This window comes from Pleurodeles waltl, chromosome 8 (genome assembly GCF_031143425.1).
Source record: "Pleurodeles waltl isolate 20211129_DDA chromosome 8, aPleWal1.hap1.20221129, whole genome shotgun sequence".
NCBI classification, from domain to species: domain Eukaryota; kingdom Metazoa; phylum Chordata; class Amphibia; order Caudata; family Salamandridae; genus Pleurodeles; species Pleurodeles waltl.
The window spans coordinates 1,262,946,251-1,263,090,429 of record NC_090447.1 but is presented as its reverse complement, the minus strand read 5'-3'; positions in this window follow the sequence as shown (position 1 = coordinate 1,263,090,429).

Below are 144,179 nucleotides of genomic sequence, written 5' to 3'. Positions count from 1 at the left end.
ACTGTTATCCACTTGAGAGACTGTGGCTTTGCACTCCCCAGGATAAAGCAGTGGGCAACCCACCCACTGAAAAGACTTGTGAGACTGTGGATTTGCACTCCCCAGGATAAAGCAGTGGGCAAACCACCCACTTGAGAGACTTGTGAGACTGTGGCTTTGCACTCCCCAGGATAAAGCAGTGGGCAAACCACCCACTGAAAAGACTTGTGAGACTGTGGCTTTGCACTCCCCAGGATAAAGCAGTGGGTAACCCACCCACTGAAAAGACTTGTGAGACTGTGGCTTTGCACTCCCCAGGATACATCAATGGGCATGGTGCCCCCTTGTGGATCTGCTGTCATGCACTCATCCGGCTGAGGTGGCCCCCCTTCCCTTCCCCCTGAGGTGCCTGTTGTATTTCTATTTGATGCCCCTGCAGTGTTCTCTCCATTTTGATCGGGTATTGAGTGTGGGCCTCGCCCATGCATTTTGGGCCCAGTGGTCCATGTACTTTAATGGTGCAATACCTGGGCTTGTATTCTTGGTGTATATATTTGTTTGTAGTGTATATATATTTTTGAGTACTGGATTTTAATAGATTACAAATGTTCAAATCATTTCCTTTTGTCTTTGCATTCTTCTGGGGAGCTTGGGGGGTGTAACTGTAATGCATCAATATGTATTAGTGTGTGTGTTGTAGTGGGTGACGGTGGGGGTGTGGGTGGGGGTGTTGCATGTGTGTGTCATGCTTTTTTCCCTCCCCCCTCCCCTGTGTCGTAGGTGCAGTACTCACGTGGTGGTCGCCACTGGCGTTCGTGCTCCTGGTAGAGGAGCAGGAAGACAAAGGCAGGGTGAATCTGGAGTTCCGGTTCCAGAGCGTCCTGGTTCCTCGTGGGGTGTGTAGAGGTGAGCGTTTTCACTTCCAAGTCCTGTTTCCGCCGTGTTTTTGTTTGCGGTGAATCCGCCCCGGAAAAGGTGGCGGATTGGCCTGTTGTCATACTGTGGGCGGTACTTTGTCCTCCGCCTGTCTGTTGGTGGTTACTGTTGTGGTGTTTGTTTGTACCACCGTGGCGGTCGGAGTGTTAAAGTGGCTGTCTATGTTGGCTGTTTCCACCACAGTCGTGAATCCATTTATTTTTACCGCCGGCCTGTTGTCGGTTTTACCGCCGCTTTAACACCGACCGCCAGGGTTGTAATGACCACCTTATTCTTTTGAAAATGTGTATTTTAGCTTGTGTATGTAGGATTTTTGATGTTTTGGTGTTGTTTGATTTCGATAAATATTACCTATTTTTCTAAACTGGTGTGGTGTCCATTTTGTAGTGTTTCAACTGTATCACTGTATGTGTTGGTACAAATACTTTATACATTGCTTCTAAGTTAAGCCTGTCTGCTCGTGCCAAGCCGCCAAGGTCGTGAGTTGGGGGTTAACTAGGTGTATTTCTCCTTTTCCCTGACTAGAGTGAGGATCCTTGCTTGGATGGGGGTAATCTGACTGCCAACCAAAGACCCCATTTCTAACAGATAGCTTCAGGATACCGGGTGGCATGGACCACCAAGACCAGGATGAACCTATTGCCCAGGGCTGTCTTGGGGTCCAGAGGGCCTACTATGTCAATGCCCACCTGCTCGAAAGGGGTCGTCATGACAGGAAAGGTTGCAGGAGAGCTTTACATTTCCCTCCATTTGCTTGACAAGTCTGACAAGTCCCACAGAAAGCATCTGCATTTTTTTCTCATTTGGGGCCAGTAGAAGTGGGCGACAAGCTTGTCAAAGGTCTTGCCCTTCCCCAAATGCCCTGCCAGAGGTGCATCATGAGTCAAACCCAGTAGGAAGGCTCTGAAGCGCTGGGGTCCCAACAGAACACGGGCTGCCCCAGGCTCAGCAGCCTTAGACTCACTATACAGGAGACCATTCTCCCAATAGATCAAGTGATTCCTGGGCTCAGCGCCAGCGGCCTGGTCCTCTCCCTGCAGCCTAAGACCTATGAGAGTAGGGCACACCTTCTGCTCTGCACAGAGCTCCTCCCTGGTAGGACCCCCTTCATGCTGCCAATGGATCAGCTCAGGTAGGTATCCAGGATCGGCCACTTGTTCCCTGTAGGTGCCGGGGCATCCTCCTCGAGATCAGCCTCCTCCTGGACCGTGGGAACTTCAGAGGCAGGTTTCCCATGACCCTTGCCCTTTCTCTTGGCAGGCACCTGGGCCACTGTTTCAGGCTCTAGGTCCTTCTGATCACCCTGACTGGTCATCATTGACCAAGTGGTCATACCTGTCCACTCTGGTAGCCCCAACATCCCCACGTGTGACCTGAGCTCCACCTCTTTCCAGGCAGAAGCCTACAGGTCATTGCCCAGCAGACAGTCAACCAGCATGGTGGGACTCACAGCTATCCTCAAGGAATCTGAGACCCCCCGCTGAAAGGGAACCTGCGCCACCTTCCACTGGCACTCTGAGTTGTCCACTGCATCTACTTGGTGGAATACACCAGGGACTATCTGCTCTTCAGACACCAGGTGACGCCAGACCATGGTCACACTGGCTCCAGCATCTCTGAGAGCTTCTACCCTCTGCCCATTGATGGTCACCAGCTGCCTGTATTTTATAGTGTTATCAGGCATTAGTTTTCTCTGGACCATCTCACCATCCCCTAGTGAGACAAGTATCATCTTGGTTGATTCCCCACACCCACCTGGGACCAACTCCTCCCCAAGCGCTAGAATGGCCAACCCCTTGGACTGCCCACGAGTGGTTGGCTGTGTCCACTTGGGACATTTGGTTTCCCCCTTCATGTGACCCACCTGGTCACAAGCAAAGCATTTACAGGGGCTTTCCTGAAGAGGCCCATGGTTTCTTATTTCCTGGGGGGAGGGAATTTATACCCTGGGTACTAGATGGAGGCCCTTTGGAGAACTCTTTTTGTTTACCTTTACACCCCCCACACTCTGTTGCTGGGGACCCTGCCCATCTTTGGTGGAGTCGCCCCTATACACCTTCTTGTGGATCCTGGTACTCACCCAGCGGTCCTCCTCCATAGGAAGCTTCTTGTGGTCAGTCAGATTACTATCAGTCAAGTGCTGGCCCAACTCTAGAAAATACAGACTAGACAAGTGCTCCCATGCACTTAAGTGTTACAACCCCATGACAATCTTTGACATTATTATCCTTCACCCAACCATCCAGTGCCCTGCAAAAAGAATCTGCACATTCTATCCAGGTCTGTGAATCCATTTTCTTATTTCCTCTAACCTGATCCCTGTACTTGTCAGGAGTGAGACCATACCTGGTAAGAAGGGCCTCCTCCTTCATGTCAGAATAGGTGAGATTGTACCCCTTACCCAAAGCTAACAAAGTGTCCCTCCTCTCCTCTATGGAGTGGATTCACAATCCTGCTCCCCAATTCTTCTCAGGGACCCCATTCATGTGGATAGATGCCTCATATCCCTGGAACCACCTCTGGATATCATCCCCCTTCTTGTACTCCCTTCCTACATTATTGGGAATGTGTACTATTCTATCTGAGTGCACTGAGGTATTGCTGCCACCATCACTGCTGGATCTACTCCTCTGATCCAGCTCCTTTACATGGAGCTCATGGTCTAAAAGCATCTTCCTTTCCTCCATGGCTCTCTTCTCCCTTTGGTCCTCTATTTTTAGCCTCTCCATCTCTATCGGATGTTACCTAGTTTCCCTCCTGTCCTCCAGCTTTTCTGGGGTCAGACCCTTGGAAATACTACTGCTGCCTGGCCCAGGGGATACCTCTCTCCCAGCAGCTCCTGCACCCTCAGCATTTCTTCCCTTGGATTTGGCTCCACAATCTCCCCAATTGGATCTGCAGAATGCCCACTGATATTTCTGGCTGCTACCCAGGCTCTCAGTGCCTTTTGTAGCTCCTCCTTCTTGTTGAGGCCTCTAACCCGACTTTGAGGCTTTTGCAAACTGACTTCAGTTCCTTCACGGTGTAGGTTTCCAACCTATCCTCCCCAAAAATCAAATCCAGTGATGTAACTGATGATGCCCTTGACTGAGACATGATGTAGTAGGAAGTTCAACTTGAAGTCAAGACCAAAAAGAGATCAAAGGAAAAAATAAAAAAATAACAACCTGTATGTGGTACGTAGTGGCCTGCGATATGGTAATAGTGTACACCAATCACTGTAGGTCAAGTGCAAATGCAAGTTCTATCCTCACTGCTGACAACCAATGTTAGAAATGGGGTCTCTAGTTGACAGTTGGATTGCACCCTGTCCAAGTAGGGACCCTCACTCTAGTCAGGATAAGGGAGATACCCAGCTCAGATAACCCCTGCTCACCCTCTTGGTAGCTTGGCTCAAGCAGTCAGGCTTATCTCAGAAGCAACGTGTAAAGCATTGCACATAACACACAGTAACACATTGAAAACACTACAAAAAACACCACACCAGTTTTAGAAAAATAGCCAATATTTATCTGTGCAAAACAAGACCAAAACGAGAACAATCCAGCATACAATAATAAAGAGATGAATTTGGCAATAATTAACTTAAAAATACAATTCCTTGAAGACAATAGATCTGTCTGGGGCTATCACGGCGTTGTGAACAACAAATCCAACAATTCAGGCCGGCCACGGGTGGGTAGGCCCTGCAAACAGTTCTTTGGAAATGCAGGGTATTGTGATCCTCGCGATCAGATCCGGAGTGCGGCATCGCTGGCGTCGGTTCCAGAGGTCGGTGCAGGGGTCGTCAGGCCCTTGAAGTCACATGCTTTGAAGATCAAACTCCGGGCTGATGATGAAGTCAGGAGAGCTGGTGTGGATGTTGTCGGGGCTGCGGTGCGCAGCAGGATAATACGACATGCAGTGCTCACAGGTCACATTGCAGGCAGCGGCTCAGTGACGGCATCCTGTGGCGTCGGTGAGATCAGGTCTGTGGTGTGAAGTGGGCCGGTGCGATGTGCAGTGTCTCCAGGTCACGGTGCAGGCAGCAGCAGCGTCGTCGCTGAAGTGCTGTCATTGGTAGGCCCAAGACGGCAGCGCAGCACAGGGCGGGCTTTGTGCAGCACCCATGGGTGGCGGTGCAGACAGGGGCATCTGTTGAAGACTCTGGAGTCGATGGTGCTGACGTTGATGGACCGGGGCTGCGGTGCAGGACAGGACAGTGCTCTGTATGCCTCACAGGTGTTGTCCTCAGGCCACTGTGCAGGCAGTGGTGTCGGTGTCAACGTGCAGCATCGGTGTCAGGGATGCCGAGGCTGCTGTGTGAGCCAGGCGATGCAGAGTGCATACCCACAGGTCACAGTGCAAGCAGCGGCTCAGTGACAATGTCAGGTGGTGACATCGGTGAGACCAGGGTTGCAGTGCGACATGGGGCATGGCTCCGTGGGGCGTCGTCAGGTCACAGTACAGTCAGCTGCTTCGTTGGCAGCGTGGTGGTGGTTTTTCTTCTGTTGCAGCAAAAAACACACAGTTCCCAGTGCTGCAGGCAGATGAAGCTGAAGTCTTTGATATCCATGAGACTCCAACAGGAGGCAAGCTCTACTCCAACCCCTTGGAGAAACCTTGCAAGCAGAATACACAGCAAAGTCCAGTCTTTGCCCTCTTTAAGGCAGAAGCAACTACTGCAGGACAACCCAGCAAAGCACCCACAGCAAAGGGACAGTACTCTTCTTCTAGCTCTTCAGCTCTTTTCCTTGGCAGAGGTTCCTCTTGATCTTATACCCAGTTCTGGCTTCTGAAGTAGGCAAACTTCAAAGCAAAGTCTCTGTTTTGACAAGATCCTGTCTTGCCCAGGCCTGGGCCCAGACATACACCAGGTGGTCGGAGACTGATTTGCATGAGGAAAGGCACAGCCCTTTCAGGTGTAATTGACTACTCCTCCCTCCACTCTAGCCCAGATGGCCCATCAGGATATACAGGCTACACCCCAGATGCCTTTGTGTCACTGTCTAGAGGGGATTCACAATAGCCCAATTGTCAATCTGTCCCATACATGGAATAAACAAGCAGGCAGAGGCACAGAATGGTTTAAGCAAGAAAAAGCCCACTTTCTAAAAGTGGCATTTTCAAGCAGACAATTTAAAAGACAACTTTACAAAAACATGTATTTTAAATTTTGAGTTCAGAGACCCCAAACTCCAAATCTCCATCTGCTCCCAAAGGGAAACTGCACTTTAGGAATATTTAAATGCAGCCCCCATGTTAACCTAAGAGAGAGATAGGCCTTGCAGCAATGAAAACCGAATTTGGCAGTGTTTCACTGTTAGGACATGTAAAACCTATCAGTACATGTTCCACCTTTAACATATACTTCACCCTGGCCTTGGAGCTACCTGAGGCCTACGTTATGGGTGCCTTACATGTACAAAGAGGGAAGGTTTGGGCCTGACAAGTGGGCACACTTGCCAGTTGGAATTGGCAGTCCAAGACTCCACACACAGACATGGCAGTGGCAGGCCTCAGACATGTTTACAGGGCTACTCATGTGGGTGGCACAATCAGTGTTGCAGGCCCTCTAGTAGTATTTGATTTATGGCCCTGGGTACACATAGTGTACTTTACTAAGGACTAGACAGGGGAAACACGCCAAAAGATGCCAGGTCTAACAAATGCCCTTGGGGTCTTGTGAAATCTTTCCACCACACCATTAGTCTGGGGATGATATGGGGTGGTAAACTTGTAAGTAACACCACATTCATCCTACATCGCCTTCAGAAAGGCAGACAAAATGTTTGTGCCCCTACCTGAGACCACCTACTTGGGGAAACCCACTCCGGTGAACACACCAAGTAGGACCCTAGCCACTACGGGATCAGTGACTGTTCTAAGAGGTATTGCCTCTGGACACCTGGTGACATGGTCCACTATCACTAAAATGTTCCTGTTGCCTGGGACAGTTTGTGGGTTTAGGAGACCAACAATATCAATCCCCACCCTCTCCAAGGGGGTCCCAACCACTGGTAGTGATAGTAAGGGAGTCTTTGGTTTGCCCCTGTCTTTCTACTGGCCTGACAGGTGACACAGGAGCTACAGAACCCTTTTGCTGGGCCAATAGAAATGGTTAACCTGCCTATTCCAGGTCTTGGTGTGACCCAAATGTCCTGCCAAGGAAATGTCATGGCTTAAAGTGAGTTGGGATTCCCTGTACGTCTGGGGGACCACCATTCTTCTGTTTGCCCCTGGTTTGGGTCCCTTGTCTCAGTATAGTGGACTCCATCCTCCCAGTAAACCCTGCAGGATGCACTGACATCATGCCTCTCTTGCATGTCTGCCTGCGGTTCTCAAGAGTGGGACGATCTCTTTGCCCCTAGGCACAACTCTTCCCTGGTAGGTCCACCTCCTCCTTTCAATGTTGCCAAGTCAGGCAGAGCTTACAGGGGTGGAGTCCCTACCACTGAGGTCAGATTCACCCCTCAGGATTGGATTCCACCTGCCCCTCTGGAGTTCCTTGGGCTGGCTCACCAGACCCTTTATCCTTTCTCTTGCTTCTGGAGTCTTGGCTGATTGCTTCAAGATCCAAGTGTCCAGCACTTCCCTGTTGTGCGGCCTGTGTCCTGGTCACAACACACACACACTCAGGAAGGTCCAGCACCTGTCCAATCTCCTTTCCACCTCTGACCATTTAGATGCTTCAAGATAATCTTCCAGTAGACACTCCACTGGGAGCGCATGTTCTGCTCTGCTTCAGACTAAGAGGGAATGCAGTGAAAGGAATGCTAAGAATGCAGCACTCTTAGTCTGAGTAGTTATTAAGGCACTTCCCAAGATTCATACACAGAAAGAATAACGTGAGCTTTTATTTCAAGTGCAGCAACACATGTGCAATTCTAAAAATAATCACAGCAGTAGAATACTAATGATCACAGAAACAAAGAAAATGCAATACTTCAACAATGGATATCATACATTATATTTATATATTATATATATATCATACACACAGACACATATATATGCATGCACAACGCAAAGCTAAAAATAAAATTAAGAAAACATCACCATGGGGCTTGACACCGTCTTCATCCCTTTGCCTGCCAACTTCAGGCCATGGAACCTGGACCAACCGAGACAGAAGGGAGACTAAACTGCAATGGGATTTATTTTCTGAGCCAGGCGTCCCTTCTCAGATGAGTCCTTCTCTCTCTAATTGCCAAGTCTCGCCACCTTATATGCTTTAAACAAATGTAAGCGGAAGGTTCTAGAAACCCCCTTTTTGAGTAAGTTGTAAAATTCACATGTTTGCTATGTCAGGTCAGTGTTGAGAAAACACTCAACAGACTGGACAAAGCTCACTGTGTTTTTCCAAGACCGAGCTGTACCCTGCCCTATCATAACATTCTCAGCCTGGTACCTGCTTATCTTCAGCGCTCATCCATGTTTTGCTCCTTTCCATGGTGAGAAGAGTGAAAATAGTTTAACAAGCTGTGCACGGGAAAATACCTGCACCACCAATGTGACAGTGTTTGAAGCTAACATGGACTCAGTGGTCAAGGTAGAGCTCGTGGGTAAATACAGATAGCATTACACCCCACAATTTGACCAGTGACACTCATAACATACTGGTCTAAAATTAACTCTCTTTCGTTTAAACATTGTAAGGAAATTAGGTATGCATTGTACACAGCAAAATAACATTGTTATTATAGAAATGACTACAAGTATCCTGCCTAAAGCATTGCTCAATTGCCCAAAATCGGGCAACCAAATAAACAACCAGTCACACCCCCTTTATTTAGATCTTGTTTTACTCCTTTCACCAACTCATGTAAAGTGTCAATATGGGACTGGATGGATTTAAAGTGGTCTGACAAATTGAAGCAGCACAGACTTTCATATTTGGAGCAACTATGAACGTGCTTTAATCAATAGCGGCCCTGATTTGCAATGCAGTTTTTTTTGTCCCTCTTATATCTAGCAAAAATTCAGCTAAAGCAGTGGAAGTATGATTCATATTCTTAACCATTAAACATCCTAACTTGTTAGTAACTTGAGTATTATAAACAGCAAATCCTGGAACTCCTACAAAAGAAAGACTTAAGCTTATATATTATGATGTAGATGACAATGGAATTTCAGAATCACATTCCTCGCTTAATGGAACTGTTGCTCTTGGATTGCAAGGATGTATAGAATGAAATGGAAACATCATGAGTCCTAATCGTGTAAAGGGAAGCAGTCCACCAGTTATATTAGCAGGAATGTATGTAAAGGCAGTATTTCCACAAAAAAAAAAAATCCTACTGGTAGTTTGACATGCTTGATGTGACTAGCAGCAGTCACAATGTGGAGACAGGATAAGTCATTTGTGATCCTTTTGCAATGTTTATCAGTTCGGTAGTAACATAGAGTTTGTTGTTCCAACGATATCTCTTCAGGAGACCCAGTTCTTGCCTATAGGCGCAGTTGAGCATATTTTCCGATTTAGTGTGAATAACAGGTGAGATTAAAGCAAACATTGCTGGTGGTGATATTGTAAGTAATCAATTGGGTTAAATTGTTCCATTTTTCATCAGTTGTTTCTTGGTAAAAACCTACAGTACTCATAAGACTAAACTGGGATAACACATCACTCTCCTGAACATTTCCATCCTTGTTAGTGACATTACAAGTATCCAGTAAAATCTGTGCAGGTGTAGGGATTGCGACCAAACAGGTGGCTATGACGGCCACCGTACTTTGCACAGGAGCCATGCAAACGTCCGACCAGTTGATTACAACTCATGCCAGATGTGTCCAGATATTATCAGTCAAGTGCAGTAAAGGTGTTGATCGGTGTGGTTGATCAATTATTTCAGAGTTGGGGGCCTTTGGTCCCTCCTGACCCCACATGCACATGCCTGAAAGGAGACCACTTAGCACAGCTAGAACACAGACACCTCACTGTATGATCTGTAAAAGAGACAAGTATGATCATTCTCGCAAATAGCATTTATTGTCTGGTATATGCTCCCACCTCTCCTTCCCGGATTTCATGATTAGGCATATGTTATCCTGGCCTTTTGCTATGAGTTCTACTGGTTCTAGAGGATGATTTGGGGATTGTTGGTTGAGCCAAAACCGCCCTCCCCATGCACTGTAAGAAGGGCCGGGCAGTCCCCTTTTTCACTATTTCTCTATACACTGGGATAATTACAATCTGAGCAATGCGGTCTACAGATTGTATCATCAAGTCAGTGTCTCCAATATTCAAGAGATTAGTTTTGATTTCTCCTTGGTAGTCTGCATCGATCACTCCCCCAAGACCTGAATACCTTTGAGTGCCAACCCAGATCTAGGATTGAGGGATTTTCTTTGATTGGTAGAATGGGAAATTAATTATCTTTTGTTTCTCTTTGAATCACGAGCACTTGATATATTTGCACACTGTTCTGTCCTTCCTTTTCTTTTGTTTTGATGATATGATGGGGGACTGTACATTTTGTATATATTTGAAGGCAGAATATATTATGTACATGTGAAAATGGATGTTCTTCGTAATCAGTGAAGGGTAATGCTGCGTGTTCTGGTATGAGGGTTGAGATGTCTATGATTATAATTGTTTCCATTGGGGTTCATGTTGTTTTCTGACAGGTTCCTATCCTTAGGGGACAAGGATTAAAATGGCTTACTCCATCTCACTGGTGACTCTTTTATCTGTGGTAGCTCCTGCACCCTCTCATCGTCTTGCACAGGGGCTTGTGACACCGTTCATGTGGAGCTGCGGTCCCTGCTGGTCCCACTCAGGCCCTATCTTGTATATACCATTCCCAGCGTATGATACTAGCTTCTTGTGCATGTCCTATGCGGCGAGTTTTAGGTGAACTCATCACCCACTGAATTATTGGAATCTCAAGTCCCAGAATCACATTATGACCTAGGGTCATTTGCTCAATATCCACTAGAGCCCAGTAACAAGCAATTAACTGTTTCTCAAAAGGAGTAGATCGCTCTCCAGCATCAGGTAGCTTTTTAGTCCAAAAACCCAGGGGCACCCTCGTTCTTCCCTTCTTTTGCCACATGCTCCAATTTGTATATTGTCCCTGAACGGCTACATACAACTCAATGTCTCCTTCCTCTACTGGTCATAAGTCTAAAGTCTGTTGAATCGCCTCTTTTGCCAAGTCAAACACACACTGCTGCTGTTCACTCAGTTCAAACTCATGTTTCTTTGGTGTCACTTTGTACAAAGGGGCTAAAATCTGACTTAAGTGAGGGATGTGCTATCTCCAACAACCAAACAATCCAATAAATCCGTGTATCTCCTGCTTAGTGCGGGGAGTGGCAAACTCTAAAATCATTTGTTTTGCCTGCAGCAACACCTCTCTATGTCCCTGATTCCGCTGAATTCCTAAAAACTTCACATTTTGCATTTTGTCTGGATTAATCATCCACCCTTTACTCAGCAAGAGTTCCACAACCCCCTCCAACTGAGTCTGTACCTGTTCTTGTGTCTCTCCCTGAATTGTCACATTATCAATGTAATGGGTCAATTGCTCTCCTGGAATGACACATACTTCATTCAGCTGGTGACAGATGGTGGGGCTATGTCTATACTTATATGCCCCATAGGCAAAGATAACATCATAAATTGTCTGTCACAATGTGAGAAGAATTATTGTACTTGACACTCAGGGACCAATGGTATAGAAAAGAAAGCATTAGCAATATCAATGGTTGCATACCAGGTCCCTTTATGTCTCTGTACTCTTTCAATCAAAGTGATGGTGTTGGGGATCGCAGCGGTCAAACGGGGGTGTATGTTTATTCAGCTCACTATAATTAACCAATATTCTATAGCGCCCATCAGGTCGACGAATGGACCACAAAGGACTGTTCCATTCACTGGTGGTTGGAGCTATCACACCAGCCTCAATCAATTCTTGTATGGTTTTACTTATTTCCTTATACCCTCCTGGAATGCGGTATTGCTTTAAGGGAATTATCTTGGTTGATAGGGGCATCTTCACTGGGGGTATCTTCAGATGTCCTGCCCTCATAGCTGCCGCTGAAATGTATCTCTTTGTTTCAAACTGATAACAACCATCATCTAAGTACAAAGTCATCCCCTTCAGAATGTCAATTCCCAGTATATATTCCAGAAGGGGCACAATCAAAACAGCATATTCTTTTTGGTTTTCTTCCTATTTTCATCTGAACAGTAGTCTGCACAGCAGGTGTTTGTTTTCCACCCAGTGGAAAGTGTAGTGTAGTGCTAACTGGTAAACGTTTCGGGATGTCCAGAAATTAAAGAAACCTCCACTCCGGTGTCAACTAATGCTTGGACCATTTGAACATTTTTGTGCTTCCAGTGTATTTCTAAATCAACACGGGGTCTGTTATCTTTACAAGCCCATGGAGCTTGGCCTGTTTCCTAATCCGATTTAAACCTGTCAACTTTTGCCCAAGTCAGGTCTGGATATATGTTTTCATATCTGCAAGCAGATTCTCTTCCTTCCCTGCTCTCAGTGGTTAACCACTCACTGTCCAAATCTTCCTCCTCTTTCCCTTGTGAAGAAAGTTTTTTCTCCTTCTCTCTTCCATCTTCCTGCATCTGTGGCTGACTCTGAGTCACACATTTGTTATCTTTCTTGTTAACTCTTTTGCTGCCTTCTTTCCAGTCTAACCCTCTCATATTGTACATCTCCCACAGGATTTTGGTATCTATCCCTTCAATCTGCTCCTTGTTGACCCCATCGTTGAGTAATACCATAAACATGTCTCTCCTAAATAATCTGTTGTTATCTGTGCGACCTTCAGACCTCAAGGCTCTGTCTGGTTTATTCCAGTCTCCCAGCTCACCCAACTCGCGAACTGCCTCCAGCACATCCTTCAATACCCGCCTTGTCTGATTACTTAGGAGAGTCATTATCACTTGTTTGTAAACTGGAGGAGCAAGGCAAATGATTTTATTTCATACTGAAATTGTTAAGGGAGCATCTAACAATTTGTGAGCTTCATCCAAAAGAATAGCAGTTTTCATACTTTTTTCTTTCATTCTTTGCATAGCATCTCTCAACGTGTACCAAGGCTTATCACTTGGCGGCAAATCTGATTCAGTACAATATTTTTTGCTACATCCCATAACTGGCAACTGTAACAAATTAGTTGATGCTTGATTCCCATAAGTTCTAAATTGTTGTTGTATTATGGGGTGAAAACTAAGAGTACAAATCATCCTTTAATCTTTCTCACACAGAAAGAATAACATGAGCTTTTATTTCAAATGCAGCAACATACGTGCAATTCTAAAAATAATCACAGCAGTAGAATAATAATGCTCACAGAAACAAAGAAAATGCAATACTCTAGTCGACTGGTCAGTCACCTACTGAAGCTTTTTTACAAAGTGGCTCCAAAATTCTCTAAACTTCTGGATCTTCTTCCAGAAGTCCTTTGTGGGTCGTTCAAGTGTCTGCAACCTTGATATAAGGTTCAAGAAGGTCTGAGTTGCTCCTTGGACATTGGAGCTACAGTTACCAGAATGCACCTTGGCAGAATCCTCAAGTGTCCACTGGATGCTGGTCAGCCGGGCTCTTCTTTTAGGACTTGATGCAAGGGACTCTGGTCAGCTCCTTTGTACCTGTTGCTTACAAGGAGTCCACTCTTGGAGATGTAGAAGCAAGGCAAAGTCATTTTCTTGCTGAAGCCCAGAATGTGCAGCTGATACAGTTCTTGTGGGTATAGTCCTTCAGGTGCAGACCAGGCAATGCCACTGATGCCTTTATGTTGTTAATAGTGTCTCTTCCTGAGTAACAACTTGTCCAGGAACTATAACTCAGTGGCAAGGTCTAGAGCTTCTGGTACAGCAGACTACCCCTGTACAGGGGCTCAAATCCAACCAACGTCCTTAAAATATATTTAGGTGGCAAATTATCCAGCATTTGATTTTTTAAAATGTAAAAATGTTTTTACTTAAAGAAATACAGGAACAATTTGAGTGACTATTTATTTTACATTGCCCCTCCTGACCCACTCCCCCCTTGTTTTGCTGAAGTAGGTAATAGAAGCAAAGCCTTATCTTCATTTATCAATGTATTTGTTTTTTCTTCAAATTGGTGTTTTGGAGAAGAGAAATATGGCCTATGAAGGAGCACAACTAATCTCTATTATCTGAGGAGTGTGCCATCCAGATAATAAAATAATTTGAATTGTGTTGATTTTTCATTTTGGTGTGAGACAAGCTCCACGATTGGGTGGATGATGCTTACTGAGTTACCGAGGCATAAAGGCAGAGTATGAGATCTCGCTGATGAAATGCTGGTTAAAGTTGTGCGCAGGTGAAAGAGCCTTTTTTGGCTGCAGTCAGAAGGTAGTGTGTTATATTTTTGAAGTGATAGAAAATGTCAAAATCAGGCCTTTGGTTAACTATGAATCAAGATGCATGATGCAGCAGGTGTGGGGATGGAGCAGTTGTCCTGGCACGGCGTGACCTGACCTGGCATGCTGTGACGTGAGCTGCCTTGCCTTGCATTGCCTTACCATACCATGCCATGGCTCTCGGACTCAGACTTTGAACACTCCAGTCTTAGGCCCTCATTATGAACTTGGCGGTAATCACCACCGACCGCCTTGGCAACGGTGAACAGAAGACCGCCAGTGACGGTAGACCGTACACCGCCGAATAATGACGACAAAAAGTCAAACCTCCAAACGTCCTGCAACCTCAACCCACCACCAGGGCCTTCAACAGCATAAAGGCAGTACACCCCACCCCACCACCGCAATGCAGACCAATCCCCCGCCCACCAAATAATGATGCACAAATCAACATGGCTGACAGTGAATGCCGAACGACCATTCGCGGTACGGACCGCCACAGACAGCAATGGGACCCACCAACAACAAAAGCACACATTGGCAACTTTGAAACCCACACACCTGACACACATCAACAACACTATAAAACACACACACACATACCCCACAATCCTTTGCATTGCCAATAGCACTACTGAGATTGACAACACAACACGAATACACTGAACACAACATCACACACAAATACACCACCAAAACACATACAAACCCCAAACACCTTTATAAGCCACACACACAACCACACAACAGCACCCTCACCAATACACCCACAACACACCATCCACAACAAATACCCTGGCACCCCCTAAGCACCCCCGCTTCACAGATAGGGAGCTAAGGATCACGGTGGACGAAATACTCAGGGTTGAGCAACAACTATTCTGTGCAGGGGACAAAGACACAGGGGGCTATGGCCAGTGGGAGGGTATCAGTGGCCCAGTGGAGTGGCCAAGGGATAGATGCAGCAGCCCAGGAGGTGATATCTGAGGTCCTGGGAGCATACCACCATACCCAGGACAGGATGGGACAGATCCTGGCCACCTTGGAGCAGAATCAGAGGCTGCAGGTAGCACACCAACAGGAGGCCATGGAGCAATGGAAACAGCTCAATGCCACCATGGCCTTAATTGCAGGGGTGCTGCAGCACCAGTGACACAGCCAGCCCGAGTCCTCCACCCACCTGCAAGCCCCGACCACTAGCCAGGACACTGCCCTGCCCTCTACATTTGCAGCAGCTACTGGACTGGTGGCACTGGCAGAGGACACACAGGAAACCAGCAGTCCTACACATGCAGCCTAGCTTCACATACTCAAACGTGCCCTCAGACCCAGGCATGCCACTGAAACACCAGCCAAGACCAAGCCCAGCACTAGGAAGTGACTCTGCCCTGAACTGTCTCCCTTGTGTGCCACTGTGCTCCCTTGTTGACATGCCACTGCCATCACACCATCTTCCAGTGGCCACCTGGACCAAAACCCAGTGCTACCAACAGCTGAGCTGAGCATATATATCTGAGTATAGATTTGCACCATATGCCCCCTCCCTATCACTGTACCACAAATTATGTATATTTTGCCATTTAATAAATACACCAATGCACTCAAATCGTATGTCCCTCATCAATATGAGATATCATTTGTGATTGTGTATGCATTAGCCAGTCAATTTCATATTCATACCTTTATTGCAGGAGGAGATCCAACGGACTGTAGTGTCTGAAGTATGTCACACTGCACATAATATTGGGTTTCCTGGCAGATGCCACTTCAGTCATCAGTTAACAGTGTCACTGACTATAGCCACAACATTACCAATTGAATGAGTCAGACTGTAACTATGCAGTGAATACATCAGCATAATTGAACAGTATCTTAGAGTCACTGGAAGTATAGGCGGATAAGCTGTGTCCTGGAGTTGAGATCTTCCCCCTCTTCTTCCTCACCATCACTCTCATCCCCTCTCTGAGGTTGCTGGGCTGGTTGGACAGCACCCTCCTCTTCCAGAAGGGGGATAGCATTCCTTACAGCCAAGTTGTGCAACATGCAGTAGGCCACCACTATCTTACACACGTTGTCAGGGACATAGCACAGGGATCCCCCAGAGAGATGGAGGCAACGCAATCTAGCCTTCAGGAGACCTATAGTGTGCTCAATCAGTACGTCCATGGGCCTCATTATAATGTCTCTCTTCATCTGTCTTGGGATTCCTCACAGGTGTCAGGAGCCATTGCAAGTTGAGGTAGCCAGAATCATCTGCAAAAGTGGGCAAAACAGGACCTTAATAAACTGACTTTACATGCATATAGCCTGGCTGTCAGCTATGTACAGATCCAGTGTAATACACACTCACCTATGAGCCATCCTCTGTCCCCTTGTAGTTGTTCCATCATGTGTGGCACACTGCTGTTTCTCAGGACAAAGGAATCATGGACTGAGCCTGGGAACCTGGCACTGACATGTGATTTGTACTTGTCAGCAGTACACACCAATTGTACATTCATGGAGTGATAGTTCATCCGATTCCTGTACACCTGTTCATGCACTCTTGGGGGTATGAGAGCTATGTGGGATCCATCAATGGCACCTATCACATGGGGGATGTTAGAAAAGGCATAAAATCCTGAGTTGATGGCGGGAAGTTCAGCCCTTTGGGGAAACTGGACATATGTTTGCAAGTGTTGGACAAATGCATATAGGAATTTTGACAGGATGAGGCTGAACATTGGCTGTGAGACCCTTGCACCCATGCCCACTGTCAACTGAAAATAGTCTGTAGCCAAAAAATGGAGTACAGATAGCACTTGCACAGCTGTAGGGATGGCATGCTGATTTCGATTTGCGATTTTCAGTACAGGATCCAGTAATGCACAGAGGACATGGATAGTAGCTCTATTAAGTCCGTAGGTGACAATGATGTGACGTTCCTCCATAGTTTCCTGATCAACCAGAGGTCTGTAAACAGATGGGGCCCTCCCTCGCCACATGGGTCTGTGCGATTGGGGGAAGAAAAAACACAATCTGTGTCTCAACTTATACTTGCATCCCATGATGGCACTGTATTTTTGTAAGCATGACACGTAGGTAAAACACACAAACGCAAAGTATGAGGTACACCATCAGGCATAAGTGTGCTGAGTTAACTCTGTCCTAATGGCATTCCATTGTGGTCACAATTCCAATGATGGGTACATGTAAGGATCCTAGACTCATGTCAGCAAGCGACTAAGGGAGGAGATTTTGAGGACCTGGATGAGGCTCATGGCCAGGCTATGGTGACGTGGTGGTAGCAAAATAGCAGGCTCCTGCCATCCAGGTATGATAGAGTGGAAGTGACTTCATTCTGCTGGCGTTAGTCGTCATAGCGGAATGCGGTGTTTACCGCCGTGCACCTGGTCATTGGATTACATGGTTGTCAATGGGAAACCTGGCCCAATCATGATCGCCACCACCGGTGACGGAGCACACCGCTGCGGTAGCTACACCATTTTCTCAGACTCTTGACACTTGACTCCTGATTCCTGTGCAGGCTAGTACTCCACTGCATGTGCTATTGTGTCCTGACTCTGGTCCCTGAGATGATGAAGGTTACAGGGGAACAGGCCCCGGCCTTTACCGGGAACGAGCTGGAGAAGCTAGTGGACGGGCTCCTACCCCTGTATGCCAAGTTGTATGGGCGACCAGAGGAGCAAGTTAATTCTCATCTGTCATCCTTAGATGTGTATGATTGTGGTGGATGCCTGTATGCATGTGGGTTCGATGTGTAACTGCCCAGCCGTAGACTGTCTGGCATGTACTGCATGTGAGTTGATAGCATGCCTTTCAACAATGGCCGTTCCATAGGGAACGACATGTCATCTGTATTCGGTGCACACATACTAACGTCTGTTTTATTGCTCTATGTGTCCCATGCAGGTCAGTGACCATCAAATGAAAGGCCTCTGGCAAGCCATTGCCAAGGAGGTGCGAACCCCGAGTGTCTACAACCGACGGAGCACCCACTGCAGGAAGCGGTGGGAGGACCTGAGGTGCTGGGCAAGACAGACCGGAGAGGCTAAGCTTGGGAAGGTCTCCCAATGAGGAAGGGGTACCCGTCGTACCCTGACCCCCTAATGGCCTGCATTCTGGCAGTGGCCTAGTCAGCTTTGGATGGGCGCTTGAAGGCAGCACAGCAGCCACAAGGGGGGAGTACCAACACTGTTGTGATACTGCTTAGATGTATGTATGTTGGTGCTGTGGTATGTATGCGTTCTAGTGCCAGGCACTTGGACAGGTGTGTTCCTGCAGTCCTCCCCCCTCAAGGTCCCTGTGATGGTGTGAAGGCTAGTTTGAGCGGTCTCTATAGGCCCATGGGAGAGTCCATTTCTGTCATCTGGTATGCTTTGTGGCCTCATGGGCTTATAAGTGCAATGGCTAGGCATGGTCTCTCATGGGTGTACCTCACACAGTGTTTCTGGTCCGTGTTTCATGTGGGTTATGTGGTGTATTCTGGTGTAATGGACACTAGTCAGGAGCTCAATCATGACGTATGTTGTATGTGCTGCGTGTAAGTGTGTGACCTGGTTGGAAGTGTGTGTGAGCCAGAGATGTATATATATTCAGTTTTCGACAAAGTTGTTTTGTCTCTTGACCTGTGTGCTTTTGTGTCCTTTGTCCACATCAGCATCATCTGGCGAGGGAGCAGTGGCACCGACGAGTGGGGATGCAACAGCCCATGGTTCCAAGGAGGCAGAGTCGAGCGACGCCAAGGGGACCAGTGGGTTGGAGGGAGAGGGGAGTACCACGGGGAGACAACTACCACTGGAGGTAGTGACTCTGATACCTCCTCCAATGGGAGCTCTGTGCTGGTGGCGGATCCTACTGGGCGCACCCATTCTATGCCATCTTCCGCCACCCCCATACCATCACCACCCTTCCAATTGCTCCCCACCCAGTTGCCCATTCTTGCTCACCCAGGAGGGTGGGTGTCTCCTTTGCCCCAGGCACCTCATCCCCTGCCCCAGTCAGCCCTGCTGCCCTCATGGAGATAACTATTGACCTCCTGAGGACCATCTCTGTAGGGCAGACAACCACTGTGAATGCCATCCGGGGTCTAGCATCCCAGATGCAGCAATGCAATGCATACCTGGAAGGCATTCACTGTGCCATGTCTGGCCTACAGATATATTTTCAGGCTCTGGCCTCCTCTTTGATGGCAGCCAGAGTCCCTGGTCTTTCCGTCCCCCCCTCCCACCACCTCTACCCATTCCAGCACCCCACTCCCTTCACTCATCCCAAGCACACATACAGATAGCCATGCACACAGATCAAAACACAAGAAGCACACAGACAAACACAAGCACCACACTTCCCACCACAGGCAGGCACACACCCAACATACCAAAGCACACACAACAACATCCACTTCCCCCAGTGTGTCAACCTCCCTGGCCACCCTGTCTGTCACCTCACCATGTACACCCACACACACTGCACCCTCATTCACTGCTGGTGCCCCCATTCAGGCAGTCACCACAACATCTGGCATCTAGACATGCATCCCAGACACCACACCTGCACTCACCACGACTACATTGACAGACACTTGTAGCACACTCACCAGAACTTCAGACACCCAGACACCAGACAGTGTCAACAGACACTGGCAGCCTGTCTTCTCCAACTGTGTCCACCCCCCTCCTCCCAAAACATGCAAACATTCACAGACATCCACACCACACATATCCACCACACATCAGCATACGTTACAGGCACCTGCATTTACGTCCAGCACATCTACACCTGATACAATCAATCAATCAGTGATTTGTAAAGTGCACTACTTACCCGTGAGGGTCTCAATGCGCTGAGGAGCGGAGTGGGGAGAAGGTGAGGGGGAGGTGCTGCTACTGCTCGAACAGCCAGGTCTTAAGACGTTTCCTAAAGGTAATGAGGTCTTTGGTCTGGCGCAGGTGGGTGGGAAGAGCGTTCCACGTTATGGCGGCAAGGTGCAAGAATGATCTACCACCGGTTGTAGTTCTGAAGATGTCAGCTGTAGAGGTATTCTGGTCCCATGTTATACATTGCTTTGTGAGTGTGGGCGAGGAACTTGAATGTGATTCTCTTGTTGACTGGGAGCCAGTGCAGGTTTTTGAGGTGGTCTGTGATGTAGCAGTGGCGGGAATGGCCAGGATGAGTTGTGCGGAGGCGTTCTGGATGCATTGCAGCCTTTTCTGGAGTTTGGCCGTGGTTCCTGCATAGAGGGCATTGCCGTAGTCCAGCTTGCTGCTTACAAGGGCTTGGGTGACTGTTCTTCTGGTTTTGGTGAGTATCCATTTGTAGATCTTTCGGAGCATGCGGAGGGCATTGAAGCAGGAAAAGGAGATGGCGTTGACTTGCTGGGTCATGGATAGTGAGGGGTCTAAGATGAATCCTAGGTCGCCTGTGTGGTCGGTGGGAGTCAGAGCGGTTCCGAGAGTGGCAGGCCACCAGAAGTCATCCTATGCGGAGGGGGTGGAGCCGAAGATGAGGACTTCTGTTTTGTCGGAATTGAGTTTGAGGCAGCTGCTCTTCATCCATTCGGCGATGGCCTTCATTCCTTCGTGGAGGTAGGTCTTGGCGGAGTCATTGGTGAGGGAGAGGATCAGCTGGGTGTTGTTGGCGTATGAGATGATGTTGAGGTTGTGGGATTGGGGGATGTTAGCGAGCGGGGCCATGTAGATGTTGAAGAGGGTCAGGCTGAGGGACGAACCCTAGGGTATGCCGCAGATTAATTTGGTGGCCTCCGAGTGGAATGGGGGAGGCGGACTCTCTGGGTTCTGCCGGTGACAAAGGACCAAGCACACACTCTACCTCCACTCCCAGACTTGCCTCCAAAACCCCTCCAACTGCACCTAAGAAGCTTTTCCTCTCCAGTGTTGACCTGTTCGAACCCACTGGCCTGCCCCGTTTTGTCCCTAAACGTGCCCATCTCCTTGCCCAGTCCACTCCTTCCACATCCAAGTCTGCCCCATTCCACCCTTCCCATTCCCGTGCCCCTTCCCTAGAGAGGAAGAAGCCCCGTATTGCCCCAGGTTCCTCTGCCACCTCCTGGTCCAGGCCCACTCCCCCTCCATCCAAGAGCAAGCCCAAACCCCCTCCACCTCCCAAGCCTAAGCCCAAGCCCCCTCCTTCCAGATGTAAGTCCCCACCCCGCCACCCCCTGCCCCTGTTCCCTGAGGTGCCTGGCTGCCCCATTGATACCCCTTTCAAGTGGAGTACCCTTTGCACATGTAGGAGTCAAGTTCTGCCCTGTTTTGCCCCTTCTGGCTATTTGTAATAGACTGGCCAATGGCCTTATTTGGACATGACATAATGTCTTTGTAAATTAAAGTTTCAGTGCCCCGTAGTGCTGGTGGTACAATATGCTGACGTTGTACAGGCCGTTGCAGCCTGCGTGAAAAGGTGCATGCACCCTTTCATTGCCATTTAGACTGCACCAGGTCACTTATAAGTCACCCGTATAGCAGGCCCTCTAGCCCTGAGGGCAGGTGCAAAGTACCTGTGTGTGAGGGCACCCGTGCACAGGCAGAGGTGCCCCCACGACCTCCAGGACCATTATCCCAGATTGCGTGAGTGCGTGAACACCATTTTACGCATGTACTAGACATAGATCACTACCTATGTCCAGCACACAATGGTAACTCCGAACATAGGCATGTTTGGTATCAAACATGTAGGAATCATACCCCATGCTTTTGCAAGTATTGGTTGTATGATCCCCTGCATTCTGGGGGCTCCTTAGAGGACGCACAGTACTGCCATTACAGCCTTCTGAGGTTTTCCAGGCAGCCCCAGCTGCTGCCACCTCACAGAAAGGTTTCTGCCCTCCTTTTGCTTGAAAAGCTCGAGTCCAGGAAGGCAGAACAAAGGATTTCCTTTGGGAGAGGGGTGTTACACACTCCCCCTTTGGAAATATGTGTTACAGGCTTGGGAGGAGTAGCCTCCCCAAGCCTCTGGAAATGCTTTGAATGGCACATTTGGTGCCCTCCTTGCATAATCCAGTCTACACTGGCTCAGGGACCCCCAGTGCCTGCTCTGACATGAAAATGGACAAAGGAAAGGGGAGTGACCACTCCCCAGTCCATCACCACCCCAGGGCTGGTGCTCAGAGCTCCTCCAGAGGGTCCCTGGGTTTTGCCATCTTGGATTTTAAGTTGACAGGGAACTCTGGGAGCATCTGAGTGGTCAGTGCCAGCAGGTGATGTCAGATCTCTCCCCTGATAGGTGCTTACCTGGTGAGATGACCAATCCCCCTTTCAGGGCTATTGAGGGTCTCTCCTGTGAGTGGTTCTTCAGATTCGGATTGCAAGACTCTAGCAGGAATCCTCTGCATCCTCCACTTCAACTTCTCACCAAAGGCAATTGCATTTGGACCCTCCAGGAACTCAACAAACTACAACAATGAAGCAAGACGCTTTCTGCAACATTGTATCTTCAGCTCCTGCCAGCAACTGCAACTGTTTCCCGGTTGTGCATCCTCTGAGGACAGCCCATCTTCAACCTGCACCAGAAGAGCAGAGGAATCTCCCTTAGGGTGAAGGAGTCACTCCTCTGCTTCAGCAGGCACCTACTGCAATGACGACCAGCTGCGTGGATTCCCTCTCCTGCTTAACTGCGTGGATCCTGCATCACGGGTGGTAGACTGCAGTGGTCCCAACAGTCCTGGTGTCCTATTGTCCAACATTGGTGGATGTAAGAGCTTTCCTTCCCACGCAAGGCAGTACTCCCGTGCACTGCATTTTTTGCAGTTGCCAAGGCTTGTTGGCATCCTTCCATGAAGTCCTTTGTGCATCTTGCAGCTCCGGCCACCAGCTCTCTATCCTTTCTTACCTACAATTAGGCCATTGCCATCTTGTCCATTATGGAATCATTGGTTTATAGTAGAGTGCCTGAAGATGTAAGCATCACAAACGCTGTAGGAATATTTTGCAAGGAAGTTTGAGATAATTCCACAGTGATCCATGATGGCCTGCACATTGATGAAGTGGGTATGATTGCGGTTCCTGCAGAGGTGTTCGGTTGCTGCAGGAGGGACAAGTTGGACATGGGTGCAGTCCACTGCACCCAGCACATGTGAGAAGTCAGCAATTTAATAGAAACCTTGCTTGGTCTCCTGCTGCACTTGCTGGTTGTCGGTGAACTGGATGAGGTGGGGTGTGAATCTGTTGATGGAGTCCAAGACCTTCGGAAGGAAGGGAGAGAGGGATGGTTGGGAGATTTCACCCACCTGTGCCGCAGTCTTATGGAATGAACCTGATGCCAGCAAGCAGAGGACAGCCAGGAGTTTGGTCATGGGTGGTAATGCTGTGTGACTTTGCACTCTTGCTGTGATCTCTGGTGCAATGTGGTTGTCAAGACCCTTCAAACCTGTCATGCCATAACTACAAAAGGTGCCAGAAAAGTAATCAGAATGCAGATGAAGAAGTATCCTCAGTGGAGACAGCGTCGAACAGGCTGGAGGAAGATCTGCCAACTCGTGTTGCACCTTTTACAGAAAGGAGGTCGAGAACAGGAATCGAAGATGTCTGCCATTTAGGAAGGCGGTGAAGTTGCTGCTCTAGTGTTGCATTAGTTCAGTTGCTCAGATACATGCGCAAAGCCTGAGAGCTTCGCACTTCAACTGAGCTTTGTCAGGAGTCAGGTGTTCGGAGAGAGGGCGCGTCTGTGAAGAAACATTCTGTGAGGAAAATTCGTCTTTGCAAGTATCTTGATAAAGAAAAAAAACACAAGCGTCATAGGGAACGAAAATCCAGGAAGCAGAAAGCAAATTCTGAAAACAAACTTTATTGAAGGTTTATGAAAATTCTGTGGTAAGAAAATATACGACAATTCAAAGAGTATTTAGAGAATATAAATATATTAACGACTAAAATAATATAGCATGCTTGACGTAACCAACTAAACACAAGAAAAGCTATACAGACAATATTTACGCTTATTTACCTCACAAGGAAGCTAATAAGAGACAGTTAACTAAAAGGTCATTCCTCTTCGCTTGAATTCAAGATAATAAGTAACTATATATATATATGGATATATATAGATAGATAGATAGATAGATAGATAGATAGATAGATAGATAGATAGATAGATAGATAGATAGATAGATAGCAACAATCTTGAGCAAAGAAAAAGAAAAGTACGCAGAGGAAAAAAGACTCAAAAAAAATTCTCAGTTAAGAAGCGGACAATTCTACTATTGAACTGAGAGAGTTTATTTTCAAGAAACTTATTTCCATTTCAATAACAACAGTAAGACAGACAGAGAAACAGAGAGAGAGAGGCAAATTCCCCAGAAAGCCTTTGCATGGGCTACCTATGGGTGGCAAAATATATGCTGCAGCCCATCGGGATCCCCTGGAACCCCAATGCCCTGGGTACCTGAGTACCAAATACTAGGGACTTATATGCCAATTGTGGATGAAATACTGGGTTACCAGTATGCAACAACCACATCTAGAGGAGAGAGAGCATAATCACTGGGGCACTGGTTAGCAGGATCCCAGTGAACACAGTCAAGCACACTGACATCAGGCTGAAAATGGTGGTAACCATGGCAAAAAGAGGGTACTTTCCTACAAATGGGCCCCTAAGTGTTGTTCAGGCTTAGGGCCAAAATGTTAGCTCTAACCCTGAACAGCAACTCAATTGCATCAAATACTTTGACACTATTGCCCCTTACCCTGTGCCATGGTGCGCAGTGCTTAAAATACAGCGCACACGTGGTGGAGGCAGGGGGGTGCTAGAGGGCAAAAGAAAAGTGGGCCTGCACTGATTGCAGCCCCACTTTTCTTGAATCAGCCCCATAGTCAGCAACAAAAAGAAACAATTTAAAATAAGTCACTACCACATGAATGTGTGGGTGGAATGTAGGCATAGTCTGTAGCAAACTCATTTTACATTGTCTTACTCATTTCACACAAATGTGTTGGCTTGACATATGCCTGTAGCAATCCTGGAAACATACGTGAAGACTGCTGTACAGATGTGTGGGCTAGGAAGGAAAAGGCTAGCAATTACCTTTAGTGGCGGGTTTGTGTCTGCTAGGTAACCTAGCAAAGTCTGAATGACAATATCACAGATGAATACTGAGAACATACTTTTCAGAGCCACTCCCAAGTTTTAGCAAGAGAGTGACATACAGGGGCCAATACACATAAATATCTAGGTGTATCATACCCAACCATTTAGGAGTGTGCATGTAAGTCAAGCAATGTACAAATAAGTCAGATACACTTGGCAAAATGTATTTGTGAAGAATGGCACAAAAAGGTTGATTGTGTCATTCCCTCTACTCATAGCTGACATGAGTAATCACAGAACCAAAATACACTCATTGTTATTGTGACATAGGTTGTGGAATGCAAATGTAAGCATGTGGCTATGTTTAACAAATGATGTGAAGCTACGTTAGAGGGAGAAGTTTGAAGACTTGGAGGGCTGGTCCTGCTGAAATAATGTATGGATACTAGTGGTACCTTTAAATTCCAAGGGCCCGGCCATCGACCTGTTTGTGGAGGATATCATCCTGAAACAACTGCAAACACATGGCCTTTCCAAAATCTTTTAGGTGGAGCAAGCCCACCACATTCCGGGTCACTATCAAAGCCTAGAGCACACCATTGTCCCATCATAGCAAGACTCGTCAACTATCGATACCTGGCTGTGATTCTCCAAGCAGCTCACAGTGCCCTCCATATCATATAAAGGTAGCGCTCAGGTTACCTTCTTCCCCAATTTCAGTCTTCGGGTCTGGAGGCTGCTAGTTTCCTCTAGGTGAAGAAGGCTCTGAAGGAATGAAACCATGAGTTATCCGGCTCAGCTTTGAATAGTTGCAGCTTGCAAGACTCACTTTTTATGAAGCCCAAAAGCTGGTAGGGATTGGTTGGATGGATGTCAGGTGGCAGGAGGTTAAAGACACTGTGACCACCCTAAGAGGTGCCGGGGTGGCGGTACTGCAAAGAAGAATTGTGATACACCTGAAGTGGCGATGCGGAGCAAAAACGTTTTGCCTAGCCCGGGGCATCGTCCTGATCCCTGAAACAGATCTTGGGACCCATGAGGATACTAGAGGGGCTCGTGGGATTGTAAATGTGGCACTGGAGGTGCACCTGGAGCATCTTGTAGGTGGGCTGGGAGCAGCGCTCGATGATCATAAATCGGTGATGGGGGGCAAGATTGAGACTGAGGATATGAGAAATCAACATGGTAAATACATTCCATTAAGGGGCTGGGTGGGGGCCAGAAGGTGGTAGTGACCCTTCCTAGTTAGCAGTATGTTTAGCTGGGGCAACAGGCGCTATGTGCAGTTAGGGAGGTAGGCAGGTAGGATTCTGCAGCATGGTGTAGTAGGGACATTAGGAATTTCCAATGTATATGCTTACACATTTACCTTGTTTTAGACTTGGTATATTATATTCTGGATGTATGGACCCTATGTGAACTTAACGACGTATTTGCAGACTTATTTACTTTCATCACATATCAGGTACAGAAATTTATGTTGGGCAACCTTATGTTGGGGAGCACGGAGTGTTCACTATATGCCTCACAATATTGGGTGTATTGTTTCTTTTTTCGTTTCATTGGGACTTTTTATACCTTTCCCTGTGACATCTTTGTGTGGTAGACACAAGGTCAGTTTTTGTTTACTTTTTACGGGTTATAAGGTTGTAAGCGGATATTTGTCGATTTTTCCAATGCCCCAGTCGGATATTTCAGCATTTTGGTCTTTTAATTTTCATTATGTATCTGTAATTTCCAGCCCTGAAGAAGTCGTTGGGGTTATTTGCCCATGACGAAACACGTGTTGGCTTGGAAGAACGGGTGTTTGGACTGTTGTGAAGACTTCACTCAATAAACTATGTGAAATGGACTTCACATTGGAACATTTTTTATTTGGATTGTGAACCCTTTTGTGCTATATTTCTGACTTGGTCTTGTAATTTGTATTTGCGTGTAAAGAGTGCCTCACACTAATGTTTCACTAACTTTGGTTTTCGTAAACCCTTAGGGTTGGCTGTGGTCCCTTGTGTAGGCACCTTTTGAAGCATAATTCTGGCCTGACTTTCCCGGAGCGGCTTTTTTTGTCCCTCTTCATACACAGCCCATTTTCTTTATCTACTTTTCAAAATATGCATTTTTGAAGTTTAATAAAAAAAAGTATTTTTATGCGTAATTAAGTAACATATGAATCAATGGAGGATCACTTTTAAAAAAACACATAAAATCGTACAGTTGGTTTACCCAGTTCTTCTTTGGCAGGTTAGTCGAGGTCATCAGTGCGCACAGTGTGCCAGCTGGAGAAGTTCAGGTGGCTCCTTGTATCGTCAGGAGCAGCGGGAAACGGTCTCTCGAGCTGGTGAAGGGCCACAGTGAGGGACCATTGGAAAAACGCTGCAGAGGTAAGTTTAAAGATGGTTGCTGGGGTCCCCTTGGAGTGTCAAGGTCGCAAGAGGTAGGGGCCCTAGTGGCACAGCAGGTTCTTCAGTGCAGTGCACATTGCCGGCTGGGTGCATTGCGAATCAGTGAGCCAGGAGCTGTGCTCAAGGATGCCCTCAGAAGCAGGTGGTAAGTTGGTTCAAGGGTTGTTTGCAGGGCAACGGGGGTACTACGGTAGGAGGTCCAGAATGTTACTGAAGTCCCTTGACTGGGGCTTCCTCCTTGTCATTTTGCAGCTCCGGGAGGGCTGTTTTTCTGGATGCCAAACATTAGCTGATCCATATCCAAGATACTGGCATGGTTTGGCCGCTGGAGAATGCAGTGCCTCCAAACATGACACACTGGCAGGGTTTGTCCTCACAGTTGTCGGGATGCAGTTTAGTCCAGCTGTGGTGGCTAGTTTGGGAGTTGGCAGCTGGTCAGTGAAGTGACCCTCACTCGCTTGATGCTTTCTTAGGGTTGTAGAGTGGTAACTCCACTCTGGAGGGAGTTCTTGGGTGATTGGCGAAGCCTGGTGGTCCTCTGGGGTTTTTGTAGAGTTTTCCAGTGACTCCTCAGCGCGATTGTCGAGTCCCAGGTACAGTAAGCAGGGTTTGGAGCCTTTTCTTTGGTGCAGCAGGTCCATAGTCCTGGTGCTTTGGTTCTTCTTTGTGCTGGTCTTCTTTTTGTCAGTCAAATCTGATTTCCTGGTTGAGGATTGCCTTCCAAATACTAAATTTAGGGGGTGTTTTGGGGGAACATGGTAGTAACCAATGGGTCATCTACCTTAGGGTGGCTACACCCACTAAGTGACCACTTCTGGTGGGCATAGGCACATCCCTATACCTGGTTCACTATTTTCCTTCCATCCAAGATAGAGGAACATGAAATGGAGTGTCCACCTCTCAGGCAACACCTTAGGGGTGGTGCATGCCAGGTGGGGCCACTCCTCCTATCCTTGGTATATTGTTCTGCATTGTTCCCACCAAAAGTGTGGGTTTACAATGGGGGAGGCCATCTGCTGCTAGCAGTAGGCCTGGAGGTCGAGTTTCAAAGGCAGTAAACTCTTTGAAGCTCTCCACCAGGGCAGTGCACATTCCTGAGGGAGCGGGTGTTAGTACCTCCACACAGGAAGGGCATTGTTGTACAATCCAGAGAGACAGATCTCTCCCTAAAGGGTGTAGATTGGATGTCTGGTGATGGAAAGCTGGATAGAACCAGTCAGCAACCATGCCAGGGTAGTTAGCTTTTGCAGGGGTACATTTTATAATAAATACACCACTGGCACCAGTGGGGATTTATCATTCTAAGTTGCTTGATACCTAACAACCCAGGGTTCAGAGTGTTCAGAGTGGCCATCATGTAGCTGTGAAACTCACACTGACCAGTGTCCAGCACATGCATTTGTAGTGGCTGCTGTGTTCACTCACTATATCCCAGGTTTAGCAAGGACAAGGTGGGGGCATATTGCTCATGCAACTATGCCTTCACATACAGTATAGTGCACCATGCCTTAGGGCTGGAAGGCCTGCCTGAGGGGTGACTTATCTATGCAGTGTGTAGTGGACAGGGCACCCAGGCAGTGTGCCATGTCAAGTTTACATTTTAGGATTGCACAAGGACACTCACCTGGCAAAGGCAATGCTGAGTGCATCTGGATGCATGGCCCTGGAGGGTGGCACAATCAATGCTGCTGCCTGCAGGGGCCTACCTTAAGTACCCCATACCCTATGTTCTTTAGTATAATTTACTAAGGACTTATAGTGGCAGGTAATTACCTTTGCAATTTTTAGGGAAAGAACACTGGTACTGGGAACCTCATGGGCAGGATCCAGTGCACTCCAGTCCAAGTTGTATCCAGAAACCAGGTAAAAAGTGTGTGTCGGAGGGACGTACTGCAACAAAGTGCCAGTTTCACACACTGGAAAGGTAGGAGGCCATGGATAGATGGGTTCCTGGGATCCAGAAGGAGTCAAGGGAACTTGCTATTATTTGAGAATTCATAGCCCAATTGTTTGTCCACTACTTTGGGAAAATCTATTATGCAAGGTGTTTGGCCACAAAAAGCAAAGCAGGCAAGCTCCTGGGTGACATCCTCCTCCCAACCCTCCCTACAGAGGATAGGGAAGCCTTAGAAGATGAACTTTCCCATGAATAAATTGTACGAGTCATCAGGGCTGTGAAGCCAGGCAAAGCATCAGGGCCCAACGGGGCACCAATAGAACTCTATAGGGTGACAGCCACTAAGCTTGCCTCACATCTGAAGTAGATGTATGAGGAGAGCCAGGAGTAATCCCATTAGACCAGTGGCAGGCTTCCATAGCAGTCATCCACAAAGAAAGGAAGCCCAGGGAGGACATTATCTGTACCCTGAGTTCCACACCCTATCAATGACCTAACCAAGCATCCTCGGAATAATCTGACCTATTTATGGCATGTAAAACCATGGAAATTGATGAAACATGTCCTACACAGACAAGCTGCCAGTCCCCAGTATATGATAGAGCGAACCTGACATCAAGAACCCCAAAGGTAATAAAACATACTTGCCCATGTGATCACAAATGTGCAGGTGTATGTCTGCAGGGGACTGTGCTTTGCAGTGCTGATGATCCAACACAAGGATGGCATTTCACCACCCAACACCCCCCACCAATCCCAGAGGAGGCTACATTGACCCTTGACAGTGTCAGGGGACTGCTGATTGTGCACAGTGAACTGAGTTAAGGTGACCACAGTCAACCTGTGTTAACATTTGCAACAATGCGCCTGTGTGGCCATTCAAAGTGCCACAGGAACACTGATGACTAGGGTGCCATCACTGCATGAGAGCAGCCCTGCCAGACAGATTGTATTCAATGTTATCAATCTGCCAATAACAACAATGTTTGAGTCATTGAACATTAAAAATGTATGTTAATAACACATAAGACTTAAATTTGTCCACACATGCCCCAGCTAAGTGGACCAGACTTAGGGCCAGATGTAGAAAGCATTTTGCATGGTGCAAACTGCAAAAATCGCAGTTTGCGCCATGCAAAATGCCTTTTGCGATGCACATTCACAATTTGCGAGTCGGTACCGACTCGCAAATTGTGAATGTGACTCGCAAATAGGTAGGGGTGTTCCCTTCCTATTTGCGACTCGCATCGCTATGCTAAATTGCTTTGTGACCGCAAATGCGGTCGCAAAGCAATTCGCAGTTACCACCAGTGTGTCACACTGGTGGTAACCCATTCGCAAAAGGGAAGGGGTCCCCGGGGGACCCCTTCCCCTTTTTGAATGTTGCCAATAAGACCACTGCCTGCTCTGAAAAACCAAAACCAAATGGTTTCGTTATTTTTTTTATTTTGCAACTTGTTTTCCTTTAAGGAAAACAGGCTGCAAAATAAAAAAAAAACTGTTTTATTTAAAAAGCAGTCACAGACATGGAGGTCTGCTGACTTCAGCAAGCCACCATTCCTGTGAGTGCAGGGACTCGCTATGGGGTCGCAAAATGCGACCCACCTCATTAATATTAATGAGTTGGGTCTTTGCAACCCCATAGCGACTCGCAGTCGGTGTCTGAGACACCGTACTGCATCCGAATTGCGAATCAGAAATTGCGAGTTGCACCAACTCGCAATTTCCGATTCTCAAAATCGGAAATTGCTACATCTGGCCCTGAGTGCTGTCTATTTGTGGATGGGCAAATGAATACTATTTACGTGACAAAATGTGTATGTGTCACATGATAACTTACAACTTATTATGACCAGAACAAATGTCTCCACATTGTGAAACATATTTTACACTGATATGAGTACACAGTCTTGAGACAATGGCCTACATATAGCACTGCTGGAATCGGGAATTGGTATGTGTCAAATCCCTAAACACACCACTGTATCATGCATCACTTATCAGACATGATACATATATTTTCACACACAAGCATATCACATATATACCTACAAAGAAACATGTCAGCACACCATCTCCAACATTTTCCATGCATGGGGACATATACTTTACATGTGTTGCTTTGCATCATTAAGTCTGCTCCTTACAGCATACCAGAGTGTGCACATAAGTGCACTCACATTGTAATGGCTTACAGGATCCTAACCCAGCCTCAGTCAACAATATCCTTTGCTAAAGGTTTGTTTAGGGTATCATATGCATGAACATGTATTGCACATGGCCCTTCCTATCTTATGTTGTGTTTTGAAACATACAGTCGTTATTGTGACATAACAATGTGCTAGACCCACAATATGAGTAGCATCACATATGTACACAGTACACATGCGCATACAAGTATGTGGCAAAGAGTCTTCATACACATGCAAATTTGCAAACAGTATCAGTCCTCGCATGCATCACACACACATTCAAACATATGGTAACACATTTCTATGTTACGATACACAATAAAATGCACATGCACACACATGTAGCCATACCATACAAACTACATAGATGCATAGCTCCTGTAACAAGGTATGTGAATCGGGGTGCACTGTCAACCTTTCCACTAAACTCCATGCATGGTCGTTATGCGTCAAAAAAATTGACCCACAGGGTTCTTCTCCATACTTCTCAAATCACTAAAATGGCGCCTGCCACCATGCGCGTCTAAGCAGTCTTGCCTTCTCAGCCGTCCCTCCAAAATCCATGCATGTCCTGTATGTGTTAAACTTTTGATGCATACCATTGTCCTACAAACATCACACATACCAAAAATGACGCCTGACCCCTACTCATCAATCCTAAGTTGACAGGCCTTGTCAGCCTTCATAGAAAAATTCCACGCATGGTCGATAAGTGTAAAAAAAATGACGCATATCAGAAAACTTGACCCATACGCCCAGAAAGTGATGTAACAGGACTTCCTTGCGGTACACATGGTAAAGTGATTTTAATTTCACTTTTCCTTTGCAGTCTTCTAGTCTGTGGTTGTGAGAGGGTGTGTGGAGCTTGTGCTGGTTGAGGAGTGGTGGTTTTGGAAAGTTTGGTGCTGTGTCCAGTCTGTGTGAAGTTTAATTTGTTATATTCGTAAGTTGTTTGTACTTTATTGTCCTGTTATTGTATTTGTATTGTCCGGTGTTTGTCTTGGGGTAGTGTAGTTTGTTGGGGTATTTGGGGTTAGGGAGGGTATTATTTTTTTGTGGGGTTATTATATTTGCAGTGGAGGGAACCTGCAAAATGTTGGGGAAGGGGAGAGCCCATTCAATGAGTGGTGATGAACTGGGATGGTTCATCTGGTTAGTGTGCCACTACCTCCCCAATATGGTGGGTATGGGTGGCCGGGTCATCATGGGCTACCCAACGGAGGCAAGGAAGCTACGGTGGGGAAAGCTGCTCTCACAGCTGCGTAGGATCTTTTCAGTGAAGCAAATGGCCCACCAGCTAAAACACCGATGGGCCAACCTCACTGTCCGCAAAGGAGATCTCCTGAATCACCTGGTAATTCGGGTTGGCAGACTTGTTGGTGAGTACCACTTTTACATTGCAACATCCTCATTTGTATGTGCATGACAGTAGGACATAAGAAAAACCGCAGCATGTAGTGACAAGGTCCAGGACAGCACGTTTTGTATCTCAACCAACCTGCATTTATGAGAGCTCAGTAATGCGCAGGTTTCAAACAAATTGCACCTTCGTCTCTGTATACCTTGTGTATTACATATACATAATAAAATGCCAAAGATTGTACTTACATGCAATGGTGCAAGGGTTCACGTTTCCCAGGCACAAATGAACATGTCCATCATGGGCTTTAGAAGTGTGGAAATGTGCTCTGTAATGTTTAAGTGATGACAAACATGATGCAGGAGTATTGTTAGTCATGTGTGCTCCCTGAGTCACATATATGCAGAGTGACATGACAAGAACACAAATGTAAGGAGTGATTGCCTCATAATGCAACATAGGTGTCTTAGTTTTTGAAGGTAATGTTGCTGATGGAGGCAAGTATTAATTAACCATATGTCAATACTTGGCCTGTGCAAGCACGTCGGCAGTTTGAAAGTCTGGTACCACATGATGAAAGTGCCAGGCCTGAAGAATGCAAGGTGTGTATTCCAACCAAAGGTGGCACATGACAAAAAGAGCCTTTAAATCAACTTGGTTACACTGTGCCTTTTTTGGAGTTAACTTGTATTTGTGCCTAAGGCAGGTTGGTTACATGGCAATTCCATTGTTATCAAAATGCCTATTTTCACTTTGCAGCTATTGCACTGCATGTATGGTGCAAAAAATGCTAAGAGCAACCATAATGCCATAGTTTTCAATGTCAGTGTCGTGAGATCTTCCATGGTGTGCCATATGTTACATATGGCACACACATGATGGAGTTATGTGGTGGGTGTATGAGTTTTAAAAGTGTCAAGCATCTGAGTGGTTGCTGTTTGTTCACAAAACTCTAAACTTCTGCCAATGGACTGTATCCTGTCCTGAAACATGTCTACATGTCTGCATCCCATATCTGTACATGTTTTTGTGGGCTAACCATGCGCCAAATATTAAAGAAACTGGTGCAGTGCGATGCTGTGCCAACATCAGCAGCACCAGTCTTTAAACTTAGGGTTGTGCCATATTTACAGGAGTACACTGCTTTGTTTCTGCGCCGGTATCTAATTAAGTTGCCTGCACCAATGCAGGCATACTTGCACCATAGTGCATCTGTGTTGAGGTGAGTGTTGGTTTAAGTGCAGGAAGGTATACATCTCTGTACTTAAACAATCTACAATGGAGATTTGCCACTTCGATGTGTGCTGTAGAATGCAGCACACATAGCAGGGCCAAAGCGTCATTTAAAAACAATTGTTTCTGTGCAGGAAGTGACACCTTCCTGCACATAAGCAATCATCCATGGCATTTTGCTTCTTCAGTGTGTCCTGCAGAATGCAGCACACAAAGAAAAGAGCAAGAAACGAGGAGGAATACAATTATTCCTCATTGTTTTGCCATGTTAACGCCACCCCTGGGGTGGTGTTTGTTTTCGGCGCTGTCACTAATTTACGATATCTCATAGATCTGCAGCAGCGTCAAAAGCTGTGGGTGTTGCGATGGGACGCCCACTGCAAATCCCGTTGCAGGCTCATCTGGCGCAGAAAACTGCATCACAGTGGCCCATATTTACATTGAGGTGTTACGCCTCAAGAAGTGGCATTACAGCACCTTGTACATATAATGCAGTGAAATGCCCCACCCGAGCATCACTGAAAGTGACGCTCTGGAGGCACTAGGGCCTTTGAAATCTGACCCTTTGTCTTTCTGACAGACATGCAATAGTTGGCAGTTGTACATTCCTAACACTAAGTTGACTAGCTCACTCAGCTAAACAAGTTGAATGTGTAACAGTTGTCCATGCTTTTATTTGTTCAACAATCACAAAGTTATGTTTTCCTGTCATATCTTGCAGGTGGACCTCCACCATACACTGTTGGAGAGGTTTCCCAGTTTGAAGACCCCAATGCTGCCCGTAAGTGTCACCTTGTATGTTACATGTGTAGATGGAGGGTTGTGTGTGAGAGGGTATGATATGTGCAATGCCATGTTAAAATGACATGTGTGACAATTAAGATACCATCATCTATGCTTGGGTATCAACATCATGTCTGATGTTATGTTGAGGATATGGAATGAGTTGATTGATGCAGAGGTGCCAACTTATGTTGCTATGGAATCGTGGGTCTTAGGAAAAGGTAATTATGCCCTCAAACATAGTGATGTCAGTAAAGATATGTGTCATAGGTGCTGGCTTTTAGAATTGCCTGGATGTTGCCAACATATTTATCACAGCATATGTTGCTGCCCTGTGTGCCACCAGTTACATACACTAATTTACTCTGGACATGGTACAATTTTTTACATGTGTTGAGGTCTCTAAAGGTCTTATCAATGAGATACCTGCATCACTGGTGCTTCACTACTCTTCAGAAATGAAGCAGGGCACCGGCCATGCAAGGAGCTTTTTGGGATGGACAACAGTCAGTTGAGTACACATAGAGATTTCAGCTCTTCGCTAGATGGATGTGGGACATGTCTATGGATTGTAGCAAACAAGATGTGTGAAGATTAACCTACACGATCTGCACATCATGATATTTGTGAGCGAGCATGGTCACATCACGTGTGTACGAGATGTGCATGGTGAGTGTTTACCTGGTACTTGGGAGATATAAAAAGGCATGTTCATAGATAGGTTAAAATTTAGGAAAAGTGACGCTGCACCTAGTGTGGCGCCACTTTTCCTGTGCCCCTTAGCACACCCCTACTGCCACCATATGTGCATCCCATTTGAAATTCGGTACACCATGCCATGGGGTATGGGGCAATAGGGTAAAATTTGTATTCGCTAATGATGTACTGTCCAGGCTTAGCGCAAAATATATTGGCACTAAACCTGAACTGTACATAGGGTCCCATTGTAACAAATAGCGTGCCCCTTTCTAACGCCTTTTCTGAGTAGGTGTTAAATGAAGAAAAAATAAATTATGCTGCGGAATCTCTCAGGGTCCCCAGCGCCATTTTTCCAGCCCCTCTACCCGATGAATCCCACATTGCATACATCATACCTGGCCAAGGCATAATGTAGCTTAAGGGGTGACAAAGTGGTGCAATGCATGCATTACGCCACTTTGTTACTATGGCACTGGGATTTTGGCCTTGTTGGGCCACACTAGCCTCACAACGATGATGACGATAATGTGGTGCATTGAGGCACCAGTCCAACTTAAATCAGTGCCCTAATGTGCAACATTACATAGCTGTTATCCCTGTGACATGAACATGGTACAGTAGATGTCTGGTAGGCGTATTTGTACCATTCTGGATCTTGATATTGTTGAAGTATGTCTGGTGGACAACATGTGTCATCTGAAGATGCTGTAAATATTGCATGGTTGTTCTTCCTCTACCCAATGCAGTTTTTGATGTCATGTTTTAGCAGCCACAATGACCCCAGCACAGAATCGTGCATTCGAGAAGAGGGGCTAGCGTTTCCGCCACATATTGGAAGTGCAAGCGGGTTACCGCAAGATGGCCAAGAGATATCGTAGGGAGAAGTCATCGGGGTCTTGGCTGGCATTTCCACATGGGGACAACCTAAACAGGCAGCAACCAGCAGCAAAAAAAACTCATGCTCTACACCAAGGGTAAGGGTTGCCTCAGCAGGTCTCACCCCCTTCACATCCACAGCACAAACTTTGACAGCAGCCCAGCAACATCCACTACCAGCTGCCACAGTCTCCACCTTTGAGGCTGACATGAGAAGGGACGTGGCTGATGTTGAGTTGTGATAAAACTGCCACAACCCCGATCTCTAAAGCCTCAGCCTGAACTCAGCCTTACTATGAACTTCTTGGAGTAGTTTGGGCTTTTTAAGACAGGTGCGGTGGACATGACCTGCTTTGGCTCCTCAAAAGCATTCTGACAGCTAGCTGTCCATAAGACCTTACTAGGCATCTTCTCTCAGGTGAGGTCATTAAGAGGGGCAACAATGGAGCCATGGTTCTTAATGAACCTCCTGTAATACCCAGTGAGACATAGAAAAGCTCTGACCTGGGTCTGTGTTGTAGGGGGAGGCCAGTCTAAAATAGTCTGGATCTTCCCCTGTAGTGGTTCAATCTGTTCTCCACCTACCAGGTGTCCCAGATAAACCACCTTCCCCTGCTCTATCTGGCATTTTGAAGCCTTGATAGTAAGGCCTGCCTTTTGCAGGACCTCCATAACTTTCCAAAGGTGGACCAGGGGTTCATGCCAGGCGGAGCTAAAGAGAGCAATATAATCTGGATCTGCTGCACTGAATGCGTCCAGACCTTGGAGGACTGTATTCAGCAACCTCTGGAAAGTGGCAGGTGCATTCTTCAAACCAAAGTGCATAACTGTAAACTGATAATGCCCTACAATGGTTGAGAAAGCTGTCTTTGGTTTAGCATCTTCTGATAATTTTATCTGCCGATACCCTGCAGTCAAATCAAAAGTGTATCTATTAGCTCATCTGCCCTGGGTGTAGGTTGAGCATCAGTCTTAGTGACTGTGTTGAACCCTCTGTAATCTACACAGAACCTCATCTCCCTTTTTCCATTTTGAGAGTGAGGTTTAGGTACAAGCACCACTTGGCTAGCCCAGGGGCTGTCTGAGTGCTGAATCACTCCTAGGTCAAGCATTTTCTGAACCTCAGCTTTAATGCAATCTCTGACATCGTTAGGTTGCCTATAAATCTTACTCTTGACAGGCAAACTTTCCCCTGTATTAATGGTGTGTTCACACCATGTAGTCCGACCAGGTGTCAGAGAAAGAGTTCAGAAAACTGGCCTAAGAGGTTCCTGCAGTCCTCCTTCTGAGACTCAGTAAGGCAGTCTGCTAGGACAACTCCATCTACTGAGCCATCAGCTGCAGTATTGAAGAAGAGGTCAGGGAGAGGATCACTCTCTTCCTCCTATCCCTCAGCAGTGGCCATGAACAGGGTAAAGTCAGCTCTGTGATAGTAGGGCTTCAGGCAGTTCACATGAAGTACTCTAAGAGAACTTCTAGGAGTGCCTAGGTCAACTAAATAAGTGACCTCATCCTTCTTCTCCACTATGATGTGTGGTCCACTCCATGTATCTTGGAGTGCTCTGGGTGCCACAGGCTCCAGGACTCACACTTTCTGCCCTGGCTCGTACACTGTAAGGACAGCCTTCTGGTCATGCCATTGCTTTTGCAATTCCTGGCTTGCCTGAAGGTTCTTAGTGGCCTTTTTCATGTACTCAGCTATTCTAGATCTTAGGCCAAGCACATAATCCACTATATTTTGTTTAGGGGGCTTCAAGGGTTCCTCCCACTCCTCTTTCACAAGAGCTAATGGACCCCTAACAGGGTGACCAAAGAGGAGTTCAAAGGGGCTGTAGCCCGCTCCTTTTTGGGGTACCTCTCTGTAGGCAAAAAGGAGGCATGGTACCAGGACATCCCATCTCCTCCTGACTTTTTCAGAGAGCCCCATAATCATGCCTTTGATGGTTTTATTAAAACACTCAATCAACCCATTTGTCTGGGGATGGTAAAGTATGATGAACTTGTAAATTACCCCATAATCTTTCCACATTGCTGTTAGGTATGCAGACATGAAGTTACTACATCTGTCTGACACCACCTCTTTCGTGAAACCCACCCTGGAAAAGATTCCCAGGAGGGCTTTGGCCACTGCAGGAGCTGTAGTGGTCCTAAGAGGTATAGCTTCTGGATATCTAATGGCATGGTCCAACACCGCCAGAATAAATATTTTTCCAGAAGCTGTGGGAGGGTCAAGGGGGCCAACAATATCAAACCCTACCCTCCCAATGGGCACCCCAACCGCTGGCAGTGGGATTAAGAGGGCCCTTGGAGTGCATCTGTCTTGCCACTGGCTTGACAAGTGACACAGGAGCGACAAAACTCCTTGGTGTCTTCAGACATGTGAGGCCAGTGAAAGTGAGGGACCAGTTTATCCCGGGTCTTACTTTGTCCCAGATGTCTAGCAAGGGGAATTTCATGAGCTAAGGTCAATACAAATTCTCTGTATTGCAAGGGAATTACCAGTCTCCTGGTGGCACCAGGTTTTGGGTCCCTTGCCTCAGAATACAAGAGATTGTTTACTCAGTACACCCTATGGGTGCCACTGATATCCTCTGTCTCTTCTTTGACAGCTTGCTGTCTTAAACCCTCAAGTGTGGGGCAGGTTTGCTGTGCCACACTTAACTCCTCCCTGGCAGGCCCACCGGCCCCTAAAAGCTCAGCTGTGTTAGCTTGCAACTTCTCATGTGTAGGTTCTGTCCAGGGAGTCGACTCCTCCTCCTCAAAGGGGTAATCATCAGTGGGGGAATGATAGTGTATAACGTTTTACCCTTTCTACCCCTACTTCTGGGAAGCTCTTGGTCCATTCTTCCAAGATCCAAGTTTCCCTGACATCTTTGCTTCTTGGCCTGAGCCCCTGTTAAAGCAAAGACATACCCAGGAATGCCCAGCATGGCAGCATGAGCCTCCAACTCCACTTTAGCCTAAGCTGAAGTCTCCAAGTCGTTCCCTAGTACACATTCTACCAGAAGGTCTGTGGATACCACAACTTTTTTAGGACCAGTAACCTCCCCCAGTTTAGATCAACAACAGCCATGGGATGGCTTACAGTGTTGTTATGGGCATCTGTCACTTTGTACTGATGACCAAGTAGGTGTTGCTCAGGGGCCACCAGTTTTTCAGTCACCATTGTGACACTTGTGCCTGTGTCCCTGTAGGCCTCAACCTGATAACTATTTATTAGGGGTTGTTGCTTGTACTTATCCATATCAAGGGGACAAGCAAGAAGGGTGGCAAGCTCAATGCCACCATCAGAGAATAAAACAGCTTCAGTGGTTTCCCTAACTAAACCCACCCCCCACTACACTTCCCAGACTGAGCCCTGCTACACCCTTGGATTGACTATTGGTAGTGTTAGCTTTCCACTGCTATTTGTTAGGGGCACTAGTTGAAGCAGTAGCGGTTGTGGCGATGGGAAGATTGGTGCTTTTCTTAGGGCAAGCACCATCACCTGTCCTATGGCCTTTATTCCTACTATTGTATAGTTATTTTAATCAGGTTTTAGACACATTGTTTTAGCTAACTAGGCCTACCGCTGTGCACTTTCACCCTATTACATTTTACATAGCATTGCTTTATTTTTCTAGCAATAGCTTCATTTGCGGTGCTGTTATTATTTCTCTGTACCTCATTGTCCTTTCGCCTAGGAATGCATTATGTTCTTATTAAGGCATATAGTTCACTTTGTGCTTTCTCCAAGGCTACAGTCAGATAGGGTTGCTGACAAATATGTTATGCTGTGTGTCCTGTATTTACAGAAAAACACACACTCATAAGTGGGGCCCATTTCTTAGAATGTCAGCTGATTCATTATAAAATACCCCTTAGTTCCAGACATGTTAGAGGGGGATTCCAGCCAGATGACCACGACTGTAAACTGATTGCTGGAAGCTTCGCTACAGCTACCTGCTTAGACGGCCGAGCACTGAACGGGATGGGGACGGTGTCTCTCTGGACCTCAGGCCTCTTCTTCAGGTATGAGTGATGATGTTCTCCCAGGGAGAAACCCGAGGGGCAGATTAGGCTTAGTATACTGTTCTCATTCTTAGCGTAGGTGGGGGGCTACAGATCCACTCCCCTATTTAGACAGGCCTGTTGTTGTGTTTTACATTTTTAGTCACATACCTGCTCCTATTGTCTTTCATTATCCTTGTTATTGCTATGCACCTGCTTTTATCTAAGATGCAGATATTTTAATAAATGTGTATTTAAATATATTCTGCCTCTGTTGTCTTTTCCTGAGTGAGGTCTTGGTAACTGAGAGACTGGGATGTGATCTGAGGTACTCCGATTCCCTGGAGAGTCCATCTTACCATGAGCTCTGTTGCCACAATCATCCCAGTCAGAGATGGGGTGCTGCTAGTTAGCCAGAAACCACGGATTAGACCGACAGGTGTCACCAGGTGTGGAGTTGTACTCAGTACTCACTACCTAGGCGATCCTACTGCTCAAATCCAGTAGCCTCATTACCCTAATGAGAACCTACGCAACATGGCGCCCAACGTTTGGTCAGGCACGAAAAATCAGATCCTCCTAAGTATCTCTTTCCCACTGAAGGCTAAAGACACCTCAATACTATATACGGAGATGTCTGTGGTATTGAGGATTTCCTCCTCCGCTAGGTAGGTGGGACCTATCCTGAGCTGTAGGTTGTTCAAGCTTGAACCATAAAAGGATTGGTCCCCAGTTGGTATCCTTATCTGTGAACGCATAAATCAGTAATATAGCGAACCCTCAACGGGTAGCAATAGCAGTAAATATGAGAGGTCCCCTTACTGCACATTTATTGGCAAACGGCTTAACTGCCCAGGGAGGTCCAGTTACATTTGTTGTTGAAGCTCATGCAGCCTATAGAACAGAAAAACAATATATTGGGTCACCTTTCGAGCAGTGGATAGGAACACAAATACATTTCATAACTATACACTGGCAAATCCTCCTGAACAATACAGAGCTTATGCATCCTTAGAGATACCTTTATCTTATCAAGACCATAACAATTGGCTTGATGGCGCCCTACCCCACACAAATGTACCTGTTCGGTTAGGTCCGTTAAGTAATGCAGGTCCGACCTGGCCTTTATTGGCCACATATACACCACATCCTGACGCAAAGCAATCGCAGTAGCTGAGGTCTGCCGCTTATATACAGAAGTCACAACAACATATAGATTGTTAGTACAATATGTTATGCTAATGTTAAACACAAACCCAGCATGAGCTGCTCCAGTGCAGGCACATGCAGTAGCGACAGGTATAAGTCCTGCAACTGTACATTCGATCATGGGCTAGGTACCCACCAAACAGGAGAAGATTCCATTTTGGTTAGCTCAGAAGATAAATGCACTGGAAGCAGTCTTTCCCCGTACGGGACCTCAGGATAAAAATAGAATGTTGACACTGTGCTTGCCTTTTAGCATGGTTACCACAATTGAAAACTGCAGCACATGGGGCACGGTATTTGCTGCGCTCCACACAACCGCACACAGTACACTAACACTTGCCAATCTTTCGGAGTTGTTGAAACAAATTCAAGATGAATACGGGGCAGCCCTTGCCGTAGATTTGGGGTTACAATTAATAGGTAACTTTGCCACTGTATCTTCAATCATATTAAGTAACATTAAAGGGGAAGCAGTTGCACTGACAGTGCTCATGCAACTCTGTGTCGTTTGCAAAGGATCAAGAACATGAGCTGCCAAAAATTATCGCTGAAACATACTCCAGTATAGGTCAGGATAATTTGGAAGCCAGACTGACTAAGCCACAAGTACAAAGTAGATCCAATAAGGATGCTGCCAAACAAACACCTGAGGGTTCTAAAGAATGCTGGGATAAAAAACAACAAACACCTAGAAAAGAAAGGGGAGACTCTCCGCATTCGGAGACCCCACAAAATAGATATAAACTCAGAAATAGGGATAATATAAAAATGACTGACAGATATCAGTATACTGATACACTCCAATCTCGTTCCTTTCAGGACTCACTGGAAAAACGCAGTGAGAGAGGTGGATGGTCAGATCAGCGGACCAGGTATGTGAAACCGAGAAAGGACTCACAACGCTCATCTGAAGTTTCTGTTGAAAAAGAAGAGAAACTTCCACAACAGAAACTACAGTTTAAAAAGAAAAAAATGGCAGCAGCTGTAATACGACACGCCACTCAAGAAGAAGGCTGTACTAAAGAACTAAACACGGGTGCTAGCACTGCTAGACAGGTCAGCAGAAGACAAAATAGTTCGCTGGGATCTTCTAGAGCATCTGGAGGTGAAAGCAACTGAGCACCTCAGCCCCAACCACAATATGCAATAAAAAACAAGGCAAAAGCCCCAGTGAGGGAAATCCTCACACAACTAGAGTACCAGGGTGTCATTGAACCCTCAGACTCATCAATGAACAATCCATTATTTCCAGTCACTAAACCCAACCACTCATATAGAATATTCTTAGACTACAGGCATTTAAATAGTCACACAAAAACATATGCTGTTCAATACACACATAGTACAGCACTAATGAACAACATTGTGCGAAGAAAATACAAAACAACCCTGGATAGACTCAACTGTTTTTTCTGCCAAAACATAGTGCCTGAAAGTAGGGACTTAGCAAGTTTCAGCACTTTAGGCTCCCAGAAAAACTTTTGCCGACTCCTACACAGCTATAAGAACAGTCCTGTACTGTTCTCAGCTTGTGTGACATCAATATTGCAAGACATTGACCCTGAGGCATTGTCCTATGTGGATGATATTGTCCTGTTTCTGGGATACGAGTTGTCGGATGAAGGCAAGAGCCTGGTGCCCCAATTTTTAGAAAAATGAGCACAACCACCAAATATAATAAAAAAGCTCCAATCAGTGTTGGGCTTCCTGAATTTTGGAAGAACTTAAATTACAGACTATGCACAATTCATTAAATCATTATATGACCTAATACGTCCTGACTTTACCAGCAAACACTGGCACTACAAAGACATGCTTGAAGCTAAACATCTACATACAAGGGACAATAAAACGCATTTGGTTATCAGAGTAATTGCTGGTGTCATTGGTTTCACCTATGTGACATTCAATGAACGTGAGACCGCCCCAATTGCATATAAATCACACCTATATTCCACAGCCGAACAATGCTTTGCTCTCATTGAAATAATTCTCACTGCTGTTTAGATGGCTGTCCTTAAAGAGAGACCTCTGGCCCAAGGGAAATGCATTGTCGTATGCCCGGTCCCAGCCCCTGAGGCTGTCATCAAAGCAAGCGTCCTGAACGCTAAAGCATTACATCTGCGTTTGATTCAATGGGCAACGTCCAGGACGGCCACTGATGTTGATTATGTGTTTGATTCCAAATTACAGACCCAAGAATTCCTACAATAGGAACCTGAATATCCTGTTCCAGCAAATACACTACCTATTAAACAATGCAAAACAATTTTGTACACTGATGGATGATAAAACATTAGCAGCTATAGGAGCGACGGCTAAGGGCACACCTATGCCCAAAGCCTAACCCACTAAATATTCCTACCGGATGGGAGGCATGTTTGACGCAGAAGTAAAGAATCAAGATGTGGGGTCCGAGTGATTCCCAACAAAGACCTAACACCAGAGTTAGTAAAAGCAGAGCATGAGGAAGTTGCATCTGCACATACTGGTGTGGCCACTACAATTTCAATATTACAAGCACGTTATTGGTGGCAAGGTCTTTAAAAACAGGCCAAGAAGTATGTCCTTTGTTGTGACATCTGCCAACAAATAAAAGGCTCCAGCATTAAGACCCACCGCAGACACCCCTCTTAATTTCCAACAATCCTTTGCAATGTGTATACTTGGACCACTGTGGTCCCCTGACACCAGACAGTGCATACAAATACATTCTGGTCGCTGTAGACTTATGCTCCAGATTTCTATGGGTCTGGCCACAACACTTGGGTGATGCTCTAACTGTTATTAAAGATTTGCAAGTCTTTGTCGGTACATATGCTGTTGCGGCTTTCTATTTGGACTGGGGTGCTGCTTTTCCTCCAGAGCTTACAGAGGGATACCATGGCTTTGTTAGGGGTCCAACTACATTACTCATCTCCATTTCATCCCGAGAGAAATAGTGTTGTAGAGCGACGAAACCGCAAGCTAAAGCAATCCTTAACAGCAAGAGTATTATGCACGGGTCGTAGTTGGCTTTCACACCTGTATGGAGTTCAGAGATCACTTAATAATCTGCCTAGAAGGTCCCTGGGGGGGTGTACTTCATACAAGTGCCTGTTTGGAACTCAAATGTATGTTCCAGATCTTCATGGTCCTGGCATGGAGGCAGCAGATACACCTTTTGACATAAATTAACTTGTCACTGCCTTGTAGGAGTTCCAACAATTCTGTGATGACAACGCATCTGCCAGTGCTGACTCCTCTGGAATAAGGGATGTACCAGCAACATCTACCAGCTGGATTCCTAAGCTGGGGGATCTAGTATGTGAAAAAATTGGTGTGAAAAAGGAGTTTGGTCCTTCTTATCATGCACCGGTCTCAGTCCTGGAAATACACGGTGCCAGAATTGTTATTCTACCACCACTGCCTGGTTCTAAAGAGAAATGTTTCGTCTCCATCGACAATGTCAAGCTACACCATGAGGCCAATCATGCACAGCAGGCTTAGAGGACTCCGGAGCATTGCCCGAATCCCTCCCACTACATACCAGGATGTTCCTCTGCATGTGTTCAACAGCAATGCTGATACCTCTCCGGGCTTGGGGAGGATGGAAAATTAGCTTTCATTGGTTCCACTGACAACTACTACTTCATTGAGTTCTGCTGATATAGAGCAGCCTTTTACAACTTCAACACAATCAGATGTTGTAGCAAACTACATACCACCGAGGAAATCCTTAGCATTTTCTCCTCCTCCAAATACACCTCCAGCATTTGTTTGTACAGGTGATGGTTACTTTGTCAATGCTGACGACTTTTCTTCGGACCCATCAGCCTCAACTGTACCTGAACTGTCAAGAACAAGTAAGCTAAGACTTTGGCTAAAAATGAACTATCTCACTCGTCCTTAGAATAGTCTATGGTTATCACTGACTGTTGTTGCCTTTTTTCTTTGGATTGGGTTTGCCATTGTTTTCTTTCTTCTTATACATAGTCATTACGTTCCTGATCGCTCAACAGTGGTGGATGAAGTCTTAAAACGAACTTTTTCTTCACATAAAATACGTAGAGATTTGTCCCTAGTGAACATTACAGCAGTGCTAATTCCCGATGGGATTGTATGGGATAAAGTCTTATTCGACATATTTGGTCCTACAGAGATCATTCAAATTTCTTATGTGTTCAAACTTTCGTTGACTGATGTAATTATACCCAGAGTGAGTTCTGATGATTGGGATGTAAAAACAGTTGATACTCTGATGTCTGATGTACAGTATTATACAGTTTTTGAAAATGATGATGTGTATAAATTTAAAGGAAATTATGGAGATATGTTCTGTTATAATCATTATGAACATAATTTTATTCACAGAGATAGTAAACTATTTTTAGATATGCACAATGGGAACACTGCCCAATTCCGCAAATAGGCAGTTCAAAACCATATACTGAAAAATGTGCATATTTTTCTGGACACACTGTGAAGAATACTGAGTCATATTATTTCAAACTGCCAGTGATGGAAGATTTGCATTTATTATTGACTGATACTAAATTGATATATCTGATTCCTTTGTTTTCCAGTTGGCCATAGAAGGTTATGAACATTGGATTTATTCAATTGATTTGAAAAGTGTGTAAGGAACAAGAAATTGGCAAATTAGAGGTATAGAAGCATTATTTAGAGATTGCATGACTCCTGTTCAGATGATATTCTTAAATGAAACAGTGCAACAAACAAGCTGTTTCAGATTAGCAAATATTAAAGAACTGAATGTGCCCAGTATTCCCGTTCCTGCAAAATTTTACAAATGGCAAAAGTATATACATGCATCTGAAGACCAGCTTTATGAATGGGTACAAAATGGAACATATAACATGTCATTATCACATCCTGGCGGGTGGGTATTTTGGCCTGTAGACACCAATGGGGGTTTTAGAACTAATAGGCCGGACCCTCGCTGTATACCCTCAGAGCACTCGGGTATTGTGACAACATATAGTGTAGGGAAACTATGTCAGCAATGGATGAAGTTCTACTCACTAGATGCTGTTAAAGAACATCTTAGTCTCCTTTCCAATAACACAGATTTACAGGACTTCCTGTTAGGCCCTGGAAGACAGCGCAGAAAACGCTTTATACATGAAACATATAATTAAATTTGGAAGCTTTCCCAACAAGAAGCGGCTGCCCGGTTAAGGTAAAGAGATCAGGAAAATTTAAGGAAAGCATTAGCCGTCATAGATAATGGAATGAACACCTTGTCCGACCGCATTTACACCCTAAATAATATTATGCCTCTGCAATAGTTATAGTACAGAGTGATGTGTCGTTTCTGCAACATGGACAAAGTCAACTACGATCCATCATGCAGTTAGGTTGGACACTACAAACATTGAAGGCAGGTCACGTCCCTGGCAACATGTGAGCGCAAGGGAGATTTTTTCAACATTTAATTTAACGCAACAGCAACAAATGATGGCTAAGAAGGAAGCAACAGGTATCACGTTGAGAATAGAGAAATTAGAAAAGTTGCCTTTTGCTGTGGCTGTGGTACCCTCTTCTGAATGGTTAATACAGGGGGCTATTAATCTGCCTATTTCAACACCTCAAATCACATCCTGCTTGAAACAAATTCCGGTAGGCAGATATGAAAGGCTGGGAGATAATTACTTACATGAGGTGTGGGAGCTACCCTTTTCCTACAAATGTATCAATGGCATGAAAGAGTTCTTTCTTAGCGGCAGCAGATGCAAGACTTCTGTGAGCCATTCGATGGTTAGTAAACAGCTGTCCTTGCACGGGCATGGAATGCCTCCATGGCAAAGTTAGGCTGTTATCTGAAGGGATCCCCGGTATCCTTAATTAGACCTGCGTTCCAGGTGCTCTCCAATGGCAGCTATGTGCTCCTTAACAGTGAGAGCTGTTGTGGAATGCGAGCCAGAATACCTTATGTCGTTTCCGTATCCAAAATTGTTACATGTTGCGGGAGGGTCCTTTTTCCCCCAACACGATTCAAAGGAATAACAGACATCTGGCCCCATCTTGCTACTTCTGATGTTAATTTTGACAAGTTAAGCAGACTAAAGGCCTTATTGTTCCCAAAACATGTGGCACTTACATCAGCCCACAAGACCTATGCGCTTCAAGTTGCGAGGTCATCGGCGGCGACTCAGTCCCTTTTAAAAACCAACTTTGTGAGACACTTTGGTGAACTTGTGGGACGAATATTCAGTGCGACAAGTATTAGTGGAATCGCCCACTTTTTTAAGGTTGTTGGTTCTGGTTTCGTTAACAACTTCTCCTCTATATTTGGTTTAATACCTTCAGCCATGATGAAGACTCTTTGTTTTTATCTTTGTCCCCACCTCTGTCATGAGACTTACCATCCTTATTCTTGCCCTTATCACCCCCTGTATGAGCTTTTCTGCTCACTCTTGTTCTGACTCATTTGTCTGCCTTCTTCTTTCCCAATAGTTGGGGAGAGGTCATATCCGAGTCTTCCAAGTACTGGTGCAACAAGTCAGACACGCAGTTATTCAAAATATGATCCCTCCTCCTCCTCCTCCTGCTGGCTACCAGCATGCTCCTGGTCATCCTGGAGAAGAAGGCTCAAAAGAAAATTCTCATTGGGGTTCTTCCACACATCTAGTATCCTGTCTGTGCAAAGCCCCTTCAATTCCTTGAAGGTCATGCCCCCATAAGGAGTACCCATGACCTCAGAGCTAGGCCCAGCGGTATACATGATGTGTGTGTTACGGTGGTGTAGGAAGAACTTAACCTTCCTAACCTCTAGTCTCTAAGAAAGAGACCCTTATACTTGTTCCTGTGGAAAGCACCAGGTGACAGAGTGATAAGGGAATTCCAAGTACTTATCCCACTGCTGCACCACCAATGTAGGAGGCTGGCCTGGTTTGTAGTGGGTACCTATGGTACCCACACCTTATACCAGGTCCAGTTATCCCTTATTAGTGAAATGTAGGCAGTGTCTAATAGCCAGACTCTCTAGGGGTAGCTGTAGCTGAGCAGCCAAGGCTTATCTATGAGACATGCAAAGCTCATGCAATGCCACTGTTGTCACACAGTACTCACACACCTGAAAGAAAATACTCAGTGTTACAAAAATTAAGATACTTTATTTTGGTGACACAAATGCCAAAAATACCATAGAGAATTTACTCCCTTAGGAGGTACATAATACACAAATTATATGCACTGGTATGCAGAATTAGGCTTACAAACAGTTAGAAAACAGTGCAGTTAATGAAAATCTCAATAGTTAGAAATGGGCCAGAGGGAACACAAACCATATACTAAGAAAGTGGAATGTGAATGTTGGTTCCCCCCTAGGAAAGTGTAGTTGTGTAGTGTGTAGAGGGGCACTGGGAGTATTAAAAAAAACACCAAAGATAAGTAATAGAACCAACCCCAGAGCCCTGGAAAGCAGGAGTAAATCACAGTAACTTTCCAAGAACAAACAAGAACAGGGGAAAGAAGATTATACAAGAACCAGAAGAGACTGCAAGACACCAACAGTGGATTCCTGGACCTGAAGACCTGTGGAAGAAGGGGACCAAGTCCAAGAAGCACAGAAGAGTCCAGGGAGAACAGGAGCCCCTGCTAACCCGAATGAAGATGCAAAAGAAGAACCACCGGTGAAGGAGAACAGTCAGTACTGCACCCAGTATGATGGATCTGGGTTCTTGATTGGTGCAGATGATGTCCCATGCTCGGATGGAAGATTGCAGTCTGGTTTGCGTCACTGGAGTTCGCCAACAAGCCTTGGCACACACAAAGACTCGCGGTAAGCGGAAAATTGAGTTGCCCCGGACCAGGAAGGACTAGGTGGACTCTACCCAGGAGCCTGAGTCAGAAAGGGCTCTCAGCAACTCAGAGACCCCACAGAAGATCAGGAGCATGCCCAGGAGTCCCATAGCATGGGCTCAAATGAGGTGCAAAAGGAGGCCCATGCAGCACAACAACAAAGGAGCCCATGCCGCCGGAAAACCAGTCAGGAAGCTGTGCGTCACAGGATAGAGTGCTGGGGGATGGAGCTGCATGGTGCATGAAGAACTTTGTGGAAGGATGCCAACAAGTCTTGGTAACTGTAAAACATGTGGTGCATGGGGGTACTGTCTTGCATGGGGAGGCAAGCTCTTACCTCCACCAAAGTTGGACAGTAGGACGTCAGGACCATCAGGACCACTTCAGTACACCACCCGTGATGATGGATCCACGCAACTCATCAGGAGAGGGAACCCATGCAGCCGGTCATCATCACAGAGAGGTCCCTGCTGAAACAGGGAAGTGACCCCTTCATACCAAGGGAGATTCCTTCGTTCTTCTGGTGCAGGCTAAAGACAGGCTGTCCTCTGAGGATGCACAACTGGGAAACAGTTGCAGTTGCTGGCAGGAGCTAAAGATGCAATGGTGCAGAAGTCGTCTTTGCCTCTTTGTTGCAGTTTGTAGAGACCCTGGAGGGTCCAGATGCAGTTTCTTCAGTGAGAAGGTGAAGTAAAGGATGCAGAGAATTCATGTTGGAGAATCTGAAGAACCACCCAATAGAGAGACCCTAAATAGCCCTGAAAGGAGGATTAGTCAGCTAAACAGGTAAGTACCTATCAGGGGAGGGCCCTGACATCACCTGCTGGAACTGGCCACTCACATGCTCCCAGAGTTCCCCGCCAACTTGGATTCCAAGATGTCAAAACCCAGGGAGCCTCTGGAGGAACTCTGAGCACCACCCCTGGGGTGGTGATGTTCAGGGGAGTGGTCACTCCCCTTTCCTTTGTTCGGTTTTGCGCCAGAGCGGGGACTGGTGGTCCCTGAACCGGTGTAGACTGGATTATGCAAGGAGGGCACCAAATTTGCCCTATTAAGCATTTCCAGTGGCTTGGAGAGGCTACCTCTCCCAAGCCCGTAACACCTATTTTCAAAGGGAGAAGGCATCCTTTGTTCTGCCTTCCTGGGCTTGAGCTGCTCAAGCAACAGGAGGGCAGAAACCTGTCTGAGAAGTGGCAGCAGCTGGGGCTGCCTGGAAAGGCTGGAATGATGGCAATGGGGGTCCTTTAAGGAGCCTCCAGAGTGCATGGAATCACACAACCAATGCTTGGACATGTTTGATACCAAACATGCCTATGTTCAGAGTTACCATCATGTAGTTGGACATAGGTAGTGACCTATGTCCAGTACACATGTAAAATGGCGTCCCCGCACTCACGAAGTCCGGGAAAATGGTCCTGGAGGTTGTGGGGGTACCTCTGCTAGTGCAGGGATGCCCTCACACACAGACACTCTGCACCCTGCCCTCAGGGCTGAAGGGCCTGCTATAGGGGTGACTTATAAGTGTCCTGGTACAGTGAAAACAGCAGTAAAAGGGTGCATGCACCTTTTCACAGATGCTGCAATGGCAGTCCTGCAGAAGCCTTTGTATAGGCTCCCTATGGGTGGCAAAAGAAATGCTGCAGGCCATAGGGATTCCCTGGAACCCTAATGCCTTGGATACCTAGGTACCATATACTAGGGACTTATAAGGGAGCACCAATATGACACTTTTGGGTGAAATACTGGGTACCAGTATGCAACAACAAAATTTAGAGGAGAGAGAGCATACTCAAAGGGGTCCTAGGGCCACATGTAGCAAAGTTCCGATTTGCGACTTGCAAATTGCGAATCAGAGCGACTTACAATTTGCGAGTCACAAATCCGAATGTAGGGTAGTGTCCTTGACACTAATTGCGACTCACAAGGGGGTTGCAAATGCCCACCTCATGAATATTCATGAGGTATGTCGCAATTTGCAACCCCCTTGGGAATGGCGGGCTCTCACAGGGGTGATGGCCTGCTGGAGACAGCAGACCACCATGTCTGTGACTGCTTTTTAATAAAGCAGTTTTTATTTCTAATGCAGCCCGTTTTCCTTAAAGGAAAACGAGATGCATTACAAAAAAAAAAAAAAGAACATTTTTTTCTGAGCAGGCAGTGGTCCATAAGACTACTGCCTGCTCTGAAAACACATTTTCAGTGACATTCACAAGTGACCCCTTCCAGTTTGCGAATGTGTTACCACCAGTGTGACACTGGTGGTAACTGCGATTGCTTTGCAATCCTACATCACACTGCGAGTCACAATTAGGAAGGGAACACCCCTTCCCAATTGTGAGTCGCAAACTCGTTTTGTGATTCGGTAACAATGTTACCTAATTGAATTGCAAAACTGGGTTTGTGCATCGGTGAGTGCTTTTTGCACATCACAAACAGCCAGATTCGCTGTTTGCGAGGTGCAAAAAGCATTGCAAATGCGGCCCCTGGTTAGCAGAATCCCAGTGAACACAGTCAAGCACACTGACATCAGGCAGAAAATGGGGGTAACCATGGCCAAGAGAGGGTACTTTCCTACAACAATGTCATATGTCAACTTACATGGATTTCTGTTCAATACATGCTTTGAAGCCTCAGAAAGTTGGTTGTAGTCTGCAATACTATTGGTCACCTTTATCATGTTTGAGTCCTAATGCGCTGCCTGTGATCCTCTCCCGTAGGGGAACCAAAACCACTTTGCTGTGCGCCAGGAGGCGAGGATGTAGGTGAGGAGCCTGACCCCTCGCGATACAAAGCGCCAATACTCCGCCACAGCGCAGAAGGCGCCCGGGCCAAGGCTGAGCCTATCCGCGCCTGTCAGCGCCAGGAGGAGAAAGGGCATTGCCACCCCTCTTGGTCCTGTCTTTTTTTTTTTAGGTCCTTTCTCTCCCCTTGTGAGCTGTAACACCTGGATGGAACCTGCTGCCTAAGGAGCCTCACCTCCAGGGTGTGGTGCTGGAGGTCAGTCTATTATATTTTCTGTGTGCCTCAGCACAGTATCGTCTTTGAATCGTGCCTTCCAGTGTCTGTTCATGGTTAAATGAGGCTGGGCTTCTTTTGGGATAGGTTCCACAAACTAAAGTTAGAGTTTTGACCTTCCTGTTCTGAAGCTTCAGGATGGGGAAACGCAAGGCAGAGGAGAGCCCTGTAGTTGGTGCATTTTCATCTAAAGTGCCCAAATTGCATAAAACTTCCTGTACCTTTTCTAATTGTGTTACTAACGATATTGATTCACTGATTGAAGAAGTTGAGTCCTTGCTGAAGGGGAAAAGTAAGCAATCTTCCAAAGGGTTGAATACCAGCTCTCTTTCGTCTTTTTTTAAACTAAAAAAGTCTATCAAGGGTGACTCTGATTACATAAGAGATGCTACGGAAGCTCTGCCTACTCAAGGGGAACACGACATCCTAATTTAGTGACTCTGAATATAAATTCCCTACCCACAAATGTTGAGAATGCCATAACATGTAGCGCAATTATTCATGAAATCCCTTGTTCTAATCGCTTTCTGCTACTGGGTGCTCCTGAACAACTGTTAAAATCCAGTATTCTTGACCCAAACACTGAATTACCCACTTCTGAGCCCGTTGGTGCCTTCCCTCAGGAGGATGTGATTACCAACATTTCCAGCCTAAAAGAGGAGGTAAAGGGCCTAAAACAAATGGTGATGGAGACCCTCAACCTCCATCGACACATTGGAGGGAAGTGGAATAATGAAGACGTCTATAGAGAAGGCTTGAATTCCATGCTCCTCACTCGCACTTATCAGAGAAATATGGCGAATAAGGATTCTTTTGGGCATGATGTTAGGTCAAGAGTACCCCTGGCTAGTCTTAACAACCAGGGTGCTAATGTACAAAAGTGCTCACAAGCTGCAATCCGCTCCTGTGAGAGCTTGGTATGTGACTCTTCTTATGTTTTGTCATGTCCCAAGAACAACACCAATGGTTATCCAATTTACATGTGTAAAGTTCCTGTAGTATCCTTTACCAGAAGAGAAGATAGCCTCTCACTAAAGAACAAAGTTATCCATTCGATAAGACATGTCAGGCAATGTGGGCCCATTATATACCCAGATATAATTTCTGTCAAGAGCTATCCAGAGAACCCATGGTGCTGGCACACTGTAGAGCCTATGCTCGCCTGTCCCATGTTGGTAAAATGGCTATTGTCACTGGAAATGCGCAACCCACTCAGAAGTGGCTCGTCCTCTGTTTTTAGATGTTCCCGGCCGGAGAGAGGAACATTGGCTCAGAGGAGCATCTTCTAATATGAGTTGTGGGCGAGATAAGATGAGATCAATGACTTCAGCGTTATTGGTGAAGACCCATCCTTCGATTATTGGGAGAGAATGTGTAATCTTGTCAGGAAGGCAGAGCCCATTGGGAGACCAGCAAGTCAAGGGGGCACCTACTGCCACGAGTAATGGGCCTATTAATATAGGGCTTAATACTTCAATCCCTAATGTGATTAATGTACCATCCGATATGGAACCCTTAATCGAAATCCTTCCTATGAAGGAGCATTCCAAGACTCTTGGAATGGAATGCATAGCCTTGGTTAGGACACAGAACTCTTCAAGAACATTGCAATCAGCTGATCTTTCTGATCTCGATTGACTGTGCTCTTTACCTACTCTTCCTCTTATCAATTTATCTCTTAACGGGGGTACATCTTAGATAGAATTTCAACCACACTCCGAATTGTTTTCTTCCAGGAGTTCTCTCCCTGCAGAAGATTAAAACTCGGCTGACAGTTATGAACAACCAAATCCAACCCTTAATCATGAGCTACCACTGAGAGAGACTGGGGGCCCAGGGCCTATGAATCCTGCACTAATTTCCTGGAACGTAGCTGGTATTTGTAATAATATTATTATTGATGAGGAGTGGGGGCAGTTTATTGATAATTTTAACATTTGTTTATTCCAGGAAACTTGGGCCACTTCAAACGTCTATAGACAGGGGTTTACCTCATTTTGTAAGAGGGCAAGTCCATCTGTATTTGGGCGAACATGTGGGGGTCTTGTCACCTGGATACAAATCTCCCAGGTGAGTGAGCTGGAAGAAATATATGTTGACTCACTCAATATATTGGCAGTCACAATTAAACTAAAGCATAGATCTAGGCTAAAGCATAGATCTAGGCTCTTATGTGTTAATATTTACAACAGACCTGGTGCCCTGAGCCAATCGTCTAATAGTATTAGTGTGTTGAGTGCCTTGGTCTTGGAATTCTCTCCCTCACATTTTGTCATCGTAGCAGGGGATTTAAATGTGTCTCTAGAGACTAACTCCCTCTTCTCTGATCTAACCCAGGCAGAGAATCAAATGCTGGGAATTCCAACTTTTTCATCGCTAAGGAAGCAACCTAAATCAAGTACCAGAGCCCTTCAAGTCATTGGCCTTTTGATAGTGCACGGTTTTCGGTCAGGTAACGGTCCTTTTCCTTCAGATTCCCCCATAAAACCTACGTTTTTTAGACTCTTGGATGCAATATGCTCAAAAGATAGAGAAAAGATCATTCTTGCAAGGCGTCAGTTCACTCTCATAATAAAGACCAGTAAAAGAAAATGGGTAGAGTTAAATTGGCAGGAATTACTATTAGCATCAAACCAAAATAACTCCAAGCGGTTTTGGTCATTGATTGCTTATGAAGGATGGAATATAAACCCTAGACCTGACTGCCATGTTCCTGCACGTTTGGTTGCATTATTTTACTGAACTCTACAGACAGGAGATTGTGCCTTCTGTAAGCACAAAGAGCATAGTAAAGATTACTAGTCCGGGTGCAGACACGCTCACCCAGTTTACTGTAGGAGAAACTGCGTCAACTATCAGAGCACAAAAATCGGGAAAGGCACCTGGCTTAGATGGAATTCCATCAGATTTGTTGAAGTCTGATTTAAGTTTTTGGGGACCTTATATAAATAATGTGTCTAATGCAGTTGTGGCGGGCTGCAATCCACCTCGTTCTTGGAAGGGCGCAATAATTGCCCCAATTCATAAAAAAGGGGGATAGATCAGTCCTGGAAAATTACAGACCTATAAGTCTTTTAGTTAATTTGCAGAAGATTTGTTCTTATCAGGTCCTGAGTAGGCTCAGGATTGGTTGGAGGAAAACTATATTTTATCCCACCTTCAGGCGGGCTTTAGGCAGAAGACAAGCACAGTAGACCACGTCGTCCGCTTTCTTACAATCAAATGGAAAACAGTTGACCTGGATGCTGGAAGACTTTTTGTTGCTTTTGTGGATCTCAAGTCTGCCTTTGATTTGGTCCCTTGAGACAAACTATGGGAGATCCTGGGTAGGGCTGGAATTCCGAGCCCTTTGAGAAAGCTGATCCAGGAGTTATATTCTGATAGTTTTGCCAGAGTAACGTGGGGGCATGAATGGGGAACTGACAGGGGGAAATTCCATTACAGAAGGGGGTGAGACAGGGATGTGTGCTGGCTCCTACACTTTTTTACTCTTCATAAATGCTTGCATCCCCTATCTCTATGACTGAGAAAACGATGCTCCAAACCTAAGTGGTTTAAAGACCCAATGTCTCTTGTTTGCGGATGACACCCTCCTGCTTTCCCGAACTGCTCTTGGCTTTGATAGACTCCTTGAGAGATTTTCAGGGTTTTGTAGGGAGTTTGACATACAAATCAACGCCACCAAAACCAAATATATGGTGTTTGGTGACCCCTAAATATAGAGTGAAGAAAATGATATCGCTGGATGGTAATACCCTAGAAAGAGTTCCAGAATTTGACTATCTGGGAATAAGGCTGGAGGACTTGCATAAGTGGGAAGTTCAATCATCAAAATGCATTGTCACTGAAACAAAAACCAGGGGGTATCTTGAGATTTGTTGGTGGATTTCCCAGTTTCTCTATCACACCAGCAATGGAGATGTATAAAAGCCAAGCCAGAGGAGGAGTCTTCTATTGTGCTGAGCTGTGGGGACATGGCAAATTACAAGACTTAGAGAGAGTGGAGAACTTTTTTCTTAAGGCCCTGCTAAAAATCCCTTTGAGCTCCCCCACACTTATCATTCGATTGGATTTGATTTTACATTCGATTGCGGATATATTGCCGCCATGATGCCACTGCAGTATTGGTTAAGATTATGTTCTACAGTTGTTTTAGACCCTTATAGAATATGGTTAAGAGCTGTGCTAGCTGCCCCGCAAAATGAAAAAATTCCATGGTGCAGATACGTGAAAAAGGCCTTTTATACCCTGGGGTTTTGATTATTTTGGTTAGACCCTTTGCATCTTCCAAAGAGCGCTATCCAAACTTTGAAGGACGCATATTGGATGAATCTGATAGTTGCATGGTTAGCTTCAATTTCACCTTCAAGTTTAACTGATAGATTTTTTAGCTAAGTGCCAATATGAATTTGAGCCTTATCTTGACATGATTTTACCACCTCCTGCACGTGCACTTTGCATCAGGTTTAGAATTGGATCCTTACCTCTTTGGGATTTTACTTCTAGATGGAAGCAATCTGAAGGTCGAGTACATCTTTGCCCAATGGGATGTATGACTACAGAGAATATTGCTTGTGTTTTATTTCACTGTCCGGCGTATAATAGGCAGAGGGTGCGCTGAACCAGGCCTCTCTGTAAGTCCTTGGGTATTAGAGATCGGCACTCGGCCCTTAGGATTTGCAGAACAAATGCGCACAAGACTGTGGTATGTGCATTGGCAAAATTTTTAGAGGCAATTGGCATATCAGAACTAAACTCTTGACTACTAATGTATACATTTTATTAAGTAGTTTATAATGGTGACCTTTTGTATTTTTAACTTATGTATATATATATAAATATGCATTTATTTTTTGTTCAGGAAATTTGAATTGTCAGGGCAAAACGTTTTATGCTTAGAGTGAAATTATAGGTTGTGAGTCTTTCCTACCAGCAAATAAACACAAGTTTGCACATATTGTCACTGGTAGCATGGGATACAGTGTGATGGATAAGGCCCAAGTCACTCTTTTATATGAAGAATTCCACTTGCAAATTTGCCTCAATTTGTTTCAGTTCCAGTTTCTCAATTTGTTCCAGTGTCCCGAATGTATGCATTGCAAGTAAACTCATATTTTTTACTTTGTGAAATGTTATTTATAGGCTTGTGGATGACATTCTTTTTAATTTTTTTAAAGAATTTAATGGTTTTATTCTTATTATAATGTGCTTGTATTGAAGATTGTGTGCTAAATTTGCTTTAAGGGCATTACTTTGCCAAAAATAAAGCTGAATTGAATTGATTTGAATTGAGTCCTAATGTGCGCTTTGTGTCTGACAGTAAGCCACACGTGTCCCTTTTTTCTGTACTCATTGGCATATCTTCACACAATGCATACATTTATAGGTGTTGATGGAACACTGAAAAAATAGCAGGACATGTGAATACGGTGATTTATTTACACATGCAGATTTTGTATACAATTATGTACAATGCATTGTTCAGTGACCCCATGAATGTCCAGTCAGAGTTCAAGGGTGATGGACATGTCATCAGACATGTGTAGGAGAGGTAAGCATTAGTGAGGAGGTGTCCACATTGACAATATGTAGGTATTGAGACATTGACAGTACATACATGATTGGTAGATTGAAGAGGGCACATTGCCAGCTGTCACAACACTGGCATGATCTTAAGAACAGAACTAAAGCGATAGTGTCCATGTGGCACAGGCTGGAGCTACCGGGTGGTTTTTCATATGAAAGATGTTCCTTCCACATCTTCATCCTCTGATGTTTGTGGTGCCTTATGTGAAATCAAAGGTCTGGCAGCTGCCATTTGTGGGAATGCATAAGGCATCAATGCAGCAAGGAGAAACTGCTGGTTTCGCAACACTGTTGCTGCATCACAGTGGCAGGCAGCCATGTTTTCACTGAGGGAGGCCACATCCCACTGTGTGGACTCCAGGGCATTTTGTATAGCCTGTTATCATTCATGCCGCTGGCACCATGGGGGTGCAATTGGGCAAGCCTCTGCCTCATGGCAGCAGCTATGTCGGCCAGGGACTGCTGGAGTCCATATAGCAGGAGTGGGTGCCTCGGATGGCAGCAGAGGTGTCCTTATTTTGGCTGAGTCACCTCGGCACTCCCTCTACGCTGCCCGCCATGGTCTCCATCCCACCCTCACCTGCTGTGCCAGAACCTTCTGGACTCCTACCGCTGTCTTCTTAAAGGTAATGTCTGGGTCTTCAGAGTCCAGGGCTGTGGCAGGACTGGTCTGTACTGTGTGTTGGTAGTTGGGTGGTTCATGTGGAGACCCCACAACAATGTGTGTACTCCTTGCGACTGGATGTGGTGTCTGGAAGGAACTGAGAACATCCAAGAGAGTGTCAGCATTGATGGTTGGCAGCTGGTCATCCGTATCATCTGTAAAATCCAGAACAGGCAGGTCAGCAGGAGGTACGGTATAATCCTCTGCAATGGGATAGTGAAAAGTCAGTATTTCACTCTAGTGGCTGTTGACATGGCTCATCATTTACTTGCTACTGGTGGGTCAGTGTCATGGTACAGACCCCCACATCAATGCACACATTTGTGGACCCCTAATGGTGCACTGTGCCACCTGAACATCATTTGTGTGTAGTCACCGTTTGCACAATCTGCCAGTCCACAGTTCCCAGTGTGTTACACCCACCTTGATTGTTTATTCATCGTCTTCAACATATGTACCCCTTTTATTGACTTGACTGTGTCAACCTTGCAAGGCATGAGCATTGTTACGGATGTGTGCTCACACCACAAGTGGAGATGTACTTGGAATTTGTTCTTAGAGATATTTGGGTCAATAGCTGACTCACCTGCCAGCCTACGTGTGTAGTTGGAGTGATGGTAGAGAGTGAGCTGTCCACATGCATCCTTCTAGCCACTTTGAATGGTGTGTCCAGCATCCTGCACCACCCATTGTGAGATTCAACCACATTGTGCGTATGTAAGTAAACAGGATTTTCTCCCTTCCTGCAAGACAACACTCATCCCTGCATCTCAGGTTTCCTTGATCCATAGCTGCAAGGATAGCTGCATTGCTGCACTGAGTCTTGTTCCCGGGAAGGGAGACCATTCTTATGTTGTGCTGTGCAGGATACAGGACACATGACTCTAGGGGCCAGATTTACAATGCCCTATTGCCACCTGAGCATTATTTTTTGCAATGCTCCGGTGGCACTTTTCACAGCACCATATCTACAAGGAGGAGCAATTCCACTTTTTGTAGCGTTACGCCTCTTTGTAAATATGGGCCCCTCTGATGCTATGGGTGTTGCAGTGGCTGTTCTACCACAAACTTCATTGCTTTTGATGCTATCCCAGATTTTCAGAAAATCGTAAATCATTGTCAGCTGCAATTACTAATGCCACCCCAGAGGTGGCATTAGCATGCCAAACTGAGGAGGAATGCTTTTATTCTTTGTCGTTTATTTCTTTTGCAGAATGTAGCAAACATAGATTTTGCAAAATGCAATGATTGATTGTTTATGTACAGGATGGTGTCCCTTGCTGCACATAAATAATCTATCTCCTCAACGCAGACCCCTTGCACTATGGTGCAAGGATGCCTGCTTTGGAGCATGCAGCTTAATTCAGCACTGGCACGGGGGAAACGCAGGGGTGAGCAGTATTCATGTAAAAGTGGCGCAGCATGGCACTGCTATTTTTGGTGCAGCACCGCACTGTGCCACTTTGTCATAAATCTGGGCCTAAGTGACTAGGAGGATGCATGTGAAAAGCTCACCTACTTCCATCACTCTGTAAAAACACATGTGTGCTGTGAGGCGGACCTGATACATTTTGAGACTTGTTGATGTGTGGATGCATCATATTGGGACACGACTTAAGGGGTGGCATTGTAGTTGTGGTATTAAGAACATACATTGTAGTAATTCTATTGTGGACTACTTTCATTGTCTGTTGCAATCATCATCAAACATTGTAAGTGGCAGACAGCATTCCTGTTAATAGATTTAGCAGGATGTGTTCCTTCTTGCAGATGTGCATTAGGACCAGCAAGAGGGACACCACTAAACCATGCAGGTTGTGTGGTAATGTTGGTGAGGTCAGTCATTTACTTAGGTTAGTGGAGGGATGCATTGACTATCTGTGACAAGTACACATCCCTGCACATTTGAATTGATGCTGCACAGTGGAGTAAGCTGAGCTGTTGCACTGCATGCTTCTTCATAAATGAGTAATCATGTGCCAGTATATCCAGATGCAGACATCATAGTACTCAACCCAAGCATATACATTTTTTGACTCCTACTTGAGTGGTGGATAGTGATAGGTCATACTTAACATGCCAAGGTGAGACACCCTGCATACCTTATTCTGGCGTATTTTCCATGTGCTCCTCTCACAGCTGACACTGTATGTAATAGGCATTCCAGGTGTATAGTTGTGATCTTCAAATGCAACACATATGTCATCTGCCCAGCTTATGATGCCTTTGAAAAGGTCAGCACATCTAGATTTAATTAAGTTTAGTCCAAGAACTCAGGGGGTGTGGAAGTGACAAGCAGGTGTGTGACATGTTTGTAATTCTACAGATTGTAGTGGTTTATTGTGTGTTGCATTGTGCATCACACATCAGGGAAACTTTTAATGTATTTGGTGCATTGATCCCACACCACCATTTTCCTTGCAGGCCCCATACCCCAGTCAACTATATTGGTGCTTCACTGCATTGGCACCATAAATGATTGACAAGTGCAGCAAAGCACAGGGAGACCCATTGCTTACAATGCTTGCATCACTTTGTCATCTGCCTTTGGCAGGCCTCACACATGAGGTTACTAGATAGCACAGTGCAACCTTTATGGATTGTCAGCCCCATTAGTTTTTTCCTCCCTGCGTAAGGAATATTTCCCTGCATACATCATATCTGCCACAGGCATATAGTGGTGGAAGGAAGTACAAAGTGGATCAATGCATGCATGGTGTGACTGTTGATGTAGCACAAGGCTAATGGGCAGCTTGGATCCACATTGGCAACATCTTTATGATGCTAATGTTGCATTACGGGCTTGTAAAATTAAGCCCATAGTGCAATATTGATACCATTTGTAGCTGTTGTCACGCATGAAGGTGTCTCTTTGTGCACAACACCAGCCATTCCCACACATACAACCTTGCTACATGGTTATACGGAAGCTAATTGTACAGCAGCACAAATTGTGATCACAGACATGCCCCATATGTAGTATATGTTCACTTTTGTTCCCTTTCCCAAATGATGCTTAGAGGTGTGTGTCAGTTCTTGTTGGGTCACCCTGTGCAACATGTGTACATGTTGCCCACTGAGTGTTACAAATGGGCAGGTGGATCAGTGGCACCAGTGAGGCGATTTCTGGGATGGTTGAGAAATGGTCAGTGCATATAGGGGGGATGGTGAGGGCACATCTGAAGTGTTTGGCCATTATGTCCTAGGTTCCAGGGAAACTGATGCTGCATAATGCAGAGCCACATTTGGCAGTGCCACACTCATTTTCCGTATGCAGGAATGCACCGTTTTCAAGGTTATATGGCACACCCCTGTGTTGGCCCATGCACTATTTTTGTTGCCAAGCCCCAACACCGACAATCTTGCAATCTTGCGCTGCAGGGCAGATTGTTTTTGCGCAGGAAGGAACACCTTCCTGCACAAAAACATTCTTCTATTGCCATATGCACTTTCTATGTGTGCCACAGGATGCAGCACACATAGAAAAAGCAAAAACACAAGTAGGAATTAAACATTTCTCCTCGTTGAGCAATGCTAACACCACCCTTCGGTAGTGTTAGATTTTGGCACAGCCTCAGGTTTAGAAAAACTCATAAATCTGTGGCAACATCAAAATGCAATGTGTGTTGTTGTAGCATGCCCACAGCAACACCAATTGCATGCCCCAACCAGGCAAAGGGCTGTGTGTGGAGAGGCCATATTTGCAAGGTGGTGTTAAGCCACAGAAAGGGGCTTAATGCCACCTTGTAAATATGTTGGAGTGTATAGCGCCACCGGACCATCACTAAAAGTGACACGTCGGTGGTGATAGGGCCTTTTGGTTCTGGCACTATGGCCCTCATTACAACTTTGACGGGCGGCGGAGGCCGCCCGCCAAAGTTGCGCCGCAGGAATACCGCACCGCGGTCTGAAGACCGCGGCCGGCATTCTGAGTTTCCCGCTGGGCAGGCGGGCGGCCGCCTTAAGGCCGCCCGCCAGCCCAGCGGGAAACAACCTTCCCACGAGGACGCCGGCTCGGAATCGAGCCGGCGGAGTGGGAAGGTGCGACGGGTGCTACTGCACCCGTCGCGTATTTCACTGTCTGCTATGCAGACAGTGAAATACAAGCGGGGCCCTCTTACGGGGGCCCCTGCAGTGCCCATGCCATTGGCATGGGCACTGCAGGGGCCCCCAGGGGCCCCGCGACACCCCCTACCGCCATCCTGTTCCTGGCGGGCGAACCGCCAGGAACAGGATGGCGGTAGGGGGTGTCAGAATCCCCAAGGCGGCGCAGCATGCTGCGCCGCCTTGGAGGATTCTGACGGGCAGCGGAAAACCGGCGGGAGACCGCCGGTTTTCCTGCACTGACCGCGGCCAAAGCGCCGCGGTCAGAATGCCCTAAGGGGCACCGCCAGGCTGTCGGCGGTGCTCCCGCCAACCGCGAGCCTGGCGGTCACAGACCGCCAGGCTCGTAATGAGGGCCTATGTGTCTGGGTGCAACCACTTTGCATGCATTCAATGTGACCTATGTGCCTCACCCTTATGCCATTTGTTGATTTCCAGAATGTCCCTCACTGCAACTTATTGTGCATTTGTGGTACGTCTTGGAAGTCTGCGCTTTCCTGTCCTGCGCTTCCAATGAGCAGCTCCTCTGGGATGACCGCTATCACCATCTCCTCCAGGTCATCTAGGTCCTCCTGAGGTGATGGTCTTCCACCTCCAGTCTGTAGTGCTACAGTTCAGTTCCTGACCAGTTTCTCTTTAGTTCTGCACTTCCAATCATGCCAGCACTTCTTACAATCGGTGCCAGTCCTCTTTCACCTCTGCCACACTGTTGACTTTATCTACAATTGTCTGCCATGTGGCCTCCTCCTGACCTATAAAACAATTTGGAGGTGACGAAGAGCTGGTGTTGATGCCCCGCACCTCACTGACCAAGATGTCATTGTCCTCCTCACTGAAGCAACACTACGGCTTCCTTTTCTCCTTCTCCTGGGCTTTTCCTGGTCCATCCTGGCTTGTACTGGGCTGACTGGGATCTCTGTGGGGTCTCTACTGGCCTGCATTCTCTATCTTGACTCCCCTTTTTTTTTTTTGATCCTCATGGACTTTCTTTCTCACTAATGCTGAAAAATATGGCGCAACCATGATTAGCGTTAAAATCTTGACACTAATCATGTTAACACAACTTTTCCATTATTAGCGGTTTTTCCTTATGACGTGCCCCAAAGGTTAGCGTAAATTTTGTTCTGACGCTAATCTTTCCTTTGCGCCATAGTGCATCATTTTCTAAACATGATGCAAAGAAGGATCTATGAAATTTTGTTAGCTGGCGTTAATTTTTTGACGCACAACTGGGTGTAGGAGGCTGGTCTGGCTTGTAGTGGGTACCAAGGGGTACTTACACTCTGTACCAGGTGCAGTTATCCCTTATTAGTGTAGAAGAGGTGTTTCTAGCAGCTTAGGCTGATAGAAGGTAGCTATAGCAGAGCAGCTTAGGCTGAACTAGGAGACATGCAAAGCTCCTACTATACCACTGGTGTTATATGCACAATATCATAAGAAAACACAATACACAGACATAATAAAAATAAAGGTACTTTATTTTTATGACAATATGCCAAAAGTATCTCAGTGAGTACCCTCAGTATGAGAATGCCAAATATACACAAGATATATGTACACAATACCAAAAATATGCAGTAATAGCAAAAAGAAGTAATGCAAGCAATGTAAAGTTACAGTAGATTGCAATAGGAGCACATAGGTATAGGGGCAACACAAACCATATACTCCAAAAGTGGAATGCAAACCACGAATGGATCCCAAACCTATGTGAGCTTGTAGAGGGTCGCTGGGACTGTAAGAAAACAGTGAGGGTTATTAAAATAGCCCACCCCAAGACCCTGAAAAGTAGGTGTAAAGTGCACCTATATTCCCCAGAGAGCACAGAAGTCGTGATAGGGGAATTCTGCAAGGAAGACCAACACCAGCAATGCAACCAAAGTGGATTTCCGAATGAGAGTACCTGTGGAACAAGGGGACCAAGTCCAAGAGTCGCAACAAAGTCGAGATTGGGCAGATGCCCAGGAAATGCCAGCTGAGGGTGCAAAGAAGCTGCCACTGGATGGTAGAAGCTGTGGATTCTGCAAGAACGAAGAGGACTAGGAACTTCCGCTTTGGAAGATGGATGTCCCACGTCGTGGAGAAGCTTGCAGAGGTGTTCCCACGCAGAAAGACCGCGAACAAGCCTTGCTAGCTGCAAGGGTCGCGGTTAGGGTTTTTGGATGCTGCTGTAGCCCAGGAGGGACCAGGATTTCGCCACTTGGATGAGGAGACAGAGGGGGCGCCCAGCAAGTCAGGGAGCCCTCACAGAAGCAGGCAGCACCTGCAGAAGTGCCAGAACAGGCACTACGAAGAGGAGTGAACCGGAGCTCACCCGAAGACACAAAAGGGAGTCCCACGATACCGGAGGACAACTCAGGAGGTTGTGCACTGCAGGTTAGAGTGTCGGGGACCCAGGCTTGGCTGTGCACAAAGGAAATCCTGGAAGAGTGCACAGGAGCCGGAGCAGCTGCAAATCATGTGGTACCCAGCAATGCAGTCTAGCGTAGGGAGGCAAGGATTTACCTCCACCAAACTTGGACTGAAGAGTCACTGGACTGTGGAAGTCACTTGGACAGAGTTACTGAGTTCCAGGGACCACGCTCGTTGGGCTGAGAGGGGACCCAGAGGACCAGTGATGCAGTCTTTTGTTGCCTGCGGTTGCAGGGGGAGGATTCCGTCTTCCCTCGGGAGATTTCTTCCGAGCTCCTAGTGCTGAGAGGAGGCAGACTACCCTCACAGCATGCACCACCAGGAAAACAGTCGAGAAGGTGGCAGGATCAGCGATACAAGGTTGCAGTAGTCGTCTTTGCTACTTTGTTGCGGTTTTGCAGGTGTCATGAGCAGTCAGCGGTCGATCCTTTGGCAGAAGGTGAAGAGAGAGATGCAGAGGAACTCTGATGACCTCTTGCATTCGTTATCTAAAGAATTCCCCAAAGCAGAGACCCTAAATAGCCAGAAAAGGAGGTTTGGCTACCTAGGAAGGAGGATAGGCTATCAACACAGGTAAGAGCCTATCAGAAGGAGTCTCTGACGTCACCTGCTGGCACTGGCCACTCAGAGCAGTCCAGTGTGCCAGTAGCACCTCTGTTTCCAAGATGGCAGAGGTCTGGAGCACACTGAAGGAGCTCTGGGCACCTCCCCTGGGAGGTGCAGGTCAGAGGAGTGGTCTCTCACCTTTCCTTTGTCCAGGTTCACACCAGAGCAGGGCTGGGGGATCCCTGAACAGGTGTAGACTGGCTTATGCAGAGATGGGCACCATCTGTGCCCATCAAAGCATTTCCAGAGGCTGGGGGAGGCTACTCCTCCCCAGCCCTGACACCTTTTTCCAAAGGGAGAAGGTGTAACACCCTCTCTCTGAGGAAGTCCTTTGTTCTGCCTTCCTGGGCCAAGCCTTGCTGGACCCAGGAGGGCAGAAACCTGTCTGATGGGTTGGCAGCAGCAGCAGCTGCAGTGAAACCCCGGGAAAGGCAGTTTGGCAGTACCCGGGTCTGTGCTAGAGACTCGGGGGATCATGGAATTGTCTCCCCAATGCCAGAATGGCATTGGGGTGACAATTCCATGATCTTAGACATGTTACATGGCCATGTTCGGAGTTACCATTGTGACGCTATACATAGGTAGTGACCTATGTATAGTGCACACGTGAAATGGTGTCCCCGCACTCACAAAGTCCGGGGAATTTGCCCTGAACGATGTGGGGGCACCTTGGCTAGTGCCAGGGTGCCCACACACTAAGTAACTTAGCACCCACCTTTACCAGGTAAAGGTTAGACATATAGGTGACTTATAAGTTACTTAAGTGCTGTGGTAAATGGCTGTGAAATAACGTGGACGTTATTTCACTCAGGCTGCAGTGGCAGGCCTGTGTAAGAATTGTCAGAGCTCCCTATGGATGGCAAAAGAAATGCTGCAGCCCATAGGGATCTCCTGGAACCCCAAAACCCTAGGTGCCTCAGTACCATATACTAGGGAATTATAAGGGTATTCCAGTATGGCAATGTGAATTGGTGAAATTGGTCACTAGCCTGTTAGTGACAATTTGGAAAGTAAAGAGAGAGCATAACCACTGAGGTTCTGGTTAGCAGAGCCTCAGTGAGACAGTTAGTCATCACACAGGGAATACATACAGGGCACACTTATGAGCACTGGGGCCCTGTCTGGCAGGGTCCCAGTGACACATACACTAAAACAACATATATACAGTGAAATATGGGGGTAACATGCCAGGCAAGATGGTACTTTCCTACACTGGGCCAGCGCAGTTTTTCTTAAATCTGGTCCCATATGTTGAAGGTAGTATCACGGCGGAAGCCAGCGACTGTCTCAGTCTGAAGTAAGCATTAGAGGACGTTATTTGGATAGAACAGCCCCTTTCTCAATCCTATAATTATGCTGCATTTGCCATGTACCATTACTAGAGAGCAGCAGTATGAACATAAAGCCACAGAGAGGCTCTAAAACTGTATTTATGATAAGGGGGGTATTTGGAAGGAAAACAGCAAAATAAAGGGGTAAAATCATAGATGTTTGCTGAGAGATTAAGGGGCATATTTATACTCCGTTTGCGCCAAATTTGCGTCGTTTTTTTTCGATGCAAATTCGGCGCAAAACTAACGCCATATTTATACTTTGGCGTAAGACGCGTCTAGCGCCAAAGTATGAGTAAAGAGCGTAATTTTTTTGCGTGAACGCCTTCCTTGCGTTAATGAGATGCAAGGTAGGCGTTCCCGTCCCAAAAAATGACTGCGCCGCAAATGCGTCGTATTTATACTCCCGGGCAAAAATCACGCCCGGGAGTGAGCGGGGCAAAAAACCCCGCATTTGCGCCTCTTTTTAACGCCTGGGTCAGGGCAGGCGTTAAGGGACCTGTGGGCTCAAAATGAGCCCACAGCTGCCCTCCCATGCCCCCAGGGACCCCCCCTGCCACCCTTGCCCACCCCAGGAGGACACCCAAGGATGGAGGGACCCATCCCAGGGACATTCAGGTAAGTTCAGGTAAGTATACATTTTTTTTTTTTTATATTTTTTTTTTGGCATAGGGGGGCCTGATTTGTGCCCCCCTACATGCCACAATGCCCAATGACCATGCCCAGGGGACATAAGTCCCCTGGGCATGGCCATTGGGCAAGGGGGCATGACTCCTGTCTTAACTAAGACAGGAGTCATGTAAATGACGTCTGGGCGTCGTTAAAAATGGCGCAAATCGGGTGGAGGCGATTTTTGTGCGTCAACCTGACTTGCACCATTTTTAAGACGCCCTAACGCCATTTTTCCCTACGCCGGCGCTGCCTGGTGTACGTGGTTTTTTTCCACGCACACCAGGCAGCGCCGGTCTGCTTGCGCCGGCTAACGCCATTCAATAAATACGGCGCCCGCATGGCGCTTCAGAATAGCGTTAGCCGGCGCAAATTTTTTTTACGCTAAACTGCGTTAGCGCAGTTTAGCGTCAAAAAGTATAAATACGGGCCTAAGTGAGTGTGTCATCTATCTCTTTGAAGAGACATGTGAAAGAAGAAGAACAGATCCACAGACCTCAGGTGGGAGAAGCATGGAAGAATATTCACCCCAAAAGGAATACACTTACACCATCTCAAAGCTTCCATGTGTGATCTGATGCTTTGCAGGTTGAAGGATTTGCCATTTCTGGTGTATAAATGTGCACAGTTGGAAAGAGCCTAAGCCCAGAATGTTAGTAGCACACTCTTTAGAAGTGCCCTTACAGCGGAAATGGCAGGTACTCCTTTGGGGTTATGAGGCCTGGAAAAACACCCCAGGGTATCTTATAACATGTTCAGCAACAGCACAACGAAATCATGTGGAGACAATCCCCCCAAGAAGCCTACTGCATGTTCTTTGTTTCCCCTCTCTATACCATAGCCGCAGTAGGCCTCTTTCAAGCACCCTTTTTATTTTGGTAACAGAAAGTGCCACAAACCTGATCCCCAAGCCCTCGTCTCATCCATTACCCCTAACCTTTAGGGGTACCCCTGCCGCCAAGGAAAGGCGCAATAAACAAGTGTGAGAGGCACCCCCCAAAAAAAACACAGGCTGCACCATTCTGTGCCTCCTAGCACCCCTTTAATAAAGCACCTGATACCCCTTTTAACACTGCTCCCCCAAATTTGATTGCCTCTTCTCCACAAGAGAGGGGGCAGGGGGACTAACCTTTAGGGGTACCCCTGCCCCCAAGGAAAGGCGCAATAAACAAGTGTGAGAGGCACCCCCCCAAAAAAAACGCAGTCTGCACCATTCTGTGCCTAATAGCACCCCTTTAATAATGCACCGACACCTCTTTTAACACTGCTCCCCCACATTTGACTGCACCTTCACCCCAAGTAGGGGGCAGGGGGACATAAAAATGATGGGGATTGCCAAGAAAAAAACCCCTCCTTTGTAATTCCACAATTTGTGTCCAAGGGGTTGGGCTCTGCTTGCCACCTATTGGCTCTTCTCCACTCTCTCTTACTCACACTCCGGCTCTGTGGCCTAGACTCTTCCACCACCGTCGCCTGAATCCCTGGCCCTGTCTTTCCTCTGTGACTACCACCCACTGTTGCTCTTTCTCCATCTATCTCCCCCTTTCTTCTCTAAGTCCCACCAACCACCCCTGCTAGCCTCCGCCATCTGCACCTCTCTCAGCCTGCCCCCTATCTCTCCTCACTCACCACCTGTGCTCCTTCTATTCCTGCCTTCTGACTCAGCATGGACCTATCCTTGCTCCCTCTGCGCCCGCGCACACACACCAACTGCTCTGCAATCCACCATTCACATGTTGACTCATGCTCTATCCACGCACACACAGCCATTGTACTTACCAGTTTACCAGCCATCTCTGACTTACCTCTGCTTTGCTGCCATCAGCCACCTGATGCTGAACCCGGGATTCATACCTTGGTTGCCTGGTTGGAAGGCAGGAACTTACCCACTGGACCACAGTGGATTCCATATCTCTAGCTTGTCAAATCTTCCCTATATCATGGCTGTGAAGTGTCCTGTGTAGTAGAAGCCAGAAGCTGTCGCATCACGACCTTGATGTTGCTAATAGTGTCTCGTGCACAGCAAAAAACCCATGAAGGAGCTGTAGCTCAGTCGGTTGGGTGACTTCCTTTGGTGGAGCAGGCTACCCTTGGACAGGGGTTTGAATCCAGCCAGTGCCCATAAACTACATTTAGCTAGAAAATACCAAGATTTTTTTTTTTATTTAGAAATATTTTTTTTACTTCAAAAAAATGCAGCAACATTTGGAGTAACTATGTTTTTTTGCATTAGAGCCCCAAATTTACAAATGTTGTCCCTCCTGACCCACCCCCTCCCTCCTTTTGCTCAAGAAGGTAAAATAGGAGCAGCGCCTTATTTTCAATGATCAATGTGTTGATATTTTCTTCAATTTGGTGTTTTGGAGAAGAGAAATATGGGCTATGGGGGAGCATAACTAAGATCTATTATCTGAGGGGGATGCCATCCAGGTAATAAAATAGGTTGAATGGTGTTGATTTTTCATTTTGGTGTGAGCCAACCTCTGCCATTGGGTGGATGATGCATGCCAAGTTGCCTAGGCATAAAGGCAGAGTATGAGAGCTTGCTACTGAAATGCTGGGTAAAGCTGTGTGCAGGTGAAAGAGCCTTTATTAGCTGCATTGAGAAGGTAGCATGTTGTATTTTTGAAGTGCTAAAAAAGGATAAAGTCAGGCCTTTGGCTGACTATTTCTTGAAGATGCATGATGCAAGAAGTGTGAGTATGGAGCAGCTGGCCTGTCGTGACCTAGCCCACTCTGGCATGCTGTACTAGGCCATGCCGTAGGACTGGGACCACTGGGATTGGGATTTTAAACACCCCAGTCTGGGTCTGGAACTGGGACTGGGACTGGGACTGGGATTTTAAACACCCCAGTCTTAGTCTGCAGCCTTTACAGTCAGCCCACAGACGCCCACGAACGCCCATGTTCTGTATAGTGGATTAGTGCAGGTAATTCGGGACCCTGCTAAATGAGGGTGGTGCACTTTTCTGAAGGCTATTCGAGCGGAAGAATCCTTAGCCTAGGACAGTTTGGCAATTTAAGAACTCTGCCGAAGACCATATGTTGAAGGACGTATCACGGCGGAAGCCAGCTAATGGCTCAGACCAAAGTAAGCATGGGAGGACATTATTTGCATAGGACAGCCCTTTTCTCAATACTAATATTATGCTGAAGTTGCTATGTAGCAGTACTGGGGGCAGCAGTATGAACATAAAGCCACAGAGAGGCTTTAAAACTGTATTTGTGGTGGGGGGTGGATTTGGAAGGAAAACAGCAAGATAAAAGTGTGAAAACATAGAGCAAGTGAGTGTGTCATCTGTCTCTTTGAAAAGACATTTGAAAGAAGAACAGCAGATCCACAGACCTCAGGTGGAAGAAGCATGGAAGAATATTCACACCAAAATGAATACACTTACGCCATCTCAAAGCTTCCATGTGTGATCTGATGCTTTGCAGGTTGAAGGATTTCCCATTTCTGGTTTATAAATGTGCACAGTTGGAAAGAGCCTATTCCCAGAATGTTAGTAGCACACTCTTTAGAAGTGTCCTTACAGCCGAAATGTCAGGTACTCCTTTGGGGTTATGAGGCCTAGAAAAACATCCCAGGGGATCTTATAACATGTCCGGCAACAGTGCAACGAAATCATGGGGAGACCATTCCCCCAAGAATACTACTGCATGATCTTTGTTTCCCCTCTCTATACCGTAGACACAGTAGGCCTCTTTCAAGCACCCTATTGCTTTGGTAATAGAAACTGCCACAAAACTGATCCCCAGCCCTTGTCTCACCCATTGCCCCTAACCTTTAGGGGTGCCCCTGCCCCTCAAGGAAAGGCGCAATAAACAAGAGTGTGGGAGGGCCCCCCCCACCCCAAAAAAAACGCAGTCTGCACCATTCTGTGCCTCCTAGCACCCCTTTAATAATGCACCGACACCTCTTTTAACACTGCTCCCCCACATTTGACTGCCCCTTCACCCCAAGTAGGGGGCAGGGGGACATAAAAATGATGGGGATTGCCACCAAAACCCCCCTCCTTTGTAATTCCCCCATTTGTGTCCAAGGGGTTGGGCTCTGCTTGCCACCTATTGGCTCTGCTCCACTCTCTCTTACTCACACTCCGGCCTAGAGTCTTCCACCACCTTCTCCTGAATCCTTGGCCCTGTCTTTCCTCTGTGACTACCACCCACTCTTGCTCTCTGCCCTTTCTCCATCTATGTCCCCCTTTCTTCTCTAAGTCCCACCAACTACCCCAGCTAGCCTCCACCATCTTCACCTCTCTCAGCCTGCCCCCTATCTCTCCTCACTCACCACCTGTGCTCCTTCTATTCCTGCCCTCTGACTCAGCCTGGACCTATCCTTGCTCTCTCTGCGCCTGCGCACACACACACACACACACACACACAAACTGCTCTGCAATCCACCATTCACATGTCGACTCATACTCTATCCACGCACACACAGCCATTGTACTTACCAATTTAGCAGCCATCTCCGACTTACCTCTGCTTTGCCGCCATCAGTCACCTGGTGCCGAGCCCGGGATTCGAACCCTGGTTGTCTGGTTGGAAGGCAGGAACTTACCCACTGGACCACAGTGGATTCCATATCTCTAGCTTGTCAAATCGTCCCTATATCATGGCTGTGAAGTGCCCTGTGTAGTAGAAGCCAGGAGCAGTGACATCAGGACCTTGATGTTGCTAATAGTGTCTCTTGCACAGTAAAAAGCCATGAAGGAGCTGTAGCTCAGTTGGTTGGGTGACTGCCTTTGGTGGAGCAAGCTACCCTTGGACAGGGGTTCGAATCCAGCCAGTGCCCAGGAACTACATTTAGCTAGAAAATACCAAGATATTTTTGTTTATTTAGAAATATTTTTTTTACTTCAAAAAATGCAGCAACAATTGGAGTAACTATGTTTTTTTGCATTAGAGCCCCAATTTTACAAATTTTGTCCCTCCTGACCCACCCCCTCCCTCCTTTTGCTCAAGTAGGTAAAATAGGAGCAGCGCCTTATTTTCAATGATCAATGTGTTGATATTTTCTTCAATTTGGTGTTTTGGAGAAGAGAAATATGGGCGATGGGGGAGCATAACTAAGATCTATTATCTGAGGGGGATGCCATCCAGGTAATAAAATAGGCTGAATGGTGTTGATTTTTCATTTTGGTGTGAGCCAAGCTCTGCCATTGGGTGGATGATGCTTGCCAAGTTGCCTAGGCATAAAGGCAGAGTATGAGAGCTTGCTACTGAAATGCTGGGTAAAGCTGTGTGCAGGTGAAAGAGCCTTTATTAGCTGCATTGAGAAGGTAGCATGTTGTATTTTTGAAGTGCTAAAAAAGGATAAAGTCAGGCCTTTGTCTGACTATTTCTTGAAGATGCATGATGCAAGAAGTGTGAGTATGGAGCAGCTGGCCTGTCGTGACCTAGCCCACTCTGGCATGCTGTACTAGGCCATGCCGTAGGACTGGGACCACCGGGATTGGGATTTTAAACACCCCAGTCTGGGACTGGGACTGGGACTGGGACTGGGACTGCGACTGGGATTTTAAACAACCCAGTCTTAGTCTGCAGCCTTTACAGTCAGCCCACGAACGCCCATGTTCTGTATAGTGGATTACTGCAGGTAATTCGGGACCCTGCTAAATGAGGGTGGGGCACTTATCTGAAGGCTATTCGAGCGGAAGAATCCTTAGCCTAGGACAGTTTGGCAATTTAAGAAGTCTGCTGAATACCATATGTTGAAGGACGTATCACGCGGAAGCCAGCTAATGGCTCAGACCGAAGTAAGCATGGGAGGACTTTATTTGCATAGGACAGCCCCTTTCTCATTCCTAATATTATGCTGCAGTTGCTATGTAGCAGTACTAGGGGGCAGCTGTATGAACATAAAGCCACAGCGAGGCTTTAAAACTGTATTTGTGGTGGGGGGTGGATTTGGAAGGAAAACAGCAAGATAAAAGTGTGAAAACATAGAGCAAGTGAGTGTGTCATCTGTCTCTTTGAAGAGACATGTGAAAGAAGAACAGCAGATCCACAGACCTCAGGTGGGAGAAGCATGGAAGAATATTCACCCCAAAATGAATACACTTACGCCATCTCAAAGCTTCCATGTGTGATCTGATGCTTTGCAGGTTGAAGGATTTGCCATTTCTGGTTTATAAATGTGCACAGTTGGAAAGAGCCTATTCCTAGAATGTTAGTAGCACACTCTTTAGAAGTGTCCTTACAGCCAAAATGTCAGGTACTCCTTTGGGGTTATGAGGCCTAGAAAAACATCCCAGGGGATCTTATAACATGTCCAGCAACAGGGCAACGAAATCATGGGGAGACCATCCCCCCAAGAATACTACTGCATGTTCTTTGTTTCCCCTCTCTATACCATAGCCACAGTAGGCCTCTTTCAAGCACCCTATTGCTTTGGTAATAGAAAGTGCCACAAAACTGATCCCCAGCCCTTGTCTCACCCATTGCCCCTAACCTTTAGGGGTACCCCTGCCCCCCAAGGAAAGGAGCAATAAACAGGACACCCCCCCAAAAAAAAAAAAAACGCAGTCTGCACCATTCTGTGCCTCCTAGCACCACTTTAATAATGCACCGACACCCCTTTTAACACTGCTCCCCCAAATTTGACTGCCTCTTCTCCCCAAGAGAGGGGGCAGGGGGACTAACCTTTAGGGGTACCACTGCCCCCCAAGGAAAGGCACAATAAACAAGAGTGTGGGAGGGAACCCCACCCCCCCAAAAAAACGAAGTCTGCACCATTCGGTGCCTCCTAGCACCCCTTTAATAATGCACCGACACCTCTTTTAACACTGCTCCCCCACATTTGTCTGCCCCTTCACCCCAAGAGAGGGGGCAGGGGGACATAAAAATGATGGGGATTGCCACCAAAACCCCCCTCCTTTGTAATTCCCCCATTTGTGTCCAAGGGGTTGGGTTCTGCTTGCCACTTATTGGCTCTGCTCCACTCTCTCTTACTCACACTCCGGCCCTGTGGCCTAGACTCTTCCACCACCTTCTCCTGAATCCCTGGCCCTGTCTTTCCTCTGTGACCACCACCCACTCTTGCTCTCTGCCCTTTCTCCATCTATGTCCCCCTTTCTTCTCTAAGTCCAACCAACCACCCCTGCTAGCCTCCGCCATCTGCACCTCTCTCAGCCTGCCCCCTATCTCTCCTCACTCACCACCTGTGCTCCTTCTATTCCTGCCCTCTGACTCAGCCTGGACCTATCCTTGCTCTCTCTGCGCCTGCGCACACACACACACACACACACACACACACCAACTGCTCTGCAATCCACCATTCACATGTCGACTCATGCTCTATCCACGCACACACAGCCATTGTACTTACCAATTTAGCAGCCATCTCTGACTTACCTCTGCTTTGCCGCCATCAGTCACCTGGTGCCGAGCCCGGGATTGGAACCCTGGTTGTCTGGTTGGAAGGCGGGAACTTACCCACTGGACCACAGTGGATTCCATATCTCTAGCTTGTCAAATCGTCCCTATATCATGGCTGTGAAGTGCCCTGTGTAGTAGAAGCCAGGAGCAGTGACATCAGGACCTTGATGTTGCTAATAGTGTCTCTTGCACAGTAAAAAGCCATGAAGGAGCTGTAGCTCAGTTGGTTGGGTGACTGCCTTTGGTGGAGCAAGCTACCCTTGGACAGGGGTTCGAATCCAGCCAGTGCCCAGAAACTACATTTAGCTAGAAAATACCAAGATATTTTTGTTTATTTAGAAATATTTTTTTTACTTCAAAAAATGCAGCAACAATTGGAGTAACTATGTTTTTTTGTATTAGAGCCCCAAATTTACAAATTTTGTCCCTCCTGACCCACCCCCTCCCTCCTTTTGCTCAAGTAGGTAAAATAGGAGCAGCGCCTTATTTTCAATGATCAATGTGTTGATGTTTTCTTCAATTTGGTGTTTTGGAGAAGAGTAATATGGGCGATGGGGGAGCATAACTAAGATCTATTATCTGAGGGGGATGCCATCCAGGTAATAAAATAGGTTGAATGGTGTTGATTTTTCATTTTGGTGTGAGCCAAGCTCTGCCATTGGGTGGATGATGCTTGCCAAGTTGCCTAGGCATAAAGGCAGAGTATGAGAGCTTGCTACTGAAATGCTGGGTAAAGCTGTGTGCAGGTGAAAGAGCCTTTATTAGCTGCATTGAGAAGGTAGCATGTTGTATTTTTGAAGTGCTAAAAAAGGATAAAGTCAGGCCTTTGTCTGACTATTTCTTGAAGATGCATGATGCAAGAAGTGTGAGTATGGAGCAGCTGGCCTGTCGTGACCTAGCCCACTCTGGCATGCTGTACTAGGCCATGCCGTAGGACTGGGACCACCGGGATTGGGATTTTAAACACCCCAGTCTGGGACTGGGACTGGGACTGGGACTGGGACTGGGACTGGGACTGCGACTGGGATTTTAAACAACCCAGTCTTAGTCTGCAGCCTTTACAGTCAGCCCACGAACGCCCATGTTCTGTATAGTGGATTACTGCAGGTAATTCGGGACCCTGCTAAATGAGGGTGGGGCACTTATCTGAAGGCTATTCGAGCGGAAGAATCCTTAGCCTAGGACAGTTTGGCAATTTAAGAAGTCTGCTGAATACCATATGTTGAAGGACGTATCACGCGGAAGCCAGCTAATGGCTCAGACCGAAGTAAGCATGGGAGGACTTTATTTGCATAGGACAGCCCCTTTCTCATTCCTAATATTATGCTGCAGTTGCTATGTAGCAGTACTAGGGGGCAGCTGTATGAACATAAAGCCACAGCGAGGCTTTAAAACTGTTTTTGTGGTGGGGGGTGGATTTGGAAGGAAAACAGCAAGATAAAAGTGTGAAAACATAGAGCAAGTGAGTGTGTCATCTGTCTCTTTGAAGAGACATGTGAAAGAAGAACAGCAGATCCACAGACCTCAGGTGGGAGAAGCATGGAAGAATATTCACCCCAAAATGAATACACTTACGCCATCTCAAAGCTTCCATGTGTGATCTGATGCTTTGCAGGTTGAAGGATTTGCCATTTCTGGTTTATAAATGTGCACAGTTGGAAAGAGCCTATTCCTAGAATGTTAGTAGCACACTCTTTAGAAGTGTCCTTACAGCCAAAATGTCAGGTACTCCTTTGGGGTTATGAGGCCTAGAAAAACATCCCAGGGGATCTTATAACATGTCCAGCAACAGGGCAACGAAATCATGGGGAGACCATCCCCCCAAGAATACTACTGCATGTTCTTTGTTTCCCCTCTCTATACCATAGCCACAGTAGGCCTCTTTCAAGCACCCTATTGCTTTGGTAATAGAAAGTGCCACAAAACTGATCCCCAGCCCTTGTCTCACCCATTGCCCCTAACCTTTAGGGGTACCCCTGCCCCCCAAGGAAAGGAGCAATAAACAGGACACCCCCCCCCCAAAAAAAAAAAAACGCAGTCTGCACCATTCTGTGCCTCCTAGCACCACTTTAATAATGCACCGACACCCCTTTTAACACTGCTCCCCCAAATTTGACTGCCTCTTCTCCCCAAGAGAGGGGGCAGGGGGACTAACCTTTAGGGGTACCACTGCCCCCCAAGGAAAGGCACAATAAACAAGAGTGTGGGAGGGAACCCCACCCCCCCAAAAAAACGAAGTCTGCACCATTCGGTGCCTCCTAGCACCCCTTTAATAATGCACCGACACCTCTTTTAACACTGCTCCCCCACATTTGTCTGCCCCTTCACCCCAAGAGAGGGGGCAGGGGGACATAAAAATGATGGGGATTGCCACCAAAACCCCCCTCCTTTGTAATTCCCCCATTTGTGTCCAAGGGGTTGGGCTCTGCTTGCCACCTATTGGCTCTGCTCCACTCTCACTCCGGCCCTGTGGCCTAGACTCTTCCACCACCTTCTCCTGAATCCCTGGCCCTGTCTTTCCTCTGTGACCACCACCCACTCTTGCTCTCTGCCCTTTCTCCATCTATGTCCCCCTTTCTTCTCTAAGTCCAACCAACCACCCCTGCTAGCCTCCGCCATCTGCACCTCTCTCAGCCTGACCCCTATCTCTCCTCACTCACCACCTGTGCTCCTTCTATTCCTGCCCTCTGACTCAGCCTGGACCTTTCCTTGCTCTCTCTGCGCCTGCGCACACACACACACACACACACCAACTGCTCTGCAATCCACCATTCACATGTCGACTCATGCTCTATCCACGCACACACAGCCATTGTACTTACCAATTTAGCAGCCATCTCTGACTTACCTCTGCTTTGCCGCCATCAGTCACCTGGTGCCGAGCCCGGGATTCGAACCCTGGTTGTCTGGTTGGAAGGCGGGAACTTACCCACTGGACCACAGTGGATTCCATATCTCTAGCTTGTCAAATCGTCCCTATATCATGGCTGTGAAGTGCCCTGTGTAGTAGAAGCCAGGAGCAGTGACATCAGGACCTTGATGTTGCTAATAGTGTCTCTTGCACAGTAAAAAGCCATGAAGGAGCTGTAGCTCAGTTGGTTGGGTGACTGCCTTTGGTGGAGCCAGCTACCCTTGGACAGGGGTTCGAATCCAGCCAGTGCCCAGAAACTACATTTAGCTAGAAAATACCAAGATATTTTTGTTTTTTTAGAAATATTTTTTTTACTTCAAAAAATGCAGCAACAATTGGAGTAACTATGTTTTTTTGTATTAGAGCCCCAAATTTACAAATTTTGTCCCTCCTGACCCACCCCCTCCCTCCTTTTGCTCAAGTAGGTAAAATAGGAGCAGCGCCTTATTTTCAATGATCAATGTGTTGATGTTTTCTTCAATTTGGTGTTTTGGAGAAGAGTAATATGGGCGATGGGGGAGCATAACTAAGATCTATTATCTGAGGGGGATGCCATCCAGGTAATAAAATAGGTTGAATGGTGTTGATTTTTCATTTTGGTGTGAGCCAAGCTCTGCCATTGGGTGGATGATGCTTGCCAAGTTGCCTAGGCATAAAGGCAGAGTATGAGAGCTTGCTACTGAAATGCTGGGTAAAGCTGTGTGCAGGTGAAAGAGCCTTTATTAGCTGCATTGAGAAGGTAGCATGTTGTATTTTTGAAGTGCTAAAAAAGGATAAAGTCAGGCCTTTGTCTGACTATTTCTTGAAGATGCATGATGCAAGAAGTGTGAGTATGGAGCAGCTGGCCTGTCGTGACCTAGCCCACTCTGGCATGCTGTACTAGGCCATGCCGTAGGACTGGGACCACCGGGATTGGGATTTTAAACACCCCAGTCTGGGACTGGGACTGGGACTGGGACTGGGACTGCGACTGGGATTTTAAACAACCCAGTCTTAGTCTGCAGCCTTTACAGTCAGCCCACGAACGCCCATGTTCTGTATAGTGGATTACTGCAGGTAATTCGGGACCCTGCTAAATGAGGGTGGGGCACTTATCTGAAGGCTATTCGAGCGGAAGAATCCTTAGCCTAGGACAGTTTGGCAATTTAAGAAGTCTGCTGAATACCATATGTTGAAGGACGTATCACGCGGAAGCCAGCTAATGGCTCAGACCGAAGTAAGCATGGGAGGACTTTATTTGCATAGGACAGCCCCTTTCTCATTCCTAATATTATGCTGCAGTTGCTATGTAGCAGTACTAGGGGGCAGCTGTATGAACATAAAGCCACAGCGAGGCTTTAAAACTGTATTTGTGGTGGGGGGTGGATTTGGAAGGAAAACAGCAAGATAAAAGTGTGAAAACATAGAGCAAGTGAGTGTGTCATCTGTCTCTTTGAAGAGACATGTGAAAGAAGAACAGCAGATCCACAGACCTCAGGTGGGAGAAGCATGGAAGAATATTCACCCCAAAATGAATACACTTACGCCATCTCAAAGCTTCCATGTGTGATCTGATGCTTTGCAGGTTGAAGGATTTGCCATTTCTGGTTTATAAATGTGCACAGTTGGAAAGAGCCTATTCCTAGAATGTTAGTAGCACACTCTTTAGAAGTGTCCTTACAGCCAAAATGTCAGGTACTCCTTTGGGGTTATGAGGCCTAGAAAAACATCCCAGGGGATCTTATAACATGTCCAGCAACAGGGCAACGAAATCATGGGGAGACCATCCCCCCAAGAATACTACTGCATGTTCTTTGTTTCCCCTCTCTATACCATAGCCACAGTAGGCCTCTTTCAAGCACCCTATTGCTTTGGTAATAGAAAGTGCCACAAAACTGATCCCCAGCCCTTGTCTCACCCATTGCCCCTAACCTTTAGGGGTACCCCTGCCCCCCAAGGAAAGGAGCAATAAACAGGACACCCCCCCCAAAAAAAAAAAAACGCACTCTGCACCATTCTGTGCCTCCTAGCACCACTTTAATAATGCACCGACACCCCTTTTAACACTGCTCCCCCAAATTTGACTGCCTCTTCTCCCCAAGAGAGGGGGCAGGGGGACTAACCTTTAGGGGTACCACTGCCCCCCAAGGAAAGGCACAATAAACAAGAGTGTGGGAGGGAACCCCACCCCCCCAAAAAAACGAAGTCTGCACCATTCGGTGCCTCCTAGCACCCCTTTAATAATGCACCGACACCTCTTTTAACACTGCTCCCCCACATTTGTCTGCCCCTTCACCCCAAGAGAGGGGGCAGGGGGACATAAAAATGATGGGGATTGCCACCAAAACCCCCCTCCTTTGTAATTCCCCCATTTGTGTCCAAGGGGTTGGGCTCTGCTTGCCACCTATTGGCTCTGCTCCACTCTCACTCCGGCCCTGTGGCCTAGACTCTTCCACCACCTTCTCCTGAATCCCTGGCCCTGTCTTTCCTCTGTGACCACCACCCACTCTTGCTCTCTGCCCTTTCTCCATCTATGTCCCCCTTTCTTCTCTAAGTCCAACCAACCACCCCTGCTAGCCTCCGCCATCTGCACCTCTCTCAGCCTGACCCCTATCTCTCCTCACTCACCACCTGTGCTCCTTCTATTCCTGCCCTCTGACTCAGCCTGGACCTTTCCTTGCTCTCTCTGCGCCTGCGCACACACACACACACACACACACACCAACTGCTCTGCAATCCACCATTCACATGTCGACTCATGCTCTATCCACGCACACACAGCCATTGTACTTACCAATTTAGCAGCCATCTCTGACTTACCTCTGCTTTGCCGCCATCAGTCACCTGGTGCCGAGCCCGGGATTCGAACCCTGGTTGTCTGGTTGGAAGGCGGGAACTTACCCACTGGACCACAGTGGATTCCATATCTCTAGCTTGTCAAATCGTCCCTATATCATGGCTGTGAAGTGCCCTGTGTAGTAGAAGCCAGGAGCAGTGACATCAGGACCTTGATGTTGCTAATAGTGTCTCTTGCACAGTAAAAAGCCATGAAGGAGCTGTAGCTCAGTTGGTTGGGTGACTGCCTTTGGTGGAGCCAGCTACCCTTGGACAGGGGTTCGAATCCAGCCAGTGCCCAGAAACTACATTTAGCTAGAAAATACCAAGATATTTTTGTTTTTTTAGAAATATTTTTTTTACTTCAAAAAATGCAGCAACAATTGGAGTAACTATGTTTTTTTGTATTAGAGCCCCAAATTTACAAATTTTGTCCCTCCTGACCCACCCCCTCCCTCCTTTTGCTCAAGTAGGTAAAATAGGAGCAGCGCCTTATTTTCAATGATCAATGTGTTGATGTTTTCTTCAATTTGGTGTTTTGGAGAAGAGTAATATGGGCGATGGGGGAGCATAACTAAGATCTATTATCTGAGGGGGATGCCATCCAGGTAATAAAATAGGTTGAATGGTGTTGATTTTTCATTTTGGTGTGAGCCAAGCTCTGCCATTGGGTGGATGATGCTTGCCAAGTTGCCTAGGCATAAAGGCAGAGTATGAGAGCTTGCTACTGAAATGCTGGGTAAAGCTGTGTGCAGGTGAAAGAGCCTTTATTAGCTGCATTGAGAAGGTAGCATGTTGTATTTTTGAAGTGCTAAAAAAGGATAAAGTCAGGCCTTTGTCTGACTATTTCTTGAAGATGCATGATGCAAGAAGTGTGAGTATGGAGCAGCTGGCCTGTCGTGACCTAGCCCACTCTGGCATGCTGTACTAGGCCATGCCGTAGGACTGGGACCACCGGGATTGGGATTTTAAACACCCCAGTCTGGGACTGGGACTGGGACTGGGACTGGGACTGGGACTGGGATTTTAAACAACCCAGTCTTAGTCTGCAGCCTTTACAGTCAGCCCACGAACGCCCATGTTCTGTATAGTGGATTACTGCAGGTAATTCGGGACCCTGCTAAATGAGGGTGGGGCACTTATCTGAAGGCTATTCGAGCGGAAGAATCCTTAGCCTAGGACAGTTTGGCAATTTAAGAAGTCTGCTGAATACCATATGTTGAAGGACGTATCACGCGGAAGCCAGCTAATGGCTCAGACCGAAGTAAGCATGGGAGGACTTTATTTGCATAGGACAGCCCCTTTCTCATTCCTAATATTATGCTGCAGTTGCTATGTAGCAGTACTAGGGGGCAGCTGTATGAACATAAAGCCACAGCGAGGCTTTAAAACTGTATTTGTGGTGGGGGGTGGATTTGGAAGGAAAACAGCAAGATAAAAGTGTGAAAACATAGAGCAAGTGAGTGTGTCATCTGTCTCTTTGAAGAGACATGTGAAAGAAGAACAGCAGATCCACAGACCTCAGGTGGGAGAAGCATGGAAGAATATTCACCCCAAAATGAATACACTTACGCCATCTCAAAGCTTCCATGTGTGATCTGATGCTTTGCAGGTTGAAGGATTTGCCATTTCTGGTTTATAAATGTGCACAGTTGGAAAGAGCCTATTCCTAGAATGTTAGTAGCACACTCTTTAGAAGTGTCCTTACAGCCAAAATGTCAGGTACTCCTTTGGGGTTATGAGGCCTAGAAAAACATCCCAGGGGATCTTATAACATGTCCAGCAACAGGGCAACGAAATCATGGGGAGACCATCCCCCCAAGAATACTACTGCATGTTCTTTGTTTCCCCTCTCTATACCATAGCCACAGTAGGCCTCTTTCAAGCACCCTATTGCTTTGGTAATAGAAAGTGCCACAAAACTGATCCCCAGCCCTTGTCTCACCCATTGCCCCTAACCTTTAGGGGTACCCCTGCCCCCCAAGGAAAGGAGCAATAAACAGGACACCCCCCCCAAAAAAAAAAAAACGCACTCTGCACCATTCTGTGCCTCCTAGCACCACTTTAATAATGCACCGACACCCCTTTTAACACTGCTCCCCCAAATTTGACTGCCTCTTCTCCCCAAGAGAGGGGGCAGGGGGACTAACCTTTAGGGGTACCACTGCCCCCCAAGGAAAGGCACAATAAACAAGAGTGTGGGAGGGAACCCCACCCCCCCAAAAAAACGAAGTCTGCACCATTCGGTGCCTCCTAGCACCCCTTTAATAATGCACCGACACCTCTTTTAACACTGCTCCCCCACATTTGTCTGCCCCTTCACCCCAAGAGAGGGGGCAGGGGGACATAAAAATGATGGGGATTGCCACCAAAACCCCCCTCCTTTGTAATTCCCCCATTTGTGTCCAAGGGGTTGGGCTCTGCTTGCCACTTATTGGCTCTGCTCCACTCTCTCTTACTCACACTCCGGCCCTGTGGCCTAGACTCTTCCACCACCTTCTCCTGAATCCCTGGCCCTGTCTTTCCTCTGTGACCACCACCCACTCTTGCTCTCTGCCCTTTCTCCATCTATGTCCCCCTTTCTTCTCTAAGTCCAACCAACCACCCCTGCTAGCCTCCGCCATCTGCACCTCTCTCAGCCTGCCCCCTATCTCTCCTCACTCACCACCTGTGCTCCTTCTATTCCTGCCCTCTGACTCAGCCTGGACCTATCCTTGCTCTCTCTGCGCCTGCGCACACACACACACACACACACCAACTGCTCTGCAATCCACCATTCACATGTCGACTCATGCTCTATCCACGCACACACAGCCATTGTACTTACCAATTTAGCAGCCATCTCTGACTTACCTCTGCTTTGCCGCCATCAGTCACCTGGTGCCGAGCCCGGGATTCGAACCCTGGTTGTCTGGTTGGAAGGCGGGAACTTACCCACTGGACCACAGTGGATTCCATATCTCTAGCTTGTCAAATCGTCCCTATATCATGGCTGTGAAGTGCCCTGTGTAGTAGAAGCCAGGAGCAGTGACATCAGGACCTTGATGTTGCTAATAGTGTCTCTTGCACAGTAAAAAGCCATGAAGGAGCTGTAGCTCAGTTGGTTGGGTGACTGCCTTTGGTGGAGCAAGCTACCCTTGGACAGGGGTTCGAATCCAGCCAGTGCCCAGAAACTACATTTAGCTAGAAAATACCAAGATATTTTTGTTTATTTAGAAATATTTTTTTTACTTCAAAAAATGCAGCAACAATTGGAGTAACTATGTTTTTTTGTATTAGAGCCCCAAATTTACAAATTTTGTCCCTCCTGACCCACCCCCTCCCTCCTTTTGCTCAAGTAGGTAAAATAGGAGCAGCGCCTTATTTTCAATGATCAATGTGTTGATGTTTTCTTCAATTTGGTGTTTTGGAGAAGAGTAATATGGGCGATGGGGGAGCATAACTAAGATCTATTATCTGAGGGGGATGCCATCCAGGTAATAAAATAGGTTGAATGGTGTTGATTTTTCATTTTGGTGTGAGCCAAGCTCTGCCATTGGGTGGATGATGCTTGCCAAGTTGCCTAGGCATAAAGGCAGAGTATGAGAGCTTGCTACTGAAATGCTGGGTAAAGCTGTGTGCAGGTGAAAGAGCCTTTATTAGCTGCATTGAGAAGGTAGCATGTTGTATTTTTGAAGTGCTAAAAAAGGATAAAGTCAGGCCTTTGTCTGACTATTTCTTGAAGATGCATGATGCAAGAAGTGTGAGTATGGAGCAGCTGGCCTGTCGTGACCTAGCCCACTCTGGCATGCTGTACTAGGCCATGCCGTAGGACTGGGACCACCGGGATTGGGATTTTAAACACCCCAGTCTGGGACTGGGACTGGGACTGGGACTGGGACTGCGACTGGGATTTTAAACAACCCAGTCTTAGTCTGCAGCCTTTACAGTCAGCCCACGAACGCCCATGTTCTGTATAGTGGATTACTGCAGGTAATTCGGGACCCTGCTAAATGAGGGTGGGGCACTTATCTGAAGGCTATTCGAGCGGAAGAATCCTTAGCCTAGGACAGTTTGGCAATTTAAGAAGTCTGCTGAATACCATATGTTGAAGGACGTATCACGCGGAAGCCAGCTAATGGCTCAGACCGAAGTAAGCATGGGAGGACTTTATTTGCATAGGACAGCCCCTTTCTCATTCCTAATATTATGCTGCAGTTGCTATGTAGCAGTACTAGGGGGCAGCTGTATGAACATAAAGCCACAGCGAGGCTTTAAAACTGTTTTTGTGGTGGGGGGTGGATTTGGAAGGAAAACAGCAAGATAAAAGTGTGAAAACATAGAGCAAGTGAGTGTGTCATCTGTCTCTTTGAAGAGACATGTGAAAGAAGAACAGCAGATCCACAGACCTCAGGTGGGAGAAGCATGGAAGAATATTCACCCCAAAATGAATACACTTACGCCATCTCAAAGCTTCCATGTGTGATCTGATGCTTTGCAGGTTGAAGGATTTGCCATTTCTGGTTTATAAATGTGCACAGTTGGAAAGAGCCTATTCCTAGAATGTTAGTAGCACACTCTTTAGAAGTGTCCTTACAGCCAAAATGTCAGGTACTCCTTTGGGGTTATGAGGCCTAGAAAAACATCCCAGGGGATCTTATAACATGTCCAGCAACAGGGCAACGAAATCATGGGGAGACCATCCCCCCAAGAATACTACTGCATGTTCTTTGTTTCCCCTCTCTATACCATAGCCACAGTAGGCCTCTTTCAAGCACCCTATTGCTTTGGTAATAGAAAGTGCCACAAAACTGATCCCCAGCCCTTGTCTCACCCATTGCCCCTAACCTTTAGGGGTACCCCTGCCCCCCAAGGAAAGGAGCAATAAACAGGACACCCCCCCCCCCAAAAAAAAAAAAACGCAGTCTGCACCATTCTGTGCCTCCTAGCACCACTTTAATAATGCACCGACACCCCTTTTAACACTGCTCCCCCAAATTTGACTGCCTCTTCTCCCCAAGAGAGGGGGCAGGGGGACTAACCTTTAGGGGTACCACTGCCCCCCAAGGAAAGGCACAATAAACAAGAGTGTGGGAGGGAACCCCACCCCCCCAAAAAAACGAAGTCTGCACCATTCGGTGCCTCCTAGCACCCCTTTAATAATGCACCGACACCTCTTTTAACACTGCTCCCCCACATTTGTCTGCCCCTTCACCCCAAGAGAGGGGGCAGGGGGACATAAAAATGATGGGGATTGCCACCAAAACCCCCCTCCTTTGTAATTCCCCCATTTGTGTCCAAGGGGTTGGGCTCTGCTTGCCACCTATTGGCTCTGCTCCACTCTCACTCCGGCCCTGTGGCCTAGACTCTTCCACCACCTTCTCCTGAATCCCTGGCCCTGTCTTTCCTCTGTGACCACCACCCACTCTTGCTCTCTGCCCTTTCTCCATCTATGTCCCCCTTTCTTCTCTAAGTCCAACCAACCACCCCTGCTAGCCTCCGCCATCTGCACCTCTCTCAGCCTGACCCCTATCTCTCCTCACTCACCACCTGTGCTCCTTCTATTCCTGCCCTCTGACTCAGCCTGGACCTTTCCTTGCTCTCTCTGCGCCTGCGCACACACACACACACACACACACACACACACACACACCAACTGCTCTGCAATCCACCATTCACATGTCGACTCATGCTCTATCCACGCACACACAGCCATTGTACTTACCAATTTAGCAGCCATCTCTGACTTACCTCTGCTTTGCCGCCATCAGTCACCTGGTGCCGAGCCCGGGATTCGAACCCTGGTTGTCTGGTTGGAAGGCGGGAACTTACCCACTGGACCACAGTGGATTCCATATCTCTAGCTTGTCAAATCGTCCCTATATCATGGCTGTGAAGTGCCCTGTGTAGTAGAAGCCAGGAGCAGTGACATCAGGACCTTGATGTTGCTAATAGTGTCTCTTGCACAGTAAAAAGCCATGAAGGAGCTGTAGCTCAGTTGGTTGGGTGACTGCCTTTGGTGGAGCCAGCTACCCTTGGACAGGGGTTCGAATCCAGCCAGTGCCCAGAAACTACATTTAGCTAGAAAATACCAAGATATTTTTGTTTTTTTAGAAATATTTTTTTTACTTCAAAAAATGCAGCAACAATTGGAGTAACTATGTTTTTTTGTATTAGAGCCCCAAATTTACAAATTTTGTCCCTCCTGACCCACCCCCTCCCTCCTTTTGCTCAAGTAGGTAAAATAGGAGCAGCGCCTTATTTTCAATGATCAATGTGTTGATGTTTTCTTCAATTTGGTGTTTTGGAGAAGAGTAATATGGGCGATGGGGGAGCATAACTAAGATCTATTATCTGAGGGGGATGCCATCCAGGTAATAAAATAGGTTGAATGGTGTTGATTTTTCATTTTGGTGTGAGCCAAGCTCTGCCATTGGGTGGATGATGCTTGCCAAGTTGCCTAGGCATAAAGGCAGAGTATGAGAGCTTGCTACTGAAATGCTGGGTAAAGCTGTGTGCAGGTGAAAGAGCCTTTATTAGCTGCATTGAGAAGGTAGCATGTTGTATTTTTGAAGTGCTAAAAAAGGATAAAGTCAGGCCTTTGTCTGACTATTTCTTGAAGATGCATGATGCAAGAAGTGTGAGTATGGAGCAGCTGGCCTGTCGTGACCTAGCCCACTCTGGCATGCTGTACTAGGCCATGCCGTAGGACTGGGACCACCGGGATTGGGATTTTAAACACCCCAGTCTGGGACTGGGACTGGGACTGGGACTGGGACTGCGACTGGGATTTTAAACAACCCAGTCTTAGTCTGCAGCCTTTACAGTCAGCCCACGAACGCCCATGTTCTGTATAGTGGATTACTGCAGGTAATTCGGGACCCTGCTAAATGAGGGTGGGGCACTTATCTGAAGGCTATTCGAGCGGAAGAATCCTTAGCCTAGGACAGTTTGGCAATTTAAGAAGTCTGCTGAATACCATATGTTGAAGGACGTATCACGCGGAAGCCAGCTAATGGCTCAGACCGAAGTAAGCATGGGAGGACTTTATTTGCATAGGACAGCCCCTTTCTCATTCCTAATATTATGCTGCAGTTGCTATGTAGCAGTACTAGGGGGCAGCTGTATGAACATAAAGCCACAGCGAGGCTTTAAAACTGTATTTGTGGTGGGGGGTGGATTTGGAAGGAAAACAGCAAGATAAAAGTGTGAAAACATAGAGCAAGTGAGTGTGTCATCTGTCTCTTTGAAGAGACATGTGAAAGAAGAACAGCAGATCCACAGACCTCAGGTGGGAGAAGCATGGAAGAATATTCACCCCAAAATGAATACACTTACGCCATCTCAAAGCTTCCATGTGTGATCTGATGCTTTGCAGGTTGAAGGATTTGCCATTTCTGGTTTATAAATGTGCACAGTTGGAAAGAGCCTATTCCTAGAATGTTAGTAGCACACTCTTTAGAAGTGTCCTTACAGCCAAAATGTCAGGTACTCCTTTGGGGTTATGAGGCCTAGAAAAACATCCCAGGGGATCTTATAACATGTCCAGCAACAGGGCAACGAAATCATGGGGAGACCATCCCCCCAAGAATACTACTGCATGTTCTTTGTTTCCCCTCTCTATACCATAGCCACAGTAGGCCTCTTTCAAGCACCCTATTGCTTTGGTAATAGAAAGTGCCACAAAACTGATCCCCAGCCCTTGTCTCACCCATTGCCCCTAACCTTTAGGGGTACCCCTGCCCCCCAAGGAAAGGAGCAATAAACAGGACACCCCCCCCAAAAAAAAAAAAACGCAGTCTGCACCATTCTGTGCCTCCTAGCACCACTTTAATAATGCACCGACACCCCTTTTAACACTGCTCCCCCAAATTTGACTGCCTCTTCTCCCCAAGAGAGGGGGCAGGGGGACTAACCTTTAGGGGTACCACTGCCCCCCAAGGAAAGGCACAATAAACAAGAGTGTGGGAGGGAACCCCACCCCCCCAAAAAAACGAAGTCTGCACCATTCGGTGCCTCCTAGCACCCCTTTAATAATGCACCGACACCTCTTTTAACACTGCTCCCCCACATTTGTCTGCCCCTTCACCCCAAGAGAGGGGGCAGGGGGACATAAAAATGATGGGGATTGCCACCAAAACCCCCCTCCTTTGTAATTCCCCCATTTGTGTCCAAGGGGTTGGGCTCTGCTTGCCACTTATTGGCTCTGCTCCACTCTCTCTTACTCACACTCCGGCCCTGTGGCCTAGACTCTTCCACCACCTTCTCCTGAATCCCTGGCCCTGTCTTTCCTCTGTGACCACCACCCACTCTTGCTCTCTGCCCTTTCTCCATCTATGTCCCCCTTTCTTCTCTAAGTCCAACCAACCACCCCTGCTAGCCTCCGCCATCTGCACCTCTCTCAGCCTGCCCCCTATCTCTCCTCACTCACCACCTGTGCTCCTTCTATTCCTGCCCTCTGACTCAGCCTGGACCTATCCTTGCTCTCTCTGCGCCTGCGCACACACACACACACACACACACACACACACCAACTGCTCTGCAATCCACCATTCACATGTCGACTCATGCTCTATCCACGCACACACAGCCATTGTACTTACCAATTTAGCAGCCATCTCTGACTTACCTCTGCTTTGCCGCCATCAGTCACCTGGTGCCGAGCCCGGGATTCGAACCCTGGTTGTCTGGTTGGAAGGCGGGAACTTACCCACTGGACCACAGTGGATTCCATATTTCTAGCTTGTCAAATCGTCCCTATATCATGGCTGTGAAGTGCCCTGTGTAGTAGAAGCCAGGAGCAGTGACATCAGGACCTTGATGTTGCTAATAGTGTCTCTTGCACAGTAAAAAGCCATGAAGGAGCTGTAGCTCAGTTGGTTGGGTGACTGCCTTTGGTGGAGCAAGCTACCCTTGGACAGGGGTTCGAATCCAGCCAGTGCCCAGAAACTACATTTAGCTAGAAAATACCAAGATATTTTTGTTTATTTAGAAATATTTTTTTTACTTCAAAAAATGCAGCAACAATTGGAGTAACTATGTTTTTTTGTATTAGAGCCCCAAATTTACAAATTTTGTCCCTCCTGACCCACCCCCTCCCTCCTTTTGCTCAAGTAGGTAAAATAGGAGCAGCGCCTTATTTTCAATGATCAATGTGTTGATGTTTTCTTCAATTTGGTGTTTTGGAGAAGAGTAATATGGGCGATGGGGGAGCATAACTAAGATCTATTATCTGAGGGGGATGCCATCCAGGTAATAAAATAGGTTGAATGGTGTTGATTTTTCATTTTGGTGTGAGCCAAGCTCTGCCATTGGGTGGATGATGCTTGCCAAGTTGCCTAGGCATAAAGGCAGAGTATGAGAGCTTGCTACTGAAATGCTGGGTAAAGCTGTGTGCAGGTGAAAGAGCCTTTATTAGCTGCATTGAGAAGGTAGCATGTTGTATTTTTGAAGTGCTAAAAAAGGATAAAGTCAGGCCTTTGTCTGACTATTTCTTGAAGATGCATGATGCAAGAAGTGTGAGTATGGAGCAGCTGGCCTGTCGTGACCTAGCCCACTCTGGCATGCTGTACTAGGCCATGCCGTAGGACTGGGACCACCGGGATTGGGATTTTAAACACCCCAGTCTGGGACTGGGACTGGGACTGGGACTGGGACTGCGACTGGGATTTTAAACAACCCAGTCTTAGTCTGCAGCCTTTACAGTCAGCCCACGAACGCCCATGTTCTGTATAGTGGATTACTGCAGGTAATTCGGGACCCTGCTAAATGAGGGTGGGGCACTTATCTGAAGGCTATTCGAGCGGAAGAATCCTTAGCCTAGGACAGTTTGGCAATTTAAGAAGTCTGCTGAATACCATATGTTGAAGGACGTATCACGCGGAAGCCAGCTAATGGCTCAGACCGAAGTAAGCATGGGAGGACTTTATTTGCATAGGACAGCCCCTTTCTCATTCCTAATATTATGCTGCAGTTGCTATGTAGCAGTACTAGGGGGCAGCTGTATGAACATAAAGCCACAGCGAGGCTTTAAAACTGTTTTTGTGGTGGGGGGTGGATTTGGAAGGAAAACAGCAAGATAAAAGTGTGAAAACATAGAGCAAGTGAGTGTGTCATCTGTCTCTTTGAAGAGACATGTGAAAGAAGAACAGCAGATCCACAGACCTCAGGTGGGAGAAGCATGGAAGAATATTCACCCCAAAATGAATACACTTACGCCATCTCAAAGCTTCCATGTGTGATCTGATGCTTTGCAGGTTGAAGGATTTGCCATTTCTGGTTTATAAATGTGCACAGTTGGAAAGAGCCTATTCCTAGAATGTTAGTAGCACACTCTTTAGAAGTGTCCTTACAGCCAAAATGTCAGGTACTCCTTTGGGGTTATGAGGCCTAGAAAAACATCCCAGGGGATCTTATAACATGTCCAGCAACAGGGCAACGAAATCATGGGGAGACCATCCCCCCAAGAATACTACTGCATGTTCTTTGTTTCCCCTCTCATAGCCACAGTAGGCCTCTTTCAAGCACCCTATTGCTTTGGTAATAGAAAGTGCCACAAAACTGATCCCCAGCCCTTGTCTCACCCATTGCCCCTAACCTTTAGGGGTACCCCTGCCCCCCAAGGAAAGGAGCAATAAACAGGACACCCCCCCCCCAAAAAAAAAAAACGCAGTCTGCACCATTCTGTGCCTCCTAGCACCACTTTAATAATGCACCGACACCCCTTTTAACACTGCTCCCCCAAATTTGACTGCCTCTTCTCCCCAAGAGAGGGGGCAGGGGGACTAACCTTTAGGGGTACCACTGCCCCCCAAGGAAAGGCACAATAAACAAGAGTGTGGGAGGGAACCCCACCCCCCCAAAAAAACGAAGTCTGCACCATTCGGTGCCTCCTAGCACCCCTTTAATAATGCACCGACACCTCTTTTAACACTGCTCCCCCACATTTGTCTGCCCCTTCACCCCAAGAGAGGGGGCAGGGGGACATAAAAATGATGGGGATTGCCACCAAAACCCCCCTCCTTTGTAATTCCCCAATTTGTGTCCAAGGGGTTGGGCTCTGCTTGCCACCTATTGGCTCTGCTCCACTCTCTCTTACTCACACTCCGGCCCTGTGGCCTAGACTCTTCCACCACCTTCTCCTGAATCCCTGGCCCTGTCTTTCCTCTGTGACCACCACCCACTCTTGCTCTCTGCCCTTTCTCCATCTATGTCCCCCTTTCTTCTCTAAGTCCAACCAACCACCCCTGCTAGCCTCCGCCATCTGCACCTCTCTCAGCCTGCCCCCTATCTCTCCTCACTCACCACCTGTGCTCCTTCTATTCCTGCCCTCTGACTCAGCCTGGACCTATCCTTGCTCTCTCTGCGCCTGCGCGCGCACACACACACACACACACACACCAACTGCTCTGCAATCCACCATTCACATGTCGACTCATGCTCTATCCACGCACACACAGCCATTGTACTTACCAATTTAGCAGCCATCTCTGACTTACCTCTGCTTTGCCGCCATCAGTCACCTGGTGCCGAGCCCGGGATTCGAACCCTGGTTGTCTGGTTGGAAGGCGGGAACTTACCCACTGGACCACAGTGGATTCCATATCTCTAGCTTGTCAAATCGTCCCTATATCATGGCTGTGAAGTGCCCTGTGTAGTAGGAGCCAGGAGCAGTGACATCAGGACCTTGATGTTGCTAATAGTGTCTCTTGCACAGTAAAAAGCCATGAAGGAGCTGTAGCTCAGTTGGTTGGGTGACTGCCTTTGGTGGAGCAAGCTACCCTTGGACAGGGGTTCGAATCCAGCCAGTGCCCAGAAACTACATTTAGCTAGAAAATACCAAGATATTTTTGTTTATTTAGAAATATTTTTTTTACTTCAAAAAATGCAGCAACAATTGGAGTAACTATGTTTTTTTGTATTAGAGCCCCAAATTTACAAATTTTGTCCCTCCTGACCCACCCCCTCCCTCCTTTTGCTCAAGTAGGTAAAATAGGAGCAGCGCCTTATTTTCAATGATCAATGTGTTGATGTTTTCTTCAATTTGGTGTTTTGGAGAAGAGTAATATGGGCGATGGGGGAGCATAACTAAGATCTATTATCTGAGGGGGATGCCATCCAGGTAATAAAATAGGTTGAATGGTGTTGATTTTTCATTTTGGTGTGAGCCAAGCTCTGCCATTGGGTGGATGATGCTTGCCAAGTTGCCTAGGCATAAAGGCAGAGTATGAGAGCTTGCTACTGAAATGCTTGGTAAAGCTGTGTGCAGGTGAAAGAGCCTTTATTAGCTGCATTGAGAAGGTAGCATGTTGTATTTTTGAAGTGCTAAAAAAGGATAAAGTCAGGCCTTTGTCTGACTATTTCTTGAAGATGCATGATGCAAGAAGTGTGAGTATGGAGCAGCTGGCCTGTCGTGACCTAGCCCACTCTGGCATGCTGTACTAGGCCATGCCGTAGGACTGGGACCACCGGGATTGGGATTTTAAACACCCCAGTCTGGGACTGGGACTGGGACTGGGACTGGGACTGGGACTGGGATTTTAAACAACCCAGTCTTAGTCTGCAGCCTTTACAGTCAGCCCACGAACGCCCATGTTCTGTATAGTGGATTACTGCAGGTAATTCGGGACCCTGCTAAATGAGGGTGGGGCACTTATCTGAAGGCTATTCGAGCGGAAGAATCCTTAGCCTAGGACAGTTTGGCAATTTAAGAAGTCTGCTGAATACCATATGTTGAAGGACGTATCACGCGGAAGCCAGCTAATGGCTCAGACCGAAGTAAGCATGGGAGGACTTTATTTGCATAGGACAGCCCCTTTCTCATTCCTAATATTATGCTGCAGTTGCTATGTAGCAGTACTAGGGGGCAGCTGTATGAACATAAAGCCACAGCGAGGCTTTAAAACTGTTTTTGTGGTGGGGGGTGGATTTGGAAGGAAAACAGCAAGATAAAAGTGTGAAAACATAGAGCAAGTGAGTGTGTCATCTGTCTCTTTGAAGAGACATGTGAAAGAAGAACAGCAGATCCACAGACCTCAGGTGGGAGAAGCATGGAAGAATATTCACCCCAAAATGAATACACTTACGCCATCTCAAAGCTTCCATGTGTGATCTGATGCTTTGCAGGTTGAAGGATTTGCCATTTCTGGTTTATAAATGTGCACAGTTGGAAAGAGCCTATTCCTAGAATGTTAGTAGCACACTCTTTAGAAGTGTCCTTACAGCCAAAATGTCAGGTACTCCTTTGGGGTTATGAGGCCTAGAAAAACATCCCAGGGGATCTTATAACATGTCCAGCAACAGGGCAACGAAATCATGGGGAGACCATCCCCCCAAGAATACTACTGCATGTTCTTTGTTTCCCCTCTCATAGCCACAGTAGGCCTCTTTCAAGCACCCTATTGCTTTGGTAATAGAAAGTGCCACAAAACTGATCCCCAGCCCTTGTCTCACCCATTGCCCCTAACCTTTAGGGGTACCCCTGCCCCCCAAGGAAAGGAGCAATAAACAGGACACCCCCCCCCCCAAAAAAAAAAAACGCAGTCTGCACCATTCTGTGCCTCCTAGCACCACTTTAATAATGCACCGACACCCCTTTTAACACTGCTCCCCCAAATTTGACTGCCTCTTCTCCCCAAGAGAGGGGGCAGGGGGACTAACCTTTAGGGGTACCACTGCCCCCCAAGGAAAGGCACAATAAACAAGAGTGTGGGAGGGAACCCCACCCCCCCAAAAAAACGAAGTCTGCACCATTCGGTGCCTCCTAGCACCCCTTTAATAATGCACCGACACCTCTTTTAACACTGCTCCCCCACATTTGTCTGCCCCTTCACCCCAAGAGAGGGGGCAGGGGGACATAAAAATGATGGGGATTGCCACCAAAACCCCCCTCCTTTGTAATTCCCCAATTTGTGTCCAAGGGGTTGGGCTCTGCTTGCCACCTATTGGCTCTGCTCCACTCTCTCTTACTCACACTCCGGCCCTGTGGCCTAGACTCTTCCACCACCTTCTCCTGAATCCCTGGCCCTGTCTTTCCTCTGTGACCACCACCCACTCTTGCTCTCTGCCCTTTCTCCATCTATGTCCCCCTTTCTTCTCTAAGTCCAACCAACCACCCCTGCTAGCCTCCGCCATCTGCACCTCTCTCAGCCTGCCCCCTATCTCTCCTCACTCACCACCTGTGCTCCTTCTATTCCTGCCCTCTGACTCAGCCTGGACCTATCCTTGCTCTCTCTGCGCCTGCGCGCGCACACACACACACACACACACACACCAACTGCTCTGCAATCCACCATTCACATGTCGACTCATGCTCTATCCACGCACACACAGCCATTGTACTTACCAATTTAGCAGCCATCTCTGACTTACCTCTGCTTTGCCGCCATCAGTCACCTGGTGCCGAGCCCGGGATTCGAACCCTGGTTGTCTGGTTGGAAGGCGGGAACTTACCCACTGGACCACAGTGGATTCCATATCTCTAGCTTGTCAAATCGTCCCTATATCATGGCTGTGAAGTGCCCTGTGTAGTAGGAGCCAGGAGCAGTGACATCAGGACCTTGATGTTGCTAATAGTGTCTCTTGCACAGTAAAAAGCCATGAAGGAGCTGTAGCTCAGTTGGTTGGGTGACTGCCTTTGGTGGAGCAAGCTACCCTTGGACAGGGGTTCGAATCCAGCCAGTGCCCAGAAACTACATTTAGCTAGAAAATACCAAGATATTTTTGTTTATTTAGAAATATTTTTTTTACTTCAAAAAATGCAGCAACAATTGGAGTAACTATGTTTTTTTGTATTAGAGCCCCAAATTTACAAATTTTGTCCCTCCTGACCCACCCCCTCCCTCCTTTTGCTCAAGTAGGTAAAATAGGAGCAGCGCCTTATTTTCAATGATCAATGTGTTGATGTTTTCTTCAATTTGGTGTTTTGGAGAAGAGTAATATGGGCGATGGGGGAGCATAACTAAGATCTATTATCTGAGGGGGATGCCATCCAGGTAATAAAATAGGTTGAATGGTGTTGATTTTTCATTTTGGTGTGAGCCAAGCTCTGCCATTGGGTGGATGATGCTTGCCAAGTTGCCTAGGCATAAAGGCAGAGTATGAGAGCTTGCTACTGAAATGCTGGGTAAAGCTGTGTGCAGGTGAAAGAGCCTTTATTAGCTGCATTGAGAAGGTAGCATGTTGTATTTTTGAAGTGCTAAAAAAGGATAAAGTCAGGCCTTTGTCTGACTATTTCTTGAAGATGCATGATGCAAGAAGTGTGAGTATGGAGCAGCTGGCCTGTCGTGACCTAGCCCACTCTGGCATGCTGTACTAGGCCATGCCGTAGGACTGGGACCACCGGGATTGGGATTTTAAACACCCCAGTCTGGGACTGGGACTGGGACTGGGACTGGGACTGGGACTGGGACTGCGACTTTAAACAACCCAGTCTTAGTCTGCAGCCTTTACAGTCAGCCCACGAACGCCCATGTTCTGTATAGTGGATTACTGCAGGTAATTCGGGACCCTGCTAAATGAGGGTGGGGCACTTATCTGAAGGCTATTCGAGCGGAAGAATCCTTAGCCTAGGACAGTTTGGCAATTTAAGAAGTCTGCTGAATACCATATGTTGAAGGACGTATCACGCGGAAGCCAGCTAATGGCTCAGACCGAAGTAAGCATGGGAGGACTTTATTTGCATAGGACAGCCCCTTTCTCATTCCTAATATTATGCTGCAGTTGCTATGTAGCAGTACTAGGGGGCAGCTGTATGAACATAAAGCCACAGCGAGGCTTTAAAAACTGTTTTTGTGGTGGGGGGTGGATTTGGAAGGAAAACAGCAAGATAAAAGTGTGAAAACATAGAGCAAGTGAGTGTGTCATCTGTCTCTTTGAAGAGACATGTGAAAGAAGAACAGCAGATCCACAGACCTCAGGTGGGAGAAGCATGGAAGAATATTCACCCCAAAATGAATACACTTACGCCATCTCAAAGCTTCCATGTGTGATCTGATGCTTTGCAGGTTGAAGGATTTGCCATTTCTGGTTTATAAATGTGCACAGTTGGAAAGAGCCTATTCCTAGAATGTTAGTAGCACACTCTTTAGAAGTGTCCTTACAGCCAAAATGTCAGGTACTCCTTTGGGGTTATGAGGCCTAGAAAAACATCCCAGGGGATCTTATAACATGTCCAGCAACAGGGCAACGAAATCATGGGGAGACCATCCCCCCAAGAATACTACTGCATGTTCTTTGTTTCCCCTCTCTATACCATAGCCACAGTAGGCCTCTTTCAAGCACCCTATTGCTTTGGTAATAGAAAGTGCCACAAAACTGATCCCCAGCCCTTGTCTCACCCATTGCCCCTAACCTTTAGGGGTACCCCTGCCCCCCAAGGAAAGGAGCAATAAACAGGACACCCCCCCCCAAAAAAAAAAAACGCAGTCTGCACCATTCTGTGCCTCCTAGCACCACTTTAATAATGCACCGACACCCCTTTTAACACTGCTCCCCCAAATTTGACTGCCTCTTCTCCCCAAGAGAGGGGGCAGGGGGACTAACCTTTAGGGGTACCACTGCCCCCCAAGGAAAGGCACAATAAACAAGAGTGTGGGAGGGAACCCCACCCCCCCAAAAAAACGAAGTCTGCACCATTCGGTGCCTCCTAGCACCCCTTTAATAATGCACCGACACCTCTTTTAACACTGCTCCCCCACATTTGTCTGCCCCTTCACCCCAAGAGAGGGGGCAGGGGGACATAAAAATGATGGGGATTGCCACCAAAACCCCCCTCCTTTGTAATTCCCCCATTTGTGTCCAAGGGGTTGGGCTCTGCTTGCCACCTATTGGCTCTGCTCCACTCTCTCTTACTCACACTCCGGCCCTGTGGCCTAGACTCTTCCACCACCTTCTCCTGAATCCCTGGCCCTGTCTTTCCTCTGTGACCACCACCCACTCTTGCTCTTTCTCCATCTATGTCCCCCTTTCTTCTCTAAGTCCAACCAACCACCCCTGCTAGCCTCCGCCATCTGCACCTCTCTCAGCCTGCCCCCTATCTCTCCTCACTCACCACCTGTGCTCCTTCTATTCCTGCCCTCTGACTCAGCCTGGACCTATCCTTGCTCTCTCTGCGCCTGCGCACACACACACACACACACACACACCAACTGCTCTGCAATCCACCATTCACATGTCGACTCATGCTCTATCCACGCACACACAGCCATTGTACTTACCAATTTAGCAGCCATCTCTGACTTACCTCTGCTTTGCCGCCATCAGTCACCTGGTGCCGAGCCCGGGATTCGAACCCTGGTTGTCTGGTTGGAAGGCAGGAACTTACCCACTGGACCACAGTGGATTCCATATCTCTAGCTTGTCAAATCGTCCCTATATCATGGCTGTGAAGTGCCCTGTGTAGTAGAAGCCAGGAGCAGTGACATCAGGACCTTGATGTTGCTAATAGTGTCTCTTGCACAGTAAAAAGCCATGAAGGAGCTGTAGCTCAGTTGGTTGGGTGACTGCCTTTGGTGGAGCCAGCTACCCTTGGACAGGGGTTCGAATCCAGCCAGTGCCCAGAAACTACATTTAGCTAGAAAATACCAAGATATTTTTGTTTATTTAGAAATATTTTTTTTACTTCAAAAAATGCAGCAACAATTGGAGTAACTATGTTTTTTTGTATTAGAGCCCCAAATTTACAAATTTTGTCCCTCCTGACCCACCCCCTCCCTCCTTTTGCTCAAGTAGGTAAAATAGGAGCAGCGCCTTATTTTCAATGATCAATGTGTTGATGTTTTCTTCAATTTGGTGTTTTGGAGAAGAGTAATATGGGCGATGGGGGAGCATAACTAAGATCTATTATCTGAGGGGGATGCCATCCAGGTAATAAAATAGGTTGAATGGTGTTGATTTTTCATTTTGGTGTGAGCCAAGCTCTGCCATTGGGTGGATGATGCTTGCCAAGTTGCCTAGGCATAAAGGCAGAGTATGAGAGCTTGCTACTGAAATGCTGGGTAAAGCTGTGTGCAGGTGAAAGAGCCTTTATTAGCTGCATTGAGAAGGTAGCATGTTGTATTTTTGAAGTGCTAAAAAAGGATAAAGTCAGGCCTTTGTCTGACTATTTCTTGAAGATGCATGATGCAAGAAGTGTGAGTATGGAGCAGCTGGCCTGTCGTGACCTAGCCCACTCTGGCATGCTGTACTAGGCCATGCCGTAGGACTGGGACCACCGGGATTGGGATTTTAAACACCCCAGTCTGGGACTGGGACTGGGACTGGGACTGCGACTGGGATTTTAAACAACCCAGTCTTAGTCTGCAGCCTTTACAGTCAGCCCACGAACGCCCATGTTCTGTATAGTGGATTACTGCAGGTAATTCGGGACCCTGCTAAATGAGGGTGGGGCACTTATCTGAAGGCTATTCGAGCGGAAGAATCCTTAGCCTAGGACAGTTTGGCAATTTAAGAAGTCTGCTGAATACCATATGTTGAAGGACGTATCACGCGGAAGCCAGCTAATGGCTCAGACCGAAGTAAGCATGGGAGGACTTTATTTGCATAGGACAGCCCCTTTCTCATTCCTAATATTATGCTGCAGTTGCTATGTAGCAGTACTAGGGGGCAGCTGTATGAACATAAAGCCACAGCGAGGCTTTAAAACTGTTTTTGTGGTGGGGGGTGGATTTGGAAGGAAAACAGCAAGATAAAAGTGTGAAAACATAGAGCAAGTGAGTGTGTCATCTGTCTCTTTGAAGAGACATGTGAAAGAAGAACAGCAGATCCACAGACCTCAGGTGGGAGAAGCATGGAAGAATATTCACCCCAAAATGAATACACTTACGCCATCTCAAAGCTTCCATGTGTGATCTGATGCTTTGCAGGTTGAAGGATTTGCCATTTCTGGTTTATAAATGTGCACAGTTGGAAAGAGCCTATTCCTAGAATGTTAGTAGCACACTCTTTAGAAGTGTCCTTACAGCCAAAATGTCAGGTACTCCTTTGGGGTTATGAGGCCTAGAAAAACATCCCAGGGGATCTTATAACATGTCCAGCAACAGGGCAACAAAATCATGGGGAGACCATCCCCCCAAGAATACTACTGCATGTTCTTTGTTTCCCCTCTCATAGCCACAGTAGGCCTCTTTCAAGCACCCTATTGCTTTGGTAATAGAAAGTGCCACAAAACTGATCCCCAGCCCTTGTCTCACCCATTGCCCCTAACCTTTAGGGGTACCCCTGCCCCCCAAGGAAAGGAGCAATAAACAGGACACCCCCCCCAAAAAAAAAAAAACGCAGTCTGCACCATTCTGTGCCTCCTAGCACCACTTTAATAATGCACCGACACCCCTTTTAACACTGCTCCCCCAAATTTGACTGCCTCTTCTCCCCAAGAGAGGGGGCAGGGGGACTAACCTTTAGGGGTACCACTGCCCCCCAAGGAAAGGCACAATAAACAAGAGTGTGGGAGGGAACCCCACCCCCCCAAAAAAACGAAGTCTGCACCATTCGGTGCCTCCTAGCACCCCTTTAATAATGCACCGACACCTCTTTTAACACTGCTCCCCCACATTTGTCTGCCCCTTCACCCCAAGAGAGGGGGCAGGGGGACATAAAAATGATGGGGATTGCCACCAAAACCCCCCTCCTTTGTAATTCCCCCATTTGTGTCCAAGGGGTTGGGCTCTGCTTGCCACCTATTGGCTCTGCTCCACTCTCTCTCACACTCCGGCCCTGTGGCCTAGACTCTTCCACCACCTTCTCCTGAATCCCTGGCCCTGTCTTTCCTCTGTGACCACCACCCACTCTTGCTCTCTGCCCTTTCTCCATCTATGTCCCCCTTTCTTCTCTAAGTCCAACCAACCACCCCTGCTAGCCTCCGCCATCTGCACCTCTCTCAGCCTGCCCCCTATCTCTCCTCACTCACCACCTGTGCTCCTTCTATTCCTGCCCTCTGACTCAGCCTGGACCTATCCTTGCTCTCTCTGCGCCTGCGCGCACACACACACACACACACACACACACCAACTGCTCTGCAATCCACCATTCACATGTCGACTCATGCTCTATCCACGCACACACAGCCATTGTACTTACCAATTTAGCAGCCATCTCTGACTTACCTCTGCTTTGCCGCCATCAGTCACCTGGTGCCGAGCCCGGGATTTGAACCCTGGTTGTCTGGTTGGAAGGCGGGAACTTACCCACTGGACCACAGTGGATTCCATATCTCTAGCTTGTCAAATCGTCCCTATATCATGGCTGTGAAGTGCCCTGTGTAGTAGAAGCCAGGAGCAGTGACATCAGGACCTTGATGTTGCTAATAGTGTCTCTTGCACAGTAAAAAGCCATGAAGGAGCTGTAGCTCAGTTGGTTGGGTGACTGCCTTTGGTGGAGCAAGCTACCCTTGGACAGGGGTTCGAATCCAGCCAGTGCCCAGAAACTACATTTAGCTAGAAAATACCAAGATATTTTTGTTTATTTAGAAATATTTTTTTTACTTCAAAAAATGCAGCAACAATTGGAGTAACTATGTTTTTTTGTATTAGAGCCCCAAATTTACAAATTTTGTCCCTCCTGACCCACCCCCTCCCTCCTTTTGCTCAAGTAGGTAAAATAGGAGCAGCGCCTTATTTTCAATGATCAATGTGTTGATGTTTTCTTCAATTTGGTGTTTTGGAGAAGAGTAATATGGGCGATGGGGGAGCATAACTAAGATCTATTATCTGAGGGGGATGCCATCCAGGTAATAAAATAGGTTGAATGGTGTTGATTTTTCATTTTGGTGTGAGCCAAGCTCTGCCATTGGGTGGATGATGCTTGCCAAGTTGCCTAGGCAAAGAGGCAGAGTATGAGAGCTTGCTACTGAAATGCTGGGTAAAGCTGTGTGCAGGTGAAAGAGCCTTTATTAGCTGCATTGAGAAGGTAGCATGTTGTATTTTTGAAGTGCTAAAAAAGGATAAAGTCAGGCCTTTGGCTGACTATTTCTTGAAGATGCATGATGCAAGAAGTGTGAGTATGGAGCAGCTGGCCTGTCATGACCTAGCCCACTCTGGCATGCTGTACTAGGCCATGCCGTAGGACTGGGACCACCGGGATTGGGATTTTAAACACCCCAGTCTGGGACTGGGACTGGGATTTTAAACAACCCAGTCTTAGTCTGCAGCCTTTACAGTCAGCCCACGAACGCCCATGTTCTGTATAGTGGATTACTGCAGGTAATTCGGGACCCTGCTAAATGAGGGTGGGGCACTTATCTGAAGGCTATTCGAGCGGAAGAATCCTTAGCCTAGGACAGTTTGGCAATTTAAGAAGTCTGCTGAATACCATATGTTGAAGGACGTATCACGCGGAAGCCAGCTAATGGCTCAGACCGAAGTAAGCATGGGAGGACTTTATTTGCATAGGACAGCCCCTTTCTCATTCCTAATATTATGCTGCAGTTGCTATGTAGCAGTACTAGGGGGCAGCTGTATGAACATAAAGCCACAGCGAGGCTTTAAAACTGTTTTTGTGGTGGGGGGTGGATTTGGAAGGAAAACAGCAAGATAAAAGTGTGAAAACATAGAGCAAGTGAGTGTGTCATCTGTCTCTTTGAAGAGACATGTGAAAGAAGAACAGCAGATCCACAGACCTCAGGTGGGAGAAGCATGGAAGAATATTCACCCCAAAATGAATACACTTACGCCATCTCAAAGCTTCCATGTGTGATCTGATGCTTTGCAGGTTGAAGGATTTGCCATTTCTGGTTTATAAATGTGCACAGTTGGAAAGAGCCTATTCCTAGAATGTTAGTAGCACACTCTTTAGAAGTGTCCTTACAGCCAAAATGTCAGGTACTCCTTTGGGGTTATGAGGCCTAGAAAACATCCCAGGGGATCTTATAACATGTCCAGCAACAGGGCAACGAAATCATGGGGAGACCATCCCCCCAAGAATAACACTGCATGTTCTTTGTTTCCCCTCTCTATACCATAGCCACAGTAGGCCTCTTTCAAGCACCCTATTGCTTTGGTAATAGAAAGTGCCACAAAACTGATCCCCAGCCCTTGTCTCACCCATTGCCCCTAACCTTTAGGGGTACCCCTGCCCCCCAAGGAAAGGAGCAATAAACAGGACACCCCCCCCCAAAAAAAAAACGCAGTCTGCACCATTCTGTGCCTCCTAGCACCACTTTAATAATGCACCGACACCCCTTTTAACACTGCTCCCCCAAATTTGACTGCCTCTTCTCCCCAAGAGAGGGGGCAGGGGGACTAACCTTTAGGGGTACCACTGCCCCCCAAGGAAAGGCACAATAAACAAGAGTGTGGGAGGGAACCCCACCCCCCAAAAAAACGAAGTCTGCACCATTCGGTGCCTCCTAGCACCCCTTTAATAATGCACCGACACCTCTTTTAACACTGCTCCCCCACATTTGTCTGCCCCTTCACCCCAAGAGAGGGGGCAGGGGGACATAAAAATGATGGGGATTGCCACCAAAACCCCCCTCCTTTGTAATTCCCCCATTTGTGTCCAAGGGGTTGGGCTCTGCTTGCCACCTATTGGCTCTGCTCCACTCTCTCTTACTCACACTCCGGCCCTGTGGCCTAGACTCTTCCACCACCTTCTCCTGAATCCCTGGCCCTGTCTTTCCTCTGTGACCACCACCCACTCTTGCTCTCTGCCCTTTCTCCATCTATGTCCCCCTTTCTTCTCTAAGTCCAACCAACCACCCCTGCTAGCCTCCGCCATCTGCACCTCTCTCAGCCTGCCCCCTATCTCTCCTCACTCACCACCTGTGCTCCTTCTATTCCTGCCCTCTGACTCAGCCTGGACCTTTCCTTGCTCTCTCTGCGCCTGCGCACACACACACACACACACACCAACTGCTCTGCAATCCACCATTCACATGTCGACTCATGCTCTATCCACGCACACACAGCCATTGTACTTACCAATTTAGCAGCCATCTCTGACTTACCTCTGCTTTGCCGCCATCAGTCACCTGGTGCCGAGCCCGGGATTCGAACCCTGGTTGTCTGGTTGGAAGGCGGGAACTTACCCACTGGACCACAGTGGATTCCATATCTCTAGCTTGTCAAATCGTCCCTATATCATGGCTGTGAAGTGCCCTGTGTAGTAGAAGCCAGGAGCAGTGACATCAGGACCTTGATGTTGCTAATAGTGTCTCTTGCACAATAAAAAGCCATGAAGGAGCTGTAGCTCAGTTGGTTGGGTGACTGCCTTTGGTGGAGCCAGCTACCCTTGGACAGGGGTTCGAATCCAGCCAGTGCCCAGAAACTACATTTAGCTAGAAAATACCAAGATATTTTTGTTTATTTAGAAATATTTTTTTTACTTCAAAAAATGCAGCAACAATTGGAGTAACTATGTTTTTTTGTATTAGAGCCCCAAATTTACAAATTTTGTCCCTCCTGACCCACCCCCTCCCTCCTTTTGCTCAAGTAGGTAAAATAGGAGCAGCGCCTTATTTTCAATGATCAATGTGTTGATGTTTTCTTCAATTTGGTGTTTTGGAGAAGAGTAATATGGGCGATGGGGGAGCATAACTAAGATCTATTATCTGAGGGGGATGCCATCCAGGTAATAAAATAGGTTGAATGGTGTTGATTTTTCATTTTGGTGTGAGCCAAGCTCTGCCATTGGGTGGATGATGCTTGCCAAGTTGCCTAGGCATAAAGGCAGAGTATGAGAGCTTGCTACTGAAATGCTGGGTAAAGCTGTGTGCAGGTGAAAGAGCCTTTATTAGCTGCATTGAGAAGGTAGCATGTTGTATTTTTGAAGTGCTAAAAAAGGATAAAGTCAGGCCTTTGTCTGACTATTTCTTGAAGATGCATGATGCAAGAAGTGTGAGTATGGAGCAGCTGGCCTGTCGTGACCTAGCCCACTCTGGCATGCTGTACTAGGCCATGCCGTAGGACTGGGACCACCGGGATTGGGATTTTAAACACCCCAGTCTGGGACTGGGACTGGGACTGGGACTGGGACTGCGACTGGGATTTTAAACAACCCAGTCTTAGTCTGCAGCCTTTACAGTCAGCCCACGAACGCCCATGTTCTGTATAGTGGATTACTGCAGGTAATTCGGGACCCTGCTAAATGAGGGTGGGGCACTTATCTGAAGGCTATTCGAGCGGAAGAATCCTTAGCCTAGGACAGTTTGGCAATTTAAGAAGTCTGCTGAATACCATATGTTGAAGGACGTATCACGCGGAAGCCAGCTAATGGCTCAGACCGAAGTAAGCATGGGAGGACTTTATTTGCATAGGACAGCCCCTTTCTCATTCCTAATATTATGCTGCAGTTGCTATGTAGCAGTACTAGGGGGCAGCTGTATGAACATAAAGCCACAGCGAGGCTTTAAAACTGTATTTGTGGTGGGGGGTGGATTTGGAAGGAAAACAGCAAGATAAAAGTGTGAAAACATAGAGCAAGTGAGTGTGTCATCTGTCTCTTTGAAGAGACATGTGAAAGAAGAACAGCAGATCCACAGACCTCAGGTGGGAGAAGCATGGAAGAATATTCACCCCAAAATGAATACACTTACGCCATCTCAAAGCTTCCATGTGTGATCTGATGCTTTGCAGGTTGAAGGATTTGCCATTTCTGGTTTATAAATGTGCACAGTTGGAAAGAGCCTATTCCTAGAATGTTAGTAGCACACTCTTTAGAAGTGTCCTTACAGCCAAAATGTCAGGTACTCCTTTGGGGTTATGAGGCCTAGAAAAACATCCCAGGGGATCTTATAACATGTCCAGCAACAGGGCAACGAAATCATGGGGAGACCATCCCCCCAAGAATACTACTGCATGTTCTTTGTTTCCCCTCTCTATACCATAGCCACAGTAGGCCTCTTTCAAGCACCCTATTGCTTTGGTAATAGAAAGTGCCACAAAACTGATCCCCAGCCCTTGTCTCACCCATTGCCCCTAACCTTTAGGGGTACCCCTGCCCCCCAAGGAAAGGAGCAATAAACAGGACACCCCCCCCCAAAAAAAAAAAAACGCAGTCTGCACCATTCTGTGCCTCCTAGCACCACTTTAATAATGCACCGACACCCCTTTTAACACTGCTCCCCCAAATTTGACTGCCTCTTCTCCCCAAGAGAGGGGGCAGGGGGACTAACCTTTAGGGGTACCACTGCCCCCCAAGGAAAGGCACAATAAACAAGAGTGTGGGAGGGAACCCCACCCCCCCAAAAAAACGAAGTCTGCACCATTCGGTGCCTCCTAGCACCCCTTTAATAATGCACCGACACCTCTTTTAACACTGCTCCCCCACATTTGTCTGCCCCTTCACCCCAAGAGAGGGGGCAGGGGGACATAAAAATGATGGGGATTGCCACCAAAACCCCCCTCCTTTGTAATTCCCCCATTTGTGTCCAAGGGGTTGGGCTCTGCTTGCCACCTATTGGCTCTGCTCCACTCTCTCTTACTCACACTCCGGCCCTGTGGCCTAGACTCTTCCACCACCTTCTCCTGAATCCCTGGCCCTGTCTTTCCTCTGTGACCACCACCCACTCTTGCTCTCTGCCCTTTCTCCATCTATGTCCCCCTTTCTTCTCTAAGTCCAACCAACCACCCCTGCTAGCCTCCGCCATCTGCACCTCTCTCAGCCTGCCCCCTATCTCTCCTCACTCACCACCTGTGCTCCTTCTATTCCTGCCCTCTGACTCAGCCTGGACCTATCCTTGCTCTCTCTGCGCCTGCGCACACACACACACACACACCAACTGCTCTGCAATCCACCATTCACATGTCGACTCATGCTCTATCCACGCACACACAGCCATTGTACTTACCAATTTAGCAGCCATCTCTGACTTACCTCTGCTTTGCCGCCATCAGTCACCTGGTGCCGAGCCCGGGATTCGAACCCTGGTTGTCTGGTTGGAAGGCGGGAACTTACCCACTGGACCACAGTGGATTCCATATCTCTAGCTTGTCAAATCGTCCCTATATCATGGCTGTGAAGTGCCCTGTGTAGTAGAAGCCAGGAGCAGTGACATCAGGACCTTGATGTTGCTAATAGTGTCTCTTGCACAGTAAAAAGCCATGAAGGAGCTGTAGCTCAGTTGGTTGGGTGACTGCCTTTGGTGGAGCAAGCTACCCTTGGACAGGGGTTCGAATCCAGCCAGTGCCCAGAAACTACATTTAGCTAGAAAATACCAAGATATTTTTGTTTATTTAGAAATATTTTTTTTACTTCAAAAAATGCAGCAACAATTGGAGTAACTATGTTTTTTTGTATTAGAGCCCCAAATTTACAAATTTTGTCCCTCCTGACCCACCCCCTCCCTCCTTTTGCTCAAGTAGGTAAAATAGGAGCAGCGCCTTATTTTCAATGATCAATGTGTTGATGTTTTCTTCAATTTGGTGTTTTGGAGAAGAGTAATATGGGCGATGGGGGAGCATAACTAAGATCTATTATCTGAGGGGGATGCCATCCAGGTAATAAAATAGGTTGAATGGTGTTGATTTTTCATTTTGGTGTGAGCCAAGCTCTGCCATTGGGTGGATGATGCTTGCCAAGTTGCCTAGGCATAAAGGCAGAGTATGAGAGCTTGCTACTGAAATGCTGGGTAAAGCTGTGTGCAGGTGAAAGAGCCTTTATTAGCTGCATTGAGAAGGTAGCATGTTGTATTTTTGAAGTGCTAAAAAAGGATAAAGTCAGGCCTTTGTCTGACTATTTCTTGAAGATGCATGATGCAAGAAGTGTGAGTATGGAGCAGCTGGCCTGTCGTGACCTAGCCCACTCTGGCATGCTGTACTAGGCCATGCCGTAGGACTGGGACCACCGGGATTGGGATTTTAAACACCCCAGTCTGGGACTGGGACTGGGACTGGGACTGGGACTGCGACTGGGACTGGGACTGGGACTGGGACTGGGATTTTAAACAACCCAGTCTTAGTCTGCAGCCTTTACAGTCAGCCCACGAACGCCCATGTTCTGTATAGTGGATTACTGCAGGTAATTCGGGACCCTGCTAAATGAGGGTGGGGCACTTATCTGAAGGCTATTCGAGCGGAAGAATCCTTAGCCTAGGACAGTTTGGCAATTTAAGAAGTCTGCTGAATACCATATGTTGAAGGACGTATCACGCGGAAGCCAGCTAATGGCTCAGACCGAAGTAAGCATGGGAGGACTTTATTTGCATAGGACAGCCCCTTTCTCATTCCTAATATTATGCTGCAGTTGCTATGTAGCAGTACTAGGGGGCAGCTGTATGAACATAAAGCCACAGCGAGGCTTTAAAACTGTTTTTGTGGTGGGGGGTGGATTTGGAAGGAAAACAGCAAGATAAAAGTGTGAAAACATAGAGCAAGTGAGTGTGTCATCTGTCTCTTTGAAGAGACATGTGAAAGAAGAACAGCAGATCCACAGACCTCAGGTGGGAGAAGCATGGAAGAATATTCACCCCAAAATGAATACACTTACGCCATCTCAAAGCTTCCATGTGTGATCTGATGCTTTGCAGGTTGAAGGATTTGCCATTTCTGGTTTATAAATGTGCACAGTTGGAAAGAGCCTATTCCTAGAATGTTAGTAGCACACTCTTTAGAAGTGTCCTTACAGCCAAAATGTCAGGTACTCCTTTGGGGTTATGAGGCCTAGAAAAACATCCCAGGGGATCTTATAACATGTCCAGCAACAGGGCAACGAAATCATGGGGAGACCATCCCCCCAAGAATACTACTGCATGTTCTTTGTTTCCCCTTTCTATACCATAGCCACAGTAGGCCTCTTTCAAGCACCCTATTGCTTTGGTAATAGAAAGTGCCACAAAACTGATCCCCAGCCCTTGTCTCACCCATTGCCCCTAACCTTTAGGGGTACCCCTGCCCCCCAAGGAAAGGAGCAATAAACAGGACACCCCCCCCAAAAAAAAAAAAACGCAGTCTGCACCATTCTGTGCCTCCTAGCACCACTTTAATAATGCACCGACACCCCTTTTAACACTGCTCCCCCAAATTTGACTGCCTCTTCTCCCCAAGAGAGGGGGCAGGGGGACTAACCTTTAGGGGTACCACTGCCCCCCAAGGAAAGGCACAATAAACAAGAGTGTGGGAGGGAACCCCACCCCCCCAAAAAAACGAAGTCTGCACCATTCGGTGCCTCCTAGCACCCCTTTAATAATGCACCGACACCTCTTTTAACACTGCTCCCCCACATTTGTCTGCCCCTTCACCCCAAGAGAGGGGGCAGGGGGACATAAAAATGATGGGGATTGCCACCAAAACCCCCCTCCTTTGTAATTCCCCCATTTGTGTCCAAGGGGTTGGGCTCTGCTTGCCACCTATTGGCTCTGCTCCACTCTCTCTTACTCACACTCCGGCCCTGTGGCCTAGACTCTTCCACCACCTTCTCCTGAATCCCTGGCCCTGTCTTTCCTCTGTGACCACCACCCACTCTTGCTCTCTGCCCTTTCTCCATCTATGTCCCCCTTTCTTCTCTAAGTCCAACCAACCACCCCTGCTAGCCTCCGCCATCTGCACCTCTCTCAGCCTGCCCCCTATCTCTCCTCACTCACCACCTGTGCTCCTTCTATTCCTGCCCTCTGACTCAGCCTGGACCTATCCTTGCTCTCTCTGCGCCTGCGCGCACACACACACACACACACACACACCAACTGCTCTGCAATCCACCATTCACATGTCGACTCATGCTCTATCCACGCACACACAGCCATTGTACTTACCAATTTAGCAGCCATCTCTGACTTACCTCTGCTTTGCCGCCATCAGTCACCTGGTGCCGAGCCCGGGATTGGAACCCTGGTTGTCTGGTTGGAAGGCGGGAACTTACCCACTGGACCACAGTGGATTCCATATCTCTAGCTTGTCAAATCGTCCCTATATCATGGCTGTGAAGTGCCCTGTGTAGTAGAAGCCAGGAGCAGTGACATCAGGACCTTGATGTTGCTAATAGTGTCTCTTGCACAGTAAAAAGCCATGAAGGAGCTGTAGCTCAGTTGGTTGGGTGACTGCCTTTGGTGGAGCAAGCTACCCTTGGACAGGGGTTCGAATCCAGCCAGTGCCCAGAAACTACATTTAGCTAGAAAATACCAAGATATTTTTGTTTATTTAGAAATATTTTTTTTACTTCAAAAAATGCAGCAACAATTGGAGTAACTATGTTTTTTTGTATTAGAGCCCCAAATTTACAAATTTTGTCCCTCCTGACCCACCCCCTCCCTCCTTTTGCTCAAGTAGGTAAAATAGGAGCAGCGCCTTATTTTCAATGATCAATGTGTTGATGTTTTCTTCAATTTGGTGTTTTGGAGAAGAGTAATATGGGCGATGGGGGAGCATAACTAAGATCTATTATCTGAGGGGGATGCCATCCAGGTAATAAAATAGGTTGAATGGTGTTGATTTTTCATTTTGGTGTGAGCCAAGCTCTGCCATTGGGTGGATGATGCTTGCCAAGTTGCCTAGGCATAAAGGCAGAGTATGAGAGCTTGCTACTGAAATGCTGGGTAAAGCTGTGTGCAGGTGAAAGAGCCTTTATTAGCTGCATTGAGAAGGTAGCATGTTGTATTTTTGAAGTGCTAAAAAAGGATAAAGTCAGGCCTTTGTCTGACTATTTCTTGAAGATGCATGATGCAAGAAGTGTGAGTATGGAGCAGCTGGCCTGTCGTGACCTAGCCCACTCTGGCATGCTGTACTAGGCCATGCCGTAGGACTGGGACCACCGGGATTGGGATTTTAAACACCCCAGTCTGGGACTGGGACTGGGACTGGGACTGGGACTGCGACTGGGACTGGGATTTTAAACAACCCAGTCTTAGTCTGCAGCCTTTACAGTCAGCCCACGAACGCCCATGTTCTGTATAGTGGATTACTGCAGGTAATTCGGGACCCTGCTAAATGAGGGTGGGGCACTTATCTGAAGGCTATTCGAGCGGAAGAATCCTTAGCCTAGGACAGTTTGGCAATTTAAGAAGTCTGCTGAATACCATATGTTGAAGGACGTATCACGCGGAAGCCAGCTAATGGCTCAGACCGAAGTAAGCATGGGAGGACTTTATTTGCATAGGACAGCCCCTTTCTCATTCCTAATATTATGCTGCAGTTGCTATGTAGCAGTACTAGGGGGCAGCTGTATGAACATAAAGCCACAGCGAGGCTTTAAAACTGTTTTTGTGGTGGGGGGTGGATTTGGAAGGAAAACAGCAAGATAAAAGTGTGAAAACATAGAGCAAGTGAGTGTGTCATCTGTCTCTTTGAAGAGACATGTGAAAGAAGAACAGCAGATCCACAGACCTCAGGTGGGAGAAGCATGGAAGAATATTCACCCCAAAATGAATACACTTACGCCATCTCAAAGCTTCCATGTGTGATCTGATGCTTTGCAGGTTGAAGGATTTGCCATTTCTGGTTTATAAATGTGCACAGTTGGAAAGAGCCTATTCCTAGAATGTTAGTAGCACACTCTTTAGAAGTGTCCTTACAGCCAAAATGTCAGGTACTCCTTTGGGGTTATGAGGCCTAGAAAAACATCCCAGGGGATCTTATAACATGTCCAGCAACAGGGCAACGAAATCATGGGGAGACCATCCCCCCAAGAATACTACTGCATGTTCTTTGTTTCCCCTCTCATAGCCACAGTAGGCCTCTTTCAAGCACCCTATTGCTTTGGTAATAGAAAGTGCCACAAAACTGATCCCCAGCCCTTGTCTCACCCATTGCCCCTAACCTTTAGGGGTACCCCTGCCCCCCAAGGAAAGGAGCAATAAACAGGACACCCCCCCCCCAAAAAAAAAAAACGCAGTCTGCACCATTCTGTGCCTCCTAGCACCACTTTAATAATGCACCGACACCCCTTTTAACACTGCTCCCCCAAATTTGACTGCCTCTTCTCCCCAAGAGAGGGGGCAGGGGGACTAACCTTTAGGGGTACCACTGCCCCCCAAGGAAAGGCACAATAAACAAGAGTGTGGGAGGGAACCCCACCCCCCCAAAAAAACGAAGTCTGCACCATTCGGTGCCTCCTAGCACCCCTTTAATAATGCACCGACACCTCTTTTAACACTGCTCCCCCACATTTGTCTGCCCCTTCACCCCAAGAGAGGGGGCAGGGGGACATAAAAATGATGGGGATTGCCACCAAAACCCCCCTCCTTTGTAATTCCCCAATTTGTGTCCAAGGGGTTGGGCTCTGCTTGCCACCTATTGGCTCTGCTCCACTCTCTCTTACTCACACTCCGGCCCTGTGGCCTAGACTCTTCCACCACCTTCTCCTGAATCCCTGGCCCTGTCTTTCCTCTGTGACCACCACCCACTCTTGCTCTCTGCCCTTTCTCCATCTATGTCCCCCTTTCTTCTCTAAGTCCAACCAACCACCCCTGCTAGCCTCCGCCATCTGCACCTCTCTCAGCCTGCCCCCTATCTCTCCTCACTCACCACCTGTGCTCCTTCTATTCCTGCCCTCTGACTCAGCCTGGACCTATCCTTGCTCTCTCTGCGCCTGCGCGCGCACACACACACACACACACACACACACCAACTGCTCTGCAATCCACCATTCACATGTCGACTCATGCTCTATCCACGCACACACAGCCATTGTACTTACCAATTTAGCAGCCATCTCTGACTTACCTCTGCTTTGCCGCCATCAGTCACCTGGTGCCGAGCCCGGGATTCGAACCCTGGTTGTCTGGTTGGAAGGCGGGAACTTACCCACTGGACCACAGTGGATTCCATATCTCTAGCTTGTCAAATCGTCCCTATATCATGGCTGTGAAGTGCCCTGTGTAGTAGGAGCCAGGAGCAGTGACATCAGGACCTTGATGTTGCTAATAGTGTCTCTTGCACAGTAAAAAGCCATGAAGGAGCTGTAGCTCAGTTGGTTGGGTGACTGCCTTTGGTGGAGCAAGCTACCCTTGGACAGGGGTTCGAATCCAGCCAGTGCCCAGAAACTACATTTAGCTAGAAAATACCAAGATATTTTTGTTTATTTAGAAATATTTTTTTTACTTCAAAAAATGCAGCAACAATTGGAGTAACTATGTTTTTTTGTATTAGAGCCCCAAATTTACAAATTTTGTCCCTCCTGACCCACCCCCTCCCTCCTTTTGCTCAAGTAGGTAAAATAGGAGCAGCGCCTTATTTTCAATGATCAATGTGTTGATGTTTTCTTCAATTTGGTGTTTTGGAGAAGAGTAATATGGGCGATGGGGGAGCATAACTAAGATCTATTATCTGAGGGGGATGCCATCCAGGTAATAAAATAGGTTGAATGGTGTTGATTTTTCATTTTGGTGTGAGCCAAGCTCTGCCATTGGGTGGATGATGCTTGCCAAGTTGCCTAGGCATAAAGGCAGAGTATGAGAGCTTGCTACTGAAATGCTTGGTAAAGCTGTGTGCAGGTGAAAGAGCCTTTATTAGCTGCATTGAGAAGGTAGCATGTTGTATTTTTGAAGTGCTAAAAAAGGATAAAGTCAGGCCTTTGTCTGACTATTTCTTGAAGATGCATGATGCAAGAAGTGTGAGTATGGAGCAGCTGGCCTGTCGTGACCTAGCCCACTCTGGCATGCTGTACTAGGCCATGCCGTAGGACTGGGACCACCGGGATTGGGATTTTAAACACCCCAGTCTGGGACTGGGACTGGGACTGGGACTGGGACTGGGACTGGGATTTTAAACAACCCAGTCTTAGTCTGCAGCCTTTACAGTCAGCCCACGAACGCCCATGTTCTGTATAGTGGATTACTGCAGGTAATTCGGGACCCTGCTAAATGAGGGTGGGGCACTTATCTGAAGGCTATTCGAGCGGAAGAATCCTTAGCCTAGGACAGTTTGGCAATTTAAGAAGTCTGCTGAATACCATATGTTGAAGGACGTATCACGCGGAAGCCAGCTAATGGCTCAGACCGAAGTAAGCATGGGAGGACTTTATTTGCATAGGACAGCCCCTTTCTCATTCCTAATATTATGCTGCAGTTGCTATGTAGCAGTACTAGGGGGCAGCTGTATGAACATAAAGCCACAGCGAGGCTTTAAAACTGTTTTTGTGGTGGGGGGTGGATTTGGAAGGAAAACAGCAAGATAAAAGTGTGAAAACATAGAGCAAGTGAGTGTGTCATCTGTCTCTTTGAAGAGACATGTGAAAGAAGAACAGCAGATCCACAGACCTCAGGTGGGAGAAGCATGGAAGAATATTCACCCCAAAATGAATACACTTACGCCATCTCAAAGCTTCCATGTGTGATCTGATGCTTTGCAGGTTGAAGGATTTGCCATTTCTGGTTTATAAATGTGCACAGTTGGAAAGAGCCTATTCCTAGAATGTTAGTAGCACACTCTTTAGAAGTGTCCTTACAGCCAAAATGTCAGGTACTCCTTTGGGGTTATGAGGCCTAGAAAAACATCCCAGGGGATCTTATAACATGTCCAGCAACAGGGCAACGAAATCATGGGGAGACCATCCCCCCAAGAATACTACTGCATGTTCTTTGTTTCCCCTCTCATAGCCACAGTAGGCCTCTTTCAAGCACCCTATTGCTTTGGTAATAGAAAGTGCCACAAAACTGATCCCCAGCCCTTGTCTCACCCATTGCCCCTAACCTTTAGGGGTACCCCTGCCCCCCAAGGAAAGGAGCAATAAACAGGACACCCCCCCCCCCAAAAAAAAAAAACGCAGTCTGCACCATTCTGTGCCTCCTAGCACCACTTTAATAATGCACCGACACCCCTTTTAACACTGCTCCCCCAAATTTGACTGCCTCTTCTCCCCAAGAGAGGGGGCAGGGGGACTAACCTTTAGGGGTACCACTGCCCCCCAAGGAAAGGCACAATAAACAAGAGTGTGGGAGGGAACCCCACCCCCCCAAAAAAACGAAGTCTGCACCATTCGGTGCCTCCTAGCACCCCTTTAATAATGCACCGACACCTCTTTTAACACTGCTCCCCCACATTTGTCTGCCCCTTCACCCCAAGAGAGGGGGCAGGGGGACATAAAAATGATGGGGATTGCCACCAAAACCCCCCTCCTTTGTAATTCCCCAATTTGTGTCCAAGGGGTTGGGCTCTGCTTGCCACCTATTGGCTCTGCTCCACTCTCTCTTACTCACACTCCGGCCCTGTGGCCTAGACTCTTCCACCACCTTCTCCTGAATCCCTGGCCCTGTCTTTCCTCTGTGACCACCACCCACTCTTGCTCTCTGCCCTTTCTCCATCTATGTCCCCCTTTCTTCTCTAAGTCCAACCAACCACCCCTGCTAGCCTCCGCCATCTGCACCTCTCTCAGCCTGCCCCCTATCTCTCCTCACTCACCACCTGTGCTCCTTCTATTCCTGCCCTCTGACTCAGCCTGGACCTATCCTTGCTCTCTCTGCGCCTGCGCGCGCACACACACACACACACACACACCAACTGCTCTGCAATCCACCATTCACATGTCGACTCATGCTCTATCCACGCACACACAGCCATTGTACTTACCAATTTAGCAGCCATCTCTGACTTACCTCTGCTTTGCCGCCATCAGTCACCTGGTGCCGAGCCCGGGATTCGAACCCTGGTTGTCTGGTTGGAAGGCGGGAACTTACCCACTGGACCACAGTGGATTCCATATCTCTAGCTTGTCAAATCGTCCCTATATCATGGCTGTGAAGTGCCCTGTGTAGTAGGAGCCAGGAGCAGTGACATCAGGACCTTGATGTTGCTAATAGTGTCTCTTGCACAGTAAAAAGCCATGAAGGAGCTGTAGCTCAGTTGGTTGGGTGACTGCCTTTGGTGGAGCAAGCTACCCTTGGACAGGGGTTCGAATCCAGCCAGTGCCCAGAAACTACATTTAGCTAGAAAATACCAAGATATTTTTGTTTATTTAGAAATATTTTTTTTACTTCAAAAAATGCAGCAACAATTGGAGTAACTATGTTTTTTTGTATTAGAGCCCCAAATTTACAAATTTTGTCCCTCCTGACCCACCCCCTCCCTCCTTTTGCTCAAGTAGGTAAAATAGGAGCAGCGCCTTATTTTCAATGATCAATGTGTTGATGTTTTCTTCAATTTGGTGTTTTGGAGAAGAGTAATATGGGCGATGGGGGAGCATAACTAAGATCTATTATCTGAGGGGGATGCCATCCAGGTAATAAAATAGGTTGAATGGTGTTGATTTTTCATTTTGGTGTGAGCCAAGCTCTGCCATTGGGTGGATGATGCTTGCCAAGTTGCCTAGGCATAAAGGCAGAGTATGAGAGCTTGCTACTGAAATGCTTGGTAAAGCTGTGTGCAGGTGAAAGAGCCTTTATTAGCTGCATTGAGAAGGTAGCATGTTGTATTTTTGAAGTGCTAAAAAAGGATAAAGTCAGGCCTTTGTCTGACTATTTCTTGAAGATGCATGATGCAAGAAGTGTGAGTATGGAGCAGCTGGCCTGTCGTGACCTAGCCCACTCTGGCATGCTGTACTAGGCCATGCCGTAGGACTGGGACCACCGGGATTGGGATTTTAAACACCCCAGTCTGGGACTGGGACTGGGACTGGGACTGGGACTGGGACTGGGACTGGGATTTTAAACAACCCAGTCTTAGTCTGCAGCCTTTACAGTCAGCCCACGAACGCCCATGTTCTGTATAGTGGATTACTGCAGGTAATTCGGGACCCTGCTAAATGAGGGTGGGGCACTTATCTGAAGGCTATTCGAGCGGAAGAATCCTTAGCCTAGGACAGTTTGGCAATTTAAGAAGTCTGCTGAATACCATATGTTGAAGGACGTATCACGCGGAAGCCAGCTAATGGCTCAGACCGAAGTAAGCATGGGAGGACTTTATTTGCATAGGACAGCCCCTTTCTCATTCCTAATATTATGCTGCAGTTGCTATGTAGCAGTACTAGGGGGCAGCTGTATGAACATAAAGCCACAGCGAGGCTTTAAAACTGTTTTTGTGGTGGGGGGTGGATTTGGAAGGAAAACAGCAAGATAAAAGTGTGAAAACATAGAGCAAGTGAGTGTGTCATCTGTCTCTTTGAAGAGACATGTGAAAGAAGAACAGCAGATCCACAGACCTCAGGTGGGAGAAGCATGGAAGAATATTCACCCCAAAATGAATACACTTACGCCATCTCAAAGCTTCCATGTGTGATCTGATGCTTTGCAGGTTGAAGGATTTGCCATTTCTGGTTTATAAATGTGCACAGTTGGAAAGAGCCTATTCCTAGAATGTTAGTAGCACACTCTTTAGAAGTGTCCTTACAGCCAAAATGTCAGGTACTCCTTTGGGGTTATGAGGCCTAGAAAAACATCCCAGGGGATCTTATAACATGTCCAGCAACAGGGCAACGAAATCATGGGGAGACCATCCCCCCAAGAATACTACTGCATGTTCTTTGTTTCCCCTCTCATAGCCACAGTAGGCCTCTTTCAAGCACCCTATTGCTTTGGTAATAGAAAGTGCCACAAAACTGATCCCCAGCCCTTGTCTCACCCATTGCCCCTAACCTTTAGGGGTACCCCTGCCCCCCAAGGAAAGGAGCAATAAACAGGACACCCCCCCCAAAAAAAAAAAAACGCAGTCTGCACCATTCTGTGCCTCCTAGCACCACTTTAATAATGCACCGACACCCCTTTTAACACTGCTCCCCCAAATTTGACTGCCTCTTCTCCCCAAGAGAGGGGGCAGGGGGACTAACCTTTAGGGGTACCACTGCCCCCCAAGGAAAGGCACAATAAACAAGAGTGTGGGAGGGAACCCCACCCCCCCAAAAAAACGAAGTCTGCACCATTCGGTGCCTCCTAGCACCCCTTTAATAATGCACCGACACCTCTTTTAACACTGCTCCCCCACATTTGTCTGCCCCTTCACCCCAAGAGAGGGGGCAGGGGGACATAAAAATGATGGGGATTGCCACCAAAACCCCCCTCCTTTGTAATTCCCCCATTTGTGTCCAAGGGGTTGGGCTCTGCTTGCCACCTATTGGCTCTGCTCCACTCTCTCTTACTCACACTCCGGCCCTGTGGCCTAGACTCTTCCACCACCTTCTCCTGAATCCCTGGCCCTGTCTTTCCTCTGTGACCACCACCCACTCTTGCTCTCTGCCCTTTCTCCATCTATGTCCCCCTTTCTTCTCTAAGTCCAACCAACCACCCCTGCTAGCCTCCGCCATCTGCACCTCTCTCAGCCTGCCCCCTATCTCTCCTCACTCACCACCTGTGCTCCTTCTATTCCTGCCCTCTGACTCAGCCTGGACCTATCCTTGCTCTCTCTGCGCCTGCGCGCACACACACACACACACACACCAACTGCTCTGCAATCCACCATTCACATGTCGACTCATGCTCTATCCACGCACACACAGCCATTGTACTTACCAATTTAGCAGCCATCTCTGACTTACCTCTGCTTTGCCGCCATCAGTCACCTGGTGCCGAGCCCGGGATTCGAACCCTGGTTGTCTGGTTGGAAGGCGGGAACTTACCCACTGGACCACAGTGGATTCCATATCTCTAGCTTGTCAAATCGTCCCTATATCATGGCTGTGAAGTGCCCTGTGTAGTAGAAGCCAGGAGCAGTGACATCAGGACCTTGATGTTGCTAATAGTGTCTCTTGCACAGTAAAAAGCCATGAAGGAGCTGTAGCTCAGTTGGTTGGGTGACTGCCTTTGGTGGAGCAAGCTACCCTTGGTCAGGGGTTCGAATCCAGCCAGTGCCCAGAAACTACATTTAGCTAGAAAATACCAAGATATTTTTGTTTATTTAGAAATATTTTTTTTACTTCAAAAAATGCAGCAACAATTGGAGTAACTATGTTTTTTTGTATTAGAGCCCCAAATTTACAAATTTTGTCCCTCCTGACCCACCCCCTCCCTCCTTTTGCTCAAGTAGGTAAAATAGGAGCAGCGCCTTATTTTCAATGATCAATGTGTTGATGTTTTCTTCAATTTGGTGTTTTGGAGAAGAGTAATATGGGCGATGGGGGAGCATAACTAAGATCTATTATCTGAGGGGGATGCCATCCAGGTAATAAAATAGGTTGAATGGTGTTGATTTTTCATTTTGGTGTGAGCCAAGCTCTGCCATTGGGTGGATGATGCTTGCCAAGTTGCCTAGGCATAAAGGCAGAGTATGAGAGCTTGCTACTGAAATGCTGGGTAAAGCTGTGTGCAGGTGAAAGAGCCTTTATTAGCTGCATTGAGAAGGTAGCATGTTGTATTTTTGAAGTGCTAAAAAAGGATAAAGTCAGGCCTTTGTCTGACTATTTCTTGAAGATGCATGATGCAAGAAGTGTGAGTATGGAGCAGCTGGCCTGTCGTGACCTAGCCCACTCTGGCATGCTGTACTAGGCCATGCCGTAGGACTGGGACCACCGGGATTGGGATTTTAAACACCCCAGTCTGGGACTGGGACTGGGACTGGGACTGCGACTGGGACTGGGATTTTAAACAACCCAGTCTTAGTCTGCAGCCTTTACAGTCAGCCCACGAACGCCCATGTTCTGTATAGTGGATTACTACAGGTAATTCGGGACCCTGCTAAATGAGGGTGGGGCACTTATCTGAAGGCTATTCGAGCGGAAGAATCCTTAGCCTAGGACAGTTTGGCAATTTAAGAAGTCTGCTGAATACCATATGTTGAAGGACGTATCACGCGGAAGCCAGCTAATGGCTCAGACCGAAGTAAGCATGGGAGGACTTTATTTGCATAGGACAGCCCCTTTCTCATTCCTAATATTATGCTGCAGTTGCTATGTAGCAGTACTAGGGGGCAGCTGTATGAACATAAAGCCACAGCGAGGCTTTAAAACTGTTTTTGTGGTGGGGGGTGGATTTGGAAGGAAAACAGCAAGATAAAAGTGTGAAAACATAGAGCAAGTGAGTGTGTCATCTGTCTCTTTGAAGAGACATGTGAAAGAAGAACAGCAGATCCACAGACCTCAGGTGGGAGAAGCATGGAAGAATATTCACCCCAAAATGAATACACTTACGCCATCTCAAAGCTTCCATGTGTGATCTGATGCTTTGCAGGTTGAAGGATTTGCCATTTCTGGTTTATAAATGTGCACAGTTGGAAAGAGCCTATTCCTAGAATGTTAGTAGCACACTCTTTAGAAGTGTCCTTACAGCCAAAATGTCAGGTACTCCTTTGGGGTTATGAGGCCTAGAAAAACATCCCAGGGGATCTTATAACATGTCCAGCAACAGGGCAACGAAATCATGGGGAGACCATCCCCCCAAGAATACTACTGCATGTTCTTTGTTTCCCCTCTCATAGCCACAGTAGGCCTCTTTCAAGCACCCTATTGCTTTGGTAATAGAAAGTGCCACAAAACTGATCCCCAGCCCTTGTCTCACCCATTGCCCCTAACCTTTAGGGGTACCCCTGCCCCCCAAGGAAAGGAGCAATAAACAGGACACCCCCCCCAAAAAAAAAAAAACGCAGTCTGCACCATTCTGTGCCTCCTAGCACCACTTTAATAATGCACCGACACCCCTTTTAACACTGCTCCCCCAAATTTGACTGCCTCTTCTCCCCAAGAGAGGGGGCAGGGGGACTAACCTTTAGGGGTACCACTGCCCCCCAAGGAAAGGCACAATAAACAAGAGTGTGGGAGGGAACCCCACCCCCCCAAAAAAACGAAGTCTGCACCATTCGGTGCCTCCTAGCACCCCTTTAATAATGCACCGACACCTCTTTTAACACTGCTCCCCCACATTTGTCTGCCCCTTCACCCCAAGAGAGGGGGCAGGGGGACATAAAAATGATGGGGATTGCCACCAAAACCCCCCTCCTTTGTAATTCCCCCATTTGTGTCCAAGGGGTTGGGCTCTGCTTGCCACCTATTGGCTCTGCTCCACTCTCTCTTACTCACACTCCGGCCCTGTGGCCTAGACTCTTCCACCACCTTCTCCTGAATCCCTGGCCCTGTCTTTCCTCTGTGACCACCACCCACTCTTGCTCTCTGCCCTTTCTCCATCTATGTCCCCCTTTCTTCTCTAAGTCCAACCAACCACCCCTGCTAGCCTCCGCCATCTGCACCTCTCTCAGCCTGCCCCCTATCTCTCCTCACTCACCACCTGTGCTCCTTCTATTCCTGCCCTCTGACTCAGCCTGGACCTATCCTTGCTCTCTCTGCGCCTGCGCGCACACACACACACACACACACCAACTGCTCTGCAATCCACCATTCACATGTCGACTCATGCTCTATCCACGCACACACAGCCATTGTACTTACCAATTTAGCAGCCATCTCTGACTTACCTCTGCTTTGCCGCCATCAGTCACCTGGTGCCGAGCCCGGGATTCGAACCCTGGTTGTCTGGTTGGAAGGCGGGAACTTACCCACTGGACCACAGTGGATTCCATATCTCTAGCTTGTCAAATCGTCCCTATATCATGGCTGTGAAGTGCCCTGTGTAGTAGAAGCCAGGAGCAGTGACATCAGGACCTTGATGTTGCTAATAGTGTCTCTTGCACAGTAAAAAGCCATGAAGGAGCTGTAGCTCAGTTGGTTGGGTGACTGCCTTTGGTGGAGCAAGCTACCCTTGGTCAGGGGTTCGAATCCAGCCAGTGCCCAGAAACTACATTTAGCTAGAAAATACCAAGATATTTTTGTTTATTTAGAAATATTTTTTTTACTTCAAAAAATGCAGCAACAATTGGAGTAACTATGTTTTTTTGTATTAGAGCCCCAAATTTACAAATTTTGTCCCTCCTGACCCACCCCCTCCCTCCTTTTGCTCAAGTAGGTAAAATAGGAGCAGCGCCTTATTTTCAATGATCAATGTGTTGATGTTTTCTTCAATTTGGTGTTTTGGAGAAGAGTAATATGGGCGATGGGGGAGCATAACTAAGATCTATTATCTGAGGGGGATGCCATCCAGGTAATAAAATAGGTTGAATGGTGTTGATTTTTCATTTTGGTGTGAGCCAAGCTCTGCCATTGGGTGGATGATGCTTGCCAAGTTGCCTAGGCATAAAGGCAGAGTATGAGAGCTTGCTACTGAAATGCTGGGTAAAGCTGTGTGCAGGTGAAAGAGCCTTTATTAGCTGCATTGAGAAGGTAGCATGTTGTATTTTTGAAGTGCTAAAAAAGGATAAAGTCAGGCCTTTGTCTGACTATTTCTTGAAGATGCATGATGCAAGAAGTGTGAGTATGGAGCAGCTGGCCTGTCGTGACCTAGCCCACTCTGGCATGCTGTACTAGGCCATGCCGTAGGACTGGGACCACCGGGATTGGGATTTTAAACACCCCAGTCTGGGACTGGGACTGGGACTGGGACTGGGACTGCGACTGGGACTGGGATTTTAAACAACCCAGTCTTAGTCTGCAGCCTTTACAGTCAGCCCACGAACGCCCATGTTCTGTATAGTGGATTACTGCAGGTAATTCGGGACCCTGCTAAATGAGGGTGGGGCACTTATCTGAAGGCTATTCGAGCGGAAGAATCCTTAGCCTAGGACAGTTTGGCAATTTAAGAAGTCTGCTGAATACCATATGTTGAAGGACGTATCACGCGGAAGCCAGCTAATGGCTCAGACCGAAGTAAGCATGGGAGGACTTTATTTGCATAGGACAGCCCCTTTCTCATTCCTAATATTATGCTGCAGTTGCTATGTAGCAGTACTAGGGGGCAGCTGTATGAACATAAAGCCACAGCGAGGCTTTAAAACTGTTTTTGTGGTGGGGGGTGGATTTGGAAGGAAAACAGCAAGATAAAAGTGTGAAAACATAGAGCAAGTGAGTGTGTCATCTGTCTCTTTGAAGAGACATGTGAAAGAAGAACAGCAGATCCACAGACCTCAGGTGGGAGAAGCATGGAAGAATATTCACCCCAAAATGAATACACTTACGCCATCTCAAAGCTTCCATGTGTGATCTGATGCTTTGCAGGTTGAAGGATTTGCCATTTCTGGTTTATAAATGTGCACAGTTGGAAAGAGCCTATTCCTAGAATGTTAGTAGCACACTCTTTAGAAGTGTCCTTACAGCCAAAATGTCAGGTACTCCTTTGGGGTTATGAGGCCTAGAAAAACATCCCAGGGGATCTTATAACATGTCCAGCAACAGGGCAACGAAATCATGGGGAGACCATCCCCCCAAGAATACTACTGCATGTTCTTTGTTTCCCCTCTCATAGCCACAGTAGGCCTCTTTCAAGCACCCTATTGCTTTGGTAATAGAAAGTGCCACAAAACTGATCCCCAGCCCTTGTCTCACCCATTGCCCCTAACCTTTAGGGGTACCCCTGCCCCCCAAGGAAAGGAGCAATAAACAGGACACCCCCCCCAAAAAAAAAAAACGCAGTCTGCACCATTCTGTGCCTCCTAGCACCACTTTAATAATGCACCGACACCCCTTTTAACACTGCTCCCCCAAATTTGACTGCCTCTTCTCCCCAAGAGAGGGGGCAGGGGGACTAACCTTTAGGGGTACCACTGCCCCCCAAGGAAAGGCACAATAAACAAGAGTGTGGGAGGGAACCCCACCCCCCCAAAAAAACGAAGTCTGCACCATTCGGTGCCTCCTAGCACCCCTTTAATAATGCACCGACACCTCTTTTAACACTGCTCCCCCACATTTGTCTGCCCCTTCACCCCAAGAGAGGGGGCAGGGGGACATAAAAATGATGGGGATTGCCACCAAAACCCCCCTCCTTTGTAATTCCCCCATTTGTGTCCAAGGGGTTGGGCTCTGCTTGCCACCTATTGGCTCTGCTCCACTCTCTCTTACTCACACTCCGGCCTAGACTCTTCCACCACCTTCTCCTGAATCCCTGGCCCTGTCTTTCCTCTGTGACCACCACCCACTCTTGCTCTCTGCCCTTTCTCCATCTATGTCCCCCTTTCTTCTCTAAGTCCAACCAACCACCCCTGCTAGCCTCCGCCATCTGCACCTCTCTAAGCCTGCCCCCTATCTCTCCTCACTCACCACCTGTGCTCCTTCTATTCCTGCCCTCTGACTCAGCCTGGACCTATCCTTGCTCTCTCTGCGCCTGCGCGCACACACACACACACACACCAACTGCTCTGCAATCCACCATTCACATGTCGACTCATGCTCTATCCACGCACACACAGCCATTGTACTTACCAATTTAGCAGCCATCTCTGACTTACCTCTGCTTTGCCGCCATCAGTCACCTGGTGCCGAGCCCGGGATTCGAACCCTGGTTGTCTGGTTGGAAGGCGGGAACTTACCCACTGGACCACAGTGGATTCCATATCTCTAGCTTGTCAAATCGTCCCTATATCATGGCTGTGAAGTGCCCTGTGTAGTAGAAGCCAGGAGCAGTGACATCAGGACCTTGATGTTGCTAATAGTGTCTCTTGCACAGTAAACAGCCATGAAGGAGCTGTAGCTCAGTTGGTTGGGTGACTGCCTTTGGTGGAGCAAGCTACCCTTGGTCAGGGGTTCGAATCCAGCCAGTGCCCAGAAACTACATTTAGCTAGAAAATACCAAGATATTTTTGTTTATTTAGAAATATTTTTTTTACTTCAAAAAATGCAGCAACAATTGGAGTAACTATGTTTTTTTGTATTAGAGCCCCAAATTTACAAATTTTGTCCCTCCTGACCCACCCCCTCCCTCCTTTTGCTCAAGTAGGTAAAATAGGAGCAGCGCCTTATTTTCAATGATCAATGTGTTGATGTTTTCTTCAATTTGGTGTTTTGGAGAAGAGTAATATGGGCGATGGGGGAGCATAACTAAGATCTATTATCTGAGGGGGATGCCATCCAGGTAATAAAATAGGTTGAATGGTGTTGATTTTTCATTTTGGTGTGAGCCAAGCTCTGCCATTGGGTGGATGATGCTTGCCAAGTTGCCTAGGCATAAAGGCAGAGTATGAGAGCTTGCTACTGAAATGCTGGGTAAAGCTGTGTGCAGGTGAAAGAGCCTTTATTAGCTGCATTGAGAAGGTAGCATGTTGTATTTTTGAAGTGCTAAAAAAGGATAAAGTCAGGCCTTTGTCTGACTATTTCTTGAAGATGCATGATGCAAGAAGTGTGAGTATGGAGCAGCTGGCCTGTCGTGACCTAGCCCACTCTGGCATGCTGTACTAGGCCATGCCGTAGGACTGGGACCACCGGGATTGGGATTTTAAACACCCCAGTCTGGGACTGGGACTGGGACTGGGACTGCGACTGGGATTTTAAACAACCCAGTCTTAGTCTGCAGCCTTTACAGTCAGCCCACGAACGCCCATGTTCTGTATAGTGGATTACTGCAGGTAATTCGGGACCCTGCTAAATGAGGGTGGGGCACTTATCTGAAGGCTATTTGAGCGGAAGAATCCTTAGCCTAGGACAGTTTGGCAATTTAAGAAGTCTGCTGAATACCATATGTTGAAGGACGTATCACGCGGAAGCCAGCTAATGGCTCAGACCGAAGTAAGCATGGGAGGACTTTATTTGCATAGGACAGCCCCTTTCTCATTCCTAATATTATGCTGCAGTTGCTATGTAGCAGTACTAGGGGGCAGCTGTATGAACATAAAGCCACAGCGAGGCTTTAAAACTGTTTTTGTGGTGGGGGGTGGATTTGGAAGGAAAACAGCAAGATAAAAGTGTGAAAACATAGAGCAAGTGAGTGTGTCATCTGTCTCTTTGAAGAGACATGTGAAAGAAGAACAGCAGATCCACAGACCTCAGGTGGGAGAAGCATGGAAGAATATTCACCCCAAAATGAATACACTTACGCCATCTCAAAGCTTCCATGTGTGATCTGATGCTTTGCAGGTTGAAGGATTTGCCATTTCTGGTTTATAAATGTGCACAGTTGGAAAGAGCCTATTCCTAGAATGTTAGTAGCACACTCTTTAGAAGTGTCCTTACAGCCAAAATGTCAGGTACTCCTTTGGGGTTATGAGGCCTAGAAAAACATCCCAGGGGATCTTATAACATGTCCAGCAACAGGGCAACGAAATCATGGGGAGACCATCCCCCCAAGAATACTACTGCATGTTCTTTGTTTCCCCTCTCATAGCCACAGTAGGCCTCTTTCAAGCACCCTATTGCTTTGGTAATAGAAAGTGCCACAAAACTGATCCCCAGCCCTTGTCTCACCCATTGCCCCTAACCTTTAGGGGTACCCCTGCCCCCCAAGGAAAGGAGCAATAAACAGGACACCCCCCCCAAAAAAAAAAAAACGCAGTCTGCACCATTCTGTGCCTCCTAGCACCACTTTAATAATGCACCGACACCCCTTTTAACACTGCTCCCCCAAATTTGACTGCCTCTTCTCCCCAAGAGAGGGGGCAGGGGGACTAACCTTTAGGGGTACCACTGCCCCCCAAGGAAAGGCACAATAAACAAGAGTGTGGGAGGGAACCCCACCCCCCCAAAAAAACGAAGTCTGCACCATTCGGTGCCTCCTAGCACCCCTTTAATAATGCACCGACACCTCTTTTAACACTGCTCCCCCACATTTGTCTGCCCCTTCACCCCAAGAGAGGGGGCAGGGGGACATAAAAATGATGGGGATTGCCACCAAAACCCCCCTCCTTTGTAATTCCCCCATTTGTGTCCAAGGGGTTGGGCTCTGCTTGCCACCTATTGGCTCTGCTCCACTCTCTCTTACTCACACTCCGGCCCTGTGGCCTAGACTCTTCCACCACCTTCTCCTGAATCCCTGGCCCTGTCTTTCCTCTGTGACCACCACCCACTCTTGCTCTCTGCCCTTTCTCCATCTATGTCCCCCTTTCTTCTCTAAGTCCAACCAACCACCCTTGCTAGCCTCCGCCATCTGCACCTCTCTCAGCCTGCCCCCTATCTCTCCTCACTCACCACCTGTGCTCCTTCTATTCCTGCCCTCTGACTCAGCCTGGACCTATCCTTGCTCTCTCTGCGCCTGCGCGCACACACACACACACACACACCAACTGCTCTGCAATCCACCATTCACATGTCGACTCATGCTCTATCCACGCACACACAGCCATTGTACTTACCAATTTAGCAGCCATCTCTGACTTACCTCTGCTTTGCCGCCATCAGTCACCTGGTGCCGAGCCCGGGATTGGAACCCTGGTTGTCTGGTTGGAAGGCGGGAACTTACCCACTGGACCACAGTGGATTCCATATCTCTAGCTTGTCAAATCGTCCCTATATCATGGCTGTGAAGTGCCCTGTGTAGTAGAAGCCAGGAGCAGTGACATCAGGACCTTGATGTTGCCAATAGTGTCTCTTGCACAGTAAAAAGCCATGAAGGAGCTGTAGCTCAGTTGGTTGGGTGACTGCCTTTGGTGGAGCAAGCTACCCTTGGACAGGGGTTCGAATCCAGCCAGTGCCCAGAAACTACATTTAGCTAGAAAATACCAAGATATTTTTGTTTATTTAGAAATATTTTTTTTACTTCAAAAAATGCAGCAACAATTGGAGTAACTATGTTTTTTTGTATTAGAGCCCCAAATTTACAAATTTTGTCCCTCCTGACCCACCCCCTCCCTCCTTTTGCTCAAGTAGGTAAAATAGGAGCAGCGCCTTATTTTCAATGATCAATGTGTTGATGTTTTCTTCAATTTGGTGTTTTGGAGAAGAGTAATATGGGCGATGGGGGAGCATAACTAAGATCTATTATCTGAGGGGGATGCCATCCAGGTAATAAAATAGGTTGAATGGTGTTGATTTTTCATTTTGGTGTGAGCCAAGCTCTGCCATTGGGTGGATGATGCTTGCCAAGTTGCCTAGGCATAAAGGCAGAGTATGAGAGCTTGCTACTGAAATGCTGGGTAAAGCTGTGTGCAGGTGAAAGAGCCTTTATTAGCTGCATTGAGAAGGTAGCATGTTGTATTTTTGAAGTGCTAAAAAAGGATAAAGTCAGGCCTTTGTCTGACTATTTCTTGAAGATGCATGATGCAAGAAGTGTGAGTATGGAGCAGCTGGCCTGTCGTGACCTAGCCCACTCTGGCATGCTGTACTAGGCCATGCCGTAGGACTGGGACCACCGGGATTGGGATTTTAAACACCCCAGTCTGGGACTGGGACTGGGACTGGGACTGGGACTGCGACTGGGACTGGGATTTTAAACAACCCAGTCTTAGTCTGCAGCCTTTACAGTCAGCCCACGAACGCCCATGTTCTGTATAGTGGATTACTGCAGGTAATTCGGGACCCTGCTAAATGAGGGTGGGGCACTTATCTGAAGGCTATTCGAGCGGAAGAATCCTTAGCCTAGGACAGTTTGGCAATTTAAGAAGTCTGCTGAATACCATATGTTGAAGGACGTATCACGCGGAAGCCAGCTAATGGCTCAGACCGAAGTAAGCATGGGAGGACTTTATTTGCATAGGACAGCCCCTTTCTCATTCCTAATATTATGCTGCAGTTGCTATGTAGCAGTACTAGGGGGCAGCTGTATGAACATAAAGCCACAGCGAGGCTTTAAAACTGTTTTTGTGGTGGGGGGTGGATTTGGAAGGAAAACAGCAAGATAAAAGTGTGAAAACATAGAGCAAGTGAGTGTGTCATCTGTCTCTTTGAAGAGACATGTGAAAGAAGAACAGCAGATCCACAGACCTCAGGTGGGAGAAGCATGGAAGAATATTCACCCCAAAATGAATACACTTACGCCATCTCAAAGCTTCCATGTGTGATCTGATGCTTTGCAGGTTGAAGGATTTGCCATTTCTGGTTTATAAATGTGCACAGTTGGAAAGAGCCTATTCCTAGAATGTTAGTAGCACACTCTTTAGAAGTGTCCTTACAGCCAAAATGTCAGGTACTCCTTTGGGGTTATGAGGCCTAGAAAAACATCCCAGGGGATCTTATAACATGTCCAGCAACAGGGCAACGAAATCATGGGGAGACCATCCCCCCAAGAATACTACTGCATGTTCTTTGTTTCCCCTCTCATAGCCACAGTAGGCCTCTTTCAAGCACCCTATTGCTTTGGTAATAGAAAGTGCCACAAAACTGATCCCCAGCCCTTGTCTCACCCATTGCCCCTAACCTTTAGGGGTACCCCTGCCCCCCAAGGAAAGGAGCAATAAACAGGACACCCCCCCAAAAAAAAAAAAACGCAGTCTGCACCATTCTGTGCCTCCTAGCACCACTTTAATAATGCACCGACACCCCTTTTAACACTGCTCCCCCAAATTTGACTGCCTCTTCTCCCCAAGAGAGGGGGCAGGGGGACTAACCTTTAGGGGTACCACTGCCCCCCAAGGAAAGGCACAATAAACAAGAGTGTGGGAGGGAACCCCACCCCCCCAAAAAAACGAAGTCTGCACCATTCGGTGCCTCCTAGCACCCCTTTAATAATGCACTGACACCTCTTTTAACACTGCTCCCCCACATTTGTCTGCCCCTTCACCCCAAGAGAGGGGGCAGGGGGACATAAAAATGATGGGGATTGCCACCAAAACCCCCCTCCTTTGTAATTCCCCCATTTGTGTCCAAGGGGTTGGGCTCTGCTTGCCACCTATTGGCTCTGCTCCACTCTCTCTTACTCACACTCCGGCCCTGTGGCCTAGACTCTTCCACCACCTTCTCCTGAATCCCTGGCCCTGTCTTTCCTCTGTGACCACCACCCACTCTTGCTCTCTGCCCTTTCTCCATCTATGTCCCCCTTTCTTCTCTAAGTCCAACCAACCACCCCTGCTAGCCTCCGCCATCTGCACCTCTCTCAGCCTGCCCCATATCTCTCCTCACTCACCACCTGTGCTCCTTCTATTCCTGCCCTCTGACTCAGCCTGGACCTATCCTTGCTCTCTCTGCGCCTGCGCGCACACACACCAACTGCTCTGCAATCCACCATTCACATGTCGACTCATGCTCTATCCACGCACACACAGCCATTGTACTTACCAATTTAGCAGCCATCTCTGACTTACCTCTGCTTTGCCGCCATCAGTCACCTGGTGCCGAGCCCGGGATTCGAACCCTGGTTGTCTGGTTGGAAGGCGGGAACTTACCCACTGGACCACAGTGGATTCCATATCTCTAGCTTGTCAAATCGTCCCTATATCATGGCTGTGAAGTGCCCTGTGTAGTAGAAGCCAGGAGCAGTGACATCAGGACCTTGATGTTGCTAATAGTGTCTCTTGCACAGTAAAAAGCCATGAAGGAGCTGTAGCTCAGTTGGTTGGGTGACTGCCTTTGGTGGAGCAAGCTACCCTTGGACAGGGGTTCGAATCCAGCCAGTGCCCAGAAACTACATTTAGCTAGAAAATACCAAGATATTTTTGTTTATTTAGAAATATTTTTTTTACTTCAAAAAATGCAGCAACAATTGGAGTAACTATGTTTTTTTGTATTAGAGCCCCAAATTTACAAATTTTGTCCCTCCTGACCCACCCCCTCCCTCCTTTTGCTCAAGTAGGTAAAATAGGAGCAGCGCCTTATTTTCAATGATCAATGTGTTGATGTTTTCTTCAATTTGGTGTTTTGGAGAAGAGTAATATGGGCGATGGGGGAGCATAACTAAGATCTATTATCTGAGGGGGATGCCATCCAGGTAATAAAATAGGTTGAATGGTGTTGATTTTTCTTTTTGGTGTGAGCCAAGCTCTGCCATTGGGTGGATGATGCTTGCCAAGTTGCCTAGGCATAAAGGCAGAGTATGAGAGCTTGCTACTGAAATGCTGGGTAAAGCTGTGTGCAGGTGAAAGAGCCTTTATTAGCTGCATTGAGAAGGTAGCATGTTGTATTTTTGAAGTGCTAAAAAAGGATAAAGTCAGGCCTTTGTCTGACTATTTCTTGAAGATGCATGATGCAAGAAGTGTGAGTATGGAGCAGCTGGCCTGTCGTGACCTAGCCCACTCTGGCATGCTGTACTAGGCCATGCCGTAGGACTGGGACCACCGGGATTGGGATTTTAAACACCCCAGTCTGGGACTGGGACTGGGACTGGGACTGGGACTGCGACTGGGACTGGGATTTTAAACAACCCAGTCTTAGTCTGCAGCCTTTACAGTCAGCCCACGAACGCCCATGTTCTGTATAGTGGATTACTGCAGGTAATTCGGGACCCTGCTAAATGAGGGTGGGGCACTTATCTGAAGGCTATTCGAGCGGAAGAATCCTTAGCCTAGGACAGTTTGGCAATTTAAGAAGTCTGCTGAATACCATATGTTGAAGGACATATCACGCGGAAGCCAGCTAATGGCTCAGACCGAAGTAAGCATGGGAGGACTTTATTTGCATAGGACAGCCCCTTTCTCATTCCTAATATTATGCTGCAGTTGCTATGTAGCAGTACTGGGGGCAGCTGTATGAACATAAAGCCACAGCGAGGCTTTAAAACTGTTTTTGTGGTGGGGGGTGGATTTGGAAGGAAAACAGCAAGATAAAAGTGTGAAAACATAGAGCAAGTGAGTGTGTCATCTGTCTCTTTGAAGAGACATGTGAAAGAAGAACAGCAGATCCACAGACCTCAGGTGGGAGAAGCATGGAAGAATATTCACCCCAAAATGAATACACTTACGCCATCTCAAAGCTTCCATGTGTGATCTGATGCTTTGCAGGTTGAAGGATTTGCCATTTCTGGTTTATAAATGTGCACAGTTGGAAAGAGCCTATTCCTAGAATGTTAGTAGCACACTCTTTAGAAGTGTCCTTACAGCCAAAATGTCAGGTACTCCTTTGGGGTTATGAGGCCTAGAAAAACATCCCAGGGGATCTTATAACATGTCCAGCAACAGGGCAACGAAATCATGGGGAGACCATCCCCCCAAGAATACTACTGCATGTTCTTTGTTTCCCCTCTCATAGCCACAGTAGGCCTCTTTCAAGCACCCTATTGCTTTGGTAATAGAAAGTGCCACAAAACTGATCCCCAGCCCTTGTCTCACCCATTGCCCCTAACCTTTAGGGGTACCCCTGCCCCCCAAGGAAAGGAGCAATAAACAGGACACCCCCCCCAAAAAAAAAAAAACGCAGTCTGCACCATTCTGTGCCTCCTAGCACCACTTTAATAATGTACCGACACCCCTTTTAACACTGCTCCCCCAAATTTGACTGCCTCTTCTCCCCAAGAGAGGGGGCAGGGGGACTAACCTTTAGGGGTACCACTGCCCCCCAAGGAAAGGCACAATAAACAAGAGTGTGGGAGGGAACCCCACCCCCCCAAAAAAACGAAGTCTGCACCATTCGGTGCCTCCTAGCACCCCTTTAATAATGCACCGACACCTCTTTTAACACTGCTCCCCCACATTTGTCTGCCCCTTCACCCCAAGAGAGGGGGCAGGGGGACATAAAAATGATGGGGATTGCCACCAAAACCCCCCTCCTTTGTAATTCCCCCATTTGTGTCCAAGGGGTTGGGCTCTGCTTGCCACCTATTGGCTCTGCTCCACTCTCTCTTACTCACACTCCGGCCCTGTGGCCTAGACTCTTCCACCACCTTCTCCTGAATCCCTGGCCCTGTCTTTCCTCTGTGACCACCACCCACTCTTGCTCTCTGCCCTTTCTCCATCTATGTCCCCCTTTCTTCTCTAAGTCCAACCAACCACCCCTGCTAGCCTCCGCCATCTGCACCTCTCTCAGCCTGCCCCCTATCTCTCCTCACTCACCACCTGTGCTCCTTCTATTCCTGCCCTCTGACTCAGCCTGGACCTATCCTTGCTCTCTCTGCGCCTGCGCGCACACACACACACACACACACCAACTGCTCTGCAATCCACCATTCACATGTCGACTCATGCTCTATCCACGCACACACAGCCATTGTACTTACCAATTTAGCAGCCATCTCTGACTTACCTCTGCTTTGCCGCCATCAGTCACCTGGTGCCGAGCCCGGGATTCGAACCCTGGTTGTCTGGTTGGAAGGCGGGAACTTACCCACTGGACCACAGTGGATTCCATATCTCTAGCTTGTCAAATCGTCCCTATATCATGGCTGTGAAGTGCCCTGTGTAGTAGAAGCCAGGAGCAGTGACATCAGGACCTTGATGTTGCTAATAGTGTCTCTTGCACAGTAAAAAGCCACGAAGGAGCTGTAGCTCAGTTGGTTGGGTGACTGCCTTTGGTGGAGCAAGCTACCCTTGGACAGGGGTTCGAATCCAGCCAGTGCCCAGAAACTACATTTAGCTAGAAAATACCAAGATATTTTTGTTTATTTAGAAATATTTTTTTTACTTCAAAAAATGCAGCAACAATTGGAGTAACTATGTTTTTTTGTATTAGAGCCCCAAATTTACAAATTTTGTCCCTCCTGACCCACCCCCTCCCTCCTTTTGCTCAAGTAGGTAAAATAGGAGCAGCGCCTTATTTTCAATGATCAATGTGTTGATGTTTTCTTCAATTTGGTGTTTTGGAGAAGAGTAATATGGGCGATGGGGGAGCATAACTAAGATCTATTATCTGAGGGGGATGCCATCCAGGTAATAAAATAGGTTGAATGGTGTTGATTTTTCATTTTGGTGTGAGCCAAGCTCTGCCATTGGGTGGATGATGCTTGCCAAGTTGCCTAGGCATAAAGGCAGAGTATGAGAGCTTGCTACTGAAATGCTGGGTAAAGCTGTGTGCAGGTGAAAGAGCCTTTATTAGCTGCATTGAGAAGGTAGCATGTTGTATTTTTGAAGTGCTAAAAAAGGATAAAGTCAGGCCTTTGTCTGACTATTTCTTGAAGATGCATGATGCAAGAAGTGTGAGTATGGAGCAGCTGGCCTGTCGTGACCTAGCCCACTCTGGCATGCTGTACTAGGCCATGCCGTAGGACTGGGACCACCGGGATTGGGATTTTAAACACCCCAGTCTGGGACTGGGACTGGGACTGGGACTGGGACTGGGACTGGGACTGGGATTTTAAACAACCCAGTCTTAGTCTGCAGCCTTTACAGTCAGCCCACGAACGCCCATGTTCTGTATAGTGGATTACTGCAGGTAATTCGGGACCCTGCTAAATGAGGGTGGGGCACTTATCTGAAGGCTATTCGAGCGGAAGAATCCTTAGCCTAGGACAGTTTGGCAATTTAAGAAGTCTGCTGAATACCATATGTTGAAGGACGTATCACGCGGAAGCCAGCTAATGGCTCAGACCGAAGTAAGCATGGGAGGACTTTATTTGCATAGGACAGCCCCTTTCTCATTCCTAATATTATGCTGCAGTTGCTATGTAGCAGTACTAGGGGGCAGCTGTATGAACATAAAGCCACAGCGAGGCTTTAAAACTGTTTTTGTGGTGGGGGGTGGATTTGGAAGGAAAACAGCAAGATAAAAGTGTGAAAACATAGAGCAAGTGAGTGTGTCATCTGTCTCTTTGAAGAGACATGTGAAAGAAGAACAGCAGATCCACAGACCTCAGGTGGGAGAAGCATGGAAGAATATTCACCCCAAAATGAATACACTTACGCCATCTCAAAGCTTCCATGTGTGATCTGATGCTTTGCAGGTTGAAGGATTTGCCATTTCTGGTTTATAAATGTGCACAGTTGGAAAGAGCCTATTCCTAGAATGTTAGTAGCACACTCTTTAGAAGTGTCCTTACAGCCAAAATGTCAGGTACTCCTTTGGGGTTATGAGGCCTAGAAAAACATCCCAGGGGATCTTATAACATGTCCAGCAACAGGGCAACGAAATCATGGGGAGACCATCCCCCCAAGAATACTACTGCATGTTCTTTGTTTCCCCTCTCTATACCATAGCCACAGTAGGCCTCTTTCAAGCACCCTATTGCTTTGGTAATAGAAAGTGCCACAAAACTGATCCCCAGCCCTTGTCTCACCCATTGCCCCTAACCTTTAGGGGTACCCCTGCCCCCCAAGGAAAGGAGCAATAAACAGGACACCCCCCCCCAAAAAAAAAAAACGCAGTCTGCACCATTCTGTGCCTCCTAGCACCACTTTAATAATGCACCGACACCCCTTTTAACACTGCTCCCCCAAATTTGACTGCCTCTTCTCCCCAAGAGAGGGGGCAGGGGGACTAACCTTTAGGGGTACCACTGCCCCCCAAGGAAAGGCACAATAAACAAGAGTGTGGGAGGGAACCCCACCCCCCCAAAAAAACGAAGTCTGCACCATTCGGTGCCTCCTAGCACCCCTTTAATAATGCACCGACACCTCTTTTAACACTGCTCCCCCACATTTGTCTGCCCCTTCACCCCAAGAGAGGGGGCAGGGGGACATAAAAATGATGGGGATTGCCACCAAAACCCCCCTCCTTTGTAATTCCCCCATTTGTGTCCAAGGGGTTGGGCTCTGCTTGCCACCTATTGGCTCTGCTCCACTCTCTCTTACTCACACTCCGGCCCTGTGGCCTAGACTCTTCCACCACCTTCTCCTGAATCCCTGGCCCTGTCTTTCCTCTGTGACCACCACCCACTCTTGCTCTCTGCCCTTTCTCCATCTATGTCCCCCTTTCTTCTCTAAGTCCAACCAACCACCCCTGCTAGCCTCCGCCATCTGCACCTCTCTCAGCCTGCCCCCTATCTCTCCTCACTCACCACCTGTGCTCCTTCTATTCCTGCCCTCTGACTCAGCCTGGACCTATCCTTGCTCTCTCTGCGCCTGCGCGCACACACACACACACACACACACCAACTGCTCTGCAATCCACCATTCACATGTCGACTCATGCTCTATCCACGCACACACAGCCATTGTACTTACCAATTTAGCAGCCATCTCTGACTTACCTCTGCTTTGCCGCCATCAGTCACCTGGTGCCGAGCCCGGGATTCGAACCCTGGTTGTCTGGTTGGAAGGCGGGAACTTACCCACTGGACCACAGTGGATTCCATATCTCTAGCTTGTCAAATCGTCCCTATATCATGGCTGTGAAGTGCCCTGTGTAGTAGAAGCCAGGAGCAGTGACATCAGGACCTTGATGTTGCTAATAGTGTCTCTTGCACAGTAAAAAGCCATGAAGGAGCTGTAGCTCAGTTGGTTGGGTGACTGCCTTTGGTGGAGCAAGCTACCCTTGGACAGGGGTTCGAATCCAGCCAGTGCCCAGAAACTACATTTAGCTAGAAAATACCAAGATATTTTTGTTTATTTAGAAATATTTTTTATACTTCAAAAAATGCAGCAACAATTGGAGTAACTATGTTTTTTTGTATTAGAGCCCCAAATTTACAAATTTTGTCCCTCCTGACCCACCCCCTCCCTCCTTTTGCTCAAGTAGGTAAAATAGGAGCAGCGCCTTATTTTCAATGATCAATGTGTTGATGTTTTCTTCAATTTGGTGTTTTGGAGAAGAGTAATATGGGCGATGGGGGAGCATAACTAAGATCTATTATCTGAGGGGGATGCCATCCAGGTAATAAAATAGGTTGAATGGTGTTGATTTTTCATTTTGGTGTGAGCCAAGCTCTGCCATTGGGTGGATGATGCTTGCCAAGTTGCCTAGGCATAAAGGCAGAGTATGAGAGCTTGCTACTGAAATGCTGGGTAAAGCTGTGTGCAGGTGAAAGAGCCTTTATTAGCTGCATTGAGAAGGTAGCATGTTGTATTTTTGAAGTGCTAAAAAAGGATAAAGTCAGGCCTTTGGCTGACTATTTCTTGAAGATGCATGATGCAAGAAGTGTGAGTATGGAGCAGCTGGCCTGTCGTGACCTAGCCCACTCTGGCATGCTGTACTAGGCCATGCCGTAGGACTGGGACCACCGGGATTGGGATTTTAAACACCCCAGTCTGGGACTGGGACTGGGACTGGGACTGCGACTGCGACTGGGATTTTAAACAACCCAGTCTTAGTCTGCAGCCTTTACAGTCAGCCCACGAACGCCCACGAACGCCCTTGTTCTGTATAGTGGATTACTGCAGGTAATTCGGGACCCTGCTAAATGAGGGTGGGGCACTTATCTGAAGGCTATTCGAGCGGAAGAATCCTTAGCCTAGGACAGTTTGGCAATTTAAGAAGTCTGCTGAATACCATATGTTGAAGGACGTATCACGCGGAAGCCAGCTAATGGCTCAGACCGAAGTAAGCATGGGAGGACTTTATTTGCATAGGACAGCCCCTTTCTCATTCCTAATATTATGCTGCAGTTGCTATGTAGCAGTACTAGGGGGCAGCTGTATGAACATAAAGCCACAGCGAGGCTTTAAAACTGTTTTTGTGGTGGGGGGTGGATTTGGAAGGAAAACAGCAAGATAAAAGTGTGAAAACATAGAGCAAGTGAGTGTGTCATCTGTCTCTTTGAAGAGACATGTGAAAGAAGAACAGCAGATCCACAGACCTCAGGTGGGAGAAGCATGGAAGAATATTCACCCCAAAATGAATACACTTACGCCATCTCAAAGCTTCCATGTGTGATCTGATGCTTTGCAGGTTGAAGGATTTGCCATTTCTGGTTTATAAATGTGCACAGTTGGAAAGAGCCTATTCCTAGAATGTTAGTAGCACACTCTTTAGAAGTGTCCTTACAGCCAAAATGTCAGGTACTCCTTTGGGGTTATGAGGCCTAGAAAAACATCCCAGGGGATCTTATAACATGTCCAGCAACAGGGCAACGAAATCATGGGGAGACCATCCCCCCAAGAATACTACTGCATGTTCTTTGTTTCCCCTCTCATAGCCACAGTAGGCCTCTTTCAAGCACCCTATTGCTTTGGTAATAGAAAGTGCCACAAAACTGATCCCCAGCCCTTGTCTCACCCATTGCCCCTAACCTTTAGGGGTACCCCTGCCCCCCAAGGAAAGGAGCAATAAACAGGACACCCCCCCCAAAAAAAAAAAAACGCAGTCTGCACCATTCTGTGCCTCCTAGCACCACTTTAATAATGCACCGACACCCCTTTTAACACTGCTCCCCCAAATTTGACTGCCTCTTCTCCCCAAGAGAGGGGGCAGGGGGACTAACCTTTAGGGGTACCACTGCCCCCCAAGGAAAGGCACAATAAACAAGAGTGTGGGAGGGAACCCCACCCCCCCAAAAAAACGAAGTCTGCACCATTCGGTGCCTCCTAGCACCCCTTTAATAATGCACCGACACCTCTTTTAACACTGCTCCCCCACATTTGTCTGCCCCTTCACCCCAAGAGAGGGGGCAGGGGGACATAAAAATGATGGGGATTGCCACCAAAACCCCCCTCCTTTGTAATTCCCCCATTTGTGTCCAAGGGGTTGGGCTCTGCTTGCCACCTATTGGCTCTGCTCCACTCTCTCTTACTCACACTCCGGCCCTGTGGCCTAGACTCTTCCACCACCTTCTCCTGAATCCCTGGCCCTGTCTTTCCTCTGTGACCACCACCCACTCTTGCTCTCTGCCCTTTCTCCATCTATGTCCCCCTTTCTTCTCTAAGTCCAACCAACCACCCTTGCTAGCCTCCGCCATCTGCACCTCTCTCAGCCTGCCCCCTATCTCTCCTCACTCACCACCTGTGCTCCTTCTATTCCTGCCCTCTGACTCAGCCTGGACCTATCCTTGCTCTCTCTGCGCCTGCGCGCACACACACACACACACACACCAACTGCTCTGCAATCCACCATTCACATGTCGACTCATGCTCTATCCACGCACACACAGCCATTGTACTTACCAATTTAGCAGCCATCTCTGACTTACCTCTGCTTTGCCGCCATCAGTCACCTGGTGCCGAGCCCGGGATTGGAACCCTGGTTGTCTGGTTGGAAGGCGGGAACTTACCCACTGGACCACAGTGGATTCCATATCTCTAGCTTGTCAAATCGTCCCTATATCATGGCTGTGAAGTGCCCTGTGTAGTAGAAGCCAGGAGCAGTGACATCAGGACCTTGATGTTGCCAATAGTGTCTCTTGCACAGTAAAAAGCCATGAAGGAGCTGTAGCTCAGTTGGTTGGGTGACTGCCTTTGGTGGAGCAAGCTACCCTTGGACAGGGGTTCGAATCCAGCCAGTGCCCAGAAACTACATTTAGCTAGAAAATACCAAGATATTTTTGTTTATTTAGAAATATTTTTTTTACTTCAAAAAATGCAGCAACAATTGGAGTAACTATGTTTTTTTGTATTAGAGCCCCAAATTTACAAATTTTGTCCCTCCTGACCCACCCCCTCCCTCCTTTTGCTCAAGTAGGTAAAATAGGAGCAGCGCCTTATTTTCAATGATCAATGTGTTGATGTTTTCTTCAATTTGGTGTTTTGGAGAAGAGTAATATGGGCGATGGGGGAGCATAACTAAGATCTATTATCTGAGGGGGATGCCATCCAGGTAATAAAATAGGTTGAATGGTGTTGATTTTTCATTTTGGTGTGAGCCAAGCTCTGCCATTGGGTGGATGATGCTTGCCAAGTTGCCTAGGCATAAAGGCAGAGTATGAGAGCTTGCTACTGAAATGCTGGGTAAAGCTGTGTGCAGGTGAAAGAGCCTTTATTAGCTGCATTGAGAAGGTAGCATGTTGTATTTTTGAAGTGCTAAAAAAGGATAAAGTCAGGCCTTTGTCTGACTATTTCTTGAAGATGCATGATGCAAGAAGTGTGAGTATGGAGCAGCTGGCCTGTCGTGACCTAGCCCACTCTGGCATGCTGTACTAGGCCATGCCGTAGGACTGGGACCACCGGGATTGGGATTTTAAACACCCCAGTCTGGGACTGGGACTGGGACTGGGACTGGGACTGCGACTGGGACTGGGATTTTAAACAACCCAGTCTTAGTCTGCAGCCTTTACAGTCAGCCCACGAACGCCCATGTTCTGTATAGTGGATTACTGCAGGTAATTCGGGACCCTGCTAAATGAGGGTGGGGCACTTATCTGAAGGCTATTCGAGCGGAAGAATCCTTAGCCTAGGACAGTTTGGCAATTTAAGAAGTCTGCTGAATACCATATGTTGAAGGACGTATCACGCGGAAGCCAGCTAATGGCTCAGACCGAAGTAAGCATGGGAGGACTTTATTTGCATAGGACAGCCCCTTTCTCATTCCTAATATTATGCTGCAGTTGCTATGTAGCAGTACTAGGGGGCAGCTGTATGAACATAAAGCCACAGCGAGGCTTTAAAACTGTTTTTGTGGTGGGGGGTGGATTTGGAAGGAAAACAGCAAGATAAAAGTGTGAAAACATAGAGCAAGTGAGTGTGTCATCTGTCTCTTTGAAGAGACATGTGAAAGAAGAACAGCAGATCCACAGACCTCAGGTGGGAGAAGCATGGAAGAATATTCACCCCAAAATGAATACACTTACGCCATCTCAAAGCTTCCATGTGTGATCTGATGCTTTGCAGGTTGAAGGATTTGCCATTTCTGGTTTATAAATGTGCACAGTTGGAAAGAGCCTATTCCTAGAATGTTAGTAGCACACTCTTTAGAAGTGTCCTTACAGCCAAAATGTCAGGTACTCCTTTGGGGTTATGAGGCCTAGAAAAACATCCCAGGGGATCTTATAACATGTCCAGCAACAGGGCAACGAAATCATGGGGAGACCATCCCCCCAAGAATACTACTGCATGTTCTTTGTTTCCCCTCTCATAGCCACAGTAGGCCTCTTTCAAGCACCCTATTGCTTTGGTAATAGAAAGTGCCACAAAACTGATCCCCAGCCCTTGTCTCACCCATTGCCCCTAACCTTTAGGGGTACCCCTGCCCCCCAAGGAAAGGAGCAATAAACAGGACACCCCCCCAAAAAAAAAAAAACGCAGTCTGCACCATTCTGTGCCTCCTAGCACCACTTTAATAATGCACCGACACCCCTTTTAACACTGCTCCCCCAAATTTGACTGCCTCTTCTCCCCAAGAGAGGGGGCAGGGGGACTAACCTTTAGGGGTACCACTGCCCCCCAAGGAAAGGCACAATAAACAAGAGTGTGGGAGGGAACCCCACCCCCCCAAAAAAACGAAGTCTGCACCATTCGGTGCCTCCTAGCACCCCTTTAATAATGCACTGACACCTCTTTTAACACTGCTCCCCCACATTTGTCTGCCCCTTCACCCCAAGAGAGGGGGCAGGGGGACATAAAAATGATGGGGATTGCCACCAAAACCCCCCTCCTTTGTAATTCCCCCATTTGTGTCCAAGGGGTTGGGCTCTGCTTGCCACCTATTGGCTCTGCTCCACTCTCTCTTACTCACACTCCGGCCCTGTGGCCTAGACTCTTCCACCACCTTCTCCTGAATCCCTGGCCCTGTCTTTCCTCTGTGACCACCACCCACTCTTGCTCTCTGCCCTTTCTCCATCTATGTCCCCCTTTCTTCTCTAAGTCCAACCAACCACCCCTGCTAGCCTCCGCCATCTGCACCTCTCTCAGCCTGCCCCATATCTCTCCTCACTCACCACCTGTGCTCCTTCTATTCCTGCCCTCTGACTCAGCCTGGACCTATCCTTGCTCTCTCTGCGCCTGCGCGCACACACACCAACTGCTCTGCAATCCACCATTCACATGTCGACTCATGCTCTATCCACGCACACACAGCCATTGTACTTACCAATTTAGCAGCCATCTCTGACTTACCTCTGCTTTGCCGCCATCAGTCACCTGGTGCCGAGCCCGGGATTCGAACCCTGGTTGTCTGGTTGGAAGGCGGGAACTTACCCACTGGACCACAGTGGATTCCATATCTCTAGCTTGTCAAATCGTCCCTATATCATGGCTGTGAAGTGCCCTGTGTAGTAGAAGCCAGGAGCAGTGACATCAGGACCTTGATGTTGCTAATAGTGTCTCTTGCACAGTAAAAAGCCATGAAGGAGCTGTAGCTCAGTTGGTTGGGTGACTGCCTTTGGTGGAGCAAGCTACCCTTGGACAGGGGTTCGAATCCAGCCAGTGCCCAGAAACTACATTTAGCTAGAAAATACCAAGATATTTTTGTTTATTTAGAAATATTTTTTTTACTTCAAAAAATGCAGCAACAATTGGAGTAACTATGTTTTTTTGTATTAGAGCCCCAAATTTACAAATTTTGTCCCTCCTGACCCACCCCCTCCCTCCTTTTGCTCAAGTAGGTAAAATAGGAGCAGCGCCTTATTTTCAATGATCAATGTGTTGATGTTTTCTTCAATTTGGTGTTTTGGAGAAGAGTAATATGGGCGATGGGGGAGCATAACTAAGATCTATTATCTGAGGGGGATGCCATCCAGGTAATAAAATAGGTTGAATGGTGTTGATTTTTCTTTTTGGTGTGAGCCAAGCTCTGCCATTGGGTGGATGATGCTTGCCAAGTTGCCTAGGCATAAAGGCAGAGTATGAGAGCTTGCTACTGAAATGCTGGGTAAAGCTGTGTGCAGGTGAAAGAGCCTTTATTAGCTGCATTGAGAAGGTAGCATGTTGTATTTTTGAAGTGCTAAAAAAGGATAAAGTCAGGCCTTTGTCTGACTATTTCTTGAAGATGCATGATGCAAGAAGTGTGAGTATGGAGCAGCTGGCCTGTCGTGACCTAGCCCACTCTGGCATGCTGTACTAGGCCATGCCGTAGGACTGGGACCACCGGGATTGGGATTTTAAACACCCCAGTCTGGGACTGGGACTGGGACTGGGACTGGGACTGCGACTGGGACTGGGATTTTAAACAACCCAGTCTTAGTCTGCAGCCTTTACAGTCAGCCCACGAACGCCCATGTTCTGTATAGTGGATTACTGCAGGTAATTCGGGACCCTGCTAAATGAGGGTGGGGCACTTATCTGAAGGCTATTCGAGCGGAAGAATCCTTAGCCTAGGACAGTTTGGCAATTTAAGAAGTCTGCTGAATACCATATGTTGAAGGACATATCACGCGGAAGCCAGCTAATGGCTCAGACCGAAGTAAGCATGGGAGGACTTTATTTGCATAGGACAGCCCCTTTCTCATTCCTAATATTATGCTGCAGTTGCTATGTAGCAGTACTGGGGGCAGCTGTATGAACATAAAGCCACAGCGAGGCTTTAAAACTGTTTTTGTGGTGGGGGGTGGATTTGGAAGGAAAACAGCAAGATAAAAGTGTGAAAACATAGAGCAAGTGAGTGTGTCATCTGTCTCTTTGAAGAGACATGTGAAAGAAGAACAGCAGATCCACAGACCTCAGGTGGGAGAAGCATGGAAGAATATTCACCCCAAAATGAATACACTTACGCCATCTCAAAGCTTCCATGTGTGATCTGATGCTTTGCAGGTTGAAGGATTTGCCATTTCTGGTTTATAAATGTGCACAGTTGGAAAGAGCCTATTCCTAGAATGTTAGTAGCACACTCTTTAGAAGTGTCCTTACAGCCAAAATGTCAGGTACTCCTTTGGGGTTATGAGGCCTAGAAAAACATCCCAGGGGATCTTATAACATGTCCAGCAACAGGGCAACGAAATCATGGGGAGACCATCCCCCCAAGAATACTACTGCATGTTCTTTGTTTCCCCTCTCATAGCCACAGTAGGCCTCTTTCAAGCACCCTATTGCTTTGGTAATAGAAAGTGCCACAAAACTGATCCCCAGCCCTTGTCTCACCCATTGCCCCTAACCTTTAGGGGTACCCCTGCCCCCCAAGGAAAGGAGCAATAAACAGGACACCCCCCCCAAAAAAAAAAAAACGCAGTCTGCACCATTCTGTGCCTCCTAGCACCACTTTAATAATGTACCGACACCCCTTTTAACACTGCTCCCCCAAATTTGACTGCCTCTTCTCCCCAAGAGAGGGGGCAGGGGGACTAACCTTTAGGGGTACCACTGCCCCCCAAGGAAAGGCACAATAAACAAGAGTGTGGGAGGGAACCCCACCCCCCCAAAAAAACGAAGTCTGCACCATTCGGTGCCTCCTAGCACCCCTTTAATAATGCACCGACACCTCTTTTAACACTGCTCCCCCACATTTGTCTGCCCCTTCACCCCAAGAGAGGGGGCAGGGGGACATAAAAATGATGGGGATTGCCACCAAAACCCCCCTCCTTTGTAATTCCCCCATTTGTGTCCAAGGGGTTGGGCTCTGCTTGCCACCTATTGGCTCTGCTCCACTCTCTCTTACTCACACTCCGGCCCTGTGGCCTAGACTCTTCCACCACCTTCTCCTGAATCCCTGGCCCTGTCTTTCCTCTGTGACCACCACCCACTCTTGCTCTCTGCCCTTTCTCCATCTATGTCCCCCTTTCTTCTCTAAGTCCAACCAACCACCCCTGCTAGCCTCCGCCATCTGCACCTCTCTCAGCCTGCCCCCTATCTCTCCTCACTCACCACCTGTGCTCCTTCTATTCCTGCCCTCTGACTCAGCCTGGACCTAT